This window comes from Pelophylax lessonae, assembly GCF_965119305.1.
Source record: "Pelophylax lessonae genome assembly, chromosome: 7".
In the NCBI taxonomy this organism is placed as follows: Eukaryota; Metazoa; Chordata; class Amphibia; order Anura; family Ranidae; genus Pelophylax; species Pelophylax lessonae.
In genome coordinates this window covers 299,649,973-299,773,173 of record NC_138774.1, presented here as the reverse complement: position 1 = coordinate 299,773,173, position 123,201 = coordinate 299,649,973, and the positions used below count along the sequence as shown (strand labels likewise).

The 123,201-nt window shown below is 50.6% G+C and overlaps 2 protein-coding genes and 1 long non-coding RNA gene across 3 annotated transcripts; 2 read left to right on the top strand and 1 right to left on the bottom strand.

The window, feature by feature from the left end:
• Nucleotides 1-3,996: 3,996 nt before the first annotated feature.
• On the bottom strand, nucleotides 3,997-61,258 carry KIF4A (kinesin family member 4A). Its single transcript, XM_082263968.1, has 31 exons — nucleotides 61,127-61,258; nucleotides 40,688-40,821; nucleotides 39,107-39,221; nucleotides 37,637-37,827; nucleotides 37,177-37,269; nucleotides 36,922-37,088; nucleotides 36,424-36,518; nucleotides 35,245-35,364; nucleotides 32,504-32,679; nucleotides 32,359-32,420; nucleotides 30,505-30,637; nucleotides 29,434-29,492; nucleotides 29,241-29,346; nucleotides 26,077-26,148; nucleotides 24,156-24,338; nucleotides 22,843-22,946; nucleotides 22,564-22,708; nucleotides 20,873-20,983; nucleotides 20,711-20,794; nucleotides 20,410-20,523; nucleotides 19,319-19,474; nucleotides 18,109-18,203; nucleotides 15,728-15,860; nucleotides 15,064-15,234; nucleotides 14,786-14,914; nucleotides 12,917-12,994; nucleotides 12,266-12,373; nucleotides 12,021-12,176; nucleotides 10,173-10,289; nucleotides 5,955-6,077; nucleotides 3,997-4,188 (listed from the first exon to the last, which is right to left on the bottom strand). Exons 2-31 carry the CDS (start codon nucleotides 40,802-40,804, stop codon nucleotides 4,000-4,002), a joined length of 3,702 nt encoding a protein of 1,233 aa, XP_082120094.1. The 5' UTR covers nucleotides 40,805-40,821; nucleotides 61,127-61,258; the 3' UTR covers nucleotides 3,997-3,999.
• Nucleotides 61,259-61,812: 554 nt separating this feature from the next.
• PDZD11 (PDZ domain containing 11) lies at nucleotides 61,813-81,300 on the top strand. Its single transcript, XM_082263467.1, has 6 exons — nucleotides 61,813-61,984; nucleotides 69,515-69,598; nucleotides 69,783-69,839; nucleotides 75,575-75,673; nucleotides 77,681-77,741; nucleotides 81,168-81,300. The coding sequence occupies exons 1-6, from the start codon at nucleotides 61,892-61,894 to the stop codon at nucleotides 81,200-81,202; spliced, it is 429 nt and encodes a 142-aa protein (XP_082119593.1). The 5' UTR covers nucleotides 61,813-61,891; the 3' UTR covers nucleotides 81,203-81,300.
• Nucleotides 81,301-104,944: 23,644 nt separating this feature from the next.
• On the top strand, nucleotides 104,945-107,646 carry LOC309559408. Its single transcript, XR_014225467.1, has 3 exons — nucleotides 104,945-105,099; nucleotides 105,182-105,283; nucleotides 107,558-107,646. It is a non-coding gene; the product is annotated as an uncharacterized lncRNA (long non-coding RNA).
• The last annotated feature ends 15,555 nt before the right edge of the window (nucleotides 107,647-123,201 follow it).

Genomic DNA, 123,201 nt, shown 5'->3' with positions numbered 1-123,201 from the left:
ATGCATCTACGTCTCTTTCCATTGATCACATTTATAGAATAACTTAAAAATGTAGACAAGGCTTCTAAGGCTTAAGCCAACCTGTACAGAAAGATGAATGGCAGCAGTTAAAGGTGGGTAGCGGGGGAGGTATGTACACACCCTAAGTGGTTTTCCAAAGAGGCCCATTTCAATGGAGGAACACAAAGCTACAAGCGAGATCTTCCAAAGATGTCCCTTTAAATGGAGGTCCATGCACACTACAAGAAATCTTCCACTAAAAATTCAGGTATGTACATGTAAGTGATCTTCCAAAAATTGGAGGAAAGGGACCTCTATAGATTGCTTCCTCTAGGTCTTCACCCTCCCCACTAGTCAAGGAGTTCACCCATGAGAAAGACCAATTATTGAGCTAGTAACAAAAGTCTGCATACATGAGCAGGTTTTGAGGCTCATTAAAGAGATCCTGTCCCTGTCCCCACCCCCGTAAAGTTATTGAACCATCTTATGTCTAATTACCATATAAAAAAGGCCTCGTGTACCAGGATCGGGCATCCAGTTCTAGTAAATGGCAGGCAAGTTGGGGGGTGACTTGGCAATGGCAGCATGGGAGAGCACATCTAGAGAGCTCTGCACTATTTAATGTCCCCATCCAACCTCAATGGATTCCCATAGCCCAGCTAACATGCCCAAATATGGGAAACCAACCTGCCTGTATGTGCCAGGAGTGGGCACTCAGTTCCAGTAAAAGTCAGGCAAGTTGGGGGTGACTTAGCAATGGCAGCATGAGAACACATTGAGAGAGCTCTACACTACTTTACTGTCCCATCCAACCTCAAGGGATTCCCATAGCCCAGCTAATATGCACAAGTATGTGAAACCAACCTGGGACCCAAAGATTCAGCCCTAGACCAATACTTTGGGTCCCAAACTGCCTCCATACCAGTAGCCATCTCCAGCAAGGCCAAGAAAATGGCAGCCAGGTGAAGCCTAGGGAACCCCCACCTTTCACAGAGGATTCTCAACCTCCTTCCACACCAGAAGCAGCGCAGAAATGACAGTTTATCAGATCACAGGCATCCCCTCTCCAGCCCAGGTCCCATGAGCAAAGAAAGCTCCCCACTCTCCCTCACAGCTATGGTTGGAAGAAGTACCTGATGCATCAGCAGTATAGAGCTCTAGAATTCTGCGTTCCATGCCAACCTGGAAGGACCTCATTTCATGTGCAGCCTTAATTAAGTCCCTTTTCAAAAAAAGACCTCCGATCGGCCAAGACTTACAAGCAGGATAGGACAAAGTCTCCATACAAGACCCAAGCCCCCAGACAAGGCCTCCATACAAGACCCAAGCCAGACAAGGCCTCCATACAAGACCCAAGCCAGACAAGGCCCCCATACAAGACCCAAGCCAGACAAGGCCCCCATACAAGACCCAAGCCAGACAAGGCCCCCCATACAAGACCCAAGCCAGACAAGGCCCCCATACAAGACCCAAGCCAGACAAGGCCCCCATACAAGACCCAAGCCAGACAAGGCCCCCATACAAGACCCAAGCCAGACAAGGCCCCCATACAAGACCCAAGCCAGACAAGGCCCCCATACAAGACCCAAGCCAGACAAGGCCCCCATACAAGACCCAAGCCAGACAAGGCCCCCATACAAGACCCAAGCCAGACAAGGCCCCCATACAAGACCCAAGCCAGACAAGGCCCCCATACAAGACCCAAGCCAGACAAGGCCCCCATACAAGACCCAAGCCAGACAAGGTCTCCATACAAGACCCAAGCCAGACAAGGTCTCCATACAAGACCCAAACCACATTAAAGCAGAGGGTCTCTGGTAATAGAAAAAGCCCAGATAGAAGACAACACCCAGAGTATAGTACCCAGGGATGGTTTTTGCAAAGCGCACTTCTACATGGTCAAGGATAAAATCATGCAAAAGGTCACGATTGAGAGCTTAAACCGGTCCCAAGTCCATGACAGCCAAGGTCACGCCATTGATCTTGGATGTACTGGATTTGTCTCCCAGGAAAATCCCTCATGGCACTGGTGCAAAGGGCACTCCTACATTGGGCAAGAATGAATTGTGCAAGGGTCATGATTACAACCCTAACCAGGTCCAGAAGATCTAGATTGCCAAGGTCATGCCGTTGATCATGGATGCACTGGATTCGTTTTCCCAGGGAATCACTCATGGCACTTGGGCAAAGCACAGTCTACAAGGTCAAGGGTGAAATCTTGCAAAGGTCACGACTGCAAGCTTAACCCAGTCCGAGTCTAAATAGCCAAGGCCATGCCATGGATCACAGATGTACTGGATTAGTCTTCCAGGAAATCACTCATGGCACCGATGCAAAGTGCACTTCTACATCGGCAAGGATGAAATCATGAAACAGGGATCAGGTTAAGCTCATAAATCGTAAACTGTTCCATAAATACATCCTTGCCCATGTAAACGTGCACTTTGCACCAATGCCATGAGTGATTTCATGGAAGACTAATCCAGTACATCCGTGATCAATGTCCTTAATAAACATGGTCAAACAAGTTGCCAAAATGACCTCCAAGGAAATCCACCACCTAGAACTCAACACAAGACCAGACCCTACTATGAAATACACAACTGAGCCACAAAGTTCTCCTAACTTGTATAAAGCAAATGCTTTCTTTGTAGCTAAAAAGACTGCCAAGGTAGGGACCGCCCCCTCCCCTATGGTTACACAGGATAGCAGGACTTTGGCTATCTGGGTCCTGGCGACAGGGTTATGACCCTTGCATAATTTCATCTTTGACCATGTAGGAGTACCCTTTGCACCAGTGCCATGAGGGATTTCCTCAGAGACTAATCCAGTACACCCATGGTCAATGGCATGACCTTGGCTATCAAGGCCTTAGACTTCGGTCACGATTACGAGCTTATCCCGGTCCCCAAGACCTAGATAGCCAAGGTCATGCCATTGATCATGAATGTACTGGGATCAGTCTTCCCATGGTGCTGGTACTTTAATGACCGTTTACTCCAAGGGCCTCAAGTCCAGCAGATGTGGCCAAGGGAATGAGGTGCATTTCTCTACAATACCACAGACAGGGACCCCATGTTGGTGTGGGAAGCCCACAGATCATATCTGGGGGTTTTCCTGGGAGACCAATCCAGTACACCCATGGTCAATGGCATGACCTTGGCTATCAAGGCCTTGGACTTCGGTCACAATTATGAGCTTATCCCGGTCCCCAAGTCCAAGACCTTCAAGGATATCCACCACCTAGAACTCAACACAAGACCAGACCCTACTATGAAAAATGCAACTGAGCCACAAAGTTCTCCTAACTTGTGGTTTCCTAAAAAGACTGCCAAAGTAGGGACCCCCCCATGGTTACACAGGATAGAAGACAGACTGGGGACCTCTCCCTGCACCTCCCATTTTACTGCCACCCCGGACCCCTTAAAATCTACACTAATCTCCCAACCATCTTACCCCCTTCCACAAACCCGAATGACAACTCTCCCTACATTCGAGGGGAAAGGTCCCAGATATTCACGGTTTCCTCCAATCGTAGACCTCCATGACACCATGAAGCCACTTCCTTCTTGGTGAAGGAGACACGGGGTCTCAACCTGCAATTTTCTTTTATTATTTACAATCCTCATTAACTATACATAACGATATTCTATAATTCTTTGTACAATGGTGAGCGTTTCTTCCCCGGGTTCCATGTGAACGCCATCTGCTAAGACTTTCATAAATAGGAACATTTACATCGGTGCAAGGTCCGCTTTTAAAAGGAACTTTACCCACTTAAAAAAAATCATGAAGTGGAAACTTTTTTTTTTTTTTTTAAGAACTGGAGACAAAACGTTACGCGTTTCTCTACAAATCTTTAGACTAAAAAAAAAAATGTTAAAGGGTCTCATTAAAAAGGAAATGCGATTAACTGCTGGCAGGTCAGTGCTTCCAGTACAGGCAGACTCTACCAATTCATTCTAGGAAATAGGAGACGGAAGGGAGGATATAAAGGAGCTATTCATCCTCGATGATGGGGGAGCAGCCGGAGAAGAAGCTGGCATTGCTGTTACACAAAGCTTTCTTCTTCTTCTTCAGGCCTAAAGTCTGCTTCTCCTGAGATTCCTCCGCTACCGAAGTGTTGGACGGCTTGCGCTGAAGCTTCATAGAGAACATTTGTCCGATGTCACTGATTTCACGCAGAACCTGAGGGTAAAAAATACGGAATCAGAAAACGGCAAGACGTACAACGGGGGGGGAGATTTACTAAGACTGGAGAACTCAGAATCTGGAGCAGCTCTCATAGGAACCGATTGGAGCAGAGCTGCACCAGATTCTGCACTTTCCAGTTCCAACCAACCAGTAAATGTTATTTATTACATGTCCAAAGGTTTATACACACCTGAGCATCACCATCCGAGATTGCTGGACATTCCATTTCAAAATCAAGGCCACTGCTAAGGAATCCCCCCCCCCCAGGCATCCACATGGCCGCTGCTATGGAATCCCAGCCCCCGCCCCCCCCCCCCCCACGCATCCACATGGCCGCTGCTATGGAATCCCAGCCCGCCCCCCCACGCATCCACATGGCCGCTGCTATGGAATAACCCCCCAATAGCTACTGCTATAGAATTACCCCCCCCCCCCCATCATCACTGCTATGGAATCACCCCCAATGGCCGCTGCTATGGAATCACCCCCCAATAGCTACTGCTATAGAATGACCCCCCCATCATCACTGCTATGGAATGACCCCCCCCCCCCCTGCTTTTGAATCGCGTCCCCCCCCCAATCACTACATGGCCACTGTTTTGGAATTGCTCACCCCTCACCACTGCTATGGAATCAGTCTGCCCCCCCCCCATCATCATCACTGCTATGGAATCACCCCCCCCCCCCATCATCACTGCTATGGAATCACCCCCCCCCCCATCATCATTGCTATGGAATCACCCCCCCCCCATCATCTTTGCTATGGAATCACTCCCCCCCCCCCCCCCATCACCACTGATTTTGAATTGCACCCCCCCCCCCATGGCCACTGCTATGGAATCACCCCCCCACGGCCACTGCTATGGAATCACTCCCACCCCCCTCCTTCCCATCATCACTGCTATGGAATCACTAACCCCCCTGCTTTTGAATCGCGTCCCCCCCCCCAATCACTACATGGCCACTGTTTTGGAATTGCTCCCCCCTCACCACTGCTATGGAAACAGTCTGGCCCCCCATCATCATCACTGCTATGGAATCACCCCCCCCCCCCATGGCTTTAGAATCATCTCCCCCCCATGGCCACTGCTATGGAATCACCCTCCCCCCCATGGCTTTGGAATCACCTCCTCCCCCCATGGCCACTGCTATGGAATCACCCCCCCCCCCCCCAATCACCACATTGCCAGTACTATAGAGTGTCCCCCTTTGTGGTTATACCCATCCTCCACTCCTTCGGGAAGACTTTCCACAAGATTTTGGAGGAAGTCTGTGGGAATTTGTGCCCATTTGTGAGGTCAGGTAGTACCGATGTTGGATGAGAAGACCCGGCTCTCAATCAGCATTTCAGTTTATTCCAAGTTTATGAAGTAGGGCTGAGGTCAGGGCTCACTCAAGTTTCTACACGATGTCAAACCTACTGAACACCTTTGGGATGTGAAGACCTCAAAAGACACCTTTCTGGAGGGTTGAGGGTAGGTTCTGATGTTGGGATAAGAAGCCCTTATACCAAAGGTCTTCCAAAAGTAGGGTTGAGGTCAGGGCTCTGCACAGAACACTGGTCACTTGGTGTGGAGGACCTCGAGTGTTCTGCACAGAGCCCTGACCTCAACCCTACTTTTGGAAGACCTTTGGTATGCCTTCATGGAGCTGGCTTAGTAAATAGGGAAGGGGGGGTCCACATAGGTAGGTGTGATGGTCCAAGGTCTACAAACCTTCCGCCATGAAGTACATCCACCATCACGTGGCCTCTGGCCTACCTTTTTGGTGGGCGTCACACAGGGTTCTGTGAAGAAGGAGCTTCCAGAAGTGACGTCTCCAAGGAAATCCATTTTGCTAGAAGTATCGGCCTCCCGAGGTGGATCCTCACTACTGGGGTCATCCTGCAGACAGAAATCATTTACTCAACTTACAAACAAGGTGACAAACCGCGCAACATATCACCATCCTGCCATTAATGTGCAGCCCATCCTGTGACCCCCCCCTCCCCCATGGCACTTCAATAAAACGCTTTGTCACTTCTTTTACAAATTGATTCAGTAACCCATCCTAAATGAGGAGCTTTTATTGCAGTTACATGACCACAAACCCTCCATTCTGCCCCGGGTACAGTGGGGGAGGGACTTTTAGAGGCAGGAGGAGGAGCTAAAGAAACATTTTAAGGGAGGGTAGCGCAAAACGCTGAGGTGGGCGTCAACTTTAATTGCACTGATGAGGGGAGGTAACAATACGCCGAGCTGGGTGAAGACTTCAGAGTAAGCGGCTTACTGCGAGAACAGCTGATGACAAATTGGAGGGGAGGGGCTTGTGCACACTTGGCACAGCGCAGAGATTTTAACCACTTGCCGAATGTATAAATTATATAAACGGCGGCAAGGTGGCTCTGCTGCTCTGGATCACACACCTAGTACGTCAGCAACACCTTCGGTGGGGGGATGAAGCAGCCTGCTCATGCTGCAATTAAACACAGAAGGAGCTGAACTGCGGGTACCATGGACTCGATGTCCGCCAGCACCCGCCGATCATTGGGCAGAGAGCCAGAATGGCCGTCCAGGCTCTCTGCCTAACGATCACATGGACGGCCGTTCAGGATCTCTAAAGAAATAAGATGTGACGATTGGTGTTGGCGCTACCTTAAGATAAATAAATGATATATAATGCCACGGAATGGCGCGGATGAAAGTAATAAAGTAGAGTGACCCACAAAGTGTCACCCAAAAAATTGTGAGTGAAAACTCCTTAAATAAAAAACCATATGCAAGGTGTTTATTCAGATGTATCCAAAAAACAAATCAACAAACAATGTGGTGATGTGTGTAAAACACAAATAATATAATGAAATGGTGATAAATGTGAAATAAAGATTTGTCCCACTACCACAAGTGTAATATCAGGTTGCCAATACCTGATATATGTGCCACATATAATGTGATTGAGTGGTAACTAAATATAAAGCAAAGTCCAAAGATGGCCACTAGGTGGAGTTTTCAGTAATACGACCTGTGCAGTAATATGCAGGGGGGTCTCTTCTCCATTGCGGGGGAGCAGCTATGAGCCGGTGGCGGATGCCCTAGATGCTCACATAAAAAGAAGAAGGCCCCATGGTGAATGTATAATCCATATAATGATAAAAAAGGCGTAGTAAACTCACTCGTTACGGTGATCAGGATCAGAAGTAAAAGCGGTGCGCGCCGGGATGCTTCCGCGTTCCACGGCCGACAACCGGAAGTGACGTTAGACATACGAGACTCCGCCCTACGCGTTTCGTCAGAGGGACGTCAACTGGAGCGGCCGCTCAGGCTCTCGGCCGTCCGTGCGATCGTTAGGCAGAGAGCCAGAACGGCCGTCCGTCCGTGCGATCGTTAGGCAGAGAGCCAGAACGGCCGTCCGTCCGTGCGATCGTTAGGCAGAGAGCCAGAACGGCCGTCCGTCCGTGCGATCTTCAGGCAGAGAGCCAGAACGGCCGTCCGTCCGTGCGATCTTCAGGCAGAGAGCCAGAACGGCCGTCCGTCCGTGCGATCTTCAGGCAGAGAGCCAGAACGGCCGTCCGTCCGTGCGATCTTCAGGCAGAGAGCCAGAACGGCCGTCCGTCCATGTGATCTTCAGGCAGAGAGCCAGAACGGCCGTCCGTCCGTGCGATCTTCAGGCAGAGAGCCAGAACGGCCGTCCGTCCGTGCGATCTTCAGGCAGAGAGCCAGAACGGCCGGCCGTCCGTGCGATCGTTAGGCAGAGAGCCAGAACGGCCGGCCGTCCGTGCGATCGTTAGGCAGAGAGCCAGAACGGCCGGCCATCCGTGCGATCGTTAGGCAGAGAGCCAGAACGGCCGGCCGTCCGTGCGATCGTTAGGCAGAGAGCCAGAACGGCCGGCCGTCCGTGCGATCGTTAGGCAGAGAGCCAGAACGGCCGGCCGTCCGTGCGATCGTTAGGCAGAGAGCCAGAACGGCCGGCCGTCCGTGCGATCGTTAGGCAGAGAGCCAGAACGGCCAGCCGTCCGTGCGATCGTTAGGCAGAGACCCAGAACGGCCGGCCGGCCGTCCGTGCAATCGTTAGGCAGAGAGCCAGAACGGCCGTCCGTCCGATCGTTAGGCAGAGAGCCAGAACGGCCGTCCGTCCGATCGTTAGGCAGAGAGCCAAAACGGCCGTCCGTCCATGCGATCTTTAGGCAGAGAGCCAGAACGACACATTTAACCCTTTGACTGTCCCTGATGTTTAACCCCCTTCCCAGCCAGTGTCATTAGTACAGTGACTGTGCAGATTTTTTAGCACTGATCACTGTCACTGGTCCCCAAAGAGTGTTGAAAGCGTCAGGTCAGTTTTCCGACTGTTGGCCATAAAATCGCAGTCCCGCTATAAAAAAGGTCACTCGTCGTCATTACTAGAAAAAAAAAAAAATTGAATAATTTTTTTAAAAAAAATCTATATCTATATATATATATATATATATGATTTCCCAGATTGGACACAGTGAGAGCCAATCAGCGAGTCCGGCGGACTCTACGTCCACTGGCACCCGGCGAACGTTCAGGACACAGAGAGAACCGCGGTCTGTATGTAAACAAGGCCGATCGCTGTTCTGTGACGAGGGAAGGCTGTGATCCTACAAAACAGGAACATAGATCTCTGCCTTCCCACAGTACAAGCACCTCCCCCCCCACAGTTAGCAACCACTCCCTAGGAACACATTTAACACTTTGATCACCCATTAACCCCTTCCTTGCCAGTGTCATTGCATATTTTTAGCACCGATCACTGTATTGGTGTCACTGGACCCCAAAAAGTGTCTGATTTGCCCACTGCAATGTCGCAGTCCCACTATAAAAGTTGCTGATTGCCGCTATTACTAGTTAAACAAAAACTAAAAAATTCCATTAATATATCCCATAGTTTGTAGACACAAAACCAATCAATATACGCTTATTGGGATTTTTTTTTTTTAACCAAAAATATGTAGCAGAAAACAAATTGGAATTGATGAAGAAATACATTTTTCTTTATATTCTCTATCACTTTCTGCTATAAAACATCAAAATTAAATAAAAAAAAAAAAAAATATATATATATATAAATATAAAATGAAAAAAAAAAAAGTATATATTATATATATATAAATAATATTATACACACACATACATTGGCCCTTTTGTTTGGAAAGTCTGAAGGCCCCGGCTCTGCACTAATGGAAATGGTTTGGGCCAGCTTGGCCTGAACAAACTATTTAAAGTGAAATAAAAGAGTTGGGCTTTAAAAGCTAAACTCTGGGCAAAAAAAAAAGTTTAAGTGCTCGTTTTTGTCTTGGGGGGGGTAAGATGACCAGGAAATCTACCTACCTGATCTTCCCTGCACAAGACCAGTCCCTGCAGCTCCTGCACTCAAGCAGTCTCAAGTCCTGACACCAAGCCCACAGCAGGCTCCATAGACCGTCAATGGATGGGAGGACGCCAGGAACAGTCCATCACATAGGGGAGTGCAGTTTGTCGGTGGAGCAGAAGATCAGGTGGATCCTTCTTCTCCAGAGCAAATATAGCTGGCTACTCGGTATACTCAAAGATAAATCTTTTTTGGCTTCATGTAAAATAAAGCGTACAAGCTGCTAACGCGTTTCAGCTAATACAGCCTTCCTCCGCCGAAACGCGTTAGTGGCTTGTATTATTCTACATGTAGACCATAAAGATTTATCATCTAGAATATACGGAATATCTGGCTAGATTTGCTCTGGATTCGGTGTAAAGGGAGCTGAACACTCTAGCCAGAGCACCGGTCCCCAGCCTATGAACATTGAACACAGCAGAAGAGCTGGGGGTACAATTTGGTCTCTCCCCTCCCCCTGGACTAAATGAGCACTTAAACCTTTGCAGCGCAGGCACAGCCCCACTGCAAGGGAAAACTTTTTTTGCCCAGAGTTGGTCTATAAGGATGCTGGGATCTGTGTGCGGTTGGCACGGAGGCGGACTCTAGCAGCCCGGGTGGGCCGGACTCACCGTAAAGTTGTCTCTGTTGCGGCATTTGGATGCATCACACAAGCAATCTTCACCGCAGTTTTGTTTACTCTTCCTACAGCGGCACATTTTATTACCACACCGGCCTTTACAAGAGCACTGCGATGAGAGGAAGCGGCACAAATAAATGATTGCCGAGGACATCACAAATTACAATTGGGGCTCATTTACACTTGCTTCAACAATGAGCCCACGGCTATGAGCCCACCGCTTAAAATTTACCACTATGAGCCCACCGCTTCAACGTGCTTTATTGATGTGTTTTTGATGCTTCTGTGATGCTTTTTTGAAGCTTTACCAAAGATTGGTAAATGCCCGTGTGTGGATTTTATAATTGTTTTAAAGGGGCCCAGTGGAATCCCAGGTCATTGGTACCCCCAGCTCTGCTGATCCCTCCTCTCTCTCCTGCTATATTGCTTCCACACTGCGCAACTTGTATGACATTGCTAGTCAGCTCTGCTGATCCTCTGTCACTCAGTCCTCTCTCTGGTCCTCGCTCACCTTCCACACCACAGACATGGCTAATCTCCCTGCTCTGGTCCCCCACCTCTGCTGATCCTCTGGCACTCAGTCCTCTCTCTCTGGTCCCCACTCACCTTCCACACCATGGACATGGCTAATCTCTCTGCTCTGGTCCCCCACCTCTGCTGATCCTCTGGCACTCAGTCCTCTCTCTGGTCCTCGCTCACCTTCCACACCACAGACATGGCTAATCTCCCTGCTCTGGTCCCCCACCTCTGCTGATCCTCTGGCACTCAGTCCTCTCTCTCTGGTCCCCACTCACCTTCCACACCATGGACATGGCTAATCTCTCTGCTCTGGTCCCCCACCTCTGCTGATCCTCTGTCACTCAGTCCTCTCTCTCAGGTCCTCGCTAATCTTTCACACCACCTGACATGTCTAGTCTCTCTGTTTCCAGTCCTCCAGCTTTCTGATCCTCTGTCACCCAGTCCTCTCTCTGGTCCCTGTGTGTCATTACTAGTCTTTCCCGCTCTGGTCCCCCACCTCTGCTGATCCAGTCACTCAGTCCTCTCTCTCTCTCTGGTCCTCACTCACCTACCACACCATGTGACATTGCCAGTTTCTCCTGCTCTGGTCCCCCATCTCTGCTGATCCTCTGTCACTCAGTCCTCTCCCACCTTTCACACCATGTGACATTTCTAGTCTCTCTGCCTCCAAACTCTGCTGAATGATCCTCGGTCACTCAGTCCTCCCTCCTCAGTCCCCGCTCACCATCCACACCATGTGACATTGCTAGTCTCTCCAGCCCCAGTCCCACAGCTCTACTGATCCTCGCTCTCTCCCCAGTCACCTTCTGCTATAGCGTTCCCATGTTGCACACCATGTGTGCGTCTGCTGGTTGCTCTGCTCCAGTCCGGACCCCGCTCACCTTCCTGCTGTACACCAGATGTGACGTCTGCACCAGACATTCCCAGAATAAACCAGAAATAACTGCTGATGTCTTTCTGGTTCACCTGTTCATTTCGTAGTGCATCCTGGGATATCTCATACCTGCAATACCTCCAAAACAAATCAAAGCTGAATAAAAGCCCCTCAAAAGCTTCAGGTGCTGTAAGCAAATTCTCAGACTTCTATGGAGGCTTTGAAGCGCCAAGAAAGCGACATGGGGGATCATTTTTGAAGTGAACACAACGTGTGATCAGGACTGTAAGGGAACCATAATTATTTTAGGGACAGGAGCTCTGATTGGCATTGCAGTGCTTTAAAAAAGCGCATCTAATGCCAGATTTTGAAGCAAGTATAAATGATCCCTTACAAATACAGAAGGAAAAAAAAAAAAAAAAAAAAGGACACCGTCCTGCAGCTCACCCCATTCGTCTGCTTCCTGGGCGGCCGAACGTTCGGAGCCGGTTTCCAGTTTTTGTCACTGGTGTCCTCTTCAGAATGTTCAGATTCAGATTCGGATAACAAATCCTCCAACATCAGTGTGGGGGCTCTGGCGGTGGTTCTCCTAAGATTTTTGGGCTTGGGCTGAGATAAGACACATTATCATTACAAGTTTCCAATATTCCCTGTCGCCACTAGAGAGGAAACAATGGCAGAGTAAAGGTTACCTTGGGAGGGATAAATTCGAAGGGAGAGTCTGGCGAGGCCATGAAGAGCTTTTCAGTCGATGGAGTGCACATTTTTTTTGCACTCGCAACTTGAAGTAGCGCCAGTTTCTGGATAGGAGAGGAGATAAAGCACATATTAATATACATCCATGTTCGAGTGAACCGGGATCAGGCGGCTTTACATTGTGTTTCATACTTTTAGGTTCCATTCACACTTGTGCGACATGGGACTGCAAAGTCGCACCCCATGATTTCCAAGCGTACCGTTCATATCTGTGCCACTTCCATAGTCCCTGCATTACTATGGTGCAACTTCAGGTCCATAGACCAACATTACACAGCCATTGCGTGTGAAAGTCATGCGACTTTCAGGTTGTACAAGTGTGAAATGGGCCTTAAAACAAGCAGTGAGTGATCAAAGAGTCCTTGCTTGCCTTTAAGAATGAATTGCTCCACAGCGCCTGCAGATGTAAAGTTCAAAGCAGCTCACTATGCCAACACCCCCCCCCCCCCCCCCCTCCCCAGCCGTGCACTAATTCACTTTGTCACGCATTTGTGGCCTTTACACTTTGAGTCTTTTTTACTAACAGAACCCACAGCATAAACAAAAATGTCCTCCCGTCTCCCAAATTTTTTGTCCCTTCCACTCACTTGTTTAAACAAATCATTTTCTTGAAGGAGTTGCTGGTTTTTCTCACAGAGCTCCTTCATTTTTTCGATTTCCTCATCCTTGCAAAGAGAACAGAATTAAAAGTGCAAACAGAAAACTTTTTTCAAAACTTTAAAAAAATATAAAATAAAAAGTGCAACTTTTTTTTTTTTTTTTTTTTTAAATACCTTACCTGCTCTGTAATGGTTTTGCAAAGAGCAACCCAGATCCTCCTCTTTTTGGGTTCCCCGTCAGCAGTCCCAGCTCCCCCCACCCCCCAATAGCAAGCCTCTTGTTATGGGGACACTTAGGCTTCTTGCACACGGTCCGCCTCCGTAGGCAGATCCGTGTTGCTCAGCTGGGATCGATCCGCGATCCTCGCTGAGCCGGCGGATGACAGCTCCGTCTCCGCTTGCAGTGTGGAGAGGGAGGTGTCTCAGCCCCCGCTGCCCTCTATGGGGGATCGGATGGGAGCGGACCGCTTGTCCGCTCTCATCCGATCCGATTACTGAACGGATGGAAAAATAGGGTTTCCATCCGTCCAGATTTCCCAGACAGGATCGGATACGGATGGCAGCGGGAGTCAGTGGAGGTGTCTCCGCTGACATCCGCTGCCCCATAGAGCTGCATGGAGGTTCCGATCAGATCCGCCTAAAAAACTGACAGGCGGATCTGATTGGACCGCCCGTGTGAAAGAGCCCTTAAGCAGGCTCACTCCCAAGCCACGCTCCTGTGCATGGACATTGTCCACACACACAGCAGCTTGGCCCCGCCCCCTACTCTCTTCTCTGTCTGACAGCAGCAGGAGCCAATGGTTCTTGCTGCTGTGTCAGCCAACGAGGAGCGAAAGATCTGGGAGAGTTGCTGCTCTAATGTACATTGCTGGATGGAGATGGGCTTAGGTATAAAAAGGGGGGGGGGGGGGATGGACCCAGAAGTTAAAGTTATTCAGCTTTTTAATAAAGTAATGCACTTACTACAACTCCATGAAAAATCGCTTTGTACATTCGGATAAAACACAACAGCGGGACAATAAGCACTGCTTGGCGCCAGCGCTCCTCCAGCCCGGAAGAAGTTACGGTCTCACATTCCCAATGGGAAAAAAAAGCCGAATGTTTTCAACATACTGCACCATGAGAGCCTTTTTTGCTTTTATATGTCCTTCTTGAGATCCGGCTTTTGGTCTGAGAGCTTGCCCTAGGACTATGGGAATTTGAAGCTGAGGATCGTATAGATATTGGATCAAAATGTCTATGTGACCCCCTATAATCAAGGGGTCATATACTTCTGGTAAGAAGTACCTTGCTTGAACACTAGGTGGAAGTGTGGAGGTTTTTAACACAGCTATCAAGTCTTTGCTTTTATCATATTTATTGTCGCTGCTTCATGGACTGATATTGATTCATTGTTGCTATATATGGACATATTGATAACAAATTATTTTAGAGACTTTTTAATCCCATTCATCCACGTTAATTATTATTTATATTTGCACAAGCACTTTGATGTACGACACATGTTGAGCGCAATATACTTATCCTTTTAAATTTGTCACAGCATTTTAGCTTTTTGTTTGCAGCTCACACTGGGGAAGCGATTCCTCAAAGAATTTAAACTTCACTTGTGTAGCCCTAATATTTATTATTTATTCCTTTGCGCAGTTTGTTGGTTTTTACCATCTTTTTACATATAGGACTACAGCATGGCACACGTATGTCGCAGTGGGTGTGGCTCTATTGAGTGCTGGTCACATTCACAGATCATGCGAATCGGATGCGGTTTAAAACGCATCCAATTGGCACAGATGTGAACCCAGCCTAAATCTGCAATGGTCAGGAGTGGTCATTAGTCATACAATGCAGAACATTCACCTGGAACTTCAGTCTCTCCAGCAGCTGCTTCTCTCTTTCCGTCACTTTGTCCTCGCGGTCCTCAGGCGGCTCCTGATCCACGGGAGTGACCGGCGGTTTCTGCTGCAGCTGACCCAGCAGATAAAGAATCTGCAAAGAAACAAATACCCGGATTTATTTATAATTCAGTGTCACAAATTCTACGCCTCTCTGCTGTACAACCAATTTGTAGCAAATCCCAACAGATGCAGAAAATTACTGGAAAAGTTCTTCCAGGTCAGAGGTCATGAGGGCGTTACCTTCTCCTGATGCTGCTGCTCCATCTGCATTAACTGACTTTGATGCTCCGTCTCCATTTCCGCCATCTGCTTTCTTTCTTCAAAGATGGTTTTCTGGAGATCTGCGTATTGGACCCGGCTCTGCTTCACATTGCTTTCTAGTTTACTGATCTGAACTTTGGCAGAGACCAGCTAGAAGACATGGAGGGGGGAAGACAACATGCAAAATGGAGTCAGTGTCGGTTAACATGAATTCTCATAGGGCTCAATCTACAGCCCACCCTCAGAAGAGGAGAGGGCCGTGACATGCGAGGGAGAAGGGGAGGGTCCTGTGCCAAGGAGCTGACACTTTCTGGAGAAGTCAGATTTTTTTTTCCAGGAAGACACATTGAAAGTGGGGGGCGGGGGAATAAATTCACACACCCCTACCAGCCACTTTTAGGTACACCTGTTCAATTGCTTGGTAACTCAAATTGCTTATCAGCCAATCACATGGCAGCCACTCAATGCATTTAGGCATCTAGATGTGGCAAAGACGACTTGCTGAATGAAGTTCAAACTGAGCATCAGAATGGGGAAGAAAGGGGATTGGTTGTTGGTGGCAGACGGGCTGCTCTGAGTATTTCTGGATCACCGGAGGCAAGTACAGCAGGGTCGGGGGGAGGGGGGGGGTTACACAGCTTACCTCTCCCATTAAATATTTCAGTGCACATTTGGCTTCCATGAGATTTGTGATGGTTTCCCATCTCCGTTTCACCCGCTCTTCCTCATTGGCAACATCCAGCAGCTTTTGCTGCAAGTCGGCTATTTGAGCGCTCCTATAAAAAAAAAAAAAAAAAAAAAAGTCAACAGAATATAAAAATAGAGCTATAGTCATAAAATGCAAAGTAAATATATTGTGCAGCAGCAGTAAAGTACATCTAGGGAGAGTAAAATGAAATCACCAGGACAGATTCTGTCCTGGGGATTTCATTTTACTCTCCCTTCCAAGCTAACAAAATAGTAATATATACTCCTCGCTGATTATGTCCTCTCCTCTGACTCAGTGACAACACTCGCTCAATTCCTGTGAAAAGATGGCAGCGTTGTCGCAGTCACGTCTGCTTGGATTAAGGCGCTACACACAGGTGCTGTGAATAAAAGGTTTCCTTTGATAGACAAGCGATTAATCTGTCCACCGGGGAGGAGCTGTTCATGTCCTGGGCTCCCAGTCCCACCTCTTCCACCATTCATACGATCCTAAATGGCTCCGCCCACACACCTGCTGCGGTCTTGCATGATGTGTAAGGCCTCTTTCACACGGGCGTTCCGTATGTCCGTATATCACCCCATCCGTTTGTGGGTGATATACGGACATAATGCATGTCAATGGGATTGCAGATGTCAGCAGGATACCATCCGCTGACATCCGATTTGCGTCCTTTCAGTTCTGTTCAGTTTTTTGGAAAGGAACAGAACCTTATTTTCCTTCCATTTAAAAAACGGAAAGGGCGCAAAATCGGATGTCAGCGGTGTCATCCGCAATCCCATAGACATACATTATGTCCGTATATCATCCGCAAATGGATGGGATGATATGTGGACATACGGACTGGATGACACAAGTGTCACCCGTGTCCGTAAAAAAAAAAAAAAAGTGGTGGAGTGGATTGATACGGTCCGCTCCGTGTGAAAGAGGCCTAAGGGTCTGTGTACGGCAGATGCAGGCCTTTACATTTTTTTTTTTTTCTGGATAGACAGCAGGTTATATGGGTTCTAATGGCCTAGTTCATGCCAGTGTGGTCAGTTCCAGTGAAGTGTAAAAAAATAAATAGCCATCCTATGCAGGAAGAGGGTGTACCCTCCGGGACTGCCAATAAGCATAGCCAGGACTTTTTTTCAGCCTAGTGTCCTACTCCTGTAGGGGGCAGTATAACCCTACTGATATGCACCAGAGAACTGCGTCCATCAAGGAACAATAGAGAAAATTCAATTAAAATAAAAAAGGGAAATAAAAAAGCCTGCGTTATTTTCTGCATGGAACAGTACTAAAAAGTAGCAAGAAAAAAAAAATAAAAAATGTCCTATTTAAAATGGGGGGGAAAAAAACCCGCACTGGAATAAGTCAAAAGGCACGCATAAGAAGAAGAAAAAAAAAAAAAATAATTCTCATCTGGACTGCGTTTGCTATGGTTCTAAAAGCAGGAAAATTTAGTCCAAGCACCATTGTTTTAAAGGAGGCGTTCGGTATAAGATTGCCCCTCCTACCAACCAGGGCAATTAATATCACAGTGTGTCATTTACCAATAAGATCTGCTTTACATTTTAAAAGGAAAAAAAAAAAGGAGGAAAAAAATAAAAGGGGAGGTACTGTCACCAAGAAAAAAACTAAACCTATTTCTCACGGGTCTCCCTAAACCACTATAACTAAGAATGAATACATCGGTACATTATACCAGGCTGGCAGAACTTGTACTTTGAGATGACAATTTATTCTACAGGTCGTTGCCATTTCCCCACACCATTAAATGATCAGAATTGGGGAAGTGAAGATAATGGCGTCTTTAATTTTTTCTACTTTTGGTGGCTTAAAGTTTTTGTAGCTGCGTTACAGATAGGAAGGGCAGACACACACAGAAGGGCGGAGCGTGCACACAGAAGGGCGGAGCGTGCACACAGCAGGGCGGAGCGTGCACACAGCAGGGCGGAGCGTGCACACAGCAGGGCGGAGCGTGCACACAGCAGGGCGGAGCGTGCACAGCAGGGCGGAGCGTGCACACAGCGGGGCGGAGCGTGCACACAGCGGGGCGGAGCGTGCACACAGAGGGGCGGAGCGTGCACAGAGGGGCGGAGCGTGCACAGAGGGGCGGAGCGTGCACAGAGGGGCGGAGCGTGCACAGAGGGGCGGAGCGTGCACAGAGGGGCGGAGCGTGCACAGAGGGGCGGAGCGTGCACAGAGGGGCGGAGCGTGCACAGAGGGGCGGAGCGTGCACAGAGGGGCGGAGCGTGCACAGAGGGGCGGAGCGTGCACAGAGGGGCGGAGCGTGCACACAGTTCATGATGAAGAAGTCTGTTGGTGAAGATTACCGGAGCTCCATTTCAGTCTCTAGGCTCTCTATCTGTCTGGTGATGGACTCCTCTTCCTCCAGGTTCTCAAGTTCTGCCACCGTGTACGTTCTTCTCTACAGGAACAAACAGAGCATTACGTCAGATGATGGAATTAATAACGTAACCGGTTTTATAAACCCAAATTCGGGTTTTTACCTCCATTCCTTTTATACATACCTGAACCCCATGGCACCGAGCATACGCATACATGCGTTAGGGCCCATCCGCCGAGAGGCTGCATATACATGGCCCTGTGATTACAGCTTACCATCCTGAGAGCGCGCTCTCTGCACGGTAGCCGGCAGGGATTAGTAAAGCTCCCAATACATACATGTGATTGCTGTGACAGCCAATCACAGTGACATGACCGGAATGCCCACCTCCCAGCTTTTAGAACTCCTAGGGTTGGAGGGCGGGAAGGGGTTAAAAAACGGGTGCACTTCCATATTTTTCTCACCTTAGCCAATCCACCCTCCACAGACACAAACTTTCCTCAACTCCATGGCAGCGACCTCCAGTCTGTTTACACCCAGCGTTGCAAGAATTCTGTCCACCCCTGAGCATTACAGCATCCTTTACCCCGATCCTCTAAATCCCATAATGCTCAGGTAAGTCAGGTGACAAAATTGGGTCCTCCCTCCATCAGGTGGTCTTCACTCCTGGACAGCAAACACTCAATGACTTGTGAAGAGCTGAGCTGACCATTGGTCCAGGCAGGCCTGACAATAAATACCCCCACGGAGCAGCTCTGGAACAGAGGGTGCAGTGCAGGAGAGGCAGCAAGTATTGCATCCAGATTTTTTTTTTTGGAAGGATGGGGTGGAAAGGCCAGGATTTTTTGATGATATTCTAATTTTATAAGATGCACCTGTACATTTTCCTTGTCCTTTTCATTTTGTTTGTGGGTTGGTATATTTATGGGTTGGGGAATGATATCGCCATTGGTTCTTATAGGTATGTTTATACCTACTTCCCACCTCTACTATTAGCAGTGTTATTGGTTGAAGAAATTGAAAAGGGACCCCCCCCCATGCATGGGATTTATTGAAAGGGACCCCCCCATGCATGGGATTTATTGAAAGGGACCCCCCCATGCATGGGATTTATTGAAAGGGACCCTACCATGGATGGGATTAGTACATTTTTATAGAGGGGGGGGGAAGGCTCACAGTCTGCACTGTGTACTCACCCGAATCTTCGGAGGGATGCGTTCTCCTGCGTCCTTCTTCTGCTTCAACTGGGCAATATCTGCAGCCAGGATCTTTCTGTCTTCAAGTAGATCATTTAGATGCCCCTGGGCTTCCTCTGTGCTCACAAGAACCTCCACCTCATTGGCGAGCCAGTTCTGGGGGGAGAAAGAAACCAACGCAAAACTCTCCATGAACATCTGAAAACAGTTTGCAGCCACAAAAGTTAAAGCCGACCTTCACGGCATCCGAGTACCACAAACCAAAAACACTATTTAATTCATCTTTACTATTCAAAGCAAATCCCTGCCCCCCCCCCCCCCCCTCCAATCCACATCTCCATGCTTTATTTTGTTGAGAAATCAGTTAAAAAAATACACCCCCTCAGTATTTCTGGCCGTGGGTGGCCATCTTGAATAAGGGCAAATTATTTATGTAACATTTACTTCCTGGAATCCATTTGATCTTAGCTTAAGTATGCATGCAGGTGGGTGTGCCTAGCTGAGAAAACCCCTCCTCCTGTCCTAAACACTCTTGGGATGTAGGACATAATTTGCCTCAGCAAAAAAACAGGATGTAAAAAAAAAAAAAAAAAAAAAATGAATAAATAAAAATAAATATTTTTTATTTTTATTTAAATATAAATAAATGTAAAGAAAAAAAAAAAAAAAAAAAAAGGAGGAAGTTTAAACATAAGTAAAATATGATATACTTGGCTATCCATTTACTAATGCTAGCAGCATGATGAATAAAAATAATCAATATTGATTGGGAGAGTAAAGTTTCACACTTATACGACCCGAAAGTCACGCAAAGCAATGCCTGCTGTGTAAAACTTGGAGGCCTATAAACCTCAAGTCGCATTAAAGTCAGACCAAAGAAGTGCAGGGACTACTTTGACATTGCTGTGACTTCAAGTCGCACAGATATCAATGGTACGACATGTCACGCGACTTCGCAGTCCCAAGTCGCACAAGTGTGAAAAGAGCCAAAACCTCTTTTCCGCTCCGGGTAAAGTAAAAGGTTGGCAGGTCAGCAGCAGCAGAGAAGTGGGTACCCCTAGACCGCCCAGCCATCAGTTGGGGTCACATACCTTCACTCTAGTAGCTGCCCCCTCCATGCCTTTATTCTGGGCATCTTTGCGTCTATCCATGGCTTCCTTCTGCCTCTGCAGGGCTTCCTTCAATCGCTTATTAGAGGTTGCTGCCTAAAAACGAGGATTTAATATAAAGATTTAAAAAGCAGATCTACACCTCAATCACCAACATCTTCAATTCTTTGCAAACAAAGGTTTTCATAAAGTAGAACTCCGGGGATGTACCAAGCTAAGGATCGGCTTATTTTACATCAACTTTTACAAATATCTATCTGTGGAATATAGAATTTTTGCTGACCTCTTCAGTTTTCCTCCGCAGCACGCTGGCTTGTTTCTGGAAATCTCTCTCCAGCTTCAGGAGTTCATACTGACGTTTACGGTCCTAGAAAACAATATATTAGGTGTGATATCCGGTACTGGATGTGCATTACATAGAGACGGCTGCGGAACCGCTACATACCCGTTCTTTAAGTTGAATGACTTCCTTTGTTTTTTGTTGCTTAAAAGAGCGGAATTTCTCGGAATCTTCCTTCATTTGTCTCATAAGCTGAACCCGCTGCGTTTTCATGGCCTGCAAAAGACAGACGAAAAACTTGGAATTCCGTATATAGCTCATTCCTGCCTACAGCACTACAAGGACGGAACAACCAGCGTTCAGTAATCAGATCCTTCAGGCCATCGCCACTTTCGGACCCTTCACTCCTCGGCCTTCACCACCTTCTGAACCCCCCCCTTTGGCCCTCGGCCTTCGCCACCTTCTGACCCCCCCCTTCGCCCCTCACCACCTTCTGGCCCCCCCTTCGGCCCTCGCCACCTGACCCGGCCTTCGCCACCTTCTGACCCCCCCTTCGCCCCTCGCCACCTTCTGACCCCCCTTCGCCCCTCGGCCTTCGCCACCTTCTGACCCCCCCCCCTTCGCCACCTTCTGACCCCCCCCCCTTCGGCCCTCGCCACCTGACCCGGCCTTCACCACCTTCTGACCCCCCCTTCGCCCCTCGCCACCTTTTGACCCCCCCCTTTGCCCCTCGGCCTTCGCCACCTTTTGACCCCCCCCCCCTTCGCCCCTCACCACCTTTTGACCCCCCCTTCACCCCTCGGCCTTCGCCACCTTTTGACCCCCCTTCGGCCCTCGGCCTTCGCCACCTTCTGACCCCCCCATTCGCCCCTCGCCACCTTTTGACCCCCCTTCACCACTCGGCCTTCGCCACCTTTTGACCCCCCTTCACCCCTCGGCCTTCGCCACCTTCTGACCCCCCCCGTTCGCCCCTCGGCCTTCGCCACCTTCTGACCCCCCGGCCTTCGCCACCTTCTGACCCTTCGCCCCTCAGCCTAACACCGTCTGTACCTTCAGAGCTCAGATTATTCCCAATTCCTGCACCATCAGAAATGCAGAGGTTAAAGTAAAACTATGGGAAAAATTCTCCTTCATTTTGGATATAGGAACGGAGGGTTATAACCTGTCAGATTTGGGGGTCGGCCATATTTTTGGTTGGAAACTGATCTACACCACCACCTTTGTGTTTACATGCTTAATCATATGGAGAGAGTGTAAGTACCCTGTGTGCAGTTTCTACATGTTTAATAAATCGTTTTTAGAGATATCTGCGCAATGATTGCTTTTCATTTCCTCATTTATACGTTTTGGAGCTTGTGTTCATGCTGTTAAGGAATCTGGATTCACTGACCAAGTGATTTTACAAGAGCTGACTGACTGCTGCTCAACCCAGTAGTCATTGGAATCTGGTAAGAGTGTGTTTCTACCTCTTAGTGGGAAGGAAACAGGTGATCCACCACCATCTTTTATACCTTACGTCACTGGAGGACTGTTCGGAATTATTTTGAGTGCTGCTGTTTATTCGATTTTAGAGCAGCAGTAGTCAACCTCAGCACTCCAGCTGTTGTGAAACTACAAGTCCCATGAGGCACTGCAAGACTGACAGCTACAGGCATGACTCCTAGAGGCATAGGCATGATGGGATTTGTAGTTTTCAGCAAAGCTGGGAGTGCCAAGGCTGCCCACCCCCTCTGACCTAAGGCTGCCCACCCCCTCTGACCTAAGGCTGCCCACCCCCTCTGACCTAGAGCTACAGTATGGGGAGGCAAAGTGCCTTCTGGCAGAGGAAGAGATACGCTTTGGGTGTGCAGCTTTACCTGGATCTCATGGTTGAGTTTGCCGACGGTTTTCTCAGTGGATTCTCTGAGTTTTAGCAGCTTTGACTGCTCATTCAGCTTCTTCTTGAGGTCGTTCATCTGACCCTCCAGCTCTTGCAATCTCTTTCTCCGACGCTCGCTGAGCCTGCAGGAAGAAAAGCCTTACAATTTCTTTACATCTAAAATATATACGGAACCAATCAGTTGTTCCCATCCATGTGATTACTGAGCGGCTGCAGGCGGCCACCATACGCATGGACTTTACAGCCCGTCACTTACTTGGCTTGGTTGGTGTCTTTCTTGGCGGAGTGAAGAGCCAGAATCAGGTCTTCCTTCTCCTTCTGCAATGCTCCCACTTCACTCTCAAGGGTCTTTATATTACTCTGTAAAGGAAACCACAATGGCATAAAACTATCAGCAGCTGGCACCCGCTGATTGGTTTGTTCTGCAGCGAATAGCAGCACAGCCGGGGGGGTGGGCGGATCACGTCTAGGCATGTGATCTTGTGCAGAGTGGCCTCTAGCCAGGAAATTAGGTGGGCTTTGACTTGCTGCAGCTTCTAATGCACATTGTGAGAAGCTCAGTGTGCAGTGAAATCAGAGGAAGCCATCTCAATCCAGGAGAGGAGCCGGTGCACCCGCGCAAGACTGAAGGGGGGGGAGGAGCCGCTGCACCCGCGCAAGACTGAAGGGGGGGGGGGGGGGGGGAAGGAGCCGCTGCACCCACGCAAGACTGAAGGGGGGGGGGGAGCCGCTGCACCCGCGCAAGACTGAAAGGGGGGAGAAGCCGCTGCACCCGCGCAAGACTGAAAGGGGGGAGGAGCCGCTGCACCCGCGCAAGACTGAAAGGGGGAGGATCCGCTGCACCCGCGCAAGACTGAAAGGGGGAGGAGCCGCTGCACCCGCGCAAGACTGAAAGGGGGAGGAGCCGCTGCACCCGCGCAAGACTGAAAGGGGGAGGAGCCGCTGCACCCGCGCAAGACTGGAAGGGGGGGGGGGGGAGCCGCTACACCCGCGCAAGACTGAAGGGGGGGGAGGAGCCGCTACACCCGCGCAAGACTGAAGGGGGGGGAGGAGCCGCTACACCTGCGCAAGACTGAAAGGGGGGGGGGGGGGGGGGGGGGGGAGGAGCCGCTACACCTGCGCAAGACTGAAGGGGGGGGGGGGGGGGGAGGAGCCGCTACACCTGCGCAAGACTGAAGGGGGGGAGGAGCCGCTACACCTGCGCAAGACTGAAGGGGGGGGGGGGGAGGAGCCGCTACACCTGCGCAAGACTGAAAGGGGGGGGGGGGGGGAGGAGCCGCTACACCTGCGCAAGACTGAAGGGGGGGGAGGAGCCGCTACACCTGCGCAAGACTGAAGGGGGAGGAGCCGCTACACCTGCGCAAGACTGAAGGGGGAGGAGCCGCTACACCTGCGCAAGACTGAAGGGAAGGATGGAGTTCAACTTTAGTGCATTCTCCACTCTATACAGATCTTAAAATAAACCCGCATTACACACATGCCTTTAAACCTGTAATAAAGTGACAACTCTCACAGGGGTAGTTTATACTGACAACTCTATTCAATAAACAATCCATGTTGTCACCATACCAGGTATTCATTCTGCATGGGCTCCAGGTGGCTGTCATTCTGTGCCATCTTCCTGGCCAAGGCTTCCTTTAGAACCAATGCTTTGTTGAGCTCGATCAGCTCCTTGGAGAGTTGGGCCTGTCGGAGGGCATGGTGGGTGGTGAACCCGTCAGAGTTGCGTTTCTCTCCGCTGTCCGAATCTCTCTGCAGGCAAGAGGAAAAGGAAAAGATATGAAGTGGATGTAACAGATACTGCCTAAAGTACAGACAAATGCAGTTTACGTATTGAATCAAATACAAAAATGTATCTTCCACTGGTAAGCACCCAACCCATTCAAAGAAATCGCATTGACTACCCAGAAGTCCCACCCCTCCATGAACGTGATGTCACCTGTCATAGGTCTAGAGTAGTGGTCTCCAAACTGCAGCCCTTTGCTTGCTTTTATATGACCCTGGGGCCCCAATTCCTCCCGCTGACACCAACCATGGGGGGCCCCAATTCCTCCCACTGGCACCAACCATGGGGGGCCCCCAATTCCTCCCACTGGCACCAACCATGGGGGGCCCCAATTCCTCCCACTGGCACCAACCATGGGGGGCCCCAATTCCTCCCACTGGCACCAACCATGGGGGGCCCCCAATTCCTCCCACTGGCACCAACCATGGGGGGCCCCCCAATTCCTCCCACTGGCACCAACCATGGGGGGCCCCAATTCCTCCCACTGGAACCAACAATGCGGGCCCAATTCCTCCCACTGGAACCAACAATGGGGGCCCAATTCCTCCCACTGGAACCAACAATGCGGGCCCAAATCCTCCCACTGGAACCAACAATGCGTGCCCAATTCCTCCCACTGGAACCAACAATGCGTGCCCAATTCCTCCCACTGGAACCAACAATGCGGGCCCAATTCCTCCCACTGGAGCCAACAATGCGGGCCCAATTCTTCCCACTGGAGCCAACAATGCGGGCCCAATTCCTCCCACTGGAACCAACAATGCGGGCCCAATTCCTCCCACTGGAACCAACAATGCGGGCCCAATTCCTCCCACTGGAACCAACAATGCAGGCCCAATTCCTCCCACTGGAACCAACAATGCGGGCCCAATTCTTCCCACTGGAGCCAACAATGCGGGCCCAATTCTTCCCACTGGAGCCAACAATGCGGGCCCAATTCCTCCCACTGGAACCAACAATGCGGGCCCAAATCCTCCCACTGGAACCAACAATGCGGGCCCAATTCTTCCCACTGGAGCCAACAATGCGGGCCCAATTCTTCCCACTGGAACCAACAATGCGTGCCCAAATCCTCCCACTTGAACCAACAATGCGTGCCCAAATCCTCCCACTGGAACCAAAAATGCGGGCCCAATTCCTCCCACTGGAACCAACAATGCGGGCCCAAATCCTCCCACTGGAACCAACAATGCGGGCCCAATTCTTCCCACTGGAGCCAACAATGCGGGCCCAATTCTTCCCACTGGAGCCAACAATGCGGGCCCAATTCCTCCCACTGGAACCTACAATGCGAGCCCAATTCCTCCCACTGGAACCAACAATGCGGGCCCAATTCCTCCCACTGGAACCAACAATGCGGGCCCAATTCCTCCCACTGGAACCAACAATGCGGGCCCAATTCCTCCCACTGGAACCTACAATGCGGGCCCAATTCTTCCCACTGGAACCAATATTGGGGGCCTTCTTTTTTTTCCCCCACTGACATGGAGACCTTTTCTACTCCCACTGGCCGCAGTCCGGCCCTCCTAAAATCTGAAGGACGGCACACTGGCCCGTTTAGAATGTTGAGACCCCTGTGCATGAGAGGGAATGCTTCTGTAAAGAAGCCCTACGAGCCACCAGGCCCATCATCCTAAAATGGAAGCACCAGGCAGACCAGGGGACTACTTTTCCAATCCGATTGGGTCACAGATCTAGCCTCACCTCTTCAGATTTTGGGGAGCCTGTACCCTCAATCATTGCCTCAATTGATGCCGCTATTCCCGATCCTTCATCCTGGGGGGAAAAAAAACAAAAAACACAAATGTTTAAAACACATCTCCAGAAGACCATGACCAATAAACAGAAGGCAAATCCTGTGGCTGCTGACTTTAATACTTCCCTTTCCAGGGAGCCTGCGATGTCGGCACCTGAAGCGGATTTTGGTATCGGCTCTCAGGTGCTGCCGCTGCCATCCAGGGTAAGGAAACCCTGCAATGAAGCCTTGCGGCTTCACAGCTGGTCCCCTACTGAGCATGCGTGAAACGCGCTGCACTTTGTAATTGACCCGGTGGCGGAGGAAAAAGGAGGGGGGGCCGAACTTCTGAGGGACAGAGCCGTGGCGCTATCTTCCGGAAGTGGGGGAAGGGTACCTATCAAAAACCGGTACCGGTTCCCCCACCTTCCCCTGAAAGGTGCCAAATGTAGCACCAGAGGGGGGGGGGGGGCAGATATTAGGAAGTTCCACTTTTGGGTGAAACTCCACTTTAAATACAGATTTAACCACTTCAGTCCCTAAAGATTTACCCCCCACTCCTAAAAGGAGAAATCCACCCTAATACTAAAATCCCTGAATCTATACGCACACAGAAGAAATCCGTATACTTACCTTTTTTAAAGCGGATCCGACCCATTCTCCAGTAGTGGAAGCCCTGCAGAGGACACGGCCGACAACGGCTGTGAAATGAAAGGGAATTGATGTCACCCATAGATTTACTATGGGGCTTCCGCTGTTGGCTGTGTCCTCTGCACCCGCCTACACAGTGAAGCCGCCGCGTCCAGCGATTTTTAGCGGGACTGCGACGTTGCCGCGGGGACCAGAGACACCAATACAGTGATCGGTGCTAAAAATATGCACTGGACACTGGCTGGGAAGGAGTTATCAGGGGAGATCAAAGGGTTAAATGTGTCCTTAGGAGGTGCTTGCTGTGTGTGGGGGGGAGGTGCTCTGACTGGTGGAATGCAGAGATCCATGTTCCTGCTTAGCAGAAACACAAGATCTCCATCTTCCCCTCTCACAGAACGGTGGTCTGCCTTGTTTACATAGGCCGATCGCCGTTCTGCCTGTCTCTGGAACGATTGCGGTTGGCTGGCGGTCATTGGGTCCACCGGACCTGCTGATTGGCAGGTCCCTCTGCCCAATCAATGTGCGATCGCGCCACCTAGTGGCTATTGAACATCATGAGGTACAGGTAAGTAATTTTGCGCAATAGAGCCTCTTTGCCGCAGTAAACGTACGTTAGGCAATCGGCAAGTGGTTAAAGCAACCTAACGGACATCGCTCTTGGCCAGGCCCTCCCACAATCTGTGTTTCAGCCCATTGGTTGGTGTGAGGTGCATCAGAGGAGTGGGGGCAGGGTGTGGTGGAGAGTGACGTCCTTTAGTTTGCTATGAATTTATCCAAGATTCCAGCTGGCACCCGGGGCTTGGAGAGTAATCAGTAAGGGGAAGAAAGGGCCCTACTCAGCTGGCATCCGGGGCTTGGAGAGTAATCAGTAAGGGGAAAGGAAGGGCCCTACTCAGCTGGCACCCAGGGCTTGGTGAGTAATCACTAAGGGAAGGGCCCTACTCAGCTGGCACCCAGGGCTTGGCGAGTAATCAGTAAGGGGAAGGAAGGGCCCTACTTAGCTGGCACCCAGGGCTTGGCGAGTAATCAGTAAGGGGAAGGAAGGGCCCTACTTAGCTGGCACCCGGGGCTTGGCGAGTAATCAGTAAGGGGAGGGAAGGAAGGGCTCTACTCAGCTGGCACCCGGGGCTTGGTGAGTAATCAGTAAGGGGAAGGAAGGGCCCTACTCAGCTGGCACCCGGGGCTTGGTGAGTAATCAGTAAGGGGAAGGAAGGGCCCTACTCAGCTGGCACCCGGGGCTTGGTGAGTAATCACTAAGGGAAGGGCCCTACTCAGCTGGCACCCAGGGCTTGGCGAGTAATCAGTAAGGGGAAGGAAGGGCCCTACTTAACTGGCACCCAGGGCTTGGTGAGTAATCAGTAAGGGGAAGGAAGGGCCCTACTCAGCTGGAACCCGGGGCTTGGTGAGTAATCAGTAAGGGGAAGGAAGGGCCCTACTCAGCTGGCACCCGGGGCTTGGTGAGTAATCAGTAATGGGAGGGAAGGAAGGGCCCTACTCAGCTGGCACCCGGGGCTTGGTGAGTAATCACTAAGGGAAGGGCCCTACCCAGCTGGCACCCAGGGCTTGGCGAGTAATCAGTAAGGGGAAGGAAGGGCCCTACTTAGCTGGCACCCGGGGCTTGGCGAGTAATCAGTAAGGGGAGGGAAGGAAGGGCTCTACTCAGCTGGCACCCGGGGCTTGGTGAGTAATCAGTAAGGGGAAGGAAGGGCCCTACTCAGCTGGCACCCGGGGCTTGGTGAGTAATCAGTAAGGGGAAGGAAGGGCCCTACTCAGCTGGCACCCGGGGCTTGGTGAGTAATCACTAAGGGAAGGGCCCTACTCAGCTGGCACCCAGGGCTTGGCGAGTAATCAGTAAGGGGAAGGAAGGGCCCTACTTAACTGGCACCCAGGGCTTGGTGAGTAATCAGTAAGGGGAAGGAAGGGCCCTACTCAGCTGGAACCCGGGGCTTGGTGAGTAATCAGTAAGGGGAAGGAAGGGCCCTACTCAGCTGGCACCCGGGGCTTGGTGAGTAATCAGTAATGGGAGGGAAGGAAGGGCCCTACTCAGCTGGCACCCGGGGCTTGGTGAGTAATCACTAAGGGAAGGGCCCTACCCAGCTGGCACCCAGGGCTTGGCGAGTAATCAGTAAGGGGAAGGAAGGGCCCTACTTAGCTGGCACCCGGGGCTTGGTGAGTAATCAGTAAGGGGGAAGGAAGGGCCCTACTCAGCTGGCACCCGGGGCTTGGTGAGTAATCAGTAAGGGGAAGGAAGGGCCCTACTCAGCTGGCACCCGGGGCTTGGTGAGTAATCAGTAATGGGAAGGAAGGGCCCTACTCAGCTGGCACCCAGGGCTTAAGAGCCCCCGGAGCAGTATCCTTGTGTGGATTTCTTAAGACATAACATCTGCTTTATCTAACTACCATTACACAGACCATAAACGGGCCTCACTGAGGTACTAGTGCAGCGCCATGCATTATGGGATATGTTGTAGGACCGCCTCACCTGAAGGTGTGAGATCAGATTTTGCAAGTTGCGGATAACCTCCACATTGTCCTTCATTTCCTGGTCTTCTAGAGTCTCCACCATCTTCTGCAGATCCACTTTGCAACTAAGATTGGAAATAATAAAAAATGAGCGACACCAAAACTTCTCCACTCACATGACCTTTATATATATTTTGCATAAATCCACATACGCTGCATGCTGTCGAAGCTCATTCATTTTACTGGTTAATTTTTCGTTTTCCTGTTCAGTCTAGAAAAAGAGAAAAAAAAAAAAAAAAAAAAAAAAAAAAACACCATTTAGTAAAATTGTACCAACATTATATTGGTTATGGTGAGAGTAGACAGTCACCGGCTTCTTTGCCGGCACTTCCTGTAATAAAGACTACTCACTACTGCTCTCTCATTGTGCAGGAGGACTGGTCTGGTCTCCGCCCCCACCTATAGTTTTCTGCAAGCAGCCTGTAGTGGGTGGAGTTTGTTGGGCACCTCCTACAGCTCTGCTTACTCTCCTTGAGCAAGGGGGACTGGTCTCGACTCCACCCCCCGTAGTTTACTGTAGTGGGTGGAGCTTGTTGGGCCCCTCCTACAGCTCTGCTTACTCCTTGTGCAGGTGGACTGGTCTCGTCTCCGCCCCCCCTCATGTAGTTTACTGTAGTGGGTGGAGCTTGTTGGACCCCTCCTACAGCTCTGCTTACTCCAGTTGTGCAGGGGGACTGGTCTCCCCTCCTGTAGTTTTCTGTAGTAGGTGGAGCCTGCTGGGCCCCTCCTACAGCTCTGCTCACTCGCCTTGGGCAGGGTAACCTCCTCAATTAGTGAGCGGGGCGATGTGCAGGAATCCTGGTGCCTCCTGGGATATAAGTGACACATCAGGAGGCACTGATGTCATTCGCCCAAGTGAGCGCCAAAGAATGGAGAGGGGCGGGCCGAAACTGCTGCATAAATTGACAGCGCTATGAAAGTACCAGAAATAAATACAAATATACGCATCACTGACAGAACAGCGGTCTGCCTTGTTTACATCGGCAGACCGCCATTCCGTCTTCACGGGGAGCGATCGCAGGTGGCTGGTGGACATCCTCCCCCTCTGGCCAATCGGCGCGTGATCGCACCACCACTTTCTATTACATGAAGCAACATACAGGTACGTGGTTTTGCGTAATAGAGCCGACCTACTGCTGAAAAACGATGGCGGCTGATCAGCAAGTGGCAGAAAGGAAGAATAAAGAAGGGGGGGGGGAGCCTACTGAAGTCCATTATCTTACCAGGATTATCTTCTCCAGAATCTGGGCCGTCTGTTCTGCAGCTTCACTCAGCTCTTGACTTAATTTTCCATTTTCTTCCTCCAAAGTTTTGGTTTTTATCATCAGTGACTGGAGGTTTTCAGATGGCGCCATGCTGAGGACAAAAAGGCAAAGTCTCAGTCATTAAAAGGGGAAATCCAGGGATGGATCTTTTATACACTTTCATTGTTCCAGCTTGGACCTAACTATGTATAGAGCACACCTGACTGCTGCCCCTGAAAGCGGAAAATCACTGAAATAGACATCCCTACTACTACTACTACTACATCCCTACTACTACTACATCCCTACTACTACTACATCCCTACTACTACTACATCCCTACTACTACTACATCCCTACTACTACTACATCCCTACTACTACATCCCTACTACTACATCCCTACTACTACATCCCTACTACTACATCCCTACTACTACATCCCTACTACTACATCCCTACTACTACATCCCTACTACTACATCCCTACTACTACATCCCTACTACTCTGAGCTCCACTGACTTCCGGGGTGCCCTGTTGCATTATGAACACAGGAGGAGGTCAGGCACTGGGAACAGGCACCATGCAGAGACTCTCCCCCCCCCCCCCCCCATTACAAATTCCTTCCCCCTAAAATCCCCCTAAGGCCTGAGACCTGATCAGACGCTCCATGCACCCCTATGGAGCAGACATGTCCGCTGACACCCGCTGCTATCCAATCCTGTCTGTGAAATCCAGACGGATGGAATGAAAGTGGACAGGTGGTCCCTTTTCATCCCATCTCCCATAGAGGAGAGCGGGGTCTATATGACAGGTATATCTCTGCAAAGTAAGCAGAGACAGATCTGCTATCCGCCTGCTCAGCGTATCGATCCCCACTGAGCAATAAAGGAGTCCGCCGGGTGGAGAAAGGACCCTTATACTTACCTGAACCTCATCTAGATCCATCAATGTTGTATGAGTTTCAGCAGCGCGACGTGATTGGTTCACTCTGCTGTCAAAGTCAGCCAGCCAAAAATGTAATAAAAAGGGAATAAATCTTTCCCCTAGTTTGTAGACGCGATAACTTTTGTGCAAACCAATCAATATATACTTATTGGGATTTTTTTTTGTTACTAAACCTATGTAGCAGAATACATATTTGCCTAAATTGTTGAAAAAAATATTTTTTTTACAATTTTTTTATTGGGAATAATTTATAACAAAAATAAAACTTTTTTTTTTTTTTTCAGAATTGTCACTTTTTTTTCCCTTTATAGCTCAAAAAATAAAAAACCACAGGAGGTGATCAAAACCCACTCGATTTGCGTGAGAAAAAAAAACAAATTTGTCAGTTAAAGTAACGCAGTGCCGTTTCACAAAAAATAGCCTGGACATTAAGGGGATAAACCTTTCAGTCCTTAAGTGGTTAAGGCCCCATGCACTATATATATATATATATAATTTTTTTTTTTTTTTTTATTTTCCTCTGCAAAAAGTTACATTGTGAACGGCCGCAGCACTTAGTAGAGGGTTCCAGGCCTCGTCTGATCACACATCTCCGATCCCCACTGCGAAGAAATACTAATTCATGGCAGTGTACAGGCCTAGGCGGCCATGTGAATGATGCCTAAAGCACACAGCTGCACAAGGGAGGTGTCCTGTAGTCCAGGGGAATAAATGGGCAGGGCTTGTAATGCTCCTTAGTATTCTAGTGCAGCGAAGACCTAAAAAACGTCATTACTGAGAAAGGACCGAACAAAAAAAAAAAAAAAAAAAAGAAGAAGAAGAAGAAGAAGGGGGGGGGGGGGAGAGAATGTCAGGATTGAACCAGTGAGAATTCCGGGTTCTTACCTCGTCAGTACAGGTAGGGTCCCTCCATGGGCTTGCAGCAACAACACCTGCAGATCTTGTACCTGTAGAGAGGGTAATATATGTATGTAGGTTGCATGTAGTAAATCTGGATGGAACACGTTTATTATCCTCACATCTATTTTACCTGCTGCTTCAGGCGCTGAATTTCTGCAGCTTGTGGATCGGTATTGACGATCGGCTTATTCTTTATCTTTCTGGCTCGGTCTGCATAGCGCAGGGTATTAAGGGTCTCCTCCATGTTTGAATCGGCGGGGCTAACACACGCTATCATCAGTGTGTGACTGTTCCCTCCAAGGGAATCTGCAAAATAAAAACATTTCTTAAAGTTGGGACTTTAGCAAGACATCTATATGCAGAGCTGAACTACATCGGTGTGCTTCATTTTACCCATTTCTCTGTCCCAGCAGAGACTCCGCTCCCCCTGGCCCCCTCCCAGCAGAGACTCCGCTCCCCCTGGCCCCCTCCCAGCAGAGACTCCGCTCCCCCTCCCAGCAGAGACTCCGCTCCCCCTCGCCCCCTCCCAGCAGAGACTCCGCTCCCCCTCGCCCCCTCCCAGCAGAGACTCCGCTCCCCCTCGCCCCCTCCCAGCAGAGACTCCGCTCCCCCTCGCCCCCTCCCAGCAGAGACTCCGCTCCCCCTCGCCCCCTCCCAGCAGAGACTCCGCTCCCCCTCGCCCCCTCCCAGCAGAGACTCCGCTCCCCCTCGCCCCCTCCCAGCAGAGACTCCGCTCCCCCTCGCCCCCTCCCAGCAGAGACTCCGCTCCCCCTCGCCCCCTCCCAGCAGAGACTCCGCTCCCCCCGCCCCCTCCCAGCAGAGACTCCGCTCCCTCAGGCCCCTCCCAGCAGAGACTCCGCTCCCCTCGCCCCCTCCCAGCAGAGACTCCGCTCCCCCTGGCCCCCTCCCAGCAGAGACTCTGAAGCCTTCTAAAACCTTATGTGAACACAGAGCACAAGGGAGTGGGGGGGGGGGGGGGGTGAGCCAACCAACTACTGAGGAGCCAGAGACGACTCACTGCTGAGGTCCTGAATCATTGCGGTGGAGATGGGGGCCAAAGCTACAAAGTCATTGCTAAGAGGGTAGGGCTACACCAAGGGTCTCCAAACTGTGACCCAAGGGCCAGATTCAGTACTTTGCATGTCTTTATCTGGCCCTATGGAATTCCTCCCACTGACACCGACTGGTGGGGCACCATTCCTCCCAACGACACCAACTGGTGGGGCACCATTCCTCCCACCGACACCAACTGGTGGGGCACCATTCCTCCCACAGACACCAACTGGTGGATGACCATTCCTCCCACAGACACCAACTGGTGGATGACCATTCCTCCCACAGACACCAACTGGTGGATGACCATTCCTCCCACAGACACCAACTGGTGGATGACCATTCCTCCCACAGACACCAACTGGTGGATGACCATTCCTCCCACAGACACCAACTGGTGGATGACCATTCCTCCCACAGACACCAACTGGTGGATGACCATTCCTCCCACCGACACCAACTGGTGGATGACCATTCCTCCCACCGACACCAACTGGTGGATGACCATTCCTCCCACCGACACCAACTGGTGGATGACCATTCCTCCCACCGACACCAACTGGTGGATGACCATTCCTCCCACCGACACCAACTGGTGGATGACCATTCCTCCCACCGACACCAACTGGTGGATGACCATTCCTCCCACCGACACCAACTGGTGGATGACCATTCCTCCCACCGACACCAACTGGTGGATGACCATTCCTCCCACCGACACCAACTGGTGGATGACCATTCCTCCCACCGACACCAACTGGTGGATGACCATTCCTCCCACCGACACCAACTGGTGGATGACCATTCCTCCCACCGACACCAACTGGTGGATGACCATTCCTCCCACCGACACCAACTGGTGGATGACCATTCCTCCCACCGACACCAACTGGTGGATGACCATTCCTCCCACCGACACCAACTGGTGGATGACCATTCCTCCCACCGACACCAACTGGTGGATGACCATTCCTCCCACCGACACCAACTGGTGGATGACCATTCCTCCCACCGACACCAACTGGTGGGGCACCATTCCTCCCAATGATACCAACTGGTGGGGCACCATTCCTCCCAATGACACCAACTGGTGGGGCACCATTCCTCCCAATGACACCAACTGGTGGGGCACCATTCCTCCCAATGACACCAACTGGTGGGGCACCATTCCTCCCACTGACACCAACTGGTGGGGCACCATTCCTCCCACTGACACCAACTGGTGGGGCACCATTCCTCCCAATGACATCAACTGGTGGGGCACCATTCCTCCCACTGACACCAACTGGTGGGGCACCATTCCTATTCTACGATACCCATTATGGGGCACTATTATTCTTCCTACTGACCACAAGTGCTATGCAAATTTTTTTTACTCCCAATGACCACAGTCCAGTCCCCCTTAAATCTGAAAGACAGTTAACTGTCCCCTTTGTTTAAAAAGTCTGGAGACCCCAGGCCTACACCATCAACAGAATGGAGTTTGAGGTCTTTAATAATTATGCTGGGATTTTCTTTTTATGAATTACCCCACAGTGCCTGTAGCTATAAAACGGTCAGTGTGGCCTTGTTTGCAGTTCCTTTTACTGCTGGAGTGTATGCAAGACCATGAATACCCACATAGGCCTGGCCACAGTCACTTTTAGCTGTATAAAAATATCGCCAATAGGAATTCTGAGCCTGAACACACAGTTGCACAATATATTGCGTTTGATACCGAAGAATAAAGAAGACTATAAATCTATAAAACATTTAAGCATTTCAATTTTACTGACACTTCTGCTCTTTTTCTTCAATAAATAAAACAATCCAGCTCACCTTGTAGAAGACGAGTCAGCTTGGAGTCTCTGTAGGGCACAAATCCGCCTCGCTTAGATTCATCCCCCAAAGCGCTGATGACGTTTCCCAAACACAACAGGCCGCGATTTATACTGATACCTGGGAGAGGAAGAACGTCAGTTGGGTAATATACATCTACTGACCATCACTAAAAACAATTCAGTAAAAGCACAGCCAACCCCCCCCCTCCCCCCCACCTTTACAGTCTATGCAAGCCATGTTAGCTTCTACTTAGATCTGTATTCTACATGGTGCTGCCCGCGTCACCAGCCAGGGGGCACCAGCCGCATCAACAGCCAGGGGGCGCCAGCCGCGTTCAACAGCCACTGGGGCGCCAGCCACATCATATATAATGCTATATAGTTTAGTTCAAAGTTGACATATGCACCCCAACAACTGCTACAGTCATCACCAGAGGCAAACATTGATTGAAAGTGGAGCTTTACCCAAAAAGTGGAGCTTTACCCAAAAGGGGAACCTCCAGGATCACTGTGTTCATTTGTGACAGAACGGCGGTCTGCCTTTTTATATAGGAAGACCGCCATTCTGTCCCTGGGGAGCGATCGCAGGTGGCCGGCGGACTTCATGTCCGCCGCACCCGCTAATGGGCTTTCCCTCTGTCCAGTGTGCACGCGCACCCCACACTATTACATGAACGCACAGGTACGGTGTCACAAGCCAGGGGGTGCCAGCCGCGTCACCAGCCATGGTCGCCAGCCCCGGGCACCAGCCGCATTCACCAGCCACGGGCGACAGCCGCGTGAGTGCTATATAGTTTAGTTCAGAGTTGACATACGCAACCCAACAACTGCAACAGTCGTCACCAGAAGCAAACCTTGATTGAAAGTGGAGCTTTACCCAAAAGGGGAACCACAAGGATCACTGTGTTCATTTGTGACAGAACGGCGGTCTGCCTTGTTTACTTATGAAGACCGCCGTTCTGTCCCTGGGGAGCGATCGCAGGTGGCCGGCTGACATTACGTCCACCGGACCCGCTGATTGGCTCCCCCTCTGGCTAGTGTGAGAACGCACCCCCCACTATTACATGAATGCACAGGTACATTGTTTCGTGTAATAGAGCCGACCTGCCGAAGTAAAACTACAGTGGCTGGTCAGCAAGTGGTTAGAAAAGGTGAGCAGGGACAAAAAAGGACGAACCTTCCTTTAAACGATCGCCTTCAGCCTTTGTCTTTTTCTGTCTTTCAGACCCAGCCAGATCGACGAGGTGCAACTTGGAACGAAAACTGTTGTTTCTGAAAGAATTACAAACCAACCTGGTTAGAGGGCTTCTGGGGGGTGAACAAGGCAATCAGAGTGGAAACATGTTGAAATCGGGTACCTGCTGCCCCCTCCACTAATGCCTCATTTCCACTGAGCAGTTCGGTTCTGCACAGCTCAGTGCGGTTCGGTACCCCTTGATCAGGCTTGCGTTTCCACCACCAACAGTACCCCAACAGTGTAGCTCCACCCTGTTGGTACCCCAACGAAAAAGTCCCAAAAAAGTGGTACGGTTCAGAATTAGGGTACCATTCAAAACTTTTGACAATGAAAACGTACCGAACCGCTCAGTGGAAACGAGGCATAAGAGAGGAAGCCTTAAAGCGGAACTTCCCCCTTTTGGGTGGAGTTCCGCTTTAATGAATGTAGTGAACTCACTTGTCATCGGCTTTCTTTTGATCGATAGAGATGGTGAAGATGGCGTGTGATCGGGAGGACTGGGAATTCATGGCCGTGGAAGCCACCGTGCGGGAACTATTCCCCTGCTCCAGACAAGACACCATATCCAGCGCAGTCTTCACATCGCGCTCAGTGAGGCCGCAGATCTGAAATCAAATGGGTTTAAAATGGATTTGCAGCCCCCATAAAAATACGCCCGATATGTAAAAGTGCTGCAAATACAAAGCAACCCACCTTAATGCCTTCCTTGGGGTCCTCGCGGATGCTGATTGGTGCCGCTTTATCTCGAGGAGCGAAGAGAAGATCCAGAATTTCTTCATTGTAAATCTGGAAAGGAAATCTATTTTTGTAATGAAAAACCTTTAGCAAAAGTTGAATCTGTTTTTGCTTCCTTTTCAATCAATTTGGATAAAGTAGGAAACAGAAACCTAAAAAACTCAAAACAATGTCAGCAACCCCCTCCCCCTTGTCCCAAAGTGAAGAAAACTGTCCCCCCAATGGAACATTTCCCAACTATCCCTGTTCTGGGGACAATTTTAGGATCTTCCATCATTTTCTGTTCCAGTGACATCAGCAGTAAATGAGCGAATCAAACCTAGCTGGGAAATGACAAAAACCTGACAGAGGCCCCAACACGTCCATACTCCGGGGTTGTGAATGGTTTTGCCCACCATTCTTCTCATAGACGACTCACCTCCAAATAGGAAACTTTTATCAGAAATTCCCAGTCGCTTCGTTGCTCGATTTCGTTAAACAAAGCTTTGATGACTCTGGGGATGACGCCCACAACTGGCTCGTTCTCCTGGTCGTGGGTATAGGCTCCTCCCATAGAGTAGGTCTTCCCTGAACCGGTTTGACCATACGCAAGCACAGTTGCATTGTAACCTGAATGAGAAGAGATTTATAGTCGATTAAAGCTGAAGGTTAGGTTCAAAAACTTTGCCAACTCAGATACTACCTAGTAGTAAACTAGTAGGGACATCACTTTCCCTGGTCCACCAGCCCTGCTAGGCCCCGCCATGTCCCCCCAGCCAAGCCCTACCACAGGCTCCCCCCAGCCCCTGGTCCCAGCAGCCCTGCCATGTCCCCCCAGCCAAGCCCTACCACAGGCTCCCCCCAGCCCCTGGTCCCACCAGCCCTGCTAGGCCCCGCCATGTCCCCCCAGCCAAGCCCTGCCGCAGGCCCCCCCCCCCCCCCCCCAGCCCCTAGTCCCACCAGCCCTGCTAGGCCCCGCCATGTCCCCCCAGCCAAGCCCTACCACAGGCTCCCCCCAGCCCCTGGTCCCACCAGCCCTGCTAGGCCCCGCCATGTCCCCCAAGCCAAGCCCTACCACAGGCTCCCCCCAGCCCCTGGTCCCACCAGCCCTGCTAGGCCCCGCCACGTCCCCCCAGCCAAGCCCTACCACAGGCTCCCCCCAGCCCCTGGTCCCACCAGCCCTGCTAGGCCCCGCCATGTCCCCCCAGCCAAGCCCTACCACAGCCCCCCCCCCCCCCCCCAGGTCCCACCAGCCCTGCTAGGCCCCGCCACGTCCCCCCAGCCAAGCCCTACCACAGGCTCCCCCCAGCCCTGCTAGGCCCCGCCACGTCCCCCCAGCCAAGCCCTACCACAGGCTCCCCCCAGCCCTGCTAGGCCCCGCCACGTCCCCCCAGCCAAGCCCTACCACAGGCTCCCCCCAGCCCTGCTAGGCCCGCCATGTCCCCCCAGCCAAGCCCTACCACAGGCTCCCCCCAGCCCCTGGTCCCACCAGCCCTGCTAGGCCCCGCCATGTCCCCACAGCCCCCCCCCCAGCCCCTGGTCCCACCAGCCCCGCCACGTCCCCCCAGCCAAGCCCTACCACATCCACCACAGGCCCCACCCAGCCCCTGCTAGGCCCCACCATGTCCCTCCAGCCAAGCCCTACCACAGCCCCCCCCCCCTGGTCCCACCAGCCCTGCTAGGGCCCGCCACGTCCCCACAGCCAACTCCTACCACAGCCCCCCCCCCCCCCCCCCAGCCCTTGGTCCCACCAGCCCTGCTAGGCCCCGCCACATCCACCACATGCCCCACCCAGCCCCTGGTCCCACCAGCACTGCCCCGTCGCTGGTCCCCCCAGTCCCGGTCTCATACCCTCACTGAGCAAATCAAGAGATACCCCCCCATTCTGTGTCTAGCGGTCAGAACTTACCTTTGAAAAGCCCGTGAATGAGTGGGGCAACAGCAGAGGTATAGACCTCCTCCTGCTCGGCGGACGGGTCGAAGACGTAGTCATAGGTGAAGGATTTCTCATTGCCCACAATCACCTGAAACAACAAACAGAAGTCAGTGTGTGCAAATGGCAGCCAAGAGGAGAGAGAGAGAGAGAGAGGAGGAGCACCGGCTACAGAGGGGAGCCACAGAGAGAGGAGGAGGAGCACCGGCTACAGAAACGAGAGACCCACAGAGAGAGGAGGAGGATCACCGGCTACAGAGACGAGAGACCCACAGAGAGAGGAGGAGGAGAAGGAGAGCCGGCTACAGAGACGAGAGACCCAGAGAGAGAGAGAGAGAGGAGGAGGAGCGCCGGCTACAGAGACGAAAGACCCACAGAGAGAGGAGGAGGAGGAGCGCTGGCTACAGAAACGAGAGACCCACAGAGAGAGAGGAGGAGGAGGAGCACCGGCTACAGAGACGAGAGACCCACAGAGAGGAGGAGGAGGAGGAGGAGTGCTGGCTACAGAGACGAGAGACCCACAGAGAGGAGGAAGAGCGCTGGCTACAGAGACGAGAGACCCACAGAGAGAGGAGGGGGAGGAGCGCCGGCTATAGACGAGAGACCCACAGAGAGAGGAGGGGGAGCGCCGGCTATAGACGAGAGAGCCACAGAGAGGAGGGGGAGCGCCGGCTACAGAGACGAAAGACCCACAGAGAGAGGAGGAGGAGCGCTGGCTACAGAGACGAGAGACCCACAGAGAGAGAGGAGGAGGAGGAGGAGGAGCGCCGGCTACAGAGACGAGAGACCCACAGAGAGGAGGAGGAGGAGGAGCGCTGGCTACAGAGACGAGAGACCCACAGAGAGGAGGAAGAGCGCTGGCTACAGAGACGAGAGACCCACAGAGAGAGGAGGGGGAGGAGCGCCGGCTACAGAGACGAGAGACCCACAGAGAGAGGAGGGGGAGGAGCGCCGGCTATAGACGAGAGAGCCACAGAGAGAGGAGGGGGAGCGCCGGCTATAGACGAGAGAGCCACAGAGAGGAGGGGGAGCGCCGGCTAGAGGGGAGCCACAGAGAGGAGGGGGAGCGCCGGCTAGAGGGGAGCCACAGAGAGGAGGGGGAGCGCCGGCTAGAGGGGAGCCACAGAGAGGAGGGGGAGCGCCGGCTAGAGGGGAGCCACAGAGAGGAGGGGGAGCGCCGGCTAGAGGGGCGAGCCACAGAGAGGAGAGGGAGCGCCGGCTAGAGGGGCGAGCCACAGAGAGGAGGGGGAGCGCCGGCTAGAGGGGCGAGCCACAGAGAGGAGGGGGAGCGCCGGCTAGAGGGGCGAGCCACAGAGAGGAGGGAGAGCGCCGGCTACAGAGGGGATCCACAGAGAGAGAGGAGTGTCGGCTATAGACGAGAGAGCCACAGAGAGGAGGGGGAGCGCCGGCTAGAGGGGAGCCACAGAGAGAGGGGAGCCACAGAGAGAGGGGAGCCACAGAGAGAGGAGGAGGAGCGCCACAGAGAGAGGGGAGCGCCGGCTACAGAGGGGAGCCACAGAGAGAGGAGTGCCGGCTACAGGGGGGAGTGAGGAATACCTGAGGCTCTCCAGGGGCGAAGGTCAGGCAGCTCTTACAGCCTTCGTTGAGTTCTTTGTTGACCAAAGGTCGGCACCTCAAAGCCACTCGAACCGGGATCCCTTCATCCTTTCCCATGGTGCACCAAAACCGACCTACCAAACCAGAGGAGACAGACATTACCCACTGCAGAGACCGTATAATGTACTCCCTTCATACATAACAGTAAGACCTGTGAATGGAGGAGGGGTGCACAAATGTCACAATCTTCTATCCCCCAATCACAGAGCAGTTTACATTTAGAGAAGAGAACACAAAAAACAATTCCTGAACGGAGGAGGAACAGGGATGCCACAATTATTCCAGTTTGCGGTAGAATAGGCCTCTGAGGCTTGATGTCTGGTATTCAGTATCTCACAGAAGTAAGTACACCCCTCCCATTATTCTATCTTTTCATGTGACAACACTGAAGAAATGAGACTTTGCTACAATGTAAAGTAGTGAGTGTACAGCTTGTATAACAGTGTAAATTTACTGTCCCCTCAAAATAACTCAACACACAGCCATTAATGTCTAAACCGCTGGCAACAAAAGTGAGTACACCCCTAAGTGAAAATGTCCAAATTGGGTCCAAAGTGTCAATATTTTGTGTGGCCGCCATTATTTTCCAGCACTGCCTTAACCCTCTTGGGCAGGGAGTTCACCAGAGCTTCACAGGTTGTCACTGGAGTCCTCTTCCACTCCTCCATGATGACATCACAGAGCTGGTGGATGTCAGAGACCTTGCACTCCTCCACCTTCTGTTTGAGGATCCCCACAGATGCTCAATAGGGTTTAGGTCTGGAGACATGCTTGGCCAGTCCATCACCTTTACCCTCAGCTTCTTTAGCAAGGCAGTGGTCATCTTGGAGGTGTTTGGGGTCGTTATGTTGGAATACTGCCCTGCCCCCCAGTCTCTGAAGGGAGGGGATCATGCTCTGCTTCAGTATGTCACAGTACATGTTGGCATTCATGGTTCCCTCAATGATCTGTAGCTCCCCAGTGCCAGCAGCACTCATGCAGCCCCAGACCATGACACTCCCACCACCATGCCTGACTGTAGGAAGACACACTTGTCTTTGTACTCCTCACCTGGTTGCCCCCACACACGCCTGACACCATCTGAACTAAATAAGTTTATCTTGGTCTCATCAGACCACAGGAGATGGTTCCAGTAATCCATGTCCTTAGTCTGATTGTCTTCAGAAAACTGTTTGCAGGCTTTCTTGTCCATCATCTTTAGAAGAGGCTTCCTTCTGGGATGACAGCCATGCAGACCAATTTGATGCAGTGTGCGGCGTATGGTCTGAGCACTGACAGGCTGACCCCCCACCCCTTCAACCTCTGCAGCAATGCTGGCAGCACTCATACGTCTATTTCCCAAAGACAACCTCTGGATATGGCGCTGAGCACGGCACTCAACTTCTTTGGTGGACCATGGTGAGGCCTGTTCTGAGTGGAACCTGTCCTGGTAAACCGCTGTATGGTCTTGGCCACCGTGCTGCAGCTCAGTTTCAGGGTCTTGGCAATCTTCTTATAGCCTAGGCCATCTTTATGTAGAGCAACAATTTTTTTTTCAGATCCTCAGAGAGTTCTTTGCCATGAGGTGCCATGTTGAACTTCCAGTGACCAGTATGAGAGAGTGAGAGCGATAACACCAAATGTAACACACACCTGCTCCCCATTCACACCTGAGACCTTGTAACACTAACGAGTCACATGACACCGGGGAGGGAAAATGGCTAATTGGGCCCAATTTGGAGATTGTCACTTAGGGGTGTACTGACTTTTGTTGCCAGCGGTTTAGACATTAATGGCTGTGTGTTGGGTTATTTTGAGGGGACAGTAAATTTACACTGTTATACAAGCTGTACACTCACTACTTTACATTGTAGCAAAGTCTCATTTCTTCAGTGTTGTCACATGAAAAGATAGAATAAAATATGTTTACAAAAATGTGAGGGGTGTACTTACTTTTGTCAGATACTGTCTTAGGGGTCCACATATGTAATCATTTAGTGATTGGAGGAGGGGCAGATGAAGGTTACAGTCTCTCTCCCCCAATCGCAGAGCAGTTACTTTGCATTTAAAGAAGGGAACACAAAAGACATTTCTTGAATGGAGGAGGTGCAGGGATGCCGCAATTATTCCATGATGGAGAACTCTCATATGAAGACGTCCGCTATACTGGGGGTCCAAATGGAAACAATAAGTCCTCCATGTATGTCAGGTGATTATTTAGGATACGGTCATTGTAAGGACCCTTCTAAACCTCTATGATGGACACCTTACCAGCACCCACCCATCTCGGTGACAGTGCCCAGTGCTTCTGGGTATGGGGGAGCATGTGACCTCCTGCCTTGCGACAATGAAGGGGTCTAGCAGCCAATCGCTAGGACTGAACACAGTCACATGACACAAGGAGCGAGGTCACTGCTCCCCTTAGTGCCTGACCCCGGGGGTTTAGTTCTGGCTGTGACAAGGAAAGTGGTAGTGGGGGCAAGGGTCGGGGTTGCTGGTGGAGGGGGGCGAGGGTCGGGGCTGCAGGTGGAGGGGGACCAGGGTCGGGCTGCGGCTGGTGGTGGAGGGGGGTGAAGGTCGGGCTGCGACAGGGGAAGTGGTAGTGGGGCGAGGGTCGGAGTTGCTGGTGGAGGGGGGCAAGGGTCGGGGTTGCTGGTGGAGGGCGAGGGTCGGGGTGCGACAGGGGAGGTGGTAGTGGGGGCGAGGGTCAGGGTTGCTGGTGGAGGGGGGCGAGGGTCGGGCTGCGACAGGGGAAGTGGTAGTGGGGGGCGAGGGTCAGGGTTGCTTGTGGAGGGGGGGGTGAGGGTCGGGCTGCGACAGGGGAAGTGGTGGAGGGTGGCGAGGGTCGGGCTGCGACAGGAGAAGTGGTAGTGGGGCGAGGGTCGGGGTTGCTGGTGGAGGGGGGCAAGGGTCGGGGTTGATGGTGGAGGGGCGAAGGTCAGGCTGCAACAGGTGAATTGGTAGTGGGGGCGAGGGTCGGGGTGCGACAGGGGAGGTGGTAGTGGGGGCGAGGGTCGGGGTTGCTGGTGGAGGGGGGCGAGGGTCAGGGTTGCTGGTGGAGGTGGGGGCGGGCTGCGTCAGGGGAAGTGACAGTGGGGGGCGAGAAAATCTATTTTCTTAAAGTGTTTGTAAAAGCAGGGAGGTGCATTCTATGTTTTAACCACTTCAGTCCCGGAAGATTTACCCCCGCCCCCTTCATGACCAGGCCATATACGCAGTCATGCGACGCTGTACCCAAATATAATTGATGTGCTTTCTCCCCCCCCCCCCCCACAAATAAAGCTTTCTTTTTGGTGGTATTTGATCACCTCTGCGGTTTTTAATTTTTTGCGCTATAAACAAAGGAGCGACAATTCTGAAACAAAAACTATTTTTTACTTCAAAAAAAAAAAAAAAGTACCGTATATACTCGAGTATAAGCCGAGTTTTTCAACATGTTTTTTTCATGCTGAAAAAGCACCCCTCGGCTTATACTCGAGTCACTGACTGGAGTGTCTTTTTAAAAATGGCGCCGCTCGGCGCCGACGTGTCACTGCGCATGTGCCGCATGCCCGGAAATAGCCAAACGTGTTCGGCTTTTCCCGAGCATCGGTGGCGCATTTGCGGTGACGTATGGCGGCGCCGGGTGGCGCGATTTTTAAATCGAAGACGGCGCCTCACCGACAGGTAAGTGAGATGCCTCCGCAGCCCCTGTATTTCCTCATGCAGTGCTGCGGGCATGGTACAGGACATTCTCCTGTACCATGCCCACAGCACTGCATCTCCTGTGCCATGCCTATACATACTGTGCCATGCCTGTACCATGACCTGTGCCATGCCTGTACCATGACCTGTGCCATGCCTATACCTTCACCTGTGCCATGCCTATACCATGCCCTGTGCCATGCCCTTACCATGACCTGCGCCATTTCCTGTACCATGCCCGCAGCCCCTATTTTGTGTCTCGTGGTGGTCCAGTTGGGTCCAGTAGCTGCAGCATTTTCCATCCTAGGCTTATACTCCAGTCAATAAGTTTTCCCACTTTTTTGTGGCAAAAGTAGGGGGTCTCGGCTTATATTCGGGTCGGCTTATACTCGAGTATATACGGTAATTTCTTCATCACTTTATACCAATATGGTTAAAAAAAATAAATAAATCCCAATACGTGTACATATTGGTTGGTTTGTGCAAGTTATTGCGTCTCCAAATTAGGGGATATCAGAGCTGCACGATTCTGGCTAAAATTATAATCACTTATAGACTTAGAACTAAACTAGAGAAACTTAACATAAATAAATCCCCGGGACCGGATGGCTTGCACCCAAGGGTTCTTAAAGAGCTCAGCCAGGTGATTGCCAGACCATTATTCCTGATCTTTAAGGATAGTTTACAGACGGGTATGGTGCCAGCTGATTGGAAAAAAGCCAACGTGGTACCAATATTTAAAAAGGGGCCGAGATATATCCCGGGTAACTATAGGCCGGTCAGCCTAACATCTGTAGTTTGCAAGATTTTGGAGGGGATGTTAAGGGACCACATACAAGACTTTAGTAATGAAAACGGTATTATAAGTAGTAATCAGCATGGATTCATGAAATATCGTTCGTGCCAAACCAATCTATTAACCTTCTACAATGAAGTGAGCTGCCACCTAGATAAAGGTAAGCCTGTGGATGTGGTGTATCTGGACTTTGCAAAGGCCTTTGACACCGTTCCCCACAAACGCTTACTGTACAAACTAAGGAAGGTAGGTATGGACCATAAGGTGAGTACCTGGATAGAGAACTGGCTCCAGGGGAGAGTACAGAGGGTGGTGATTAATGGGGAGTACTCTGATTGGGCGGGTGTGGAAAGTGGGGTCCCCCAGGGTTCTGTCCTGGGACCAATCCTGTTTAATTTATTCATAAATGATCTAGAGGAGGGGATATCTAGTACAATCTCAGTATTTGCGGACGATACTAAACTAAGCATGCCAATATCTTCTATGCAGGATGTGGAAATCTTACAAGCGGACCTGAACAAAATAACGGGGTGGGCAACTGCATGGCAGATGAGGTTTAATGTTGAAAAATGTAAAGTAATGCACTTGGGGGCCAGAAACCAGAAAGCAAGCTACTCACTAGGGGGGGAACCTCTGGGTGAGTCTAGGATGGAAAAGGACTTGGGGGTACTGGTAGACAACAGGCTTGGCAGTGGCATGCAATGCCAAGCCGCCGCAAGCAAAGCCAACAGAATACTGGGATGTATAAAAAAGGGGATTCACTCCAGAAATAAAGAGATTATTCTCCCGCTCTACAAGACTCTGGTCCGGCCACATCTGGAGTATGCTGTCCAGTTCTGGGCACCGGTCCTCAGGAAGGATGTGCTGGAACTGGAGAAAGTCCAGAGAAGGGCAACAAAAATAATTAGGGGAATGGAGGACATCAGCTATGAGGAAAGACTACAAGCACTGAACCTTTTCTCTCTGGAGAAGAGACGATTGAGGGGGGATATGATATCAATGTACAAATACTGTACTGGCGACCCTCGCATAAGGAACAAACTATTCAGAGAGAGGAGATACAATAAGACACGTGGCCACTCACTAAAACTTGAGGAAAGGCGGTTTAACCTTAAAGTGCGTAAGGGGTTCTTCACTGTAAGAGCGGTAAGGATGTGGAATTCTCTTCCACAAGCAGTCACATCAGCAGGGAGCATTGATAGTTTCAAAAAACTATTAGATGGGCACCGTAAAGACCACAACATACAGGGGTATACAACGTACAACATACAGGGGTATACAATGTACAACATACAGGGGTATACAATGTACAACATACAGGGGTATACAATGTACAACATACAGGGGTATACAATGTACAACATACAGGGGTATACAATGTACGGTTAAAAGCATACACACGGACTTCCGGTTCCCATGTAGAAGGCAGCGCGGGACATCGGCTCCAGGACACATCGGCTTAATAACCCGCAATATTGCCCATCCGCACCCGCTTTTGCTGCCATCTGCCTCCCAGTGACTCGAGGACCCGACCGCTATGGATTGTTTTCTCCACCACGGCGGTGCGCCGCCGACGGCCCAAATCAAGTCCACGGCTTCAAGTGCGGCCTACTCAGAGGAGGACATGGCGGACGCCGCCCCCCCTCAGGCGCCACAAACGCAGCCACCTCAACCCACGACAACCTTACCCGAGGCTCAGATCACCTCCTTGGCACAGGCTGTGGCCACCCTGCTGTCCCCCACGATTAAAGATGCTGTGGACAAAGCCATATCTGAGGGGATCACCCAGATAAAGAGGGAGATAGGAGAACATGCACACCGGCTGACAGAAATAGAACACAGGATGTCTGACCTGGAAGACGAGCTCCAGGGATCTTTTGCGATGGACCAGCAGGCCAGACAGACACAGAGGTACCTTCTAGATAAAGTGGACGATCTGGAGAACAGATCTAGGAGAAATAACCTCCGGATCATAGGCCTGCCAGAGACCTATGGAGCAGAGACTGTGTGAGCTAGCATCTGCACGCCTTCCTGCGGCTCTGGGGATCCAGACGCCATGCTCTGTGGAACGCGCTTATCGCCTGGGGGCTCCTTCCAATGACAGACGCACCCCGCGATCGATCATCGTGCGGTACCTGAATTATATGGACCGGCAGAATATTCTAAAATCTTTCCGCAACTCCAAAGCCTTGCAAGTCGACGGCCATAAGCTGCTGATATTTGCAGATTACTCCCAGGAGGTTTCCCGCCGCAGGAAGGCCTTCCAACCGATTTGCCAGGCTTTATTTCACAAATCTATAAAGTTTACACTGGCGTACCCAGCTATCCTTTGCCTAGCGGACCTCTCCGGAGAGCAGAAATCCTTCTCTGTGCCTGACGAGGCCTACCACTTTCTGCAACGCCATTACAACCTTGCCCTGGACCCTCCGTCTACACCATCACCCCAGCGCCCCCAGGGGGGCCAGGGGACAGCAGAGCCCCAGAAAGGATCCCGCGAATAAACAGCGAGTATCTTACCGCAACAGACCACGCTGATGAACTACCTAACGCCGGTCTGTTAACTACCATCTATGCCTAAACAGACCCCGTTCTGTGCATATCCTGTGCTTCCCGATGACAATATCCTAACTTGGTATTCGGTAACTATAAGTATATGTTATGGTTGTATACAACTGTCACTCCCTTTATTCTTTTCACGGTTAAACTAGCTTGATCCATTGTCAATGCATTATGACTGTTATGGCTGTCTGACCCCTTGGGGGTTTCTTTATTGCTTTTGTTTAAGGTTTACCCTTTTAGTGCACCGGCCCGACCCGCCTGCGTGGGTTATACCGCGCACGCGGTCCGACGCCATTATGTGGCCTTCCCTCTCCAGTGCTGTGCGACCCTGTATCATTGTCGGGGACCTCCCACGGTTGTCCTACGCAGCATCCCTCACATACCACACGATGATCATCAGTGGCGGGGGCATACAACACTGGACCTGGCAACGCTGTCCGATGCGTGAGCGCATTTACATGAGGAAAAAAGTGAAGTTCTACATGTATATCTTCTGTTCCCTAATGGTTTACCCTATGGCCCCCGTTGGGCCTACCTCATTACCCTTACTCAATCCCTTGGCATCTACCTATTGCTATTATCCGTTGACCACCCTATTTGGCCAGGCAGGCATCCCACCACGAGGCATATCACCAGGGGTACTCCCACCATTGATTCTTAATCATCTCGAGTTATCACTCCCGTGGGACCCTCCATGAGTGTCATATCTTGGAATGTTAAGGGACTTAGATCACCCAACAAGAGGATGGCAGTTCTCAGACACTTAAAACGTTTGAAAGCTGACGTTGCGATTTTACAGGAAACACACTTGGAAGCGAAGGACTTCCACCGCATGTGCAAATTGTGGGTGGGGCAGGTTTATGGTTCTCCGGCAGTGAAGGGCAAGGCAGGTGTCTTAATACTTGTCCATAAAAACTTACAGGTTACCCTCAAAAACACGGTATCTGACGCGGACGGACGCATAGTGGTACTACACTTCGAAACGGCGCAACGGGAATGGGCAATAGCGGGAGTCTACGCTCCGAACACGCCCTCGCCGTCTTTCTTCCAGTCATTGACCCGGACACTGGCACCTTTCCTAAATCTTCCGCTTCTAGTAGCGGGAGACTTGAACCAGCTTATGGACCTGGCGGAGGACAGATCCCTCGCTGCAAAGACCCTCCAGAACCCTAATTCACGTCATTCCTCTTTGCTACGGGAATTTGCGGATAGCGTACATCTCACCGATGTGTGGCGACTACACAACCCTGAAGGCAGAGAATACTCATTTTACTCCCACCCCCACCAAACGCTCTCCAGAATCGAATACATCCTTGCGAATCCTAATATACTCGCTTTTGTGACATCTCCCCTCATACACGACATAGCGATATCCGATCACGCCCCAGTCTCAGTAGGCATCACCCTTTATAACTCCACTCCTGCTGCAAAATGTTGGCGATTTCCCTCATACCTCGCTAAAGACCCCGGGGTCTCCTCTCTCATCAAAACGGCCTGGACAGAATTCATCGCACAAAACGATTCTCCCTCGATATCACCCACCCTTCTTTGGGAAACAGGGAAGGCAGTGCTAAGAGGTCGTCTTATATCTTATGCTGCGGCATATAAGAAGACACTCTCCAAAACCTTTGAGGCGTCCAGCTCATCACTGAGAGCGGCCCAGGCTGCACTTCACAGCCGCAATTCCCCTGAAAACATAGACCGTTGGCGGTCTGCAAAGGCAGTCTTTGATGAGTGGGCCGAGAAGAGGGAACAGCTGTATAGATCCCATCAGGAATGGAAGTTTCATTGTTATGGAAACAAGCCGGGAAAGCTCTTGGCATCTCTATGCCAAGGCCCCTTTACCCCTACTCAGGTGTCCGCTCTCAGGGACACTGACGGCCAAAAAGTAAACGACCCAAAAGATATCAACAGGGTATTTGCTCAATTCTACCAAAACTTATACAGTCACGAACCTATGGACGAGACAACGGCCTCGGAATGGCTCTCCAGGGTCGGCCTCCCCACTCTAACACAGGACCAACTATCACAGCTAAATGCCCCACTGACTTTGGAAGAATTGACCAAATCTATCAAATCACTGACACCGGGAAAATCACCTGGCCCCCCGACGGGTACACGCCAGACTTTTACAAATTAGCAATGGACTCGGTAGCACCGACGCTGCTGTCTGTCTTTAACCACATACTTGATGGCCACCCCTACCTCCCCACGGGCAGTCAAGCTCACATCAAATTGATATACAAAAAAGGTAAGGACCCACTAGAACCAGGCTCTTATAGGCCAATTTCACTACTTAATGTAGATTCCAAATTGATGGCGGACAGGTTGGCTTCCATAATGCCTACCCTTGTGCACCCCTCACAGGCGGGGTTCACGAGGGGTAGATCAGCGACCTCTAACATTAGGAAAGTACTTCTTGCACTGGAAATGGCTAAATCAGACTCGGGCGCAGACACAGCGATCATAACCCTCGATGCCGAAAAGGCATTTGATAACGTGAATATCCAATGGTTGGACCGTGTGCTTCTCCAACTGGGCTTTTCCGGTAAATTTCTCCACCTAATCCGCACGATGTACGCGTCCCCGGCTGCACAAGTGGTGATAGCGGGACATATGTCCCCGTCTTTTTGCCTTTTCAAAGGGACGAGGCAAGGGTGCCCGCTTTCCCCACTTCTGTTCAACTTGGAGCTGGAACCGCTGTCCAAGGCCCTTCTGACACACCCAGATCTGCATGGTATTGGGGTGGGCACCGATGAGCTTCACATTGCAATGTTTGCTGATGACGTCCTTATATTCACATCAGCGCCGGGCCAAGATATACCCACAATACAGTCCATATTTGCAGAATACCGTCTGTGCTCGGGTCTGCGCATCAATTTTACCAAGAGCGAAATCCTTCCCCTCAACACGACACGCACCCCATCGTGGGCAAACTCCTCGACGCTCCGTATAGCAACGTCACACATAACTTACCTTGGGGTCAAAATAGGCCGATTCCCCTCCTCAATCTACCACCTGAATTTTACGCCGGTCCTAGATAAAATGATAGCTGAAATGAAAATGTGGGCCAAATTACCGCTGTCCTTCTTCGGAAGATGTCCCCTTTACAAAATGACCACCTTCCCGAAATTATTATATCCGCTGCAAACCATTCCCTTGCTTTTAAAACACACTGATGTCACTAGACTACACAAAGCGCTTTCCACCTTCCTATGGAAGGGGAAGAGGCCTCGCATCTCACTCATCAAACTACACCTGCCAAAAAGGGAGGGGGGAGTGGATCTTCCCAACACCAGAATGTACAACATAGTGTGCCTCTTGAGGGGATGTCTAGATTGGCTCAGCCAAGAATCGCGTTATACCAACTGGTCGCTGGAGACGCAGATGACGGCCCCTTGTGATCTAATAGCGCTGCTGCACTGTGGGACGGGGGATATCCCGCAGCCCCTTCGCAGTAATATCCTGATAAGAGACACGGTGGCGGCATGGCGACAAGTGCGGAAGAAGCTGGGGACCCCCCAGCGGCTGTCAAGGTATCTACCCATGCACCACCACCCCGGATTCCCACAGGCGCAGCAGCACTCAATTTTTGAAATATGGTCATCAAAGGGGATCAGGCGGTTCTCTCAACTATTCGATGTGAATTCGGGCAGACCGTTGGCTTTCGCCAGCTTTGCGGAAACCTACGGCCTTCCCTACGGTCATTACCTCTATTTTAGGCAATGTATAAGTTACGTTTCAGGCCTGTGTCATACCCCCTCACAACGTTTTTGGTCTACCCTTTTGGACGCATGGATACAACAGGGTAAGCACAGGATATCACAGCTGTACAAGCCTCTAAATCAGGAACTCAAAGGGGACTTCGGCCTCCATGGCCAAATCTTGGAACAAAGCTCTAAACTTCCCCTGACGCGCAGAGGAAAATCTTACAAGGCTACACCATCACCCGTATGTACGTTACCAACGAATTCTGGAGGGAGCAACAATTTAAAATTCTGCATGGAGCATACCTCCCGCACATGCGGTGGTCTCCGGACGTCGCTCACCACTTTTGTACTCTTTGCAAGGAACGTTTCCCTTCCCTTCTGCACAAGCTATGGTCATGCACCCTCATATCATCCTTTTGGGATAAAGTGATTAGATATGTTGCTAAACTAACAGGGGTACTACTCCCCCAGGACGTATACCCTCTACTTTTCAACTGTTTGAACAAGAACTCTAGCTCTTTATCTCAGTCCAATTGGAAACTTTTATCCTTGCACAAACCTTGGATAGTGACCTGCCTGATGTCGGCCCGTAGACTGATACTCCGCCATTGGCTTTCAGACTCTGCCCCAACTATCTCAGAACTGTCCACTGCCATGTCTACACTGAGAACCACGGAATCGGTGGGCCTCTCCGTTGACCCACGCCTGTCTCACACAAAGTTTGACAGCAAATGGAACTGTGTATCCTCCTCCTGCCCTAAGAGAGCTTAAGGCCACTCAGCTCCCGTCTTTATTTGATCTAAGATCCCACCACTACTGACTCAGTGGACTTCGATGCACCGGTGAAACACACTCACCCCAACTGAGTTCCCCCCCCATCTAGTCTGTATATGCTTTAACCTCCTACTGCCTCCCTGTAGGTTTAAGACCGTTGGGTGACAACGGGCTCTTCTGAGCTCTCATGACTGGGCTGCTCGACTTCGGTAGACAGCCCAGTCCCAGACACCTGGCAACTTCGGATACGATCCATACAAATACTTATTGTGATGCCAACTACCTACCCCCCCCCCCACCCCCTTTCCTCCCTCCCCCATGTCTTTCCTTGACGCCATGCGATACATCGCACGTTTTTTTCTGTAAAGCCCCCCCCCCCCCACCTAGAGTTAAACCAAAACACCCTTGGCTTTGCGGAAAATTGTTCTTACGATTTTACCCAAGAAATTCTTTGCGAACTACAAGGACGCTTAGCAGAGCGCGTTGTCACCAGTGTTATGCCGTTTGCACTACTTCTTGATTCAATGCTCACAGTTTTGTTCCATGTAATGCTTTGAATTTCAATAAAATATTGTTTTAAAAAAAAAAAAAAGCAAAAACACACATCATAGGTTGAACTGGATGGACTGATGTCTTTTTTCAACCTCACTAACTATGTAACTATGTAATAAAAAAATAATCACAATTTTTTTGGATTAGAATAAAAATCTCGATTCTCAGCGTGACCTCATCTTTACATTATACAATATAATTGGGCTCACTTAAGGCTACATTCACACCTGAGCGTAGCGTTTTTCGCGCAGTTTTTTACCGCGATTTTTGCGGCGATTTTTACCGCGATTTTTGTGCAGGCGTTTTTAGATTGAATAGAGATCAATGGAAAACGCCTGTAATCTGCCCAAAAAGAAGCTCATGTACTTTTTTGAGCGTTGGGCGTTTTGTATACAGCCTCAAAACGCTCAGATGTGAACAGGGGCCATTGAAATGAATAGGATTTGTCTTGTTGGGCGTTTTGAGAGCTGATCCTAGAGCAGAAAAACGCCCCAAAAACGCCCCAAAACGCCTACATGTGAACGGAGCCTTACTGTTTGTTTATTTATTTTTAATTCCTTAAGGCTACATTCACACCTGAGCGTAGCGTTTTTTAACCGCGATTTTTACAGGCGTTTTTTGTGCAGGCGTTTTTAGATTAAATAGAAACCAATGGAAAACGCCTGTAATCTGCCCAAAAAGAAGCTCATGTACTTTTTTGAGCGTTGGGCGTTTTGCTCACAGCGTCAGAACGCTCAGATGTGAATAGGGGCCATTGAAATGAATAGGATTTGTCTTGTTAGGGGTTTTGAGAGCTGATCCTAGAGCAGAAAAACTCCCCAAAACACCCAAAAACGCCTACATGTGAAAGGAGCATAAAGTGAATTTTTCCCCCCCAAAAAACTGCGTATTAAAGACTTCAGTGCAAATACAGTGACATAAAAGATTGCAACGATTGCTATTTTATTCTCTGGGGTTTCTGCAAAAAAAAAAAAAAAATTATTATATATATATAAAATGTTTGGAGGTTTTAAGTAATTTTCTAGCAAAAATGACCGATTTTACCTTAATATTTCCTTAAACCTGCAAATTACTTTTTGCAATACAGACACAGTCCTGTAGCTTGGAGATTGGAAGGAAACAGTAAGCACCGGTCCCGTATATCTTATTTGGCCTACTCCCACTGGACCAAGGTATTTTTACACCTAAACCTTTTTGTAACGCAATTATATACCACTACATGGAACAAATTTCCAAATCCCAATGTATAATGTTTATACAGATACGGCCTTATACCCCCAAGACTGAAGCAGAGGAGATACCGCCCTGCTTTTCCCTGAGACCGGCAACAGAGAAGGTATTTCACTCAATTTTCCTTTAAGCCCATTATGTTCTGTCCAACACATATTCCTTGGATATATTATATAAACATATAATTCCAGGGACAGTCACCACTTTCATCAGGGACTGCGGATGTGGGAACCAGTTACTCTGGACCATGTGAGTACCCCTGTGAACTTTAAGTGGGTAAGAATCTATATATATTCTATATATGTCATGGATATTTATGGAACAGCAATTTGGTCTTTCTAGTGCCTGCATCACCACTACTCCTTTCCTTTATGGGGATCTTGTGACTACCTTGGGAAAAAAGAGGGGAATGTTCCAATAACAACGACCGAGAAACTGTATATACACAAAAAAACAAAATGTAAGCTATTTATTCAAACTATACCACACAAACTAAGTATTCAGTGCATAATGACACTTATAATGTCTAAAATGTCTAAATATCATTTTAGATATGGTGATACCTTGAAAAAGGCATAGCCGCTTTAGGCAAGCCGAAACGCGTGGGAAATTGAGACGCTACCTGCAATATCCAATACTGACGGATGGCAGGATTTTTGTGTTTCTAAAGTCACCAAATACTCACAAGTGTCACTTCTTTACCTTCTTGCACTATCACGGATGGGTCTCTCACCCACCCTGCACTATATAATTTATGAAACAAACATGTTGTAAATTCATGTATCTTTTACGATAAAATCTACAAAACGCTCGTATGCTGATACGTTTTCTTTATTGCCTTAAAGTCCCACTTATTGACCTGAGGAAACAAATACTTTTTTGTATACATACCAGGGATGTTGGCGCCACTACTTTTAGGAATCATCTACCTACACTAACAACTCTTTCAAAAAGGTTCTCTAGAGCTCTAAACTACCCAATCGCATTTCCCGATTTTACCTTCTAAACAACAAATGTCAGAAGGAGGCTGAGTCTTCAAAGGAGAACTTCCGCTTGAATCGGTCCTGACCCCCTGACATGTAACATTGTTTTTTTTTGGGGGGGGGGACCTAGATTTGACCGGTACCCGCTCCCATTCCAGCTCGGGCCTCCTAGGCTGCTCAGGCGGACGTTTCTCCTCTCCCTCCCTGCCTGCAATCTTCTGGGTCACATCACAGGTCACAGAAGATTGCCCACCCATTCAGGATGCGCAGTGTAACTCGCGCATGCACACCGCGACTCGCGCATGCGCACCCGGCAGTGAAGCCGCAAGCTGTTACAGCCGGGTGCCACACTAGAGATGCCGGCGCTATGGGAAGAAGACGGAGAGAGATGGGGGCTCCCCCCGCCCCCATCACTGGATGGTGGGACAGGGGAGGGTTTATTGAAAGTCAGAAGATTCACTTTTTGTAGCCGCTGACTTTTAATAAATATAAAAGCCGGTAAAACTCCGCTTTATAATGGTTGTATCCCCTGTAAAAAAAAAAACCCTGCAGGACAATGGGATAATGTGCTAGCATGCATCTCATACTAGCACATTATGAAAGACTTACCTTAGAATGAAGCCCTGACACGGTCACCCGGACACCGCTGACATCTTCCCTCTGCGTCTCTTCCGGGTTCAGCGGCTCCGGCGCTGTGAGTGGCCGGAGCCGCGATGACGTCACTCCTGTGCGGGAGTTCAGTTTCCGGCAAGGAGCGCCGAAGGTCCGGCAAGATACGCCTGGTGTCAGCAGCTGCATGCAGAGTGAATCTCTCCTAAACCCAGCAGATGTAGGAGATATTCATTGTACCTACAGGTAAGTCTTATTATAGGTCGCATTATAGCCTTACCTGTAGGTAGAAGTTATGAAGCGGAGTGTACTGCCTCTTTAAGAGGTTAATCTGCCCTCACTTACAGGCAGAAATCCATTCCTTTGATGTAGAAGGAAATGATACATTGTAACACATTGTGTTTATAGTTATCTCCCAGCCCTAACAATGTTTATAAACATCTTTTTTTTTCTGTTTAACCACTTCTGGACCGGAAGGATTTATCCCCGTTCATGACAAGGCCATATTTTGTGATTCAGCACTGCTAACAATTGCGCGGTCGTGCGACGCTGTACCCAAATGAAATTTACGTCCTTTTTTCCCCACAAATAGAGATTTCTTTTGGTGGTATTTGATCTCCTGTGCGATTTTTATTTTTTACGCTGTAAACAAAAAAAAACATTCTTGGGGGGGGGGGGGGGGGGGGGGGTAGCTGATTCTCCTCCTGGGGTCACCCATTGGGAGGGGGGGGAGCAGAGTCTCCTCCTGAGGTCACCCATTGGGGGGGGGGAGCAGAGTCTCCTCCTGGAGGTCACCCATTGGGAGGGGGGGCTGATTCTCCTCCTGGGGTCACCCATTGGGAGGGGGGGGAGCAGAGTCTCCTCCTGGAGGTCACCCATTGGGGGGGGGGGAGCAGAGTCTCCTCCTGGAGGTCACCCATTGGGAGGGGGGGCTGATTCTCCTCCTGGGGTCACCCATTGGAAGGGGGGGGCTGATTCTCCTCCTGGGGTCACCCATTGGGAGGGGGGGAGCAGAGTCTCCTCCTGGGGGTCACCCATTGGGGGAGGGGAGCAGAGTCTCCTCCTGGGGGTCACCCATTGGGGGAGGGGAGCAGAGTCTCCTCCTGGGGGTCACCCATTGGGGGAGGGGAGCAGAGTCTCCTCCTGGAGGTCACCCATTGGGGGAGGGGAGCAGAGTCTCCTCCTGGGGTCACCCATTGGGGGGGGGGGAGCAGAGTCTCCTCCTGGGGTCACCCATTGGGGGGGGGAGCAGAGTCTCCTCCTGGAGGTCACCCATTGGGAGGGGGGGGGGGGCAGAGTCTCCTCCTGGGGTCACCCATTGGGAGGGGGGGGCAGAGTCTCCTCCTGGGGTCACCCATTGGGAGGGGGGGGGCAGAGTCTCCTCCCGGGGTCACCCATTGGGAGGGGGGGGGCAGAGTCTCCTCCCGGGGTCACTCATTGGGAGGGGGGGGGCAGAGTCTCCTCCCGGGGTCACCCATTGGGAGGGGGGGGGCAGAGTCTCCTCCCGGGGTCACCCATTGGGAGGGGGGGCAGAGTCTCCTCCTGGGGTCACCCATTGAGGGGGGGGGGCAGAGTCTCCTCCCGGGGTCACCCATTGAGGGAGGGGGGGGGCAGAGTCTCCTCCCGGGGTCACCCATTGGGAGGGAGGGGGGGGGGGGCTGATACTCCTCCTGGGGTCACCCATTGGGAGGGGGGGGGGGCTGATACTCCTCCTGGGGTCACCCATTGGGGGGGGGGCTGATACTCCTCCTGGGGTCACCCATTGGGGGGGGGGGGGGGCTGATACTCCTCCTGGGGTCACCCATTGGGGAGGGGGGGCTGATACTCCTCCTGGGGTCACCCATTGGGGAGGGGGGGGGCTGATACTCCTCCTGGGGTCACCCATTGGGGGGGGGCTGATACTCCTCCTGGGGTCACCCATGGGGGGGGGGGGGCTGATACTCCTCCTGGGGTCACCCATGGGGGGGGGGGGGGGGCTGATACTCCTCCTGGGGTCACCCATGGGGGGGGGGGGCTGATACTCCTCCTGGGGTCACCCATGGGGGGGGGGGGGCTGATACTCCTCCTGGGGTCACCCATGGGGGGGGGGGGCTGATACTCCTCCTGGGGTCACCCATGGGGGGGGGGGCTGATACTCCTCCTGGGGTCACCCATTGGGGGGGGCTGATACTCCTCCTGGGGGGTCACCCATTGGGGGGGGGGGGCTGATACTCCTCCTGGGGGGTCACCTATTGGGGGGGGGGGCTGATACTCCTCCTGGGGGGTCACCCATTGGGGGGGGGCTGATACTCCTCCTGGGGGGTCACCCATTGGGGGGGGGCTGATACTCCTCCTGGGGGGTCACCCATTGGGGGGGGCTGATACTCCTCCTGGGGGGTCACCCATGGGGGGGGGGGGCTGATACTCCTCCTGGGGTCACCCATGGGGGGGGGGGCTGATACTCCTCCTGGGGTCACCCATGGGGGGGGGGCTGATACTCCTCCTGGGGTCACCCATGGGGGGGGGGGCTGATACTCCTCCTGGGGTCACCCATGGGGGGGGGCTGATACTCCTCCTGGGGTCACCCATTGGGGGGGGGGGGCTGATACTCCTCCTGGGGTCACCCATTGGGGGGGGGGGGCTGATACTCCTCCTGGGGTCACCCATTGGGGGGGGGGGGCTGATACTCCTCCTGGGGTCACCCATTGGGGGGGGGGGGGCTGATACTCCTCCTGGGGGGTCACCCATTGGGGGGGGGGCTGATACTCCTCCTGGGGTCACCCATGGGGGGGGGGGGGCTGATACTCCTCCTGGGGTCACCCATGGGGGGGGGGGGGGGGGGGCTGATACTCCTCCTGGGGTCACCCATGGGGGGGGGGGGGGGGCTGATACTCCTCCTGGGGTCACCCATGGGGGGGGGGGGGGCTGATACTCCTCCTGGGGTCACCCATGGGGGGGGGGGGGGCTGATACTCCTCCTGGGGTCACCCATGGGGGGGGGGGCTGATACTCCTCCTGGGGTCACCCATGGGGGGGGGGGGCTGATACTCCTCCTGGGGTCACCCATGGGGGGGGGGGGGCTGATACTCCTCCTGGGGTCACCCATGGGGGGGGGGCTGATACTCCTCCTGGGGTCACCCATGGGGGGGGGCTGATACTCCTCCTGGGGTCACCCATGGGGGGGGGGGGCTGATACTCCTCCTGGGGTCACCCATGGGGGGGGGGGCTGATACTCCTCCTGGGGTCACCCATGGGGGGGGGGGCTGATACTCCTCCTGGGGTCACCCATTGGGGGGGGCTGATACTCCTCCTGGGGTCACCCATGGGGGGGGGGGGGCTGATACTCCTCCTGGGGTCACCCATGGGGGGGGGGGCTGATACTCCTCCTGGGGTCACCCATGGGGGGGGGGCTGATACTCCTCCTGGGGTCACCCATGGGGGGGGGGGGGCTGATACTCCTCCTGGGGTCACCCATGGGGGGGGGGGGGGGCTGATACTCCTCCTGGGGTCACCCATGGGGGGGCTGATACTCCTCCTGGGGTCACCCATGGGGGGGGGCTGATACTCCTCCTGGGGTCACCCATGGGGGGGGGGGGCTGATACTCCTCCTGGGGTCACCCATGGGGGGGGGGGGGCTGATACTCCTCCTGGGGTCACCCATGGGGGGGGGGCTGATACTCCTCCTGGGGTCACCCATGGGGGGGGGGCTGATACTCCTCTGGGGTCAACCATGGGGGGGGGGGCTGATACTCCTCCTGGGGTCACCCATGGGGGGGGGGGCTGATACTCCTCCTGGGGTCACCCATGGGGGGGGGGCTGATACTCCTCCTGGGGTCACCCATGGGGGGGGGGCTGATACTCCTCCTGGGGTCACCCATGGGGGGGGGCTGATACTCCTCCTGGGGTCACCCATGGGGGGGGGCTGATACTCCTCCTGGGGTCACCCATTGGGGGGGGGGGGGCTGATACTCCTCCTGGGGGGTCACCCATTGGGGGGGGGGGCTGATACTCCTTCTGGGGTCACCCATGGGGGGGGCTGATACTCCTTGGGGGGTCACCCATTGGGGGGGGGCTGATACTCCTCCTGGGGTCACCCATGGGGGGGGGGGGCTGATACTCCTCCTGGGGTCACCCATGGGGGGGGGCTGATACTCCTCCTGGGGTCACCCATGGGGGGGGGGGCTGATACTCCTCCTGGGGTCACCCATGGGGGGGGGGGGCTGATACTCCTCCTGGGGTCACCCATGGGGGGGGGGGCTGATACTCCTCCTGGGGTCACCCATGGGGGGGGGGCTGATACTCCTCCTGGGGTCACCCATGGGGGGGGGCTGATACTCCTCCTGGGGTCACCCATTGGGGGGGCTGATACTCCTCCTGGGGTCACCCATGGGGGGGGGGGCTGATACTCCTCCTGGGGTCACCCATGGGGGGGGGGGCTGATACTCCTCCTGGGGTCACCCATGGGGGGGGGGCTGATACTCCTCCTGGGGTCACCCATGGGGGGGGGGGCTGATACTCCTCCTGGGGTCACCCATGGGGGGGGGCTGATACTCCTCCTGGGGTCACCCATGGGGGGGGGGGGGGGGGCTGATACTCCTCCTGGGGTCACCCATGGGGGGGGGGGGCTGATACTCCTCCTGGGGTCACCCATGGGGGGGGGGGGGCTGATACTCCTCCTGGGGTCACCCATGGGGGGGGGGGGGGGCTGATACTCCTCCTGGGGTCACCCATGGGGGGGGGGCTGATACTCCTCCTGGGGTCACCCATGGGGGGGGGGGGCTGATACTCCTCCTGGGGTCACCCATGGGGGGGGGGGGGGGCTGATACTCCTCCTGGGGTCACCCATGGGGGGGGGCTGATACTCCTCCTGGGGTCACCCATGGGGGGGGGGGGGCTGATACTCCTCCTGGGGTCACCCTTGGGGGGGGGGCTGATACTCCTCCTGGGGTCACCCATTGGGGGGGGGCTGATACTCCTCCTGGGGGGTCACCCATTGGGGGGGGGGCTGATACTCCTCCTGGGGTCACCCATTGGGGGGGGCTGATACTCCTCCTGGGGGGTCACCCATTGGGGGGGGGGGCTGATACTCCTCCTGGGGGGTCACCCATTGGGGGGGGCTGGCTCTCCTTCTGGGGTCACCGGGGGGTGGGTAAACTTCTGGGGGGGCTGATTCTCTTGAGGGGGGGGGGGGGAACACCCATGGACCCTTTTGATATCACCACCATGACAGATCCTCTTTATTGTCTGTACAATCTTCTGTATTGGGGGGGGGGGGGTCATACTGGGTGAGGGGTGAATGGACTGGGGGGGGGGTAAATACTGCCCAATCACCCCCACAGGGGTAAATAGCCCCCCCCCCCCCAGTGTGGCCCCTCTAAACCTGGCTGTATCCCCCCCGGAGTTGTCACGGGTGATTATTACACTCGGTGCCTCCATACATTATATCCGTGTAATGATATAAAGGTATAGGGATAGTATGGGGGGGGATCCTTCCTTCCTCCCCCCTCCTGGGCCCCCCGGCTCACCTCTCACCGTCCCCGGTCCGCTTCTCCTCAATCCAGGGCCGCTCTCCCTTCTACTACCGCCAAGATTTCAAATCGGAAACAGCCAATGAAATCCTCCCGACGTCACCCTAGAAGCCGTAGACTTGGACTGTCAGGGAGAGGGCGGGGGGAAATGCAGAGTTCGGCGGTCATCTTTGTTGAGGGCACCCTGCCAGCCCACACACTTATACATATATCTTTACTACTTGATTTTTGTGTCGCACGGTGAGAGCGCTCACAAGGCTCCTCTGTTCATGTTCGTGATTTAATACGCGAATTTTTAAAAAGTTCCGCTATCGCTATGAGGCCATTTTGCCCTCATCCAACATGGCATACGGCTTCCGCTCTCCCGTCTTTCAAAGCATCCAATCAGAGGCTCCAAAATATCCCGCATCTGCCTTGCTACTCCCAACCAATGGCTGGTTACAGATAGAGGGCTTTAGCCAATCAGCGTAAAGAACCCACAATGAACAGAAGGGGGCGGGCGGACGGGTTGCCAGGTGACTGATAATCCAGGCAGGGCGCACACCGGTGTCACCCCCGGACTTCACACATAATTACTTCACGGGAGAATCAAATAAATCTTTTAATTTTTTTATACGGGGGGGTTTTCAAGTCGCTATGTGTTCTCCGCCCACTGACGTCACTTCCGGTTCCGTGTTGTGTACCGGAAGTAGCAGATAGGAAGTTGTGTGATGGTGTCACCGGGGGGATTCTGATTCCTGCCTCTCATTGGTCTGTGTAGGGATGGAGGGGCGACCCAACTATGAGGATTACCCGTACCCTGTGGTCTTCCTGCCCCCCTATGAGAACCCCCCGGCTTGGATCCCCCTGCAGGAGGTGAGAGCTGGGGGAGGGGGTCATTACATCTCTGACCAGTTCCAGTATCAGGGGGAGGGGGTGACTGTGTCTGCAATAGGGAGATTCATGTGACTTTTATCACGTTCTTTTTTTATAAATCCCAAATTTTATGTTGTCACCAGAACAGGAAGTGAGGAGAAATCTTCCAATGGGGGACACAAGGTCCAGGATTCCCTCACTTTTCTGGGATTCTCTCTCACTTCCTGTTTTGGCTGTGGGACAGGAAGGGAAGGGAAATCTTCCATTTCCTCTCACTTCCTGTTTTGGCTATGGGACGGAAAGTAAAGGCAAATCTTCCAATGGGGACACTAGTTCTGGGATTCCCTCACTTCCTGTTTTTGGGTGTGGGACAGGAACTAAAGGGAAATGTTTCAATGAGGGACACTAGTTCCAGGATGTCCTCTCTTTTCCAAGATATCCTCTCACTTCCTGTTTTGGCTATGGTACAGGAAGTGAAGGGAAATCTTTCAATGGAGGACACCAGTTCTGAGATTTCCTCTCACTTCCTGTGTTGGCTGTGGGACAGGAAGTGAAGGGAAATCGTCCAATTGGGGACACTAGTTCCAAGATTCCCTCACTTTTTCAGGATTTCCTCTCGCTTCCTGTTTTGGCAATGGGACAGGAAGTGAAAGGAAATCTCCCCAATGAGAAGTGAAAGGAAATCTTCCCAATGAGGACACTAGTTCTGGGATTTCCTCTCATTTCCTGTATTGGCGATGGGACAGGAAGTGAAGGGAAATCTTTCAATGGGGGACACTAGTTCCAAGATTCCCTCACTTTTTCAGGATTTCCTCTCACTTCCTGTGTTGGCGATGGGACAGGAAGTGAAGGGAAATCGTCCAATTGGGGACACTAGTTCCAAGATTCCCTCACTTTTTCAGGATTTCCTCTCACTTCCTGTGTTGGCGATGGGACAGGAAGTGAAGGGAAATCTTTCAATGGGGGACACTAGTTCCGGGATTCCCTCACTTTTCCAGGATTTCCTCTCATTTCCTGTTTTGGCGATGGGACAGGAAGTGAGGGGAAATCTACCAATGATGACACTAGTTCCGGGATTCCCTCACACTGGGGGGGATTTCCTCTCACTTCCTGTTTTGTGGGGTTCTTCCAGACCTGTGGAGAAGACTGCCTCTGTATGAAGGGGCGCCCTCACCTGTATCTGGGGTGGGGGGGGGATGCCTTCTCTGGTTTCTGGATCCATGGACCTCCCTGGTACAGGACACGTGGGTCCATGAAGTTATTCGGCCAGACTATGAGATTGCGTTCAGTCTTATCCTCTGGAAATGTTTTTCCCTTCCAGCCTGCACTTGTCCCCAGATCACTTATGGGGTCCCCAGATCACTTATGGGGTCTCCAGATCACTTATGGGGTCCCCAGATCACTTATGGGGTCTCTTTGGGGCAGTGGAAGACTTGTTACTTCAAGGGGTGATTGTTTCGGGTTCTGACTTCGGAACGTTTCCAGGGGTTTTTACTCCGACCTCTTTACAGTCCCCAGGAAGGAAGGTGAGGTGCCTCCAATTCTGAACCTCAAGGCGCTAAGCTGTGTGAGTACAGAGGTTCCGCATGGAGTCCATTCACATGGTGGAGGCCTCCCTACATCAGAGGGAGTTCTCACTTCGATCGACATGAAGGACTCCTCCTCACATTCTAATATGTGCCGTCCCCAGCGCTTCTTCCGCTTTGCCGGGGGTGAGGAGAATTATCGGTCTGTGTCGTGGACCTTTTGGTCTCATCTCCGCTCCTCAGGTCTTCATCAGGAGTGTTGGCCCCGGTGCTGGAATTGTTTGAGTCAGCGGAGGATCGCGGTACTGGGGTACCTGGACGATCTTCTTCTGGGGTACCTGGACGATCTTCCTCTGCGAGCGGAGTCTCCGACTGCTCCTATGGATTACTGGAGATTGCTCTGCGAACTCTGAGGGAGTTCGGTTGGACCCTGAACATTAAAGAGTCTGCTTTGGTTTGGCCTTTCTGGATCTGACTCTGGACTCGGCCTCAGCCAGAGTGTTTCTTCTTCTGGAAAAACTCCAGACTTTGCAGGAGGGAATTCAGCTTCTGTCCAGCAGGCGGTCATCCCTCTGGGTTTGCATGTGCTGGACCTGATGGTGTCCACCAGGGGTCTTCAAACTACGGCCCTCCAGCTGTTGTGGTACTGCACATCCCATGAGGCATTGTAATACTCTGACCTTCACATACATGACTAGACATGATGGGAATTGTAGTTCCTGAACAACTGGAGGGCCGTAGTTTGAAGACCCCTGGTGTACACCCTCGAGGCGGTCTGTTTGCACAGTTCCACACAAAATCTCTGCTAAAGAGATTCTGGTGAAATGGGTCAAGGATCCACGGTCTCTAGAGGTGGCTTCGCTTTCTGGCACTTCAACAGGGAAAAATCCTTCTCCCCTACTGGACGGTTGTCACCACAGATGCCAGCCTGTCCGGGTGGGGAAACGTCCTCAGCACAGACATGCTAAAGGAGTCTGGACTCTGGCAGATTAGTGTACTGGATCTCCGAGCGATCAGACTTTGGCTCATTGGACAATCCTCTTCAGGGGTGTCCAGTACGAATTCATTCGGACAATGCCATGGTCGTGGTCAACGTCAATCACCAAGGAGGCACATGAAGTGTCTTGGCGGCTCGGTAGGTAGCCGGCATTCTAAGGTGGGCTGACTGCTTCGTTCCAGCCCTATCAAATTTCTGCCACGGCTCCTGTGCAGGATTCAGGCAGAAGGAATTCCGGTCATTCTAGTGGCTCCAGACTGACCTCGTCTGACGCTCCTTAAGGACTTCCTCTCAGGTAGGATCTGCTGTCCCGAGGACCAATCTTCCATCCTGCTTTACAGTCGCTGGCTTTAACGGCTTGGCTGTGGAACGCCAGGTGGTGAAGGATGGAGGTTTGTCTGAGTCAGTGATTCTTGCACTGTTAAAAGCTTGGAAATCTTCCTCTAGGAAGATCTACCATCACACTTGGAAAGCGTAGATTGCGTGGTGTGAGTCTCTTGGGGTTCATCCTCGCTCCCTCTCGGTGGATCGGATCTTAACCTTCCTTCAATGGGGGGGTTGAACAAAAATTGGCCTTGAGTACCATCAAGGGCCAGGTATCGGGTTTTGGTGGTCTACCATCAAGGGCCAGGTATCGGGTTTTGCTGGTCTACCATCAAGGGCCAGGTATCGGGTTTTGGCGGTCTACCATCAAGGGCCAGGTATCGGGTTTTGGCGGTCTACCATCAAGGGCCAGGTATTGGGTTTTGGTGGTCTACCATCAAGGGCCAGGTATCGGGTTTTGGTGGTCTACCATCAAGGGCCAGGTATCGGGTTTTGGTGGTCTACCATCAAGGGCCAGGTATCGGGTTTTGGTGGTCTACCATCAAGGGCCAGGTATTGGGTTTTGGTGGTCTACCATCAAGGGCCAGGTATCGGGTTTTGGTGGTCTACCATCAAGGGCCAGGTATCGGGTTTTGGCGGTCTACCATCAAGGGCCAGGTATCGGGTTTTGGTGGTCTACCATCAAGGGCCAGGTATCGGGTTTTGGCGGTCTACCATCAAGGGCCAGGTATCGGGTTTTGGTGGTCTACCATCAAGGGCCAGGTATTGGGTTTTGGCGGTCTACCATCAAGGGCCAGGTATTGGGTTTTGGTGGTCTACCATCAAGGGCCAGGTATCGGGTTTTAGTGGTCTACCATCAAGGGCCAGGTATTGGGTTTTGGTGGTCTACCATCAAGGGCCAGGTATCGGGTTTTAGTGGTCTACCATCAAGGGCCAGGTATTGGGTTTTGGCGGTCTACCATCAAGGGCCAGGTATCGGGTTTTGGTGGTCTACCATCAAGGGCCAGGTATCGGGTTTTGGCGGTCTACCATCAAGGGCCAGGTATCGGGTTTTGGTGGTCTACCATCAAGGGCCAGGTATTGGGTTTTGGCGGTCTACCATCAAGGGCCAGGTATTGGGTTTTGGTGGTCTACCATCAAGGGCCAGGTATTGGGTTTTGGTGGTCTACCATCAAGGGCCAGGTATTGGGTTTTGGTGGTCTACCATCAAGGGCCAGGTATTGGGTTTTGGTGGTCTACCATCAAGGGCCAGGTATTGGGTTTTGGTGGTCTACCATCAAGGGCCAGGTATCGGGTTTTGGTGGTCTACCATCAAGGGCCAGGTATTGGGTTTTGGCGGTCTACCATCAAGGGCCAGGTATTGGGTTTTGGTGGTCTACCATCAAGGGCCAGGTATCGGGTTTTAGTGGTCTACCATCAAGGGCCAGGTATTGGGTTTTGGTGGTCTACCATCAAGGGCCAGGTATCGGGTTTTGGTGGTCTACCATCAAGGGCCAGGTATCGGGTTTTGGTGGTCTTTTTCCAACGACCTTTGGCCACTCACTTCCTGATGCGTACCTTTTCTTCAGGGTGTCCATTGTTTGGTTCCTTCAGTGCGGGTTCCGTTGCCGCCCTGGAATTTTAATGTGGTGCTTTCAGCTTTACTGAAGCTTCTCTTTGGAAATATTCAGGAGGTTTCCCTGTTTGCGCTGCCCCAGAAGGTGGCCTTCTTTGGTGGCCTTCTTTGGTGGGTATCACCTCTGCGCACAGAGTGTCAGAACTGGCGGCATTATCCTATCGTTCACCTTATTGGTGCTTCACAAGGATAAGGTGGTGCTTTGCCCCTGTCCGTCATTCCTTCCTAAGATTGTCTCTGAATGAAGACATTGTGTTACCTTCTCTGTGTCCCAGGCCTAAACATCTGAAGGAACTTGCCTTGCATGTCTTGGATGTGGTCAGGGCAATTAGGGGTACCTGGCAGCTACGGAGTCTATTAGGAAGTCAGACTTCATGGATGGACCTCACAAAAGGTTGTCCACTTCTTCTGTGACCATTTCCAGATGGATCAGACAGACGGGGGTTCAGGCCTATTAAGGGTCCGGTTCCTCCTTTCCTGGTCACGGAGTCCTCTACTAGGGCACTTCGTGTCTCCTGGGCTTTCCATCATCAAGGGTCAGTGACGCAGGTGTGCAAGGCGGCCATCTGGTCATCGGTGTGCACTTTTACAAAGTTCAGGGGGTGTTAGATCTCATCAGTGTCAGATGTCGGGGTTCAGTGAGTGATGTTCAGGGGGTGTTAGATCTCATCAGTGTCAGATGTCGGGGTTCAGTGAGTGATGTTCGGGGGTGTTAGATCTCATCAGTGTCAGATGTTGGGGTTCAGTGAGTGATGTTCGGGGGTGTTAGATCTCATCAGTGTCAGATATTGGGGTTCAGTGAGTGATGTTCGGGGGTGTTAGATCTCATCAGTGTCAGATGTCGGGGTTCAGTGAGTGATGTTCAGGGGGTGTTAGATCTCATCAGTGTCAGATGTCGCGGTTCAGTGAGGGATGTTCAGGGGGTGTTAGATCTCATCAGTGTCAGATGTTGGGGTTCAGTGAGTGATGTTCGGGGGGTGTTAGATCTCATCAGTGTCAGATGTCGGGGTTCACTGATGTTCAGGGGGTGTTAGATCTCATCAGTGTCAGATGTTGGGGTTCAGTGACAGTGAGTGATGTTCGGGGGGTGTTAGATCTCATCAGTGTCAGATGTCGGGGTTCAGTGAGTGATGTTCGGGGGGTGTTAGATCTCATCAGTGTCAGATGTTGGGGTTCAGTGAGTGATGTTCGGGGGGTGTTAGATCTCATCAGTGTCAGATGTCGGGGTTCAGTGAGTGATGTTCAGGGGGTGTTAGATCTCATCAGTGTCAGATGTTGGGGTTCAGTGAGTGATGTTCGGGGGTGTTAGATCTCATCAGTGTCAGATGTCGGGGTTCAGTGAGTGATGTTCGGGGGTTGTTAGATCTCATCAGTGTCAGATGTCGGGGTTCAGTGAGTGATGTTCGGGGGTTGTTAGATGTCGGGGTTCAGTGAGTGATGTTCGGGGGGAGGGGGGTGTCAGATGTCGGGGGTTCAGTGAGTGATGTTCGGGGGGGGGGCGGTGTCGGGGTTCAGTGAGTGATGTTCGGGGGGTGTCAGATGTCGGGGTTCAGTGAGTGATGTTCGGGGGGTGTCAGATGTCGGGGTTCAGTGAGTGATGTTCGGGGGGTGTCAGATGTCGGGGTTCAGTGAGTGATGTTCGGGGGGGGGGGTGTCAGATGTCGGGGTTCAGTGAGTGATGTTCGGGGGGGGGGTGTCAGATGTCGGGGTTCAGTGAGTGATGTTCGGGGGGGGGGGTGTCAGATGTCGGGGTTCAGTGAGTGATGTTCGGGGGGGGGGTGTCAGATGTCGGGGTTCAGTGAGTGATGTTTGGGGGGTGTCAGATGTCGAGGTTCAGTGAGTGATGTTCGGGGGGTGTTAGATGTCGGGGGTTCAGTGAGTGATGTTCGGGGGTTGTTAGATGTCGGGGTTCAGTGAGTGATGTTCGGGGGGGGGTGTCAGATGTCGGGGTTCAGTGAGTGATGTTCGGGGGTTGTCAGATGTCGGGGTTCAGTGAGTGATGTTCGAGGGGTGTCAGATGTTGGGGTTCAGTGAGTGATGTTCGGGGGTTGTTAGATGTCGGGGTTCAGTGAGTGATGTTCGGGGGGGGGGGTGTCAGATGTCGGGGTTCAGTGAGTGATGTTCGGGGGTTGTCAGATGTCGGGGTTCAGTGAGTGATGTTCTGGGGGTGTTAGATGTCAGGGTTCAGTGAGTGATGTTAGATCTCATCAGTGTCAGATGTCGGGGTTCAGTGAGTGATGTTCGGGGGTTGTTAGATCTCATCAGTGTCAGATGTCGCGGTTCAGTGAGTGATGTTCGGGGGTTGTTAGATGTCGGGGTTCAGTGAGTGATGTTCGGGGGGAGGGGGGTGTCAGATGTCGGGGGTTCAGTGAGTGATGTTCGGGGGGGGGGGCGGTGTCGGGGTTCAGTGAGTGATGTTCGGGGGGTGTCAGATGTCGGGGTTCAGTGAGTGATGTTCGGGGGGTGTCAGATGTCGGGGTTCAGTGAGTGATGTTCGGGGGGGGGGGTGTCAGATGTCGGGGTTCAGTGAGTGATGTTCGGGGGGGGGTATCAGATGTCGGGGTTCAGTGAGTGATGTTCGGGGGGGGGGGGGTGTCAGATGTCGGGGTTCAGTGAGTGATGTTCGAGGGTTGTCAGATGTCGGGGTTCAGTGAGTGATGTTTGGGGGGTGTCAGATGTCGAGGTTCAGTGAGTGATGTTCGGGGGGTGTTAGATGTCGGGGGTTCAGTGAGTGATGTTCGGGGGTTGTTAGATGTCGGGGTTCAGTGAGTGATGTTCGGGGGTTGTCAGATGTCGGGGTTCAGTGAGTGATGTTCGAGGGGTGTCAGATGTTGGGGTTCAGTGAGTGATGTTCGGGGGTTGTTAGATGTCGGGGGTTCAGTGAGTGATGTTCGGGGGGGGGTGTCAGATGTCGGGGTTCAGTGAGTGATGTTCGGGGGTTGTCAGATGTCGGGGTTCAGTGAGTGATGTTCTGGGGGTGTTAGATGTCAGGGTTCAGTGAGTGATGTTCGAGGGGTGTCAGATGTTGGGGTTCAGTGAGTGATGTTGACGGTTTGTTGTCTCCACAGAGAGTGTACAGCTCAGATTACAACAATGAACTGACGCGTTTCCTCCCCCGCTCCATCCTGCTGAAGAAGCCTCCGGGAGCCCAGGTGAGTCCCAATGAGAAGAACCCATGAAGCCTCATAAGGGGGTCTGTGGGTGGTGGTGGGGCGCCCAGTGTTGGTGTGTCCTTCATGCCTGGAAGCCCCCAGAAATCTGTCTGTTGAGGATTGGTTGGGTTCCTTAGCGGTAATATTTGTAGTCTGACCATTCCTTGTCCTTCTGTATTTGTAGTTGGGGTTCAATATCCGAGGAGGGAAAGCGTCTCAGCTCGGGATCTTCATCTCTAAGGTACGTACCAATCAGAGGTGAGGAATTCTGTCCGCTTATATTAGGAGGGATCCCCCCCCCTGTCTGCTTATATTAGGAGGGATCCCGGCCCCCCCTGTCTGCTTATATTAGGAGGGACCCCCCCTGTCTGCTTATATTAGGAGGGATCCCCCCTGTCTGCTTATATTAGGAGGGATCCCACCTGTCTGCGTATATTAGGAGGGATCCCACCTGTCTGCTTATATTAGGAGGGATCCCCCCCTGTCTGCTTATATTAGGAGGGATCCCCCCCTGTCTGCTTATATTAGGAGGGATCCCCCCCTGTCTGCTTATATTAGGAGGGATCCCCCCCCTGTCTGCTTATATTAGGACGGATCCCCCCCTGTCTGCTTATATTAGGACGGATCCCCCCCCTGTCATCTTATATTAGGAGGGATCCCCCCCCTGTCATCTTATATTAGGAGGGATCCCCCCCCTGTCTGCTTATATTAGGAGGGATCCCCCCCTGTCTGCTTATATTAGGAGGGATCCCCCCCTGTCTGCTTATATTAGGAGGGATCCCCCCCCTGTCATCTTATATTAGGAGGGATCCCCCCCCTGTCTGCTTATATTAGGAGGGATCCCCCCCTGTCTGCTTATATTAGGAGGGATCCCCCCCTGTCTGCTTATATTAGGAGGGATCCCCCCCTGTCTGCTTATATTAGGAGGGATCCCCCCCTGTCTGCTTATATTAGGAGGGATCCCCCCCCTGTCTGCTTATATTAGGACGGATCCCCCCCTGTCTGCTTATATTAGGACGGATCCCCCCCCTGTCATCTTATATTAGGAGGGATCCCCCCCCTGTCATCTTATATTAGGAGGGATCCCCCCCCTGTCTGCTTATATTAGGAGGGACCCCCCCCCTGTCTGCTTATATTAGGAGGGATCCCCCCCTGTCTGCTTATATTAGGAGGGATCCCCCCCTGTCTGCTTATATTAGGAGGGATCCCGGCCCCCCCTGTCTGCTTATATTAGGAGGGATCCCCCCTGTCTGCTTATATTAGGAGGGATCCCCCCCTGTCTGCTTATATTAGGAGGGATCCCCCCCTGTCTGCTTATATTAGGAGGGATCCCCCCCTGTCTGCTTATATTAGGAGGGATCCCCCCCTGTCTGCTTATATTAGGAGGGATCCCCCCCCTGTCTGCTTATATTAGGACGGATCCCCCCCTGTCTGCTTATATTAGGACGGATCCCCCCCCTGTCATCTTATATTAGGAGGGATCCCCCCCCTGTCTGCTTATATTAGGAGGGACCCCCCCCCTGTCTGCTTATATTAGGAGGGATCCCCCCCTGTCTGCTTATATTAGGAGGGATCCCCCCCTGTCTGCTTATATTAGGAGGGATCCCGGCCCCCCCTGTCTGCTTATATTAGGAGGGATCCCCCACCCCCTGTCTGCTTATATTAGGAGGGATCCCCCACCCCCTGTCTGCTTATATTAGGAGGGATCCCCCACCCCCTGTCTGCTTATATTAGGAGGGATCCCCCCCCCTGTCTGCTTATATTAGGAGGGATCCCCCCTGTCTGCTTATATTAGGAGGGATCCCCCCCCCCCCTGTCTGCTTATATTAGGAGGGATCCCCCCCTGTCTGCTTATATTAGGAGGGATCCCGGCCCCACCTGTCTGCTTATATTAGGAGTGCACTCTGCTCCTCGTCTTCCGGGATCCCCCCCACCAGGGCTCTCTGCTCCTCGTCTTCTGGGTCCCCCCACCAGTGCTCTTTGCCCCTCCTCTTCTGGGATCCCCCCACCAGTGCTCTCTGCCCCTCCTCTTCTGGGTCCCCCGCCAGTGCTCTCTGCCCCTCCTTTTCTGGGATCCCCCCACAAGTGCTATCTGCCCCTCCTCTCCTGGGATCCCCCTGCCAGTGCTCTCTACCCCTCCTCTTCTGGGTCCCCCACCAGTGCTCTCTACCCTTCCTCTTCTGGGATCCCCCCACAAGTGCTCTCTGCCCCTCCTCTTCTGGGATCCCCCCACAAGTGCTCTCTGCCCCTCCTCTTCTGGGATCCCCCCACCAGTGCTCTCTACCCCTCCTCTTCTGGGATCCCCCCACCAGTGCTCTCTACCCCTCCTCTTCTGGGTCCCCCGCCAGTGCTCTCTGCCCCTCCTCTTCTGGGATCCCCCCGCCAGTGCTCTCTGCTCCTTCTCTTCTGGGATCCCCCCGCCAGTGCTCTCTGCTCCTTCTCTTCTGGGATCCCCCCACCAGTGCTCTCTGCCCCTCCTCTTCTGGGTCCGCCCACTAGTGCTTTCTGCCCCTCCTCTTCTGGGGTCCCCCCACCAGTGCTCTCTGCCCCTCCTCTTCTGGGTCCCCCGCCAGTGCTCTCTGCCCCTCCTCTTCTGGGATCCCCCCGCCAGTGCTCTCTGCTCCTTCTCTTCTGGGGTCCCCCCACCAGTGCTCTCTACCCCTCCTCTTCTGGGTCCCCCGCCAGTGCTCTCTGCCCCTCCTCTTCTGGGATCCCCCCGCCAGTGCTCTCTGCTCCTTCTCTTCTGGGATCCCCCCACCAGTGCTCTCTGCCCCTCCTCTTCTGGGGTCCGCCCACTAGTGCTTTCTGCCCCTCCTCTTCTGGGGTCCCCCCACCAGTGCTCTCTGCCCCTCCTCTTCTGGGGTCCCCCCACTAGTGCTCTCTGCCCCTCCTCTTCTGGGGTCCCCCACCAGTGCTCTCTGCCCCTCCTCTTCTGGGGTCCCCCCACCAGTGCTCTCTGCCCCTCCTCTTCTGGGGTCCCCCCACTAGTGCTCTCTACCCCTCCTCTTCTGGGTCCCCCACCAGTGCTCTCTGCCCCTCCTTTTCTGGGATCCCCCCACAAGTGCTTTCTGCCCCTCCTCTCCTGGGATCCCCCCGCCAGTGCTCTCTACCCCTCCTCTTCTGGGTCCCCCACCAGTGCTCTGTACCCCTCCTCTTCTGGGTCCCCCCGCCAGTGCTCTCTACCCCTCCTCTTCTGGGTCCCCCCGCCAGTGCTCTCTGCCCCTCCTCTTCTGGGATCCCCCCGCCAGTGCTCTCTGTTCCTCTTCTGGGATCCCCCCACCAGTGCTCTCTGCCCCTCCTCTTCTGGGTCCCCCCGCCAGTGCTCTCTGTTCCTTCTCTTCTGGGTCCCCCGCCAGTGCTCTCTGCCCCTCCTCTTCTGGGGTCCCCCCACCAGTGCTCTCTACCCCTCCTCTTCTGGGTCCCCCACCAGTGCTCTCTGCCCCTCCTTTTCTGGGATCCCCCCACAAGTGCTTTCTGCCCCTCCTCTCCTGGGATCCCCCCGCCAGTGCTCTCTACCCCTCCTCTTCTGGGTCCCCCACCAGTGCTCTGTACCCCTCCTCTTCTGGGTCCCCCCGCCAGTGCTCTCTACCCCTCCTCTTCTGGGTCCCCCCGCCAGTGCTCTCTGCCCCTCCTCTTCTGGGATCCCCCCGCCAGTGCTCTCTGTTCCTCTTCTGGGATCCCCCCACCAGTGCTCTCTGCCCCTCCTCTTCTGGGTCCCCCCGCCAGTGCTCTCTGTTCCTTCTCTTCTGGGTCCCCCGCCAGTGCTCTCTGCCCCTCCTCTTCTGGGGTCCCCCCACCAGTGCTCTCTACCCCTCCTCTTCTGGGTTTCCCCACCAGTGCTCTCTGCCCCTCCTCTTCTGGGTCCCCCGCCAGTGCTCTCTGCCCCTCCTCTTCTGGGATCCCCCCACCAGTGCTCTGTACCCCTCCTCTTCTGGGTCCCCCCGCCAGTGCTCTCTACCCCTCCTCTTCTGGGTCCCCCCGCCAGTGCTCTCTGCCCCTCCTCTTCTGGGATCCCCCCGCCAGTGCTCTCTGTTCCTCTTCTGGGATCCCCCCACCAGTGCTCTCTGCCCCTCCTCTTCTGGGTCCCCCCGCCAGTGCTCTCTGTTCCTTCTCTTCTGGGTCCCCCGCCAGTGCTCTCTGCCCCTCCTCTTCTGGGGTCCCCCCACCAGTGCTCTCTACCCCTCCTCTTCTGGGTCCCCCACCAGTGCTCTCTGCCCCTCCTTTTCTGGGATCCCCCCACAAGTGCTTTCTGCCCCTCCTCTCCTGGGATCCCCCCGCCAGTGCTCTCTACCCCTCCTCTTCTGGGTCCCCCACCAGTGCTCTGTACCCCTCCTCTTCTGGGTCCCCCCGCCAGTGCTCTCTACCCCTCCTCTTCTGGGTCCCCCCGCCAGTGCTCTCTGCCCCTCCTCTTCTGGGATCCCCCCGCCAGTGCTCTCTGTTCCTCTTCTGGGATCCCCCCACCAGTGCTCTCTGCCCCTCCTCTTCTGGGTCCCCCCGCCAGTGCTCTCTGTTCCTTCTCTTCTGGGTCCCCCGCCAGTGCTCTCTGCCCCTCCTCTTCTGGGGTCCCCCCACCAGTGCTCTCTACCCCTCCTCTTCTGGGTTTCCCCACCAGTGCTCTCTGCCCCTCCTCTTCTGGGTCCCCCGCCAGTGCTCTCTGCCCCTCCTCTTCTGGGATCCCCCCACCAGTTCTCTCTGCCCCTCCTCTTCTGGGATCCCCCACCAGTGATCTCTGTTCCTCATCTAGGGTCCCCACACCAGTGCTCTCTGCTCCTCTTCTGGGGTCCCCCACCAGTGCTCTCTGCTCCTCCTCTTCTGGGGTCCCCCCACCAGTGCTCTCTGCCCCTCCTCTTCTGGGTCCCCCACCAGTGCTCTCTGCCCCTCCTCTTCTGGGTCCCCCACCAGTGATCTCTGTTCCTCATCTAGGGTCCCCACACCAGTGCTCTCTGCTCCTCTTCTGGGGTCCCCCACCAGTGCTCTCTGCTCCTCCTCTTCTGGGGTCCCCCCACCAGTGCTCTCTGCCCCTCCTCTTCTGGGTCCCCCACCAGTGCTCTCTGCCCCTCCTCTTCTGGGTCCCCCACCAGTGATCTCTGTTCCTCATCTAGGGTCCCCACACCAGTGCTCTCTGCTCCTCTTCTGGGGTCCCTCGCCAGTGCTATCCACCCCTTTTCTTCTGGGGTCCCCCCCCAGTGCTTTCCTGGCAGTGTCAGATCACATACTAGGTACGTGATCTGGCACAGGGTGGCCGCCCTGCCACAGTAAATGTATGTGGGGCGGCCGCTAAGCGATTAACCAGAGTTCAGCTGTAAGATTCTTCAGATAAAATCTAACACAAACACAAGAGGGCGCCTCTATCTAGGTGTAGCAATTTAATAAAAAGACTAAAGACAATAAAAATGCACTCACTAGTTAAAAGTGGATGAAAGCTCGTCATAAACCCATAAAGGCCTTTCTATGGTGTGATAAAGGGGAGTTATGTCTTCCCCGAGACATGTAGCCACACCCTCTCCACTTTCTGTCACCACCCAGCAGAGAGGTGCTGATTGGAGCCGCCGCCATCTTGCTACACCCGGGCCTATGGTCCAGCCTGACAGCTCTACTTCCACCAAGAACTCTGCTTCAGCCAGTGGCTTGCCTGCCGAGCTCTGCAGCCTCATTGGAGGCCTATATGGGTTTATGAAAAGCCTTCCTCCACTTTTAACTAGTGAGTGCATTTTTATTGTCTTTTACTTTCTTTTTAATAAATTGCTACACCTAGAGGGAGGCGCCCTGTTGTGTGTGTTTTTATTTATGTGCATTAGGATCTTAAGACCTAATCTGAGAGGAGCTGCATCCACTTCACCCGGTGTTCCCTACCACTCTCCCGGCTCTCTTATGTCTCCCGTTAAATGCCGGTTGGATTCTTAGCTGAACAGCGTATTCCGATTCTGCAGATCGTTGGCAGCTGACATCATTGTAATGCTTTGTCTTTGTGTGCAGGTTATCCCGGACTCTGATGCTCATCGCGCCGGCTTACAGGAAGGGGATCAGGTGCTCACTGTGAACAATGTGGATTTCCAGGATATCGAGCACAGCAAGGTACTAAGACTGCACCATGGGGGAGGGGAAGACGGGCTTTACTTGCTGAACTAACAAAGGAACTTCCTACCCCGAGTTCTTCCCTTTCTATATGTTCAGACATGATCACTGCTTCATGCATACAGATTGAGAATGAGGCGTTACCTTACCCAGTTTGAGCCCGCGCTATAGCCGAAAAACAGCTACAGTGCGGGCTTAAAATGCCGGGAGGGTGTACATAGACATCCTCCCATTCTCACGCCACCTGCTCGCCCCCTTGGGACTCGGCTGATCACAGGGCTGGGTAAAGGGCCAATCACAGCAGGCCCTTTACCACGTGATCAGCTGTCAGCCAATGAAAGCTGATCACGGAAGTAAACAGAGATAGAGGGACATCGGTCCCCTTAGTGATCACCAGTGCTGCAAATCAGTGCCCTCCAGTGCTGCTAATCAGTGCCCACCAGTACCACCTTTTAGTGCCCATTAGTACTGCTAATCAGTCCCTCCAGTGCCAACTATCAGTGCCTCATCATCAGTGCCACCTATAAATGCCACCTCTCTGCATGCCCCCTATCACTGCCCACCGGTGCTGCCTGTTTAGTGTCACCTATCAGTGCTACCTATCACTTCCTCATCAGTGCCTCCTAATCAGTTCCACCTCTCCTTGCCGCCCATCAGTGCAGCCTCATCAGGGCCTCTTGATCAGTGCCACCTCTCCATGTCGCCTATTAATGCCACCTATCAATGCCCATCAGTGCCTCCTGATCAGTGCCACCTCTCCATGTCGCCTATTAATGCCACCTATCAATGCCCATCAGTGCCTCCTGATCAGTGCCATCTCTCCATGCCACCTATTAATGTCACCTATCAGTGCCTCCTGATCAGTGCCATCTCTCCATGCCACCTATTAATGTCACCTATCAGTGCCTCCTGATCACTGCCATCTCTCCATGCCGCCTATTAATGCCACCTATCAATGCCCATCAGTGCCTCCTGATTAGTGCCACCTCTCCATGCTGCCTATTAATGTCACCTATCAGTGCCCATCAGTGTAGCCTCAACAGTGCCTCCTGATCAGTGCCCACCAGTGCCGCCTCATCGGTGCCTCCTAAACAGTTCTACCTCTCCGCACCACCCATCAGTGCAGCCTCATCTGTGCCTCCTGATCAGAGCCCACCAGTTCTGCCTCATCAGTGCCACCTCCCCGTGCCACCTATCAGTGCCTCCTGATCAGTGCCCATCAGTACAGCCTCATCAGTGCCTGCCTTTTTGTTTTTGCAAAATGTTCGGTCTTTTTTTGTTTAGCAAAAAAAAAAAAAACCCAGAGGTGATTAAATACCACCAAAAGAAAGCTCTATTTGTGGGGAAAAAATTATACAAATTTTATAATTCTACAGCGTTGCATGACCGCGCAATTGTCATTCAAAGTGTGACAGCACTGAAAGCTGAAAATTGGCCTGGGCAGGAAGGGGGGTGACAGTGCCCAGTGCCCAATAAGCAAATGGTTAAAATGTATCACGCTCCAGTGCATGCACCCTCGTAACCTTAGGTTGGCCCCAGTGCATGCACCCTCGGACCTCAGGTCGACCCCAGTGCGCCTCAGATCATACCCAACAACAAATCCTGTACCTTTTTAGGATTGCAGCGTACTGCTGTTGCCTTGTTGGCGGGCTTCTTCCACAGATTATGCCGATGTCCTCCACTGCGGGTGGGCTGTCGGAATGGTCAGTGAGGGGTGGGTGGTCCAGGCTTTTTAATATACAGTCTTATTAGCTGTCACAGCCAGTGGCAGTTGGTGCCAGCACAAATGGCATCCCATGACTGAGGTGATTGGCATCTGACTTAATCGCTCGAGTGGAGATTCAGACTATGACGTATTCCCATGGAGTACAGAGTGAACGCTTTCAGTGTTCGGAGTCTAAATATAACTGACACATAAATTGTATATATGTAGAACTTGAAAGAAGAATAACTTCTACAGACCTTCCTGGAACGCAGCACCATTTTATGTGTTTTCTCATTCTGTAGGCTGTGGAGATTTTGAAAACTGCCAGAGAAATCTACATGCAAGTCCGCTTCTTCCCATACAGTAAGTAGTAGTGAGGACAGGGCTCAGTACCTCCCATACAGTAAGTAGTAGTGAGGACGGGGCTCAGTACCTCCCATACAGTAAGTAGTAGTGAGGACGGGGCTCAGTACTTCCCATACAGTAAGTAGTAGTGACGACGGGGCTTGGTACTTCCCATACAGTAAGTAGTAGTGAGGATGGGGCTCGGTACTTCCCATAGAGTAAGTAGTAGTAAGGACAGGGCTCGGTACTTCCCATACAGTAAGTAGTAGTGAGGACGGGGCTCTGTACTTCCCATACAGTAAGTAGTAGTAAGGACGGGGCTCGGTACTTCCCATACAGTAAGTAGTAGTAAGGACGGGGCTCTGTACTTCCCATACAGTAAGTAGTAGTGAGGACGGGGCTCTGTACTTCCCATACAGTAAGTAGTAGTGAGGACGGGGCTCTGTACTTCCCATACAGTAAGTAGTAGTGAGGACGGGGCTCGGTACTTCCCATACAGTAAGTAGTAGTGAGGACAGGTCTCAGTACTTCACATACAGTAAGTAGTAGTGAGGACGGGGCTCGGTACTTCCCATACAGTAAATAGTAGTGAGGACGGGGCTCGGTACTTCCCATACAGTAAGTAGTAGTGAGGACGGGTCTCAGTACTTCACATACAGTAAGTAGTAGTGAGGATGGGGCTCAGTACTTCCTATACAGTAAGTAGTAGTGAGGACGGGGCTCGGTGCTTCCTATATAGTAAGTAGTAGTGAGGACGGGGCTCGGTGCTTCCTATATAGTAAGTAGTAGTGAGGACGGGGCTCGGTACTTCCTATACAGTAAGTAGTAGTGAGGATGGGGCTCGGTGCTTCCTATATAGTAAGTAGTAGTGAGGACGGGGCTCTGTGCTTCCTATATAGTAAGTAGTAGTGAGGACGGGGCTCGGTACTTCCCATAAAGTAAGTAGTAGTGAGGACGGGGTTTGGTACTTCTGTCGTGCATTTTACATGTTCGAGAATATTATTCTGAACGAATAACGAGTTCTTTTTAATCCTTTAATTTCTTTTTAACAGCATATACCAATCTTAGTGAATACAGTCTACAGTAGGGAATATATAAGTATATTTATTCACAAGACATTTCTTCACAATAAACAATTAGACTTGAGGTGACACAAAGAGATAACTTTTACATAAAATACAAACTTTAAACGATAAATGCAATGTGATATGTAGCTCAAGATGAAATTAAAAAGAAAGCAAGATTACGTTTTCCCCACGTAAAGTAGAAACCATAGATAAGTGTTCTATATAAACAGACCACAATTGTCTGCGAATTGCGCAGACAACAGTCACTCCGCTGCAGTTTTAGCGAGAATAGGCTATGCAAAACGGGAGACTAAATCACTAATATTGCGCTAAATTTGATATTAGTAAAAACGTATAAAAACAAAAATCAGTTTTTAGAGAAAAATCTAATATGGTTCATACGGCTGGGACTGCAATCTCGTTACCCTATAACATCAATTATAAAACATATAAGGAAGGAAATAAACGATAGTAAATAATAATCAGATAAACAGCAAGGTATATTTACCACACTTAAAATGGCTGCTAGCTTAAAATGGTCGTTACCAGAGTCCTTAAAATGGCTGCCTTTCCCAAAATGGTGGCTTGGTTAGGGAGGAGTTTCATCGGGCGTCCTTCAAAGTTTCAGATAAGGGATGGAGCAAAATGGAGTATGTATAGATGAGTATATGTATGGATGTGAGTAGCGTGTGTGTTGAAGCGTAATGAATGTTGTAATGTGTGTGTCCTATCACATCTGGGTTTCCCTTTTTATATCGTGTTGAACAAAAGGGCAGTAAAATTACCATAAGCCGAACCCAGAAGGAGGAACTTTATCCCCATTGGTTGGGATTACTTATCCATTAACTGGTGAGGTCATTGGGTGACACCTACTAGTCATCCAGTATATTGGAATTATATGATAAGTTCTTCCTTTAATAATAATCATAAAAACAATATGAGAATCTGTCCATACTCTCATGGTATATACATGTCCATCTAATATCTCCATCATGTATCTAGGTAAGGATTGGACCTGGTAATGCCGTTTAATAAGGATATATTATTAATACAATATATATTGATTGGAAATTACTGATTTACCCAGATACTATACTATACTATCTACTATTTACATTTAGTAGCAGTCACCAGCGGGGGCAGTGTTGTATTACTATTAGATTCGGTATATAGAATATAATAGCATTATTTTCCCACAGATAACCCTATGACCTCAGGCTAGTGAAAAGCCTTAAAAAAAATCCTGTCAAACACTTCAGACTTTGTGGCTAGAGTATAGTATTTATGATGACCATAAAACTTTAAGAACCTTAAAATGAAGTAATTAGTTCAAGACACATAAGTCCTTACACATAAGAGAAATATTCTAGTATATATCTATCCAACATTATATATATTCCAAGTTCACACTTACTATATCAATAATAAAACAATACATTGTTGTTAATATACATCTTACACACAATGATGCTTTCTAAAACATATTTTTAAATGAACCTTTAAAAAGAAATATACTGAACTTATTGTTCATTGTGAAATACAGACAGACTGGCACTACCATTACCTCTTATCTGATGAGATGTAAATAGGGCCTCATTATTTACGATGTAAAGAAATACAAAGATCTGCTGTAGAACTTCAAGACTCTGTAAAGACATCTTGCAAAAGAACATGAACTTTCATTGACCTCATGCAAGATGGATGCTCTACTGTTCAGAATCTCTATATAGAACTGAATATACATGGCTTTTTATAATTCCCCTTTTCTTTTATTTAATCTCCCCAATAATCCTGACACTTCCCATCCAATAGTTTGCCCTTAAAGCCCTGCTAGCATATGGGGCAGCTCCAGCTGTGTGACTGACAGCTGCTCATACAGGGAGTTTAGCTGTCCGATGCGGAGTAGAACAAAGCTGCCGTCTGCAGGATCGCCCATATCAGACCATGCAGGATGCATCACATGCTGTCCTTTAACCCCGCCCATATCAGACCATGCAGGATGCGTCACATGCTGTCATTTAGTCGTAGTGTAAGTAGAGCGGTGTAAGTTGTGGTGTAAGTCATGGTGTACGTAGAGCAGTGTAGGTCATGGTGACAGTAGAACGGTGTAAGTTGTATTGTAAGTCGTGGTGACAGTAGAGTGGTGTAAGTTGTATTGTAGGTCGTGGTGACAGTAGAGGGGTGTAAGTCATGATGTAAGTAGAGGGGTGTAAGTCATGGTGTAGGTAGAACACTGTAAGCTGTGGTGTAAGTCGCGGGTTAAGTAGAGTGGTGTAAGTAGAGTGGTGTAAGTCGTAGTGTAGGTGGAATGATGTAGGTTGGGCGGTGTAGGTGGAGCGGTGTAAGTCGTGGTGTAAGTCCTGTCTTTGTTTTGCAGACTATCAGCGGCAGAAGGAGAGAACCGTTCACTAGTCTCTGATGTGCGTCTTCCTGTCCGGGTGGAAAGCGGCCGGCGGTGGTATCAGTGGATGTGATGGACTGCTTCAACCAAACCCAACCTGGGTCTAAGAGCTAACCGTCTACCGGTGTTCTCCCCCCGGAGTCTGCTGCTCTATGACTATAGATGGACCTCCTCATATTCGGGGCACGGCGCCCCCCTGGGATCTCTTCTGCTGAGATGCTTGGAGCCCTTCATTATTCCTATAATACACTACATAGTGCTGTCTGTATAGTGCCCGCCCCTTACACTTGGACCCCTTCCCATTATAATCTTCACTGACCCCACCCCTTCCATACAGGTGCTACAAATGTATTTCTATAACTTCTAAATAAAGTTTGAGGACTAGAAATAATTTATTAGAGGTGTGCAAAAGCGTTATTTTATACCCGGACACTGCGCCGGATTATCCGGACCGCTCAGCGAAAAGTGACTGCGGCTGTGTCATAGCGATGGCGCTCAACCTAAGGATAATAACAGGTCCCGCATGTGGCCCCTGACACTTCCTGAGGGCCACACAATAGTGACTGTTGAAGTGATGATCTAGGCAAGGTTACTCATGGGCTGTAATCGGGTTTTTTGCTGCAACATGCACATAAATTGGTTGTAATTCTCAGACATGAAATCTGAACAAAGTATTTCCCTCTATAGTGTGTACTTATCTCAGTCCAGAACCATGAGTGTAATTTCTGTCTGCTGCTTCCTTCCTCTGCTATCTGTAGGAGATCCCCCCCCCTCCTCCTTCCTCTGCTATCTGCATGAGTCTCCTCCTCCCACCCCTTCCTTTCCCCCCTCCTTCCTCTGCTATCTGCATGAGTCTCCTCCCCTCCCTCCTCTTCCTCTGCTATCTGCATGAGTCTCCTCCCCCTCCTTCCTCTGCTATCTGCATGAGTCTCCTCCCCCTCCTTCCTCTGCTATCTGCATGAGTCTCCTCCCCCCTCCCCTCCTTCCTCTGCTATCTGCATGAGCCTCCTCCCCCTCCTTCCTCTGCTATCTGCATGAGTCTCCTCCCCCTCTTTCCTCTGCTATCTGCATGAGTCTCCTCCCCCCTCCCCCTCCTTCCTCTGCTATCTGCATGAGCCTCCTCCCCCTCCTTCCTCTGCTATCTGCATGAGTCTCCTCCCCTCCCTCCTCTTCCTCTGCTATCTGCATAAGTCTCCTCCCCCTCCTTCCTCTGCTATCTGCATGAGTCTCCCCCCCCCTCCTTCCTCTGCTATCTGCATGAGTCTCCTCCCCCCTCCCCCTCCTTCCTCTGCTATCTGCATGAGTCTCCTCCCCTCCCCCTCCTTCCTCTGCTATCTGCATAAGCCTCCTCCTCTTCCTCTGCTATCTGCATGAGTCTCCTCCCCCTCCTTCCTCTGCTATCTGTATGAGTCGCTTCTGACACCAAGAGATAAAAGGTGACAGGGGAGGAGCTCCAGCACACAGCCTGTGATTGGCAGCCTCAGCTCTGTTCCTGTGTGCATTGTTAAGGGGTGTGTCTCTTTTCTCTAATCAGCTCTCACTGAGCTCTGTAACTTTAGCTCTCCACCCACTTTTTTTCTGAACTCTCAGACAAGCTTTATAAATTCTGCACCTTGAAGGTCTGTACAAGACAGAGAGCTGCAGATAAATAGGTACAACTTATGTAGGAGGATTTGTTACCTCTCTTTGTATTACCTGAGGCAAGTCACCTCACTGGGAATATGGAGGGTTTACAACCACTTGTAGAAAATGGGAATAAAATAGACCCAATGCTTGATGTCAGTGACCACAATAATAAACCCCAGCATTGGGGTCAGTGACCACAATAATAACCCCCAGCATTGGTGTCAGCGACCACAATAATAACCCCCAGCATTGTTGTCGGCGACTACAATGATAACCCCCAGCATTGGTGTCAGTGACCACAATAATAACCCCCAGCATTGGTGCCAGTGACCACAATAATAACCCCCAGCATTGGTGTCAGTGACCACAATAATAACCCCCAGCATTGGTGTCAGTGACCACAATAATAACCCCGAGCATTGGTGCCAGTGACCACAATAATAACCCCCAGCATTGGTGTCAGTGACCACAATAAATGCCGCTAAAACCCACTTCCTGCCTTGATAGTCAGTGGAAGTGTAATTGGTGGTAAGTCACAGTGATAATTGCCCCAGTCACATTGGGGGCGGGGACACCCACTACAGGCTGGCTGCAGAAAACTACAGGAGGGGGCAGAGACAAGACCAGTCACCCTGCAGGAGGAGAAAGGGCAGACCTGTGGGAGGGGCCAATGAGGCTCCACCTACTACAGAAAACTACAGGAGGGGGGCAGAGACAAGTTCAGTCCCCCTGAACAAGGAGAGAGAGCAGAGCTGTGGGAGGGGACCAGCAGGCTCCACCTACTACAGGAAGGGGTGGAGACAAGACCAGTCTCCCTGCACAAGGAGAGAGGGCAGAGCTGTGGGAGGGGACCAGCAGGCTCCACCTACTACAGGAGGGGGTGGAGACAAGACCAGTCTCCCTGCACAAGGAGAGAGGGCAGAGCTGTGGGAGGGGACCAGCAGGCTCCACCTACTACAGGAGGGGGTGGAGACAAGACCAGTCTCCCTGCACAAGGAGAGAGGGCAGCAGTGGGCGGTCTTTATTACAGGAAGTCACATTGGATGCACAGATCTGGAGGAAATACACGAATCACACCGAGATTCTGGAAGAAGTCACATGACCGATGGAGTCAGACAATATTTGTATAGCTTGGATTTCACCTTCAATCAGTTAACAAAGAAAATCGCCTTAAAAAATACTCAGTGGGGGAGATTTACCAAAACTGGAGAATGGAAAATCTGGCGCAGGTTTGCATAGAAACCAATCAGCTTCCAGGGTTTTATTATCAAAGCTTTATTGAAGAAACTGAAGTTCAAAGCTGATTGGCTGCCATGCAGAGGTGCCCCGGATTCTGCACTCTCCAGTTTTAAATCAACCCCAATATGTCTCAGCATTGGCACAGCCATCTAATATGTGTTTGATATGTTTATTTTCAATATCATCATCTCCATCTAGGGGCCATAATGTGGTACTGGCCTGAAATACCTAATTCTGAAAAATACGGCATTATGGCCACTAGATGGAGCCGATGATCATAGGAAATAACCATATTAAACAAATTGGGGGGATTTTTCACAATGGCTGTGTGAATGCTGGAATGTTGGCACAGTGAATTTCTTTTTCAGACAGACCCCTTTATGTTGGTCAAAGTTTTATAAACCGCTAGCAAAACTGACCCATGGATCCTTTCATTCATCCGCAGACACCGGCAAATGTCGTCGTCATTCATAATACTACTTGTGCTTGTTTAACCACCTTAATACCCATCAGTGTAGCCTCACCAGTGCCCATCAGTGCAGCCTCACCAGTGCCCATCAGTGCAGTCTTATCAGCTCCCATCAGTGCAGCCTCACCATTGCCCATCAGTGCAGCTTTATCTGCTCCCATCAGTGCAGTCTCACCAGTGCCCATCGGTGCAGCCTTATCAGCTTCCATCAGTGAAGTCTCACCAGTGCCCATCAGTGCAGCCTTATCAGCTCCCATCAGTGCAGCCTTATCAGCTCTCATCAGTGCAGTCTCACCAGTGCCCATCAGTGCAGCCTTATCAGCTCCCATCAGTGCAGTCTCACCAGTGCCCATCAGTGCAGTCTTATCAGCTCTCATCAGTGCAGTCTCACCAGTGCCCATCAGTGCAGTCTTATCAGCTCCCATCAGTGCAGTCTCATCAGTGCAGTCTTATCAGCTCCCATCAGTGCAGCCTCACCATTGCCCATCAGTGCAGCTTTATCTGCTCCCATCAGTGCAGTCTCACCAGTGCCCATCGGTGCAGCCTTATCAGCTCCCATCAGTGCAGTCTCACCAGTGCCCATCAGTGCAGCCTTATCAGCTCCCAACAGTGCAGCCTTATCAGCTCCCATCAGTGCAGTTTCACCAGTGCCCATCAGTGCAGCCTTATCTGCTCCCATCAGTGCAGTCTCACCAGTGTCCATCAGTGCAGCCTTATCAGCTCCCATCAGTGCAGCCTTATCTGCTCCCATCAGTGCAGTCTCACCAGTGCCCATCAGTGCAGCCTTATCTGCTCCCATCAGTGCAGCCTCACCAGTGCCCATCAGTACAGCCTCATTAGCATCCATCAGTGCAGCCTTATCTGCTCCCATCATTGCAGCCTAACCAGTGTCCATCCGTGAAGCCTTACCATTTCCTATCAGTGCAGCCTCACCAGTGCCCATCAGTGCAGCCTTATCAGCACCGATCATTGCAGCCTAACCAGTGCCCATCCGTGCAGCCTTACCAGTTCCTATCAGTGCAGCCTCATCAGTACAGCCTGATTTGGAGGGATTTTTGCTAGGAGGGTTGATTTGGGGGTTTATGTAAGAAGAGGTGATATGGCAGAGGGGGGTAACTTGTGCTAGGAGGGGATTTTTTCTTTGGGGGTGGGGGGGGGGGGATTTGGAGAAAGGGAGGAAATGAGCTTGGAGTGGGGATGGGGGCCAAAGATTTCTGGCAGGGGGGCAGATTTGTACTGTGAGGAGGGGGTTTTATGTTTAGGGGGCAAGCGTGCAGATTATTGCTCAGTTTTTTTTCGGGGGGGGGGGGGTTCTGACACATAATGCTCATGCATCTTGGGCAGGCTGGCACATGTCTGTTTTCTCTGAGCTCTAGGTGACCTTATCCCAGCACTGCGTGGGGGGGATGGGGGGTCACAACAAAGAAAAATTGGGCTTTAAAGCAGAACTCCGGGGAGAAACAAAAGTTACCCTTGTAGCGGGCCTCCTCCACCCTTCTTATGTCTGGGGGGGGGATGAGGAATGAAGTGACAGATTTCCGTTATTCATTGCTCTGCAGATTGTCTCTGTGCTGCATTCTCATTCCTTACAATGCAGGACCAGCAGTCCTGCATTGTACACGAGGCCCCGCCCACAACCCATATATATATTTATTTAAAATTTGGGACCAGCACATGGACTTTCCCTTTAAATCAGGAAATGTGTGAGCTTCACCATCATATTGTTCTTAATATGATTTATAAAGTTTTATTGTATGAAAAATGGGGAGGAGAAAAAAATAACCAAGAAAAAGAAAAGAAAAATTTTTTTTTTTTTACTTTTGGGCACGGTGCCCTGAAGCAAGATGGACGCCTAGCTCTACGTCAGGACGTACGAGGAAGAACGTGCCTGCGGACGCTCTGGTGACGTGTCTTTATTTAATTGGCCGGTGTCAGTTGTTCAAGGCTTTGAATACTTGGCGGTTACCGAGCGGAGAGAGCGACCGGGAGTGACCGGACCGGAGAGGTGAGGAAAGCGGGGAGGGGGGTGTGCTGTCCCCCGGGAGGGGTCCGCCTTCATCACCGCATAGAGGAGGAGGGGCGACACACCGGTGTACCGGGACTGCGGAGGGAGAGATAATCAGTAATACGATGATAGAGCGCCCCCTGGTGGGGGATGTGTGTACAGTAGGGGGACAGATCAATACAGAGATCCAATCATATAATACAGGGATCAATACTGAGATCCAATCATATAATACAGGGATCAATACTGAGATCCAATCATATAATACAGGGATCAATACTGAGAGATTAAATCATATAATACAGGGATCAATATTGAGATCCAATCATATAATACAGGGATCAATACTGAGAGATCCAATCATAGAATACAGGGATCAATACTGAGAGATCCAATCATATAATACAGGGATCAATACTGAGAGATCCAATCTTATAATACAGGGATCAATACTGAGAGATTGAATCATATAATACAGGGATCAATACTGAGAGAGATTAAATCCTATAATACAGGGATCAATACTGAGAGATCCAATCATATAATACAGGGATCAATACTGAGAGAGATTAAATCCTATAATACAGGGATCAATACTGAGAGATCCAATCATATAATACAAGGATCAATACTGAGAGATCCAATCATAGAATACAGGGATCAATACTGAGAGATTAAATCATATAATATAGGGATCAATACTGAGAGATCCAATCATATAATACAGGGATCAATACTGAGAGATTGAATCATATAATACAGGGATCAATACTGAGAGAGATCCGATCATATAATACAGGGATCAATACTGAGAGATCCAATCATATAATACAGGGATCAATACTGAGAGATCCAATCATATAATACAGGGATCAATACTGAGATAGATCCGATCATATAATACAGGGATCAATACTGAGAGATCCAATCATAGAATACAGGGATCAATACTGAGAGATCCAATCATATAATACAGGGATCAATACTGAGAGATCCAATCATACAGGGATCAATACTGAGAGAGATCCAATCATATACAAGGATCAATACTGAGAGATCCAATCATATAGTACAGGGATCAATGCTGAGAGATCCAATCATATAATACAGGGATCAATACTGAGAGATCCAATCATACAGGGATCAATACTGAGAGAGATCCAATCATATACAAGGATCAATACTGAGAGAGATCCAATCATATAGTACAGGGATCAATACTGAGAGATCCAATCATATAATACAGGGATCAATACTGAGAGATCCAATCATACAGGGATCAATACTGAGAGAGATCCAATCATATACAAGGATCAATACTGAGAGATCCAATCATATAGTACAGGGATCAATACTGAGAGATCCAATCATATAATACAGGGATCAATACTGAGAGATCCAATCATATAATACAGGGATCAATACTGAGAGATCCAATCATATAATACAGGGATCAATACTGAGAGATCCAATCATACAGGGATCAATACTGAGAGAGATCCAATCATATACAAGGATCAATACTGAGAGATCCAATCATATAGTACAGGGATCAATGCTGAGAGAGATCCAATCATATAATACAAGGATCAATACTGAGAGATCCAATCATATAATACAGGGATCAATACTGAGAGAGATCCAATCATATAATACAGGGATCAATACTGAGAGATCCAATCATATAATACAGGGATCAATACTGAGAGATCCAATCATATAATACAGGGATCAATACTGAGAGATCCAATCATATAATACAGGGATCAATACTGAGAGATCCAATCATACAGGGATCAATACTGAGAGATCCAATCATATAATACAGGGATCAATACTGAGAGATCCAATCATACAGGGATCAATACTGAGAGATCCAATCATATAATACAGGGATCAATACTGAGAGATCCAATCATACAGGGATCAATACTGAGAGAGATCCAATCATATACAAGGATCAATACTGAGAGATCCAATCATATAGTACAGGGATCAATGCTGAGAGAGATCCAATCATATAATACAAGGATCAATACTGAGAGAGATCCAATCATATAATACAGGGATCAATACTGAGAGATCCAATCATATAATACAGGGATCAATACTGAGAGATCCAATCATATAATACAGGGATCAATACTGAGATCCAATCATATAATACAGGGATCAATACTGAGAGATCCAATCATACAGGGATCAATACTGAGAGATCCAATCATATAATACAGGGATCAATACTGAGAGATCCAATCATATAATACAGGGATCAATACTGAGAGATCCAATCATATGATACAGGGATCAATACTGAGAGATCCAATCATATAATACAGGGATCAATACTGAGAGATCCAATCATATAATACAGGGATCAATACTGAGAGATCCAATCATATAATACAGGGATCAATACTGAGATCCAATCATATAATACAGGGATCAATACTGAGAGATCCAATCATACAGGGATCAATACTGAGAGATCCAATCATATAATACAGGGATCAATACTGAGAGATCCAATCATACAGGGATCAATACTGAGAGAGATCCAATCATATAATACAGGGATCAATACTGAGAGATCCAATCATATAATACAGGGATCAATACTGAGAGATCCAATCATATAATACAGGGATCAATACTGAGAGATCCAATCATATGATACAGGGATCAATACTGAGAGATCCAATCATATAATACAGGGATCAATACTGAGAGATCCAATCATATAATACAGGGATCAATACTGAGAGATCCAATCATACAGGGATCAATACTGAGAGAGATCCAATCATATACAAGGATCAATACTGAGAGATCCAATCATATAATACAGGGATCAATACTGAGATCCAATCATATAATACAGGGATCAATACTGAGAGATCCAATCATATAATACAGGGATCAATACTGAGATCCAATCATATGATAATGATCTAAGATGATACAATGTAGCACTGATCTCATACAGTGATCTCCATCTGCGGCCCGGGGGCCAGGTGTGGCTCTTTGCTCGCCTTTATCTGGCCCTTGGAGCACTAATCCTACCCCTCCCCCCCCCCCACCACTGATCCTCCCACAACAATAGGGGGGGGGGGCATTATTCCTCCCACTGACACCCAACAATGATGTGGGGGGGGGCGTTGTTCCTCTCACTGACACCCAACGGTGATGGGGGGGGGGGGGCTGTTCCTCCCACTGACACCCAATGGTGATGGGGGGGCTGTTCTCCCACTGACACCCAACGGTGATTGGGGGGGGGGGGGGCTGTTCCTCCCACTGACACCCAACGGTGATGAGGGGGGGGGGGGCTGTTCCTCTCACTGACACCCAATGGTGATGGGGGGCTGTTCTCCCACTGACACCCAACGGTGATGGGGGGGGGGGGCTGTTCCTCCCACTGACACCCAACGGTGATTGGGGGGGGGGGGCTGTTCCTCCCACTGACACCCAACGATGATGGGGGGGGGGGGGCTGTTCCTCCCACTGACACCCAACGATGATGGGGGGGGGAGGGCTGTTCCTCTCACTGACACCCAACGGTGATTTGGGGGGGGGGGGCTGTTCCTCCTACTGACACCCAACGGTGATTTGGGGGGGGGGGGGGGCCTGTTCCTCTCACTGACACCCAACGGTGATTGGGGGGGGGGGGGGCTGTTCCTCTCACTGACACCCAACGGTGATAGGTGGGGGGGGGGCTGTTCCTCCCACTGACACCCAACGATGATGGGGGGGGGGAGGGCTGTTCCTCTCACTGACACCCAACGGTGATTGGGGGGGGGGGGGGCTGTTCCTCTCACTGACACCCAACGGTGATTTGGGGGGGGGGGGGGCTGTTCCTCCTACTGACACCCAACGGTGATTTGGGGGGGGGGGGGGGGCTGTTCCTCTCACTGACACCCAACGGTGATTGGGGGGGGGGGGCTGTTCCTCTCACTGACACCCAACGGTGATAGGTGGGGGGGGGCTGTTCCTCCCACTGACACCCAACGATGATGGGGGGGGGGGGGGCTGTTCCTCCCACTGACACCCAGCGATGATGGGGGGGGGGGGCTGTTCCTCCCACTGACACCCAATGGTGATGGGGGGCTGTTCTCCCACTGACACCCAACGGTGATGGGGGGGGGGGCTGTTCCTCCCACTGACACCCAACGGTGATTGGGGGGGGGGGCTGTTCCTCCCACTGACACCCAACGATGATGGGGGGGGGGGGGGCTGTTCCTCCCACTGACACCCAACGATGATGGGGGGGGGGAGGGCTGTTCCTCTCACTGACACCCAACGGTGATTGGGGGGGGCTGTTCCTCTCACTGACACCCAACGGTGATTTGGGGGGGGGGGGGCTGTTCCTCCTACTGACACCCAACGGTGATGGGGGGGGGGGGGGGGCTGTTCCTCCCACTGACACCCAACGATGATGGGGGGGGGGGGGCTGTTCCTCCCACTGACACCCAACGATGATGGGGGGGGGGGGCTGTTCCTCCCACTGACACCCAACGATGATGGGGGGGGGAGGGCTGTTCCTCTCACTGACACCCAACGGTGATTGGGGGGGGCTGTTCCTCTCACTGACACCCAACGGTGATTTGGGGGGGGGGGGGGCTGTTCCTCCTACTGACACCCAACGGTGATGGGGGGGGGGGGGGGGGCTGTTCCTCCCACTGACACCCAACGATGATGGGGGGGGGGGGGGGCTGTTCCTCCCACTGACACCCAGCGATGATGGGGGGGGCTGTTCCTCCCACTGACACCCAATGGTGATGGGGGGCTGTTCTCCCACTGACACCCAACGGTGATGGGGGGGGGGGGGGCTGTTCCTCCCACTGACACCCAACGGTGATGGGGGGGGGGGGTTGTTCCTCCCGCTGACACCCAATGATGATGGGGGGGGCTGTTCCTCCCACTGACACCCAACGGTGATGGGGGGGGGGGGTTGTTCCTCCCGCTGACACCCAATGATGATGGGGGGGGCTGTTCCTCCCACTGACACCCAACGGTGGGGGGGGGGGGGGAGCTGTTCCTCCCACTGACACCCAACGATGATGGGGGGGCTGTTCCTTCCAACACCCAACGATGATGGTGGGGGGGGGGGCTGTTCCTCCCACTGACACCCGATGATGATGATGGGGGGGGGGCTGTTCCTCCCACTGACACCCAACGGTGATGGGGGGGGGGCTGTTCCTCCCACTGACACCCAACGGTGATGGGGGGGGCTGTTCCTCCCACCTGACACCCAACGGTGATGATGGTGGGGGGGGGGGGGGGCTGTTCCTCCCACTGACACCCAACGATGATGGTGGGGGCAGGGTTCATACGGTCATGAAAATCCTGGAAAAGTTATGGAAAATGAGTAAACCCCACTAAGTTTTGGAAAAGTCATGGAATTTTGTGCAACTATTTAATTTAGAAAATGTCTCTGGGCCCCCTGTATTCTGTGGGAGGGGGGGACAGTAAGTGGACTCTTTTCTCTGTTTCAGGTTTAGGCGGATTAATCAGCCGCAGCGCGCTGCACAGCTGAAGCCTGGTCACCGGCCTCTTCAATATGAATAGACCGTCACAGGTTAGGAACTCTGCGGCGGATTGATCCGCCTAAACCTGAAACCAAGAAATAGTGCACTTACTGTCCCCGCTCCCAGGGAGTACCAGCGGGGAGGGAGGGGGGGCGCGCACTGGGGGATGTCAGCCGGGCCGCCCGCATCGCCGCACTGGGGGATGTCAGGCAGCACTGGGGGGGTGTCAGGCTGGTGTCCGCCGGGCTGCCCGCATCTCCGTGTGAAGAAGGCAGTGGCAGGAAGGAGGTCAGTGAGAGTGTCTGAGCACCCTTGTTTTGTGTGCTGGATAGGATAGGGGGATGGGATGGGATGGGACAGCTGCACAGAGATGAATTGACCTTTTCATATTCCTCCTGCTGTCACTGAATGCTTGTTACTCCTCCTCTCAGCGGCTGCAGAAGGAATATGGAAAGTTCAATTAATCTACAGTGGGTACGGAAAGTATTCAGACCCCCTTAAATTTTTCACTCTTTGTTATATTGCAGCCATTCTTCTTCCTCATGAATGTACACATAGCACCCCATACTGACAGAAAAACACAGAATTGTTGACATTGTTGCAGATTTATTAAAAAAGAAAAACTGAAATATCACATGGTCCTAAGTATTCAGACCCTTTGCTCAGTATTTAGTAGAAGCCACCTTTTGATCTAATACAGCCAGGAGTCTTTTTGGGAAAGATGCAACAAGTCTTTCACACCTGGATTTGGGGATCCTCTGCCATTCCTCCTTGCAGATCCTCTCCAGTTCTGTCAGGTTGGATGGTAAACGTTGGTGGACAGCCATTTTTAGGTCTCTCCAGAGATGCTCAATTGGGTTTAAGTCAGGGCTCTGGCTGGGCCATTCAAGAACAGTCACGGAGTTGTTGTGAAGCCACTCCTTCGTTATTTTAGCTGTGTGCTTAGGGTCATTGTCTTGTTGGAAGGTAAACCAGTCTGAGGTCCAGAGCACTCTGGAGAAGGTTTTTGTCCAGGATATCCCTGTACTTGGCCGCATTCATCTTTCCCTCGATTGCAACCAGTTGTCCTGTCCCTGCAGCTGAAAAACACCCCCACAGCATGATGCTGCCACCACCATGCTTCACTGTTGGGACTGTATTGGACAGGTGATGAGCAGTGCCTGGTTTTCTCCACACATACCGCTTAGAATTAAGGCCAAAAAGTTCTATTTTGGTCTCATCAGACCAGAGAATCTTATTTCTCACCATCTTGGAGTCCTTCAGGTGTTTTTTAGCAAACTCCATGCGGGCTTTCATGCGTCTTACACTGAGGAGAGGCTTCCGTCGGGCCACTCTGCCATAAAGCCCCGACTGGTGGAGGGCTGCAGTGATGGTTGACTCTCTACAACTTTCTCCCATCTCCTGACTACATCTCTGGAGCTCAGCCACAGTGATCTTTGGGTTCTTCTTTACCTCTCTCACCAAGGCTCTTCTCCCCCGATAGCTCAGTTTGGCCGGACGGCCAGCTCTAGGAAGGGTTCTGGTCGTCCCAAACCTCTTCCATTTGAGGATTATGGAGGCCACTGTGCTCTTAGGAACCTTAAGTGCAGCAGAAATCTTTTTGTAACCTTGGCCAGATCTGTGCCTTGCCACAATTCTGTCTCTGAGCTCTTCAGGCAGTTCCTTTGACCTCATGATTCTCATTTGCTCTGACATGCATTGTTATCTGGAAGGTCTTATATAGACAGGTGTGTGGCTTTCCTAATCAAGTCCAATCAGTATAATCAAACACAGCTGGACTCAAATGAAGGTGTAGAACCATCTCAAGGATGATCAGAAGAAATGGAAAGCACCTGAGTTAAATATATGAGTGTCACAGCAAAGGGTCTGAATACTTAGGACCATGTGATATTTCAGTTTTTCTTTTTTAACCACTTTACCCCCCAGCCCTATTTCGGACACTTTTTGTTCACAAGTTAAAACCAGTATTTTTTCCTAGAAAACTACTTAGAACCCCCAAACATTATATATATTATTTTAGAAAAGACTCTGGAGAATAAAATGTCGGTCATTGCAATCATTTTTGTCACGCGGTATTTGCGCAGCGGTCTTTAAAGCGCCATTTTTTTGGAAAAAATTTGAAAAATCACATTTCACTAATTTAAAAAAATACTAAACAGTAAAGTTAGCCCATTTTTTTTGTATATTGTGAAAGAACATGTCACACCGAGTAAATAGATACCAAACATGTTACGGTTTAAAATTGCGCCCCCCCGTGGGATGGCGACAAACTACGGTCAATAGAGATCTCAATCTGCGACGCTTTAAATTTATTTAACGGTTACCAGTTTTGAGTTAGAGTGTAGCTCTTTTTTTTTTAAATTATTGCCCACGCTCTGGCGATCGCGGCGATACCTCACATGTGTGGTTTGAACAGCGATTTCATTTGCGGCTCGACTTGCGTATACGTTTTTTTTTGTGCGCGAGCTAACGGTGACGGGGGCGGCTAAATTTTTTTTTTTTTTTTTTTTTCCTATTTATTTTTTCTTTTTTTTTAACTTTATTACAGGTTTTTAAAAAAAAAAAAAAATCTGATCACTTTTATTGCTGTCACAAGCAATGTAAACATCCCTTGTGACAGCAATATGTGTGACAGGTACACTTTATGGAGGGATCGAGGGTCTAAAAGACCCCAAACCCCTCCACTACACTTCCCTGTATGCAAAACGCCAAAAACGGCATTTTTGCATACAGCCGTTTTTTAAATCTGCCGCCTTTTGCGGCACGGTAACCCGGATGTGACGTCATGGACGCCGCCTCCGGGTTACGTCATCGGAGACCCGATCGATGCCGTTTCCGGCATTCATCGGGACTCCATCCAGCCGGCAGACGTGCCAGCTGGGTGCTCGGGGCTCCCGGTGGGACGGGAGCCCCGAGCAAAGCCGCGGAAGGCGGCGGGAGGGGGGGGGGACGTCCCCTCCCGCCCCCCCCGGGTAACGATCGAGCGGCTCCCGAGCCGCATCGATCGTTACCGACGGAAAGCCGACCGCCGGCTTCAAACAACGGTACCGGGATGATGCCTCTAGCTAGAGGCATCATCCCGGTATAACCACTCAAAGTCAGCCGACGTAGATCTACGTGGCTGGTCGTTAAGTGGTTAATAAATCTGCAACAGTGTCAACAATTCTGTGTTTTTCTGTCAGTATGGGGTGCTATGTGTACATTCATGAGGAAGAAGAATGGCTGCAATATAACAAAGAGTGAAAAATTTAAGGGGGTCTGAATACTTTCCGTACCCACTGTATATGCAGCTGCCCCATCCCCCTCCTATACAACTTCCTTTGCTGGCCCCCCTCAGTGCTCTTTAGCCCCCCTCCCCGTGCTCTTTAGCCCCTCAGTGCTAATAAGCCCCCCAGTGCTATTAACCCCCCCCCAGTGCTCTTTAGCCCCCTCAGTGCTTTTCATCTTTCCCCCCCCCATGATCTCTGGCTCCTCCTCCAGTGCTCTCCACCCTCCCGTGCTCCCTGGCTCCCCCCTCAGTGATTTCCAATTCCCCCCCAGACAGTGCTCTCCAGTCCCCCCCCCCCCCCAGTGCTCTCCACCCCCCTGCGCCTTCCAACTCCCCTGCAATGCTTTCCAAACCCCCCCTTAATCCTCTCCAGTCCCCCCCCCCCTCCATTCAGCTCCTCCAGTGCTCTCTGCTTCCCCTCTGCTCTCTGGCCCCCCTAGTGCTCTTCTAGCTTCTATCATGTCCGTAGTCTCTGACCATCTCTTGTATCATGTCCGCAGTCTCTGACCATCTCTTGTACTATGTCTGCAGTCTCTGACCATCTCTTGTATCATGTCCGCAGTCTCTGACCATCTCTTGTACTATGTCTGCAGTCTCTGACCATCTCTTGTATCATGTCTGCAGTCTCTGACCATCTCTTGTATCATGTCTGCAGTCTCTGACCATCTCTTGTATCATGTCTGCAGTCTCTGTCCATCTCTTGTATCATGTCTGCAGTCTCTGTCCATCTCTTGTATCATGTCTGCAGTCTCTGTCCATCTCTTGTATCATGTCTGCAGTCTCTGACCATCTCTTGTATCATGTCTGCAGTCTCTGACCATCTCTTGTATCATGTCTGCAGTCTCTGACCATCTCTTGTATCATGTCTGCAGTCTCTGACCATCTCTTGTATCATGTCCGCAGTCTCTGACCATCTCCTGTATCATGTCTGCAGTCTCTGACCATCTCCTGTATCATGTCTGCAGTCTCTGACCATCTCTTGTATCATGTCCGCAGTCTCTGACCATCCCTTGTATCATGTCCTCAGTCTCTGACCATCTCTTGTATCATGTCCGCAGTCTCTGACCATCTCCTGTATCATGTCTGCAGTCTCTGACCATCTCCTGTATCATGTCCGCAGTCTCTGACCATCTCCTGTATCATGTCCGCAGTCTCTGACCATCTCCTGTATCATGTCCGCAGTCTCTGACCATCTCCTGTATCATGTCCGCAGTCTCTGACCATCTCCTGTATCATGTCCGCAGCCCCACACTTGACCCCTGAGTATAGACAAGAGTAAGCGCCGCATTTGTGCATCTGTGCCATCCATACCAGTCCACCTGCACCTCCATCATGACTGTGACTTGGGACTAAAGAGTAAGCGCCGCATTTTATGCATCTGACTGTGCCATCCATACCAGTCCGGGTGAACCTCCATCATGACTGCCTAAACTGAAGCTTTATCCCCAAGCAGGAGCGGCCATTAATCTTCTTTCTCCAGTTACAGTATATTGGACAAATTACAAGTTAACTTTATGGGGGTAACACAATTTCAGCTAAAGTTAGTAGTGTGTTCACAGGGTAACAATGCCAGGGAAATACAGCATTAAAATGTATGGCTTCATGATGAAAAGTATGAGAGGTGGCTGGAGAAAGATCAGGACCCGGGACGTGATAAATGTACAGTGTGTGTCGTAAAACGTTTGACATTTGGGACATGGGAGAGGCAGCCCTGTCTAGCCACGCTAAAGGTGCAAAGCACCAGTCTGCAGCTGTGAGCTCGACAGCTTCCAATCCGATCGCTGGCTTTTTCACCCATGTGCCTGAAGTGACACCGGCTCCCAGCTGCGGCAGCGGTGCTTCCATCTCATCCACTGTAAAACAAGGGACCATTTTGTCGCGCTGTATCCAGAAACGAAACCCTAACTGCAGAGGTACTGTACACTACAAAGATTGTCATTTATTTTAGTAAAAATATGCTGGGTGTGACATGGATTTTCTTCTTATTTAACATGTATACATAGACAATTCATGAAACATTAGGTCATGAATATTTACGTGAAGTCAGGGAATTGTATTGGTAAAAATGTGTATGAACCCTGTGGGGGGGGGGGGGCTTTTCCTCCCACTGACACCCAACGGTGATGGGGGGGGGGGGGGGCTGTTCTTCATATACAGAGCATCCGGAAAGTTCTCACAGCACTTCACTTCTTCCACATTTTATGTTGCATTCTTATTCCAACATGGATTCCATTCATTATTTTCCTCAAAATTCTACAAACCCCTCCCCCATAATGACAATGTGAGAGAAATTTGTTTGAAATCTTTGCAAATTTATTAAAAATAAAAAAGGAAAAAAAAATCCCATGTACATAAGTATTCACCCCCTTTGCTATGACACTCAGAATTGAGCTCAGGTGCCTCCTGTTTCCACTGATCATCCTTGAGATGTTTCTCCAACTTGATTGGAGTCCACCTGTGGTAAATTCAGTTGATTGGACATGATTTGGAAAGGCACACACCTGTCTATATAAGGTCCCACAGGTAACAGTGCATGTCAGAGCACAAACCAAGCCATGAAGTCAAAGGAATTGTCTGTAGACCTCAGAGACAGGATTGTATGGAGGCACAGATCGGGGGAAGGGTACAGAAACATTTCTGCAGCATTGAAGGTCCCAATGAGCACAGTGGCCTCCATCATCCGTAAATGGAAGAAGTTTGGAACCACCAGGACTCTTCCTAGAGCAGCCGCCCGGCCAAACTGAGCCATCGGGGGAGAAGAGCCTTAGTCAGGGAGGTGACCAAGAACCCGATGGTCACTCTGACAGAGCTCCAGCGTTTCTCTGTGGAGAGAGGAGAACCTTCCAGAAGAACAACCATCTCTGCAGCACTCCACCAATCAGGCCTGTATGGGTGTGGCCAGACGGAAGCCACTCCTCAGTAAAAGTCACATGGCAGCCCGCCTGGAGCTTACCAAAAGGAACCTGAAGGACTCTCAGACCATGAGAAACAAAATTCTCTGCTCTGATGAAACAAAGATTGAACTCTTTGGCCTGAATGGCAAGCGTCATGTCTGGAGGAAACCAGGCACCGCCCATCACCTGGCCAATACCATCCCTACTGTGAAGCATGGTGGTGGCAGCATTATGCTGTGGGGATGTTTTTCAGTGGCAGGAACTGGGAGACTAGTCAGGATGGAGGGAAAGATGAATGCAGCAATGTACAGAGACATCCTTGATGAAAACTTTCTCCAGAGCGCTCTGGACCTCAGACTGGGGTGAAGGTTCATCTTCCAACAGGACAACGACCCTAAGCACACAGCCAAGATAACAAAGGAGTGGCTATGGGACAACTCTGTGAATGTCCTTGAGTGGCCCAGCCAGAGTCCAGACTTGAACCCGATCGAACATCTCTGGAGCGATCTGAAAATGGCTGTGCACCGACCCTCCCCCATCCAACCTGATGGAGCTTGAGAGGTCCTGATAGGAAGAATGGGAGAAACTGCCCAAAAATAGGAGTGCCAAGCTTGTAGCATCATACTCAGAAATACTGGAGGCTGGAATTGGTGCCAAAGGAGCTTCACCAAAGTATTGGGCAAAGGGTGTGAATACTTATGTACATGGGATTTTTTAACAAATTTGGATAGATTTCGAACAAACTCCCCATTATGGGGAATGTTTGTAGAATTTTGAGGAAAATAATGAATTTAATCCATGTTGGAATAAGGCTGTAACATAAATTGTGGAAGAAGTGAAGCTCTGTGAATATTTTCCGGATGCTCTTCGCAGGTTTGTGTTTAATAATTTAGAAATTTTTTTGAGTGTGTTTTTTTTTTTTTTATTTTCAGCTCGAACGACGGGAAATCCAGTCCTAAACTCTGCGAAGTGGTGAGCTGCCCGTGCAAACCTGGAGGGGCCACCTGCCAAACCCTCGGGCATGAAACCCTTTCAGCGCAAGGCCCTGAAGGACCTCAACAGCGAGCGGGCACTGAGCTCTGGTGCCTTGGCTCCATGGAAAGGAAGGACGAGCGACTCTGACCAAGAGGGTTCCTTGATACAAAAACTTAAAGCTAGGAAGGTCAGCATCCATATTGAGGACGAAGTTCGCCCGCAAAATGAGGCGCGAGTCGTGGCCAGCAGAATGCAGCATTCTCCGAAACCTTATTCCAGGTTGAAGGTTTCCTTCTTCTCCGATCCAATATCGGGAAGTGAAAGCGACGGGCCGGAGGGTGCTGGGGTCGCCCTCAACTCTACCAACAAATATTTCAGCACTCCAGTGACTGCTAAAGGAAAGGCCAAGAAAAAACTCTCTCCGGTGATGGAAATGGATATGGAGTCCAATGCGGCACAAGAAGTCGGCGCAAGCCAAGCCTGTCCAATGGACGTAGCACAAAGTCCACCAGGTGGTGATGCCGTGTTGGGTGGAAGTCCACCGAAGACTCCGCTATATAGAAGTTCTTTTGCTGTGGAGTGTCAGAAAATAGTTAAGCAGATTATAGGCTCGGAAAGCGAGTGTCGGAGGAGTCCAGGGAAGAGGAAGGCCGAGGAGTTGGATGTGTCGGATATCGATACCGAACCTCCTCCCTATGACAGCACGCCCTTTAAGTCCTTATTGGCTTGGGAAGTTTCCCACATGTTGTCGTCGGCGGAGAACAGCCCTATGAAGGACAGCCCTGTCAAGGATGGCACCTCGCTGTTTGGGGAGAGCCTGTTGGATCTTGAAAGGACGGACATGCAGCTTCAGGACTTCAGCCTATCTGACTTTGGCAAAGGACGATTAGGGAATGACTCGGTTTTGGAAGGAATTTCTTTTTTGGGAGACAAAGCCGATGGAGAATATTGTTTAAAAAGGCAGAAATTGGATCCACTGTCATTCGATGTGGCTGATGGGCTTCACTGTGAGTCTATGAAGACCTCCAACGATGACTGTAAGGCAGCTTCTGGATCCAGAACCTCCCCTAATGAAAGAATCACTTTAAGTACGTCACTAATGGTGGAGCTAAGTGCGTCCAACCTAACTAGGGAGCTGAAATGTGGGGCTGATACTTCGCATGAGGGTATCGCACCCAATTGCCCAGTACGGGAAGATGCAAGAAAGCCGTGTGCCAGCACTACCCAGGATATCAATGAGCCAGCAAACGCCACACAGGAGATTGAATTGGCTCCTCAGCAGTTCCAGATGTTAAACACAACCGAGGTAATGGAATCCCCCCAAAGTGTCTGCGATATCACTCAAGAAATTGCTGTGGTGACTAAAAGCGACGTAAGAGCAAATGGCACCATTGAGATAAAAGACGCGTCACAGACTTCCACCAACACGACGCAACACACCGAGTTTGCTACAGCAGCAAGCAACACTTGGGTTGCGGAGGAAGAGCCGCCATCTTCTGTGGCTGCGGTGCAGGGCATGGTGGCTTGCCTGAATGTGGGGGAGTCTCTTGCCAATACTACCCAGATGGTGCCACAGACTGTCAATACTACTCAGGAGATAGTACCAAACCAAGAAGGTTGTATCATCAATACCACTCAAGAGATGGTACCAAACCAAGAAGTTTGTATCAATACCACCCAAGAGTTGGTATCGAACCAAGAAGGTTGTTTAACCAATACCACCCAGGAGATTGTATCAACCCAAGAAGGTTGTATCATCAATACCACTCAAGAGATGGTATCAGAACCTTTTTGTTTTATCCCTAATACCACTCGGGAGATGGTATCAAATGAAGAAGGTTGTATCACCCAGGAGATGATATCAAACCAAGAAGGTTGTATCGCCGATACCACCCGAAAGATGGTATCCAACCAAGAAGGTTGTATCACAGATATCATTCAGAAGATGGTATCCAACCAAGAAGGTTGTATCGCCAACACCACACAAGAGATGGTATCCATCCAAGAAGGCTGTACCACCATTTCCACTCGGGAGATGGTATCCAACCAAGAAGGCTGTACCGCCAATACCACTCGGGAGATGGTATCCAACCAAGAAGGCTGTACCACCAATACCACTCGGGAGATGGTATCTAGCCAAGAGGACTGTATCACCAATACCACTCGGGAGATGGTATCCAACCAAGAGGACTGTATCACCAATACCTCTCGGGAGATGGTATCCAACCAAGAGGGTTGTATCAACAATACCACTCGGGAGATGGTATCCAACCAAGAGGACTGTATCACCAATACCTCTCGGGAGATGGTATCCAACCAAGAAGGCTGTACCGCTAATACCACTCGGGAGATGGTATCCAACCAAGACAGCTGTATAACCAATACCACTCGGGAGATGGCATCTACCCAAGAGGACTGTATCACCAATACCACTCGGGAGATGGAATCCAACCAAGAGGGCTGTATCACCAATACCAGTCGGGAGATGGTATCCAACCAAGAAGGCTGTATCGCCAATACCACTCAGGAGATGGTATCCAGCCAAGAGGACTGTATTGCCAATACCACTCAAAAGATGGTATCCAACCAAGAAGGTTCTATCACAGAGATCCCTCAGGAGATGGTATCCAACCATGAAGGTTGTGTCACCATTACCACCCATGAGATACTAGAGCCTTCTCCAATTACCGCAGTTGAGATTCTAGAGCCTTCTCCAATTACCGCAGTTGAGATTCTATCTGTTAATAAGTCCAGCAGGTCTGCAAATACCACACAAGATCTCAGACCAGCTCCTGATGATTCTGGAAACCGAACCCAAGATATTATGATGCAGGATGAGGGAAAAGACAAAGAAACCAGTAATGCCATGGTAAATAGAACATCAGCTGAAGCTGCTGCAGATTCCACCAATCCAGCACTTAGGATGATGGAAGTCTGTGATGGTGCTACAGATGACGTTGGCTTTGCACATGATGGCAGTGTTGGCCAAAATCAAATGTTTGACATTGAGTCCAAACCATCAATACCAGGCTTAGTGCTAAAGGACATATCTGGTACAAGTGCCGTATTATCTACTATGGGTAATAGTGGCGGGAGTGCCATGAACCCGGCAGAAGAGCTCAAAGGCAACCACAAGTCTCCAAAAGTTGTCCCAACCTGCGATGTTATCAATGAGAGCCGAAACCTTCCAGGGTCATCAAAGGACTCCAGGAATATTTCTGGTTGCGCCATCTCTCCTGATGACCTAATGATCCCCAATAAGGACAATACTCTCAATATCGCTCATGCAGAAGACCAGATACCAGTATCTAACGTGACCCATTCAGGTCATGGGCCAGAAAATGAAGTAATGATCCTCAAAGCTGATATTAACACTATCATTCATGCAGAAGGCCAGATACTTGTATCCAACGTGACCCATTCAGGTCATGGGCCAGAAAATGAAGTAATGATCTCCAATAAAGCCGATGATCTCATTGGCACTCATGTAGAAGACCAGATACTTTTATCTGATGGCACCCGTGCTGATCATGGAACACTAGTCGGCACGTCCACTCAAAGTAGGCCAGATGGCCAAGAAAGTTCAGGAAATAAAGGAGGGGACACTAAAGATCGCACTTCGTCCTATAACTTGCCGAAAGAAGCTCTTCCCTCCAAAGGTCGGTTTTTGGCCTCTGAGTCCTTCAGCATGATTCAGGAGGAGGAGAATGTCCATGACGTCAGTGTCTTCTCAGCTGGATCTCTGTCTTTTGTCACCTCTACACCTGTCACAGGGTTAAACAATTTCCCCTTTCAGAAATCTGAACCGCAAGATCCGAATGTGTCCCTGGGCTGTGTGATAGAGCCGTCACGCAAGGTTCCAACAGAAGATTGTGTGAGTGCGCAGTCTAAACTGATGGTGCCAACGGGAGGGAATGAAGGGCACAAGCCGCAAAATAAAGGGGTACCCGGGCTCCCAACCAGCTCAAAAGGAACTGCCCTTCAATCCCAAATGTCTGGTATCCCCACCGTACGCCGGTCTCTAGCTCTGTTCCACAATCCAACAGGACAAAAAGAGCCAATGGTTTCCAAAATTCCACCAAGAGGTATTCCTGGAAGGGGGGGTATTAGACCTCCACTGGCCCGACCAAGCGTGCCAAGACCTGGTGTGGGGAACACAAAGCAGAACACAGAGGAGAAAGTGGGGGACATGGCACCGAGCAAGATTGTGGGGAGCAGCCTCAAGACTCTGAAAGCTTCCACTCCGAAGGTTTGTATATACTCTGAGGACATGTCACCATTTTCTTTGTACTTTACCAAATCCGTATAATTATTAGTTTTCAGGAAATTTAATCAGTAGAGACAATTATTGGTTCGGTCAATGGTTCCCAACTCCCAGGTGTGCTGCCCCCCCCCCCCCCCTTTCAGGCCTCAAGCCATCTTCAGATCCCCTAAGCTGCCAAAGTGCTTCCCATGCTCCTTCAGTACCTTCTGTTTTGCTGCAAAGCTTCCAGCCCCCCATAAGCACCCCCAAACCCCCAAGCTCCAGCAGTGTCCCACAGTGCCTCCTAGCTTGCTGCAAAACTACCCCCCCCCCCGCAAGCTGCAGGAGTGTCCCACAGTGCACCTTAGCCCTTTACTAGATTGTTGCAAAGCTTCAAGCACCCCCAAGCTCCATTATTGCCCCACAGTGGCCTCCTAGCTTGCTGCAAAACTTCCAGCCCCCCCCAAGCTGCAGGAGTGTCCCACAGTGCACCTAAGCCCTTTACTAGATTGCTGCAAAGCTTCGAGCACCCCCAAGCTCCAGCAGTGTCCCACAGTGCCTCCTAGCTTGCTGCAAAACTTCCAGCCCCCCCTCAAGCTGCAGGAGTGTTCCACATTGCACCTTAGCCCTCTACTAGATTGCTGCAAAGCTTCAAGCCCCCACATAAGCACCCCAAGCTCCAGCAGTGTCCCACACTGCGCCCCCAGCCCCCTGCAGTGCCTCCTAACTTGCTGTAAAGCTTTGAGCACCCCCCAAACTCCACCAGTTTTCCACAGTGCCTCTAAACATCCCCCAGAGAGCCCAAAGCCCCCACAGTACTTCCAACCCCCCTGTAGAACCTTCTAGCTTGCTACAGAGCCTCTAGTCTCCTATAGTGCCCCCAGCCTTAACAGTGTCCTTCAGTGCCTCCTAGCATGCTGCAAAGCTTTCAGGCCCCCAACATTCAACGGCGTCCCACAGTGCACCCCAATCCCCATAGTGCCCCTGCAAATTCCTCAGCCTCCTTGAGAGATCCCCTAGCCCCCTCCAGACACATCCCTCACAATTTTCCCCTAGGATTTTGGTATTTCAGTGCTCTGTAGCCCAGCAATGTTCCTCTTCTGGGTTGAATGATGTCCAGCATCATCCAACCTAGTTATATGAGCCCGAGGCATCACGGACACACCGGGGGGTGATGTCATTGTGCCGGCCTGGACTTCCCAGTACTGCTGGATAGAGCGGTGCTCAGGTGTCATTACTTGAGTGCTGCGCTGTCCAGGGGTTGGAGAAGAGGAAGTGACATCAGAAGAGTGACGTCAGAAGACTGCCAGCTTGAAGATAAGGAAAACAATGCGGGGGGGGGGGCGGCCGCCAAGGGTGGAGGGTTGGAGGTTCTTTTAATAACCCTCTGCAGTTGGGCTTTAGTGAACTTTGTACTGGGAATTATAGTTTAGATTTTCTGGTGTTCCACTTTAAGGTCATGGCCGCCATACCTGGTAATATTTCTCCTTTCCTCTTTTATATAAAGCCCCGGTCTGTAGCTCCGCCTTCCAAGCCCCCCAGCGCTCCAACACACCCCCCCTCACAGACCTGCATTCCGAGCAGCGGAGGGTTGGCAGCAACACAGAACGTCACCACCTACTTACACGTTTCGGCTCCTGGCGTACCCACAGCACCATCTACTGGTAAGGAGAATATGAAGTGTCAATGCAGGAGAGATCCTAGGAAATAAAAAGAATACTTTTCACATCTTCATATCTTCTGCAGGAATCAAATCTTTCCTTCCGAAGCCGGGAAGTTCCTCTCTACAGCCACCACTTCCACCGAGTTCCCAGAAATCCTTCATAAAGCCAAAATCCAATCTCTCAGGTGAGTAACTAAGCCAATGTGGGGTGGGAACTGGACTAGGACCTGGGGTTATCCTCCACACAGCAGTGAAAGGGTGCCTGCACCAGGAGCCAATCAGATGTGTTGCAGTGCTGACCGTCCCTTTCCATACCTTCCTGTATTCCCAGCATGCATTGCAGCTTCCTCTTCATTTCTGAGGAACATGCTGATTGGAGGGGAGAGCTTAATGAGCCGAGGGACTTCATCAGTCTGCTGCTGCTCATGATTTGTCCAATCACAGGCTGGGGATGGGGAGGAGTCAAGTTCTATTTATTCCAACCAATCTGGCTGGACAAATGCAAATCCCTCCCAGAATTATGTGTCTTCCTAAAAAAAAAAAAAAAAAAAAAAAAAAAAAAAAAAGGAAGCTTCTCTTGACACAGAGCTCGGCCGACCCCACCCGCTCCCCCATCACTGGCTGTGATTGGTAGAAGCCAATGGCTCCTGCTGCTGTCTCTAAGCCAATGAAATTCATTTTAAAGTATAACTAAAGGCACAACTTTTTTGTGGGGAAGGATTAGAACACCTTTTAGTTTAATTGCTCTCTGTGTCCCCTGTTAGATTCCCCCCCCTTCGCTATTTGTCCTGTTTGCCATTCTCATTAACTGATTTGCCCACACTTCCTGTCTGGTTATGGGACAGGAAATGAAGGGAAATCTCAGCAACGGGGGAACAAAAAATCTGATGGGTTATAATCCTCTTACTCTATCCAAAATGGTGGGGGGGGGGGGTGCCTGTAGTTCTACTTATAATTTTTTTTTGTATAGTATTTTTTTAATATTTTATATTTTTTAATATAATTTTATTTTTTATTATGCCTATAGTTCTACATTTAATAGTTCTACATTTAATATTTTATTATTAGTATTTTAATATTATATTTTTTAATTATTATTATTAATAAAATATATATATATATATATATATATATATATATATATATATATATATATATATATATATATATATATATATATATATATATATATATATATATATATATATATATATATATATATATATATATATATATATATTAGTGTGTGTATGTGTGTGTGTGTGTATATTAATATATTATTATTATGTGTGTATATTATTATATATAAATGTATATTATTATTATTATTATTATTATTATTATTATAATATGTATATTATTATTATTATTATTATTATAATATGTATATTATTATTATAATATGTTTTTTATTATATATGTATATTTATAATATTTATATGTATAATATTTATGTGTGTGTATGTGTGTGTGTGTGTATATATATATATATATATATATATATATATATATATATATATATATATATATATATATATATATATATATATATATATATATATATATATATATATATATATATATAATAGTACTATTATAATAATATTATTATTACTACTATTCGATTTTAATATTTCTTTTTAAAAAAAAAAAAAAAAAACTTTTATTAAAACTTTATTGCTTTTATATGGGGCTAACAAGCCCCCTATGGGATAGCATTATCCAGGTGACGGCCCCTTTTCCCCAGACATCAGGGGTACCCCCCAGTGTCTCCTCCCTGCCCTCCACTGCAGATGAAATGAAAGCTCTGAACCTGGAAGTGACCGAATTCCCATCGCTCCCAGACACATTCATTGCAATGGGGCCCTCAGGTGGTTTACCATGGGGGGGGGGGAGACACCACCCCAATCTGGTGTCAGTCAATTGCCCCCATTTTTCATGAGCTGAACCCCAAAGATCTAAGTACACAGTGGCCTTTTATTGTGGGCAGCCTAAGGCACACCTGTGCAATAATCATGCTGTCCAATCAGCATCTTGAGATGTCACACCTGTGAGGGGGACGGATTATCTCAGCAAAGGAGAAGTGATCACTAACACAAAAGGCCGATTTTCTCTCCAATATTGATCACAAATCTGTGTAAATCTGTGTTAGTGATCACTTCTCCTTTGCCGGGATAATCCATCCACCTCACAGGTGTGGCATATCAAGATGCTGATTGGACAGCAGGATTATTGCACAGGTGGTCACAATAAAAGGCCGCTGTGTACTTCGATCTTTGAGTTCAGCTCATGTAAAATTGGGGGCAATTGATTGGCACGGGGGTGGGGGTTCACCCTCCGCCAACCATGGTAAACCGCTTCCAGGGTCCCATTGTCCTTTGCAATGAATGTGTTACGTTGTTTATAATTCAGTGTAATGATAATTATGAAGAGATTAATGTTATTGATCCGTGTTTTAGGATTACTAGGAAGGAAGACGCAGATTTCATTATTGGGGTCCCAGAGGAAGATTGTCCCGGTGAAAGGAGAAGGTCCTGTGAAAAAACAACCCAAACTTCCCATCTCAGCGGCTCCCACCAGAGATTCAGTCTTCAGAGGGGCCGGAAAACCGAAAATTCTGACATTTCCGACTCAACCGATGAGAGCGGAACCTTCCGGAGAAGCTTCAAACCTTCCACTTCCTGTGACTGGTAGGGGTCGGTGATCATTGGTGGTCCTTCCATTTCCTGTGACTGGTAGGGGTCAGTGATCACTGGTGGTCCTTCCACTTCCTGTGACTGGTAGGGGTCGGTGATCACTGGTGGTCCTTCCACTTCCTGTGACTGGTAGGGGTCGGTGATCACTGGTGGTCCTTCCACTTCCTGTGACTGGTAGGGGTCGGTGATCACTGGTGATCCTTCCACTTCCTGTGACTGGTAAGGGTCGGTGATCGCCGGTGGTCCTTCCACTTCCTGTGACTGGTAGGGGTCAGTGATCGCTGGTGGTCCTTCCACTTCCTGTGACTGGTAGGGGTCAGTGATCGCTGGTGGTACTTCCACTTCCTGTGACTGGTAGGGGTCAGTGATCGCTGGTGGTACTTCCACTTCCTGTGACTGGTAGGGGTCGGTGATCGCCGGTGGTCCTTCCACTTCCTGTGACTGGTAGGGGTCAGTGATCGCTGGTGGTCCTTCCACTTCCTGTGACTGGTAGGGGTCAGTGATCGCTGGTGGTACTTCCACTTCCTGTGACTGGTAGGGGTCAGTGATCGCTGGTGGTACTTCCACTTCCTGTGACTGGTAGGGGTCAGTGATCGCTGGTGGTACTTCCACTTCCTGTGACTGGTAGGGGTGGGTGATCACCGGTGGTACTTCCACTTCCTGGGACTGGTAGGGGTCAGTGATCACTGGTGGTGCCATAACCCCAGTATTTTTTATTTTTTTACTGGACAAGCGGTCCTCTTTCACATAAAAGTGGTCCCAGTGGTGGATTTGCCGCAGGATCACCTTTTATAGGCAGCGGGAGAGGTGCACCCCCCCCCTCCCTTCCGCTTTTTCCGGTGCCTTTCGGTAGTGGGGGAAAATGATCCGGTTCTTTCCCCTCCTAGGCAGGAAGTTAAGTGAGGTCAAGCTGGCCCCCCAATCCACTCTATGGCCTTGGAGGACCAGAGTGACATCATACGTCATTTCATCCCAACGGCCTTAAAGGGCCCATTTTTGCTTTTTAGTGGAGATTTGAGGTCTTTTTGACCTCCGATCTCACATTAAAAAGGACCTGTCCTGCTTATTTCTATTACAAGGGATGTTTACATTCCTTGTAATATGAATAAAAGTGATATAAAACTTTTTTTTTAAAGGGACAGTATAAAAATAACCCTGATCCTGGGGATCGGATCTTTTTTACCCCTGATCCTGGGGATCTGAACTTTTTTACCCCTGATCCTGGGGATCGGACCTTTTTTACCCCTGATTTGGGGGATCGGCTGTGTCCAGCGATCAGATCGCCTCCGATTGGTGCGGGGCTCTGGGAGAACACCCATAGGCCCGGGCTCTGTGAAATGTGTGGCACAGCATTTCCCACTCACAGGACATAAATGTGGAAATGAAGAAATAATTTTTTGATACATTGTAATCCTTCCCCCCCCCATCTCTGTACAAATGATTTCTGTATTTTCCTCCCTCAGATACGGCTGAAGATGAGAATTGCTGCAATCTAGAGGTAAGCAGCGGTTAGATTTTCCATAGCATGAAAACCTCTCCAACCAAATCTGATCATTGCCCACACAGGGGAAGACCTGGGATCTCTTGTGTTGCATTATAACCCTGGGGGGGAGGGGGGACCATAATAAAAAAATCTACCTCTCCTAACTAGCAGTCAAATTGGCTAATCTGGTTTGTACATCTGTATATTCCCTTCAGTGTTGCTCAGGTGTAGTTATTCTCCTCCTCTGTTAGGCAGGACTGTGCTGTGTAAATCTCAGGACTGGATGGGCAGTAATACAATCCTATGGCAGACAGAAGGGCTGTGCTGTGTTGTCTGGGATGAGCGGATTGGCCGGAGCTCGGCTTCATATGTTTGTGTGTGATGATAATTGGAGAATGGGGGATGGTAATGTCTCTCTTCACCCCCCCCAGACCTGCAATTGCTGCCGCCAATGGAATGAGAAGTATCAGAAGCTTCTTCAGGAGATAGAGGAGATCAATAGACAACTCGGTGAGAAGAGTCGCTGTGAGCTGAATGCTGCGCATTGTCAACCAGCCGTCATTCATTATTATTTGTGGGGGGGGGGGGGGGCAGGGGGGCCGGTAGGGGGGAAGAGACCGGGAGGGTGGGCTTTTGGTAGGGGCGGAGGGACCGGGAGGGTGGGCTTTTGGTAGGGGCGGAGGGACTGGAAAGGTGGGCTTTTGGTAGGGCGGAGGGACCGGAAGGGTGGGCTTTTAGCAGGGCGCAGGGACTGGAAGGGTGGGCTGCAGGGACCGGAAGGGTGGGCTTTTGGTAGGGGCAGAGTGACCGGGAGGGTGAGCTTTTGGTAGGGGGGAGGGACCGGAAGGGTGGGCTTTTAGCAGGGCGCAGGGACTGGAAGGGTGGGCTGCAGGGACCGGAAGGGTGGGCTTTTGGTAGGGGCAGAGTGACCGGGAGGGTGAGCTTTTGGTAGGGGCGGAGGGACCGGAAGGGTGGGCTTTTGGTAGGGGCGGAGGGACCGGAAGGGTGGGCTTTTGGTAGGGACGCAGGGACCGGAAGGGTGGGCTTTTAGCAGGGCGCAGGGACCGGAAGGGTGGGCTTTTGGTAAGGCTGAGGGACCGGGAGGGTGGGCTTTTGGTAGGGGTGGAGGGACTGGAAGGGTGGGCTTTTGGTAGGGGTGGAGGGACTGGAAGGGTGGGCTTTTAGTAGGGTGGAGGACCGGAAGGGTGGGCTTTTGGAAGGGGCGGAGGGACCGGGAGGGTGGGCTGTTGGTAGGGTGGAGGGACCGGGAGGGTGGGCTGTTGGTAGGGTGGAGGGACCGGGAGGGTGGGCTTTTGGTAGGGGCGGAGGAACTGGGAGGGTGGGCTTTTGGTAGGGGCGGTGGGATCGGGAGGGTGGGCTTTTGGTAGGGGCGGTGGGATCGGGAGGGTGGGCTTTTGGTAGGGACGGAGGGACCGGGAGGGTGGGCTTTTGGTAGGGGCGGAGGGACTGGGAGGGTGGGCTTTTGGTAGGGGCGGAGGAACTGGGAGGGGTGGGCTTTTGATAGGGTGGAGGGACTGGGAGGGTGGGCTTTTGATAGGGTGGAGGGACTGGGAGGGTGGGCTTTTGATAGGGTGGAGGGACTGATCTGTGAGGGGTAATAGTACCGGTGACACATTACTGGGTATGATGCACCTAATTAATTGTCCCTTTTTAAAATGTATTTTACTTATTAAAACGTATTCTGTAATCCCCTTCAGGCCCAAAGCATCATGGGAATTGCAGCTGATGGCACGGTATGAAGGAGATGGGAATGAATGATGTAAATAATCACAATGGAAGCTGCTACTCTCTCTGCACTACACCAGTATTATACAATGTACATTCAATGTCCGGCACAATGTTTTATATAAAGAAGTTGTATTCATATTTTTATGTAATATATAAATAAAGTGTTTATAAACCTGAATGTTTGTTATATACATTGATTTAGAATTGCTGAACCTCTTCTTCTCCTTCTCCCCTGAGCTGATGGGGGAGGTGCCTATATTGGAGGGAAGTGATGTCATCTTTCCCTTACAGGAAGTGCGGCAACTGCTTTCATTTGTAGCCAGCAGCTGGGTGTGTCAGGGTAGTTGTAGCTCCTCCCTCCTATACGGCCTTACCCAAAACATAGAGAACCATCCGGCCATATTATTTTGTTGGTCTGGTGAGAAGGGGAAGGAGGAGTCAATTGGGGCTCTATGGACTAACTAAGGGATTTTTAATAATAAAACATTAAGATTAATACTATTACTTGACTTTATTTTATTATGAATAATAATATCTTAGCATTTTCCTTTTTTTTTTTAATTTGGAGGGGCCAATCAGGAGTTACATGGCAATATGACAGGGAGCATGCTGATAGGAGGAGAGAGCAGAGTGATGAAATTTCCCGGATTCCTGTTATCAGAGCACAATGGGTCAGTAGAGATATGTCCGTGTCAGGATGGTGGGGTGTCAGTGTAATATTCACCCACTTGGCACCACTGTCTTCCCCCCCCCCCCCCCCACACCTAGGACCAGTGACCCCCTCCCCCACTTAGCACCAGTTTGTCTCCCCTCCACCCTTAGCACAAATGTGTGTGTGTCCCCTCCCCAACTTAGGACCAGTGTCGTCCCCCCCCCACTTAGGACCAGTGTCGTCGTCGTCCCCACCCTCCCCCAATTGGCACCAGTGTCCCCTCTCCCCCACTTGGCACCAGTGTCGTCCCTCCCCCATTTGGCAGCAATGTCCCCCACCCCCCCTCTCCCCCACTTGGCAGCCATGTAAATGTCCCCCACTTGGCACCAGTGTCCTCTTACCCCCCCCCCTCTCCTCCACTTGGCACCAGTGTCGTTCCCCCCCCCCCCCCCCTTGGCACCAGTGCCGTTCCCCCCCCCCTTGGCACCAGTGTCGTCGTCCCCCCCCCCCCCCCACTTGGCACCAGTGTCGTCATCTCCCCCCCCCCCACTTGGCACCAGTGTCGTCCCCCCCCCCCCCCCCACTTGGCACCAGTGTCCCCCCCCCCCCCCCCACTTGGCACCAGTGTCGTTCCCCTCCTCCCCCACTTGGCACCAGTGTCGTTCCCCTCCTCCCCCACTTGGCACCAGTGTCGTTCCCCTCCTCCCCCACTTGGCACCAGTGTCGTTCCCCTCCTCCCCCACTTGGCACCAGTGTCGTTCCCCTCCTCCCCCACTTGGCACCAGTGTCGTTCCCCTCCTCCCCCACTTGGCACCAGTGTCGTTCCCCTCCTCCCCCACTTGGCACCAGTGTCGTTCCCCTCCTCCCCCACTTGGCACCAGTGTTGTTCCCCCCCCCCCACTTGGCACCAGTGTTGTTCCCCCCCCCCCCCCCACTTGGCACCAGTGTCGTCGTCCCCCCCCCCCCCCCCACTTGGCACCAGTGTCGTGTCCCCTCCTCCCCCACTTGGCACCAGTGTCGTGTCCCCCACTTGGCACCAGTGTCGTGTCCCCCCCCCCCCCCCCTCCCCCACTTGGCACCAGTATTGCCAACCTCCCCCACTTGGCACCAGTGTCTTCCCTCCCCCATTTGGCAGCAATGTAATTGCCCCCCACTTGGCACCAGTGACGTGCCCACCCCCCTCTCCCCCACTTGGCATCAGTCCCCCCCCCCCCCCAATAGCAGCTGGGTGTGTCAGGGTAGTTGTAGCACCTCCCCTCCCTATTCCCCCTCCTCTCTATGCGACCCTACCCAGAACTCAGAGCCATCCGGCCATTTTATTCTTTTGTCAGTCTGGTGAGAAGGGGAAGGAGGAGGTAATTGGGGCTCTATGGGTTAACTAAGGGTTTAAAAAGGAATTATGATTTATGTATTTTATTATTTAAATAAATATTTATGTATTACATTTATTTTTTTAATAAAATTTTATATATATATATAATTTTTATGATTTGGAGTAGTTGCATGCCCATGTGCTGAGCGGGAGAATGCTGGTAATGAGATGTTCCTGGATTCCTGTTATCAGATGAGTGAATCTTTCTGCGCTCACCAACGGTCCGGTGAATCCTGCTTGAAATTCAGAGGTGAATCTTGTTAGTAAGTTCTGGCCATTTTTAGGACTCCATAGGCTAGTAATTAAAAAAAAAAAAAAAAAAAAAAAAAAAAAAGCTGCGGGAAGCTCGGCACTGTACCGGGGACATGTAAAAATGTCAAAAAAACATTTAAAAAAAATACACCTAGATAGGAAGTGTCTGGAAAAAGGCTGCAGGAGATCAGCAGCTGTGAGGAATTAGGGATTTTTCAAAGTGACAAATTATTTATGATCTACAGAACACAGCGAAATTCAGGCTGTTGGAGTTTACCTGTAATGGAGCATTCTGATATTTAACCAGCAGGTGGCGGTGGAGTTCTATGGGGATGTTTTGTTTTCTGATATGATCTGTATGAAGTTTGATGGAAATGAAACTTCATTCCATCATGGGCTCTTATATATACAATATACCGTATAGAAGTGTATATACAGCGGGGAAATAATGATTTGATCCCTGCAGATTGTGTTACATAGAAATGGGGGGGTGTATAATTTTTATCATCGGTGTATTTTATATGATAGAGACAGAATATCAACCAAAAATGATAGAAATGTTATAAATGGAGTTGCAGTTCAGGGAGTAAAATAAGTATTTGATCCCCTTAGTAGTTGGTGGAGAAACCCTTGTTAGAAGCACAGAGGTCAGACGTTTCTTGTAGTTGGAAGCACAGAGGTCAGACGTTTCTTGTAGTTGGAAGCACAGAGGTCAGACGTTTCTTGTAGATGGGAAGCACAGAGGTCAGACGTTTCTTGTAGTTGGGAAGCACAGAGGTCAGACGTTTCTTGTAGTTGGAAGCACAGAGGTCAGACGTTTCTTGTAGTTGGGAAGCACAGAGGTCAGACGTTTCTTGTAGATGGGAAGCACAGAGGTCAGACGTTTCTTGTAGTTGGAAGCACAGAGGTCAGACGTTTCTTGTAGTTGGGAAGCACAGAGGTCAGACGTTTCTTGTAGTTGGGAAGCACAGAGGTCAGACGTTTCTTGTAGATGGAAGCACAGAGGTCAGAGGTTTCTTGTAGTTGGGAAGCACAGAGGTCAGACGTTTCTTGTAGATGGAAGCACAGAGGTCAGACGTTTCTTGTAGATGGAAGCACAGAGGTCAGACGTTTCTTGTAGATGGAAGCACAGAGGTCAGACGTTTCTTGTAGTTGGAAGCACAGAGGTCAGACGTTTCTTGTAGATGGAAGCACAGAGGTCAGACGTTTCTTGTAGATGGAAGCACAGAGGTCAGACGTTTCTTGTAGTTGGGAAGCACAGAGATCAGACGTTTCTTGTAGATGGAAGCACAGAGGTCAGACGTTTCTTGTAGTTGGGAAGCACAGAGGTCAGACGTTTCTTGTAGTTGGAAGCACAGAGGTCAGACGTTTCTTGTAGATGGAAGCACAGAGGTCAGAGGTTTCTTGTAGTTGGGAAGCACAGAGGTCAGACGTTTCTTGTAGATGGAAGCACAGAGATCAGACGTTTCTTGTAGATGGAAGCACAGAGGTCAGACGTTTCTTGTAGATGGAAGCACAGAGGTCAGACGTTTCTTGTAGATGGAAGCACAGAGGTCAGACGTTTCTTGTAGATGGAAGCACAGAGGTCAGACGTTTCTTGTAGTTGGGGAGCACAGAGGTCAGACGTTTCTTGTAGTTGGGAAGCACAGAGGTCAGACGTTTCTTGTAGATGGAAGCACAGAGGTCAGACGTTTCTTGTAGATGGAAGCACAGAGGTCAGACGTTTCTTGTAGTTGGGGAGCACAGAGGTCAGACGTTTCTTGTAGTTGGGGAGCACAGAGGTCAGACGTTTCTTGTAGAGGGAAGCACAGAGGTCAGACGTTTCTTGTAGTTGGAAGCACAGAGGTCAGACGTTTCTTGTAGATGGAAGCACAGAGGTCAGACGTTTCTTGTAGATGGGAGCACAGAGGTCAGACGTTTCTTGTAGATGGAAGCACAGAGGTCAGACGTTTCTTGTAGATGGGAAGCACAGAGGTCAGACGTTTCTTGTAGATGGGAAGCACAGAGGTCAGACGTTTCTTGTAGATGGGAAGCACAGAGGTCAGACGTTTCTTGTAGTTGGGAAGCACAGAGGTCAGACGTTTCTTGTAGTTGGAAGCACAGAGGTCAGACATTTCTTGTAGATGGAAGCACAGAGGTCAGATGTTTCTTGTAGTTGGGAAGCACAGAGGTCAGACGTTTCTTGTAGATGGAAGCACAGAGGTCAGACGTTTCTTGTAGATGGAAGCACAGAGGTCAGACGTTTCTTGTAGTTGGGAAGCACAGAGGTCAGACGTTTCTTGTAGTTGGAAGCACAGAGATCAGACGTTTCTTGTAGTTGGAAGCACAGAGATCAGACGTTTCTTGTAGATGGAAGCACAGAGGTCAGACGTTTCTTGTAGATGGGAAGCACAGAGGTCAGACGTTTCTTGTAGTTGGGAAGCACAGAGGTCAGACGTTTCTTGTAGTTGGAAGCACAGAGGTCAGACGTTTCTTGTAGTTGGAAGCACAGAGGTCAGACGTTTCTTGTAGATGGAAGCACAGAGGTCAGACGTTTCTTGTAGATGGAAGCACAGAGGTCAGACGTTTCTTGTAGTTGGGGAGCACAGAGGTCAGACGTTTCTTGTAGTTGGAAGCACAGAGGTCAGACGTTTCTTGTAGATGGAAGCACAGAGGTCAGACGTTTCTTGTAGATGGAAGCACAGAGGTCAGACGTTTCTTGTAGTTGGGGAGCACAGAGGTCAGACGTTTCTTGTAGTTGGGGAGCACAGAGGTCAGACGTTTCTTGTAGAGGGAAGCACAGAGGTCAGACGTTTCTTGTAGATGGAAGCACAGAGGTCAGACGTTTCTTGTAGTTGGGGAGCACAGAGGTCAGACGTTTCTTGTAGTTGGAAGCACAGAGATCAGACGTTTCTTGTAGTTGGAAGCACAGAGATCAGACGTTTCTTGTAGATGGAAGCACAGAGGTCAGACGTTTCTTGTAGTTGGGGGTCACAGAGGTCAGACGTTTCTTGTAGTTGGGAAGCACAGAGGTCAGACGTTTCTTGTAGTTGGGGAGCACAGAGGTCAGACGTTTCTTGTAGTTGGAAGCACAGAGGTCAGACGTTTCTTGTAGATGGAAGCACAGAGGTCAGACGTTTCTTGTAGTTGGGGAGCACAGAGGTCAGACGTTTCTTGTAGTTGGAAGCACAGAGGTCAGACGTTTCTTGTAGATGGAAGCACAGAGGTCAGACGTTTCTTGTAGATGGAAGCACAGAGGTCAGACGTTTCTTGTAGATGGAAGCACAGAGGTCAGACGTTTCTTGTAGTTGGGGAGCACAGAGGTCAGACGTTTCTTGTAGTTGGGGAGCACAGAGGTCAGACGTTTCTTGTAGAGGGAAGCACAGAGGTCAGACGTTTCTTGTAGATGGAAGCACAGAGGTCAGACGTTTCTTGTAGTTGGGGAGCACAGAGGTCAGACGTTTCTTGTAGTTGGAAGCACAGAGATCAGACGTTTCTTGTAGTTGGAAGCACAGAGATCAGACGTTTCTTGTAGATGGAAGCACAGAGGTCAGACGTTTCTTGTAGTTGGGGGTCACAGAGGTCAGACGTTTCTTGTAGATGGAAGCACAGAGGTCAGACGTTTCTTGTAGATGGAAGCACAGAGGTCAGACGTTTCTTGTAGATGGGAAGCACAGAGGTCAGACGTTTCTTGTAGATGGAAGCACAGAGGTCAGACGTTTCTTGTAGATGGAAGCACAGAGGTCAGACGTTTCTTGTAGTTGGAAGCACAGAGGTCAGACGTTTCTTGTAGTTGGAAGCACAGAGGTCAGACGTTTCTTGTAGTTGGAAGCACAGAGGTCAGACGTTTCTTGTAGATGGAAGCACAGAGGTCAGACGTTTCTTGTAGTTGGGAAGCCCAGAGGTCAGACGTTTCTTGTAGTTGGGGGTCACAGAGGTCAGACGTTTCTTGTAGATGGGAAGCACAGAGGTCAGACGTTTCTTGTAGATGGAAGCACAGAGGTCAGACGTTTCTTGTAGTTGGAAGCACAGAGGTCAGACGTTTCTTGTAGATGGAAGCACAGAGGTCAGTCGTTTCTTGTAGTTGGGGAGCACAGAGGTCAGTCGTTTCTTGTAGATGGAAGCACAGAGGTCAGACGTTTCTTGTAGATGGAAGCACAGAGGTCAGACGTTTCTTGTAGATGGAAGCACAGAGGTCAGACGTTTCTTGTAGTTGGGGAGCACAGAGGTCAGACGTTTCTTGTAGTTGGGGAGCACAGAGGTCAGACGTTTCTTGTAGATGGAAGCACAGAGGTCAGACGTTTCTTGTAGATGGAAGCACAGAGGTCAGACGTTTCTTGTAGTTGGGGAGCACAGAGGTCAGACGTTTCTTGTAGATGGAAGCACAGAGGTCAGACGTTTCTTGTAGTTGGGGAGCACAGAGGTCAGACGTTTCTTGTAGATGGAAGCACAGAGGTCAGACGTTTCTTGTAGATGGAAGCACAGAGGTCAGACGTTTCTTGTAGATGGAAGCACAGAGGTCAGACGTTTCTTGTAGATGGGAAGCACAGAGGTCAGACGTTTCTTGTAGTTGGAAGCACAGAGGTCAGACGTTTCTTGTAGTTGGGAAGCACAGAGGTCAGACGTTTCTTGTAGTTGGGAAGCACAGAGGTCAGACGTTTCTTGTAGTTGGGAAGCACAGAGGTCAGACGTTTCTTGTAGTTGGGAAGCACAGAGGTCAGACGTTTCTTGTAGATGGAAGCACAGAGGTCAGACGTTTCTTGTAGATGGGAAGCACAGAGGTCAGACGTTTCTTGTAGATGGGAAGCACAGAGGTCAGACGTTTCTTGTAGATGGAAGCACAGAGGTCAGACGTTTCTTGTAGATGGAAGCACAGAGGTCAGACGTTTCTTGTAGATGGGAAGCACAGAGGTCAGACGTTTCTTGTAGATGGAAGCACAGAGGTCAGACGTTTCTTGTAGATGGAAGCACAGAGGTCAGACGTTTCTTGTAGTTGGAAGCACAGAGGTCAGACGTTTCTTGTAGTTGGAAGCACAGAGGTCAGACGTTTCTTGTAGATGGGAAGCACAGAGGTCAGACGTTTCTTGTAGATGGGAAGCACAGAGGTCAGACGTTTCTTGTAGATGGGAAGCACAGAGGTCAGACGTTTCTTGTAGTTGGGAAGCACAGAGGTCAGACGTTTCTTGTAGTTGGGAAGCACAGAGGTCAGACGTTTCTTGTAGATGGAAGCACAGAGGTCAGACGTTTCTTGTAGATGGAAGCACAGAGGTCAGACGTTTCTTGTAGTTGGGGAGCACAGAGGTCAGACGTTTCTTGTAGATGGAAGCACAGAGGTCAGACGTTTCTTGTAGATGGAAGCACAGAGGTCAGACGTTTCTTGTAGATGGAAGCACAGAGGTCAGACGTTTCTTGTAGATGGAAGCACAGAGGTCAGACGTTTCTTGTAGATGGAAGCACAGAGGTCAGACGTTTCTTGTAGATGGAAGCACAGAGGTCAGACGTTTCTTGTAGATGGAAGCACAGAGGTCAGACGTTTCTTGTAGATGGGAAGCACAGAGGTCAGACGTTTCTTGTAGATGGAAGCACAGAGGTCAGACGTTTCTTGTAGTTGGAAGCACAGAGGTCAGACGTTTCTTGTAGTTGGGAAGCACAGAGGTCAGACGTTTCTTGTAGTTGGGAAGCACAGAGGTCAGACGTTTCTTGTAGTTGGGAAGCACAGAAGTCAGACGTTTCTTGTAGTTGGGAAGCACAGAGGTCAGACGTTTCTTGTAGATGGAAGCACAGAGGTCAGACGTTTCTTGTAGTTGGGAAGCACAGAAGTCAGACGTTTCTTGTAGATGGGAAGCACAGAGGTCAGACGTTTCTTGTAGATGGAAGCACAGAGGTCAGACGTTTCTTGTAGTTGGGAAGCACAGAGGTCAGACGTTTCTTGTAGTTGGAAGCACAGAGGTCAGACGTTTCTTGTAGTTGGGAAGCACAGAGGTCAGACGTTTCTTGTAGTTGGGAAGCACAGAGGTCAGACGTTTCTTGTAGTTGGGAAGCACAGAGGTCAGACGTTTCTTGTAGATGGAAGCACAGAGGTCAGACGTTTCTTGTAGATGGAAGCACAGAGGTCAGATGTTTCTTGTAGATGGAAGCACAGAGGTCAGATGTTTCTTGTAGATGGAAGCACAGAGGTCAGACGTTTCTTGTAGATGGGAAGCACAGAGGTCAGACGTTTCTTGTAGATGGAAGCACAGAGGTCAGACGTTTCTTGTAGATGGGAAGCACAGAGGTCAGACGTTTCTTGTAGATGGGAAGCACAGAGGTCAGACGTTTCTTGTAGTTGGCCCCCAGGTTTGCACACATCTCAGGAGGGATTTTTCTCCACTCTTCTTTACAGATCTTCTCTAAATCCTTAAGGTTTCTTGGCTGTCGCTTGGCAGCTCGAATTTTCAGCTCCTCCATAAATTCTCTATAGGATTAAGGTCTGGAGACTGGCTAGGCCACTCCATGACCCTAATGTGCTTCTTCTTGAGCCGCTCCTTTGTTGCCTTGGCGATATGTTTTGGGTCATTGTCATGCTGGAAGACCCATCCATGACCCATCTTCTGTGTTCTGGCTGAGGGAAGAAGGTTCTCATCCAACATTTTACAATACATGGCCCCGCCCATTGGCCCCTCAATGCTGCAAAGTCAGCCTGTACCTTTATCAGAGAAACATCCCCAAAGCATCGTTTCCACCTCCCGTGCGTGGCTGTAGGGACAGTGGCTGTAGGGAGTGTGACTAGGGACGGTGACTGCAGGGACGGTGACTGCAGGGACGGTGTCTGTAGGGAGTGTGACTGTAGGGACGATGTTCTTTGGGTCATAGTCGTCATTTTCCTTCCTCCAAACACATTGAGTTGAGTTAATGCCAAAGAGCTCAATTTTGGTCTCCTCTGAGCACAGCACTTCCTCCCAATCCTCCTCTGAATCATTTATATGTTCATTGGCATGACTTTTCATGTGCCTTCTTGAGGAGGAGGACTCGCTGTGTTTGGAGGAAAAAATTGCTGACCCACCCTCACCCTCCCTACAGTCACCGCCCCTACAGTCACCGCCCCTACAGTCACCTTCCCTACAGTCAGGCACTGAGGTGGAAACATGATATTTTGGGGCTGTTTCTCTGTGAAAGGTACCGGCTGACTTTGCACATTGATTGGCCAATGGACGGAGCCATGTATTGTAAAATCTTGGATGAGAACCTTCTTCCCTCAGCCAGAACACTGAAGATGGGTCATGGATGGGTCTTCCAGCATGACAATGACCCAAAACCTATCGCCAAGGCAACAAAGGAGTGGCTCAAGAAGAAGCACATTAAGGTCATGGAGTGGCCTAGTCAGTCTCCAGACCTTCATCCTATAGAAAATCTATGGAGGGAGCTGAAATTTCGAGTTGCCAAGCGACAGCCAAGAAATCTTAAGGATTTAGAGAAGATCTGTAAAGAAGAGTGGAGCAAAATCCCTCCTGAGATGTGTGCAAACCTGGGGGCCAACTACAAGAAACGTCTGACCTCTGTGCTTCCCAACTACAAGAAACGTCTGACCTCTGTGCTTCCCATCTACAAGAAACGTCTGACCTCTGTGCTTCCCATCTACAAGAAACGTCTGACCTCTGTGCTTCCCATCTACAAGAAGCGTCTGACCTCTGTGCTTCCCATCTACAAGAAACGTCTGACCTCTGTGCTTCCCAACTACAAGAAACGTCTGACCTCTGTGCTTCCATCTACAAGAAACGTCTGACCTCTGTGCTTCCCAACTACAAGAAACGTCTGACCTCTGTGCTTCCCAACTACAAGAAACGTCTGACCTCTGTGCTTCCATCTACAAGAAACGTCTGACCTCTGTGCTTCCAACTACAAGAAACGTCTGACCTCTGTGCTCCCAACTACAAGAAACGTCTGACCTCTGTGCTTCCATCTACAAGAAACGTCTGACCTCTGTGCTTCCATCTACAAGAAACGTCTGACCTCTGTGCTTCCATCTACAAGAAACGTCTGACCTCTGTGCTTCCATCTACAAGAAACGTCTGACCTCTGTGCTTCCCAACTACAAGAAACGTCTGACCTCTGTGCTTCCAACAAGGGTTTCTCCACCAACTACTAAGGGGATCAAATACTTATTTTACTCCCTGAACTGCAACTCCATTTATAACATTTCTATCATTTTTGGTTGATATTCTGTCTCTATCATATAAAATACACCTATGATAAAAATTATACACCCCCCATTTCTCTGTAATCTGCAGGGATCAAATCATTATTTCCCCGTCGTATATTTTTAAAAATATTAGGTGATATTTAAAGAGAATTTATGTTCTGCTATCCCCCCCTCCCCCCACCCCCTCCTTTTTTTACTGAAACTTTCATGTGGGAAGTTGAGGTGATTCCCGTATCTATTATTAGGTGAAATGAGGAAATGATAGAAAATGTTCTCTCCCAGATAGGGAAATAGCTGATATTTTTCTCACGGAGGATTTTCTTTAATAACTTATTATTAAAGTATATAAAATGCTAATTATTAAAGGGTTAAAGGTTTCCTGTGTGCTCCGCATGGAATTAACAATTCCCATTTTTGTAAACAAAATTCCTGTTTTCACCTTTTTTTCCTATTCTACATCTTATAAAATTAGAAAATCATCAAAAAGTTAATTTATTTCAGTAATTCAATTCAAAAAGGTAAACTTGTATATTTTCTATAGATGTCACACAGAGTGAGAGATTTCAGGCATTTCTTTCTCCTAATTTTGATGATTACGGCTTCCAGCGAGTGACACCCCAAAATTCACCATCTCAGAAAATTAGAATATTACATAAAAAAAATTGATATTTAACCACTTTAGGACCGGAGGATTTTCCTGCTTTACGTCCAGGCCACTTTTTGCAACTTGGCACTGCGCGACTTTAATGGACAATTGCGCGGTCATGCGACGCCGTACCCAAATTAAATTTACGTCCTTTTTTTCACACAAACAGAGCTTTCTTTTGGTGGTATTTGATCACCTGTGCGCTTTTCATTTTTTGCAATATTAATAAAAAAAGGGCGACAATTTTGAAAAAATAACAATATTTTTCTACTTTGACAGTAAAAAATATCCAATATGTTCAATTTTTGTCATATATTTAGGACAAAATGTATTTATCTACATGTCTTTGACAAAAAAATTCTCAATAAGCGTATTTTTAACCGCTTTAAGACCGGAAGATTTTTCCCCATTCCTGACCAGGCCATATTTTGCGATTCGGCACTGTGTTACTTTAACTGACAATTGTGCGGTCGTGTGACGCTGCACCCAAATTAAATTTATGTCCTTTTTCCCCCCACAAACAGAGCTTTCTTTTGGTGGTATTTGATCACCTGTGCGATTTTTACTTTTTGCGCTATAAACAAAAAAAAGAGCCACAATTTTGAAAAAAATAACAATATTTTTCACATTATTTTATATGAAATTCCCCCCAAAAAAATGTAAAAATCAAAAATTTTTAACATTTTAGGCCAATTTGTATTCTGCTACATATTTTTGGTAAAATAAAAATCGCAATAAGCATATTTTGATTGGTTTGCGCAAAAGTTATCGCAGCTACTAACTACGGGAAAGATTTTTGTAATTTTTATTGTTTTTGAGTAATGGCGGCAATCTGCGTTTTTTTTGTGGGACCGCGACATTGCGGCGGACAGATCGGACCCTTGACTGACATTTTTGACACTTTTGGGGGTACCAGTGACATTACTACAGTAATCAGTGCTATACATATGCACTGTTACTGTAATAATGACACTGGCAGGGAAGGGGTTAACTTTATCGGTGATCAAGGGGTTAAATGTATGCCTGGTGCTTACTAACGTGTGTGGGGGGAGGGGATTGTGTGGCACAGGGACAGATTGCAGGTTCAGCTATGCT

What these genes read in the sequence shown, in the direction of transcription:
- KIF4A (XM_082263968.1), bottom strand. Translation starts at nt 40,804, where the DNA reads ATGGGAAAGGATGAAGGGATCCCGGTTCGAGTGGCTTTGAGGTGCCGA. An exon ending in AACTCAACCATGAGATCCAG is followed by an intron (nt 20,984 to 22,563) that starts GTAAAGCTGCAC and finishes TGTCTTTTGCAG; the next exon opens with GCCATGAAAACGCAGCGGGT. An exon ending in GAGACTGAAATGGAGCTCCG is followed by an intron (nt 15,861 to 18,108) that starts GTAATCTTCACC and finishes TTTTTTTTATAG; the next exon opens with GAGCGCTCAAATAGCCGACT.
- PDZD11 (XM_082263467.1), top strand. Translation starts at nt 61,892, where the DNA reads ATGGAGGGGCGACCCAACTATGAGGATTACCCGTACCCTGTGGTCTTC. An exon ending in CTTGGATCCCCCTGCAGGAG is followed by an intron (nt 61,985 to 69,514) that starts GTGAGAGCTGGG and finishes TTGTCTCCACAG; the next exon opens with AGAGTGTACAGCTCAGATTA. An exon ending in AGTCCGCTTCTTCCCATACA is followed by an intron (nt 77,742 to 81,167) that starts GTAAGTAGTAGT and finishes TTTGTTTTGCAG; the next exon opens with ACTATCAGCGGCAGAAGGAG.